The sequence below is a fragment of the Glycine max genome, chromosome 6, assembly GCF_000004515.6.
Source record: "Glycine max cultivar Williams 82 chromosome 6, Glycine_max_v4.0, whole genome shotgun sequence".
NCBI classification, from domain to species: Eukaryota; Viridiplantae; Streptophyta; class Magnoliopsida; order Fabales; family Fabaceae; genus Glycine; species Glycine max.
This window is the reverse complement of record NC_038242.2, coordinates 14,759,129-14,886,554: the sequence shown is the minus strand read 5'-3', so window position 1 is coordinate 14,886,554 and position 127,426 is coordinate 14,759,129. Positions and strand designations below refer to the sequence as shown.

General features: G+C 32.5%; 12 protein-coding genes and 3 pseudogenes across 14 annotated transcripts; 7 read left to right on the top strand and 8 right to left on the bottom strand.

Annotated features, from left to right (window-relative positions):
* Nucleotides 1-2,421: 2,421 nt before the first annotated feature.
* Nucleotides 2,422-5,121, bottom strand: LOC100792911 (manganese-dependent ADP-ribose/CDP-alcohol diphosphatase). Its single transcript, XM_003526944.5, has 2 exons — nucleotides 4,772-5,121; nucleotides 2,422-3,686 (listed from the first exon to the last, which is right to left on the bottom strand). The coding sequence occupies exon 2, from the start codon at nucleotides 3,659-3,661 to the stop codon at nucleotides 2,699-2,701; it is 963 nt and encodes a 320-aa protein (XP_003526992.1). The 5' UTR covers nucleotides 3,662-3,686; nucleotides 4,772-5,121; the 3' UTR covers nucleotides 2,422-2,698.
* A 969-nt stretch (nucleotides 5,122-6,090) lies between these two features.
* Nucleotides 6,091-10,538, bottom strand: LOC100815255 (manganese-dependent ADP-ribose/CDP-alcohol diphosphatase). The gene is made up of 3 exons (XM_006581835.4): nucleotides 10,337-10,538; nucleotides 9,982-10,166; nucleotides 6,091-8,321 (listed from the first exon to the last, which is right to left on the bottom strand). Exon 3 carries the CDS (start codon nucleotides 8,296-8,298, stop codon nucleotides 7,336-7,338), a length of 963 nt encoding a protein of 320 aa, XP_006581898.1. The 5' UTR covers nucleotides 8,299-8,321; nucleotides 9,982-10,166; nucleotides 10,337-10,538; the 3' UTR covers nucleotides 6,091-7,335.
* Nucleotides 10,539-14,192: 3,654 nt separating this feature from the next.
* On the top strand, nucleotides 14,193-22,606 carry LOC100814733 (protein POLLEN DEFECTIVE IN GUIDANCE 1). Its single transcript, XM_003528083.5, has 11 exons — nucleotides 14,193-15,025; nucleotides 15,850-16,001; nucleotides 16,123-16,226; nucleotides 16,708-16,796; nucleotides 16,914-16,987; nucleotides 17,735-17,885; nucleotides 17,985-18,152; nucleotides 21,068-21,165; nucleotides 21,250-21,372; nucleotides 21,998-22,066; nucleotides 22,168-22,606. Exons 1-11 carry the CDS (start codon nucleotides 14,461-14,463, stop codon nucleotides 22,372-22,374), a joined length of 1,800 nt encoding a protein of 599 aa, XP_003528131.1. The 5' UTR covers nucleotides 14,193-14,460; the 3' UTR covers nucleotides 22,375-22,606.
* A 6,690-nt stretch (nucleotides 22,607-29,296) lies between these two features.
* LOC100792382 (cytochrome P450 71A1) lies at nucleotides 29,297-31,936 on the bottom strand. Its single transcript, XM_003526943.5, has 2 exons — nucleotides 30,973-31,936; nucleotides 29,297-30,208 (listed from the first exon to the last, which is right to left on the bottom strand). Exons 1-2 carry the CDS (start codon nucleotides 31,909-31,911, stop codon nucleotides 29,588-29,590), a joined length of 1,560 nt encoding a protein of 519 aa, XP_003526991.1. The 5' UTR covers nucleotides 31,912-31,936; the 3' UTR covers nucleotides 29,297-29,587.
* Nucleotides 31,937-35,329: 3,393 nt separating this feature from the next.
* Nucleotides 35,330-36,500, bottom strand: LOC106799012 (cytochrome P450 71A1-like; annotated as a pseudogene).
* Nucleotides 36,501-38,988: 2,488 nt separating this feature from the next.
* On the bottom strand, nucleotides 38,989-41,972 carry CYP71A10 (cytochrome P450 71A10). The gene is given in 2 exon segments (NM_001248592.1): nucleotides 38,989-39,905; nucleotides 41,052-41,972. Coding segments are annotated over 2 exon segments (1,542 nt in total). The 5' UTR covers nucleotides 41,970-41,972; the 3' UTR covers nucleotides 38,989-39,281.
* A 7,633-nt stretch (nucleotides 41,973-49,605) lies between these two features.
* Nucleotides 49,606-53,147, bottom strand: LOC100791858 (serine/threonine-protein kinase AFC2). 2 transcript variants are annotated; one of them, XM_003526942.5, is made up of 11 exons: nucleotides 52,875-53,147; nucleotides 52,183-52,360; nucleotides 51,648-51,828; nucleotides 51,501-51,549; nucleotides 51,302-51,416; nucleotides 50,988-51,079; nucleotides 50,495-50,645; nucleotides 50,310-50,374; nucleotides 50,129-50,226; nucleotides 49,928-50,030; nucleotides 49,606-49,812 (listed from the first exon to the last, which is right to left on the bottom strand). In XM_003526942.5, exons 1-11 carry the CDS (start codon nucleotides 52,971-52,973, stop codon nucleotides 49,666-49,668), a joined length of 1,278 nt encoding a protein of 425 aa, XP_003526990.1. In that variant the 5' UTR covers nucleotides 52,974-53,147; the 3' UTR covers nucleotides 49,606-49,665. The 2 variants fall into 2 exon arrangements, with proteins under 2 accessions (XP_003526990.1, XP_040872501.1); XM_041016567.1 differs by lacking the exons at nucleotides 51,302-51,416; nucleotides 51,501-51,549; nucleotides 52,183-52,360; nucleotides 52,875-53,147 and having other exon boundaries at nucleotides 51,648-51,696.
* A 4,986-nt stretch (nucleotides 53,148-58,133) lies between these two features.
* Nucleotides 58,134-62,108, bottom strand: LOC100791331 (rhodanese-like domain-containing protein 11, chloroplastic). The gene is made up of 10 exons (XM_003526941.5): nucleotides 61,739-62,108; nucleotides 61,524-61,619; nucleotides 60,899-61,006; nucleotides 60,463-60,559; nucleotides 60,297-60,336; nucleotides 60,139-60,213; nucleotides 59,814-59,901; nucleotides 59,642-59,709; nucleotides 58,697-58,769; nucleotides 58,134-58,615 (listed from the first exon to the last, which is right to left on the bottom strand). Exons 1-10 carry the CDS (start codon nucleotides 61,880-61,882, stop codon nucleotides 58,532-58,534), a joined length of 873 nt encoding a protein of 290 aa, XP_003526989.1. The 5' UTR covers nucleotides 61,883-62,108; the 3' UTR covers nucleotides 58,134-58,531.
* A 7,136-nt stretch (nucleotides 62,109-69,244) lies between these two features.
* On the top strand, nucleotides 69,245-73,721 carry LOC100790800 (E3 ubiquitin-protein ligase RGLG2). The gene is made up of 12 exons (XM_003526940.5): nucleotides 69,245-69,536; nucleotides 69,810-70,046; nucleotides 70,566-70,650; nucleotides 70,731-70,871; nucleotides 70,962-71,075; nucleotides 71,170-71,267; nucleotides 72,258-72,337; nucleotides 72,424-72,529; nucleotides 72,639-72,766; nucleotides 72,868-73,039; nucleotides 73,257-73,313; nucleotides 73,398-73,721. Exons 2-12 carry the CDS (start codon nucleotides 69,822-69,824, stop codon nucleotides 73,476-73,478), a joined length of 1,287 nt encoding a protein of 428 aa, XP_003526988.1. The 5' UTR covers nucleotides 69,245-69,536; nucleotides 69,810-69,821; the 3' UTR covers nucleotides 73,479-73,721.
* Nucleotides 73,722-74,642: 921 nt separating this feature from the next.
* Nucleotides 74,643-76,509, top strand: LOC100814200 (aldehyde oxidase GLOX). The gene has a single exon (XM_003528082.5). The coding sequence runs from the start codon at nucleotides 74,643-74,645 to the stop codon at nucleotides 76,389-76,391; it is 1,749 nt and encodes a 582-aa protein (XP_003528130.3). The 3' UTR covers nucleotides 76,392-76,509.
* A 6,456-nt stretch (nucleotides 76,510-82,965) lies between these two features.
* LOC100813664 (probable galactinol--sucrose galactosyltransferase 2) lies at nucleotides 82,966-87,851 on the top strand (annotated as a pseudogene).
* Nucleotides 87,852-88,605: 754 nt separating this feature from the next.
* LOC100790280 (31 kDa ribonucleoprotein, chloroplastic-like) lies at nucleotides 88,606-91,317 on the top strand. Its single transcript, NM_001252736.2, has 4 exons — nucleotides 88,606-89,091; nucleotides 89,223-89,324; nucleotides 90,416-90,703; nucleotides 90,949-91,317. The coding sequence occupies exons 1-4, from the start codon at nucleotides 88,675-88,677 to the stop codon at nucleotides 91,012-91,014; spliced, it is 873 nt and encodes a 290-aa protein (NP_001239665.1). The 5' UTR covers nucleotides 88,606-88,674; the 3' UTR covers nucleotides 91,015-91,317.
* Nucleotides 91,318-91,744: 427 nt separating this feature from the next.
* LOC100813132 (protein-L-isoaspartate O-methyltransferase 1-like) lies at nucleotides 91,745-96,091 on the bottom strand (annotated as a pseudogene).
* A 7,748-nt stretch (nucleotides 96,092-103,839) lies between these two features.
* Nucleotides 103,840-110,396, top strand: SEOD (sieve element occlusion d). 2 transcript variants are annotated; one of them, XR_005891781.1, is made up of 8 exons: nucleotides 103,840-104,129; nucleotides 105,630-105,728; nucleotides 107,189-107,637; nucleotides 107,723-107,832; nucleotides 108,047-108,189; nucleotides 108,279-108,758; nucleotides 109,333-110,054; nucleotides 110,221-110,396. XR_005891781.1 is itself a non-coding variant. In NM_001254532.1 (7 exons), the coding sequence occupies exons 1-7, from the start codon at nucleotides 103,911-103,913 to the stop codon at nucleotides 109,948-109,950; spliced, it is 2,118 nt and encodes a 705-aa protein (NP_001241461.1). The 2 variants fall into 2 exon arrangements, 1 of the variants encoding a protein (NP_001241461.1); NM_001254532.1 differs by lacking the exon at nucleotides 110,221-110,396 and having other exon boundaries at nucleotides 103,911-104,129; nucleotides 109,333-109,950.
* A 3,061-nt stretch (nucleotides 110,397-113,457) lies between these two features.
* LOC100788151 (leucine-rich repeat receptor-like serine/threonine/tyrosine-protein kinase SOBIR1) lies at nucleotides 113,458-115,722 on the top strand. The gene has a single exon (XM_003526935.4). It carries the CDS (start codon nucleotides 113,574-113,576, stop codon nucleotides 115,467-115,469), a length of 1,896 nt encoding a protein of 631 aa, XP_003526983.1. The 5' UTR covers nucleotides 113,458-113,573; the 3' UTR covers nucleotides 115,470-115,722.
* The last annotated feature ends 11,704 nt before the right edge of the window (nucleotides 115,723-127,426 follow it).

Sequence of the window (127,426 nt, the reverse complement as noted above, 5' to 3'; positions counted from 1 at the left end):
TGGTATATGCATTTAAAGGTATTACCATGAAATGTGTACAACTGTAAATTGAATAATTGCAAACACTTATAGTGTGTTTGGATGGAGCAATTAAGCATGAGAATTGATTTTTTTAAGGAATTTAAAAAGATTCATGATAAAATAGCTTGTTTTGATAGAATATTTGAAATGAGATTTATTTTTGGTATTTTTATGAATAATTTTGATTGACTAAAACAGTAAAATTTCAAATTCTCTTAAAAAAATGTAGAATTTGAAATTCTTTTTTCGGAGATGCTCACTCTGACTCACATTCTTGCTCGCGACTCTTTCTCGCTCAACACTCGCAACTACGGGTGACCAAAGTTTTTACGACCGACATCAACATAAGTTGTTTTTCACTAACGTTAGCCGAAGTTTTTTTGATCAAAATTTTTTTGTATGATGTCAACCAAAGCTATTTTTTGTCGTTATCGGTTAAGATTTTTTTTAGATGATGTTGGTTAGGGTTATTTTCTCACTGACGTCAGTCATGTAAATTTTTTCCTAACGTTGGCCAAGGATTTTTTTGCCGTTGTCATCCAGGTTTTTTCAGTTGATGTTGACCAATAATTTTTTTGACTGACATTGACTAGATTTTTTCTACTGACATCGGTCATGACTAACTTTTGAGTAGACACCTGCTAGGGATTTTCAGCCGACGTTAGCTAGGTTTTTCCAGCCAACATCAGCCGACATCAGCTATGGTTATTTTTCAGTCGATGTTAGCTAGGGTGTTTTGGCTGATGCCAACTAGATTTTCTTAGCCGACGTCGGTTAGGATTTTTTTTGCTGACATCGACTAGGATTTTCTGGCTTACATCAACCATAGCTATTTCTTAACCACATTAGCTAGGTTTTTTGGTTGATGTTGGCTAGGGTTTTTTCTACCAACACCATCTAGGTATTTTTGACCAACATCGAGCATGACTATTTTTAGTCGACATCGACTAGGTTCTTACAGTCGACATCCACTAGGTTCTTATAGTCAACATCAGCCAAGGCTATTTTATAGCCGATGTTGGGTGTTTTTTGTCTGACATTGGTTAGGACTATTTTTTAGCCAACTTTGACTAGGGACTTTTCGGCCAACATTGACTAATGATGTTTTTCGTCCGACATCGGGTAGGTTCTATTGATCAGCATCGACCAAGTTATTTTTTAGCTGATATTGGGTAGATTTTTTTGTCAACGCTTGCTAGGATTTTTTAGGCTGACGTTGGCTAAAAATAGCCTTGATCAATGTCATTCGAAAAGATCCTAGCCGGTGTTGGCCAAAGAAACCCTAGCAGACGGTAAAAAACCTAGCCAGCATCGGCTGAAAAATAGACTCAATCAATATTAACCAAAAAATAGCCCCAGTTGACGTCAACTGACAAATATTCTCGGCATACTTTGACAAAAAAACCCTATTTGATGTCGACCGAAAAATAGTCTGGGTTGATGTCGATTTAAAAACATCATTGGTTGTGGTTAAACAAAACAACCCTAGTTAAAATTATCAATATTTTATATTTTTAAATTATTAAAAATTGAAAAATATTTTTTAATTAATATTTCAAAATTAGATTGTGTTTTTTTTTATAAAGTTTAATATTAAAATTTCATCTATTTAAAATATAAAATTAAAATTTTACATATGGAGGAAATTGAATTGCCCTATCCAAACAAAAAATTTAAAATTGAGGAAATTTAAATTGATTTATCCAAACAAAACATTTAAAAAATGAAAGAAATTAAAATAAAAAATTTCAAATTCCCTGAAATTCCTATAATAAATTTGTAATTGAATTGAATTGAAATTGACCAAGTCTTAAACAATAAGTGCAATAATGACGTCAAGGGTTCGACCTTTCACTAGATCCACCTCTCCCCCTCTCCTACCCATGCGTGTACCTTTAATAAAGGATATGCAATATAGACACATTGGCTAGTTAAAAAAAAAAAAAAAAGATAAGTTTTTTTCCACCTCACCCCCTCCCTTCCCCAATACTTACATCCTATGATACTAATATCCCATCCCCCTAGCTAGACTTTTACAGTTTCATGATGTTACATGTCAAATATGCATTCCTTCATTATTATTCCTTAATTTAAGTTTTCAGTCATTACATATTTCTATTTTTAAAGACATTAGAAGAATAGAAGGCTAAAGCAAAACACGTTAAGCAAACATGCAGTTTTAGTACCAAAAAGTAATTGAGTGGCAAACTGTAAAAAGCTAAGTCACTTGTTATGAATTTAATTGAAAGTTAAAATAGATTGCAGTCAAACATGCAACAGTTTTAGTACCAAAAAGTAATAAGTAAAAATAACAGTAATAATATGTAAGAGCCATCTCCCATGGTCACGATCACTGAAAAGGTTTTCAAGGAATATTTGTCAAGCAATGAAGCAAAGTTGTGTAACAATTTTACTAGATCAATCACAATCCAGACGCAAAACAAGTATAAGTAGTGCTGCATGTTGCATCGTTGCCTCTCTCAAAACGAAGAGGAAGGAACATGTTAAGCACAAATTGGTTGATTCATGAACAGTACCAACTCAATTTAAGTTATTCCAACTTTAAATACAAACTTCCCTGTAGGTAGGACTAGAACAAGATGATAGGTACTATTTCAAACATTAGTGAAAAAATAATAGGTAATTTTACAAACGTGAAGACATCCTGTCATACAAATTAACTTGGGGGAGTAAAATCCATCTCTGTACTTTTCATTCTGTCAGTTCCAACAAGTGATATCCTGTCATCATAGACATCAATGTATCCAAATGCATCCGTACCAGGAGGGCATTCCAAAGCAGCTTCAAAAACTCTATGGTGTATCCCATGAGAATCAATAGAGTATCCGCCTTTATGATCATGCCCTGCAAGACAGACCTTAACGCAATTGTATCTGTGTATCAAATTCATTACTTCATCGTAATTCCACAACAGTGTCTCTTCAGTTGCCGCACCAGGATGTAGAGGCAGATGGCAGCAGACAACCACCTTCTGTTTCAAGTTTGTTGACTCCAAGAGAACACCATCTAACCATTCGACCTGTTCCTTTCCAACAGCTCCATTAAACATTACAAACCTTCGTTCAGGACCCTCCAAATTTGTTGGACTGTTCTTATCTTCATTTGGATTCTTCTCCCTTAGGATTTTCAAGGCCTCCAGTGTTTTTGGATGATCTTGAGGCCAACCAATGGCACTGATGTCATAGGCATCCAGAACAACAAATCTATATTCAGGCACTGGCGAGAAATCATAGTATGCGCGGCCATCAAGAGTATGGATCTTCAGTAATGAAAGTAACTTGCTGCGAGGAAGATTGTATAGGCAGTGATTGCCAATCATATGATACACAGGTCCTCCTGTGAACATCTCAAATTCATCAACAACTTTCTTTACAGTATCAAGAGATTGATCTTTGGGACAAAACCCATCAACAATATCTCCAAAATTAATCACAAACTTGTGCCTCTGATGAGAGTTCCATTCTTTAACTGCTCTCTGCAATATGAGAAGACTGTGTCTATAATACCGTGGAACACCAAGGAATGAACGGCCATCAGGAATGTCAGCATATTGGACATCAGAAATCAATCCAAAAGAAAAAAGTGGCTGACTCGTAGCTAGTCCATTAGAAGAGACCATGATGTCTCTCTCTCTCTATGTGCCCCTATCATACATTCAACATTTATAAAGTCATCAAAGTAATACTTTCCAAGAGCAATCTGAGGTAAAATTACACAATCAAGAAACAGTCATCGCATTCTCAAATCCCAACCTCAGAAACAATTCAGAGAATCTGATAGCAGAGGCTACTACTAATTCTAATGCAGGAATAAAAGTAAAGCTAATTTTGGATAGAAATTGTCTGCCTCATTTCATTCCATGATTCATATTTATAGTGGATACAAGAATGGTAATCTGTTCTTATCCAGCTACGGGCTCATAAATACAAAATAACAGAATTGGTGAATAGGTTATAACAGAATTTGTTAGCAGGATCTGTAGAATATTCTGGTTCTTGGCCTTTTCTGACACTGTCCCCTTATGCATAGTCACTGAGGTATGTTGGTCTCCTTGTGGTCTTTCGTGGTCTGGTATCAGACATAGCAGTATTGCTATCATAATCAGGAGGGAGAGAAACCACCCATTAAATACATTTTATGTGCTTTCTATTCAAGTTCATTCGAAGTATATTTAAGTGGCAAATTGAACTTTTGAACTCTGATTATTAGGAACTCAACTGTGGCTAAGTCTTATACTCTGGAGTATTAAAAAGAACCTCAATTTATTGGGCATCATATCAAAGACAAGTGAGTACTTTATAATTGGAAGAACATAACCTATTGGACTAGGCTTGTTTAGAAAACCTTTCTGATCCTATCAAATTCAACTCGTGTCAGGGTTCTGGGCAGAGTTGTAAAATGCGAATGTTACCATATGACAGTATCTATCTTAATTAGAACCTCAATTTATTTGGCATCACATCACAAATTCAGTTTTCCAAAAAACCAAAATTGGATAGAACCCTGAATTGTATTTTAAAAAAAAATTGTGGCTTTCTTGCTGAAACGTGAAATCATCTCAAAGGCATATATAGATACTAAAAAGGTAGGCAAAATCAGAAACCCGTTGACCTTGCAATGGCGAAAAGGAAAGAGAATAGAAGCATCAAGAAACAAATGGTTTCAGTTCAGAATAGCATAAAGAGAATCATCTTTGAAAAAAGGGGAGAGAGAGGTTAGAAGGACGTACCGGTGTTAAGTAGTGATTTGAAACGGCGAAATGTGTTGTTGTGAACGTTTGTTGAAAACAGAGACACATCAAAATGAATGGAATTGGCCTCGTCAAGGTTAGGACTTAGGAAGAAGCCAAAGAAGGTACTCCCTTCCATCTCATAATCATATTCATTGACCTTTTAACATTAAAAATAAAAAAATAAAAATTTCTCTGGTGCCTGTATATTTTAAAGGATATTGATATTTTTTTTAAGTAAATCAATAAAGATTTGCCCATTCTTAGTTCTTTTTTTATCAGTCAGAAAGGAAACAAAAACAGCTAACTCCCATGGCATCACCAAAACAAGGGCAAGAATCCCAAAGAAATACAGAATCAGAGATCGATGACCTTATACTCCTTTAAAGATTTAAAAAATCAATAATAATTCAATTACTTTTTTTTTATCAATAAATATTAATTTATTAATTTTATTAAAAATATGAATAAAAAGAGGACCTCTCTCCCCTTTTCTCCTTTCTCCTTTGCTTAACCATTAAATCTAACTTATATATCTCATAAATTTAATTATATTCATGATGATATAAATTTTATTTTTAATCCTTATAATTAAAAAACATCAATTTTAATTTTTACACATACTATTTTAATGTCTTGTAGTCGCTATATAAATATATAGTATAACATTTTTAATCATTTTTAGTCCCTTTTGTTAAAACTCATAAAAACTAAAGAGAATTAAAAATAATATATAAAGAATAAAATAGATAATTTATATAACCATAAGGGAACATTTGGCAACGGCGGAAGTTTTATTTTTCCATGAAGAAGATACTCAATTTGACACTTTTTAAAGACATTTTCTCTATCTGATTAGATAAAATATATTAGCAAATTACTAATTTTTTTAGAATAGGATAAGAAAAAAAATAGTTTTTCTTGTGATAGGAATAAGAAAAAAAATAGTAAATAAATAAAAAAATTAATTGGATAAAATGGGGAATAAAGAAAATATAATTATAATAAATGAAATTTTTATTATAGTGTAATAAAAAAATTGATAATCCAAATTGTTAAATTATAATTTTTTTAAAATTAAATAAATTTATAGCTAATTATTTATAAATTTTTACCACATTTTTTTGATAAATTTAAGTTATAAGACAATATTATTTTGGGCTAACATTTGAGGGATTCTCCAAATATATATATCCATAAAACAATTCAGTTGTCAAATAAGAATCAAATTATATGCCCATAAAACACTAAATAGAGACTAAAAAAATATCAAATAACGACCTCACAAAATCATGGAGAGCAAGAAAGGACATACAATGTGGTTCCAACAAAAATGACAATAGTAGTGTTGGAGAAGCATGATATACAAGGGTAAAACACAAATGCAATAAGGTATGCTTTCATTCTCTATTTTCTACACTTCTCAACTCTTTGACTCTTTCTCATATTGTCTTTAGTGTCAAAATTTTTGTAGGTGACACAACACTTATTAAGATCCAAAGTCAGGTAAGAGTATCTTTAACGGAGGTTCTTATGAGAGTTCAATCTAAGAACCCGTTTATGCGCTCAATTTTTCCATTGGAGATGAGTGCGCTGGTTGCCACAGTGGAGAACTGTTTCTTACCGAAGAACCTACAAGAACTAGGCGTGCATGCTGTGACAGAGACAAGAAAAAGAAAAAGTAAAGGAGAAAGAAAAACTAAGAACCTTAAATTGAGATTTAACAGTGGGCACCTCATATTTCTTTGTCTCTCCTGTTAGTTAGAGATTAGCATATGAGGTGTCCTTGAAATATTTTCCATTCTTGAATGGTTGAATATCAAATAATGTGTGGGGAAATTTATTAAAAAAACAGATCTGTAATTTGACCGTTGATACTTATTAATTATAGCATTTAATTTCCATTCCGTTGTGCTTGATAGTTCAACTTACAGATATGTTTTATACCTTTTGTTTAAACCATTCAAGGCCGATTATATCTATGGGATGAATTCAAGAACATAAAAAGAGTTGAGCCACTTCAGATGAATTAAGTTGAAAGTTGAAGTAGAATGCAGTCAAACATTTGTCAAACAATGAAGCAAAGCTACGTAAAGATCAATCATTATCCACATGCAAATCACGTTTAAGTAATGCTGCATGTTGCATCATTCCCTCTCTCAAAAGGAAGGAACATGTTGAGCACAAACTGGTTTATTCCTGCAAATTACCAGTACAAACTCAAGTTCTTCCAACTTTAAATAGAAACTTCCCAGTAGGTAGACTAGATCAATATCATAGGTACTCAATCAACGATTAATTAAAAAATAGCACTAGTTGGTACCCCTTGGTTATAGGTACTCTATCAATGATTAATTAAAAAATATTACTATTAGGTATTCTTCTAATAGTAATGTTTATTTTCCTACAAATCATACTACTAAAATAAATGCATTTGACGTCTTGAAAATATTAAATACATTCGATACTTACCATATAAAAAAGTAGGAAGACGAGTATGAGGATATTGGATAAGGATTTAGAAATATTCTTCTTCCAAACATCAACACATCCAGTCATACAAATTAACTTGGGGGAGTAAAATGCATCTCTGTACTTTTCATTCTGTCAGTTCCAACAAGTGATATCCTGTCATCATAGACATCAATGTATCCAAATGCATCCGTACCAGGAGGACATTCCAAAGCAGCTTCAAGAACTCTATGGTGTATCCCATGAGAATCAATGGAGTATCCACCTCTATGATAATGTCCAGCAAGACATACCTTAACACAATTATATTTGTGTATCAAATTCATTACTTCATCATAATTCCACAACAGTCCCTTCTCACTTGCCGCGCCAGGATCTAGAGGCAGATGGCAACAAATAACCACTTTCTGTTTCAATTTTGTTGCCTCCAGGAGAACATCATCCAACCATTTCATCTGTTCCTTTCCAATGGCTCCATTAAACATGAGAAACCTTCTTTCAAGCCCCTCCATATTTATTGGACTGTTCTTATTTTCATTTGGATTCTTCTCCCTTAAGATTTTCAAGGCCTCCAATGTTTTTGGATGATCTTTTGGCCAACCAATGGCACTGATATCATAGCCATCAAGAACTACGAATCTATATTCAGGCACTGGTGAGAAATCATAGTAAGCACGGCCATCAAGTGTTTTGATCTTCAATAATGGAAGTAACTCGCTGCGAGGAAGATTGTATAGGCAATGATTGCCAATAATATGATGCACAGGTCCTCCCCTGAACATCTCAAATTCGTCCACTAGTTTCTTTATAGTACCAAGAGATTGATCTTTGGGACAAAACCCATCAACAATATCTCCAAAATTAATAGCAAACTTATGCTTCTGATGAGTGTTCCATTCTTTAACCGCTCTCCGCAACACAAGAATACTATGCTTATAATACCGTGGAACACCAAGGAATGAGCGACCATCAGGAATGTCAGCATATTGAACATCAGAAATCAATCCAAAAGAAAAAAGAGGTTGTGTAGTAGCTAGTCCATTAGAAGAAACCATGATGTCTCCCTCTCTTTGTGCCTCTGTCATACATTCAATTTTTATTAAGTCATCAAAGTAGTACATTCCAAGAACAATCTTATCTAAAATAACACATACAGGAACCAGTTATCTCATTCTCGAGCTCAGCAATTATGCAGAGAATTAGAAGGGAGAAAATACACAGCACAAACAAAAAACAAGCATATTGTTGGGTTGCTAACTTGGCCCGTTTCAAATTATCTGACTCCTAACTAACATTTTCTTATTAAAAGTAGTACGAGTATCCCCTCCCCCATGCATAGGGCAATCTGGAGCTCAGAGATATTCAAATAAAAGACTTAAATGAATAAAGGCCAAAGCAGTAGCTATTAGAGATGAGCAAGCTCTCTTCTCTTTCTTTTCAACTTGGAAAATAACATTGTTTGCGTTGCTGCAAAGTTGAGGATGAATAGAAGGGGAGTTTCAGAAATTTGCATTTTGGGAGGCTGAAAGAAGGTTAATGGCTAGAGAATACGATGAAGAAAACATACATATGTTTCAATTCAAAGAATTAGGCTTCATCGCCATATAATTCATGAGAAAGTGCCGTAGAAAGACAGTAACTTGGATTCTGCATCTTCTGTTTCATCATAACATTTTTGTTCTAAGAACCGTTGATGTCTAAATCTGATATATACTTTCATAAGTTTAGAATTTTAATAGTAATTATAAATATAATAACTACCTGACATTTAGACATTGTTAATAGATTAGAGTAACTCAGTTAATTTAAATTATATTATTTTTATCCTCTAAGGCTCTAACTAAAACTTGTAAATTCTCTACATCAAAAGATCACAGCTACACAATTTAAAATAGAGAAAAATAGTTATACATTGATAATGTAAAAAGTTTTACAGAGTCATTCAATCACAATCCATCATGTATGGTAAGTTTGTTGATTTTTAAAATAATTATCTTAAAGTAATCTAATTAATGATATGTGATAGGACAACTCTGTAAAATTGTTTTACATTGCATAACCATTAAACTCTTTAAAATATGTCATCAGTCACAACCACAATTTTGTCTTATTTGCAGCTTCGTAACTCTTGAAAGCATTTTTAAAATAATTAAATGTTAAGCACAATTCACTTAGGACAAAAAACCAGCTGATGAGCAAACCAGAATTTATTGGTAAAGACTGTAAAGTAGAAGCCTAGAAGGACTTCAAGTTCAAGTACCTATAATATATTGCCTTAAGCATAAGGACCTATCACCAAAAAAAAAAAAAAAGTAAAAAGGGACCTATAAGGTTTTTGCTTTTGACATAATGTTAGATACATTTTTGTGCTTTCTATTCAAATTTATTAGAATTATGTTTATGTTGAAATTTGGACTCCTGAACTCTGATTGTCTCTGGGTTATGCTCCGCTTGGGACAGATTATTAGCAATTCACATGTGGGTAAGGTAAGTCTTAAAAAAAAGGTGAATGCTTTTATAGTTGAAAGAACATAACGTATTGGACTGGATTTGTTTAGAAAAACCGTTCTGGTCCCATGGCATTCAGCTTATGTCAGATTTCTGGGATTAGTCGTGAATGTTGCCATATGACTATATATCAATCTCAATTAGATCCTAAATTTATTTGGCATCACATCACAAATTCAGTTTTCCAAAAGGCCCAAATTGGATAGAACCCTGAGATTAGAGAGACGTACCGGGGATAAATAGTGATTTGAAACGGCAATGTAGGTTGTTGTCGTTTGTTGAAAACAGAGAAGCGGCAAAATGAAAGTGCGCTAGTACTAGGCAGCGAGTCCGGTTTGCGACCTGCGTATTGCGAGACGCTAATGCTAATGAAATTGAGTCGTTAAGGCTTAGTTGTGTTGTCGGAGACACAGGACTGTCGGTAATAATAGAACCAAAAGTCAAAATCACTAGTAAAGAGATCTAATTTTGAGGTCATGGAGACCGTAAGTGCAGACAAATGAATATTTTTCTGATAAGATTTATTCAATACCAAGGATCAATTAAGATTTAGATCCTGGATTTACTTAGTCAAGGAACACATACTCTTAATGTTAACCGTTGTTGGTTGTTGAATTGTATATGATATCAATGAACATGTGTATGCTTGCTTTGATGTCCAAACCTTAGTTGCACAGGCACGAGGCACCTAAACGGATAAGTTTCTAAGGAGATACTTTGGTTAACCTAGGTTGGGTATATCTCTAACATTATCTTCAAATATGTTGTTTCTTCTGCATAAAGTCATAAGATAATAAAGAGAGAATTGTGCAAAATAGTTGAGATACGATGGTAGTTGGATCCATACATTTTTACATTAAAAATATTAAAAAATTAAATGTTGGCATTTATCTCTTAGTTTAAAATTATTGAAAAGATTTGAAAGATTGGCTACACTCAATTTATAATGTCTATTCTTAAATGTTTATTTCTTTCAATCTAGTACTATTTTTATCTCTATCTCTAAATTAAAATTTAATATTTTTTTTCTTGTCATAAATAGAGCTAGAGTCCCAAAAAATGGCATTATTAAAAGTCTCGAGGAAATGAAATAGAAGTAGAAGCTACATCAGCTAACACAACTAAAGAAATGAAATCTAACATACGATTAAAATTTTTGTCCTCCCTTTGCATTGTGAGGCCAAACTTGACAAGTGCATTAGTCACCTAATTGCCTTCTGTGTACATATGTCTCCAAGAATAAATTCCTCCCAAGACAATAAAATCTTTTATTGCCTTGACTAATTGGAAGTAATTTTTGGTCTTCGATCCTTTAAAGCGCTTAATAAAGCTTCCATCTTGTCTCTTACACGGAAATTTGCATTTTCGTCAAATCATTGGGCTGAGATGCTTTGAGCTAGAGTCCTTTAAGATGGAGGGCATGTTCGAAATTACGTAAAGTCATCTTTGTGGTAAGAAATGAAACACTTCTAGGGCACCATGAGTTCTGACACCATGTGGGTGATTGGCAATGGGCAAAATATTGATTTCTGGTCCCATAGGAGAACTTCACAAACTTTGGTTTTGGCGGTGCAAATTCCTTCTCATTTTCAGGTGAATCTAAAGGCTAAGGTTGCATATTTTATTCATCTTGGTCATTGAAGGCTCCCTGATTGATTTCAACAGTTAGCTCCTAACATTGCCAACGAGATTGAAAACAGAATCATTCCTTTATTTGAGGAAGAAGACCGTTCAGTGTGGCAAGGTACATCCACAAGAACCTTTTATCTGAAGGAGGCGTATTCTTTCTTGAATGGACCATCTCATGACATCTCTTGGCCAAGATGATTTAGAGGAATTGCATTCCGTTGGCTAAAACATTAGTGCTTTGGAAATTTATGCAAAAGAAATTGCCTACGAATGATATGTTGCAATCAAGGGGCTACTACATTGTTTCTCGATGTGATCTTTGCTATTGCTTTATTGAAAATGTTGATCACCTTATGCTTCAATGTAGTTTTGCTTCGAAAGTTTGGGACTACTTAAAGATCTAATTGCAGCACAAGTTGGACAAAAGTTCTATGTTAAGCATATTGGTTTTTTTTATAAAAAAAAAAAATTGAGTGTTCTCCTCAATTGCATGATGTGAGATTGATGACCATTACCTGTGCAGTTTGGAGTATATGGGATTATTGCAATAAGAGCAAATTCCAAAATCAAAAGCCTAATTTCTTAAGAGCATCAATGGCCATCGAAGCTAGCACAAGGCTAGTTTGGGATTTGACTTCAAGTTCAATGCCCCCTTCTATTTATGAATTTTCAAAGCTCAAAGCTTTTAATGTTTGTTGTCACCCGAGGAAATTGCAGGTCATCAAGCAAGTAAGGTGGCATCCCCCTTTAGCAGAATATATCAAATGTAATACGAACGAAGCTACTAAAGGATCCCTAGGTGTAGCAAGTTGTCCTGGTATCTTTCGGAATCACCACACAAGTATAGTGGGTTGTTTCACATCTTTTTTAGGCATTAAACATGCATTGTTTGGGGAAATTTCTACTGCGATTACAACAATAAAAATTGTTCATGAGAAGGGTTGGAGAAATCTGTGGTTGGAATGTGATTTGCTGATGGTGGTGCAAGCTTTTAAAAAGGTGAATCTTGTGCCATGGTCCTTGAGAAATAGATGGAGGAATGCTGTAATTAGGACTAGAGATATGAACTTCATTGTTGGGCACATATACCGGGAGGGTAATACTTGTGTAGATAAGTTAGTCTCTTATAGGACGGATATACAAGATTTTTGTTGGTGGGACTTTGTTCCTACCTTTATATTTGAGATTTTTTTAAAAGGACAAACAAGGTTTTCCTTGCTACAGTTTTAGATAGTCCTTGTTTTGATCTGCCTGTGTTAGGCTTTTGATGTACCCTTATGGCTTCCTATTTTATTTTATTTGTTTATTTAAAGAATCAAGTATTGCTATTAAAAGGCAATTGATTGTAGAGGTCTTAACCTACTTGAGATCATAACAACCATCCCTTAGCATTCCCCTCATTTTATATAAAAAAAAAGTTACAAGTAATTATGAGTGTTATTGCAAGCTCCATCAATAAGACAAATAGCACACCTCAAATAAGAAAAACTTTAATGTTTTTTTGAAAGGGAATACTAATAATTAAATCAGCAGTTATTTATATTTTGAATAAAATAAGCAATTATTTATTTATTTTGGTGTGTTTATTTAAATTATTTATGCTTTAAAAAGTATTTTTTTTGTTTATTTTCAAATTTTATCTACTTTTTAAAAATACTTATTTTAAAAAGTTTCATAATTTTTTTAAGTTTAAACAAAGTGATCCATAATTTTATATCATAAATCGTTAAACTATTCATTATAAATCTAAAATCTAATTTATATATTGAAATATACTTATTTATTATACAAACTAAAATACTAATATATATATATATATATATATATATATATATATATATATATTAATTGCTCTTTTTTTTTATTTGTCACTCACTCATGCCTTTATTAAAAGTTAATGCTACACTTACGTATGCAACATTAAATAAATTCATAACTTGTGTAGCTCCTAGAACGTTTTCCTTTTTTATCTCCACGTGTCATCATATTATTATAAAAAAATTATATATAATTTTATTTTAATGGTAAAAAACTCAAAAAAAATTTCAAAAAATTCACCATTTTATATTTTTTTAATTTTTAAGAAACTCTTTCCGTTACAAAAATTTGTACTAATGAAAAATAAATTATAAGAAATAATTTATTCGCATAAAAAATTCTTCAATAAATCCCATTAGAAATACTCTAATAATATTACTTTTTTTTATTAAAAAAAGGTTAATAATGTGAATATACTTTTTTTAAAGGTAATAATGTGAATATACTAATCCAAAGGTATTGTATTTAATAATAAGAATTGAGAAAGGGTATTTATTTTTTCGATTTTATCTCCTCTATAGTAGATAATTAGGTATAAAGTTAATATTCACAATTATTGATAAAAACAGTAATTAATATTCTAACTCATTCTATAGTATATATACGTAATTAATATCAATGATTGAAACGACATCCTTTATACTTATCACTTAAAAGTTAAAACATTTTATAAGACCTCTATAATCTGTTTGGCGGCCAAGTGTTTATCATTAAGACTTAAGACCAGCTTAATTTTAAGTGACTGTTTAAGATAGATATGGGTGAAATGCAATTTTGGCATACTGTATACAATAATCATTAATGTTACTTAAGTTATACGACACTTGAGTTGATAATATAAAAAAATTATAAACAAAACAAATTTGATTAAGAAAATTATACATTTCAAGTAATATTATTAAAATTTAATGTGACGTAGACAAAAATGATAGTAGCACTTTTCTACTTAAGGAATAAAAATAAAATGAATAGATTTGTGATTGAAAAACCATAACTTGCAGTGATAGTGATAGGGTGATGAATAATAAAAGAAGACGCAGTGAGATACGAGAGAGCGCGAATGAAAGCTGGACTTGTGCAATAAACGAACAACAAACAGAGACACTGGTTCTCACTTTACGCGCAAGCGAATCAATCACGCCACGCCAAGCCAAGCCAAAGCCACAATTTCACCTATCCAATTATTCACGACATGTAACAAAACGACAATCACTTTCTTCTCCACTTTCGTCGTTCGCCAAATTCGATTTCAGAGTTCGGCCATGGCGCTCCGAAACGACGGCAGAAAAATTTCCTTCGAGGTTCTCAGCGTCGAGGGCCAATCGGATCCAACGGAACGCAATCACAAGAAGCGCAGGCACCGCGCTTCGAAGAAGAAGAAGAAACTTCTCGATCGCGCCGGCGATTCCTTTGATCCGCATTCGGTGCCGTTGGAGAACGGAGGAGCATGTAACGGATTCGAGCTCGACGCTAGCAGGTACTGCTGCGGCGGCGGCGGAGGAAGCTTCGTCGTGTGCGAGGAGGTGCGCGAGGCGGAGAGTGTGTGCGCGGTTGCGGAGGCGCGTGAGGCGGAGAGTGAGGAAGCGACCGCCGTGCGCGGTGGCATGGAGGGGTTTAATTTTGGGGAATTGAGGCAGAGGAACGTGAATTGTGGGAGTTCGGAGGATATAGCGGCTTACGTGGTGGTGCGCGATGAGAAGGAGGATGGCGGTGTGAATGCGAGTCCGGTGGAGAAGCCGACGAACGAGCCTGATAGGAATGTGGTTAAGAAATTGGAGACTGTGGAATCGTTGGACTGGAAGCGTATCATGGCGGAAGATCCGAACTGTGAGTGCTACAATGGTCCTTTCCTTGCTCTGCATGCATCCATCACATTGCATCTCATAGTTATTTTTTGTAATCATAATGATTATTCAGAAACTATTACAATTCAATGGATGCCACTCTGTTTAGTGGCAGGGGTTTGAATGGTTTGCATGCTGCCCTAGATTCAATTTCCATTACTTCTATTGTATACCAATTTTTTTTATAATTAAATAGATGTTCAAAATGCAACTAAATATTTACAGCAAAATTATGCATCGGCTTCTATGGGGAAATGGCTGGAAAAATGGTCCTTGGGTTGGTTCTGTGTCCCCACGTGTGATGGGATTGGTGGCATGGCAAATTGGCTTCTACAAACAATTGACTGAATAATGCATGGCATCAAGGTTTTGAATTACAGTTTTGTTGTAAAACTTGATATTGCAGAAAATTGCGGACAAATGCGGCCGCGATTATAGTTGCAGAGACCTTAAAAACTTCAATAATACAGAGAATTGCAGACAAATGTGGCTGCAATTACAGTTGCAGAGATCCTAAATCATTAATGTAGCAGCTGAAATTGCAGTGATGAACTGTTTCCTAAAACCTTGCATGATAGTGAAAAATGATGGGCGTTTTAGACAGGAATGAAAGTTTTTTGCCTGCTTTCTTATTATGCTTCAGCTGCTCATTTATGAATGGAAACTAGTTAAATGGTCCGTGTGTGGTCCTCTTTGCCCAAAGTGATTTGTTGCCTGATTTTCTTACCCTGTTATATTTATTTAACCAGGGGCATTTATTCTTCTTTTCTGCCGAATTTACCTTATGTTGGTGTGTTTTGATGTCAGTTGTGTATTCAGTGGAGAAGTCCCCTGTATCATACTTTTTGGAGGAAATGCACAATGGAAATTCTTTACGCAGCACAACAACTCTTGGGAATGAGAAAGAACGAGAGAGAGTTTACGACACTATCTTCCGCCTGCCATGGAGATGTGAATTGGTATACTTCCTCTTCTTGATTTAAAAGGAAAAAGAAATAGAAAAGAACTCTTGTTATAGTTTTGTGATGTTAAGGCATTCTACATTTTATGTTATATCTTAAACGTGAAATGCAATTGCAGCTTATAGATGTTGGCTTCTTTGTCTGCTTCGATTCATTTCTTTCGTTGTTAACTGTTATGCCAGCGAGGATCATGATGACTATTTGGAGGCTTCTAAAGACAAGGTTTGCCACTTTTCCTGAATCCCCCTCCCCCTTGTAATAAATTGTTAGTTAGGCATGCATGTGAGGAATAAGGTGATAGATTAAGCCTACAATATCTGTTTCCTTAATTTCAATGTGACATAAGCAGTGTCCATCTAGTACTACAATCTTAAAGTGCTTCAGGTATCGTCATAAATATTTGAATGAGAATGACAGAAGAAAGTGTTTTTTCATGAACCAAATAATTCCAATTTAGCAGTATGTTCAATTAGACATTCTCTCTTATGATATAGGTCTTAGTGTTTCTATCTGGATTCTATTAGTCTTTGATTCTTGGTTAGCTAAATAAATTAGACCAATCTCTCCCTAATACAGAATCTACATGTTCTTGAGCTTTGACTTTGTATTCTCTATTTTAGTTCAACCCATGTTCTGCTTTTAATTTGTGCTAGTCTATCACGGTTTCCAGTATTACTATATAGCCTAATTATGCTCATGACAGGCAGTTCAAGAGGCTGTCTACAATGGAAGTTTCAGATTTTGGCTGTTTTCTTATTTTGAGTAGTGGAGTTGTTCTTTTGCAGCAAACAGGTAAAGTGGTTCTCTGCTTCCATGAGTATATGCTATATCATTTTTTTTTTTTGCTTTGTTCAAGTTTAATATTATGCTAATTTTATTTTATTTATCCTTTCAAATGTGCTGCGACAGATATCAGCTTAATATATCATATGATCCGTGGTCAAGGAACAATAAAATTATATGTGGTATACAATGTTTTAGAGGTGAGCATAAATTTATTAGTCTGGATTATGGTGAATAATTAGCTCTCCACACTGCCAAATATCAATCAAAGTGAATATTTATGAGTTATTTGAGTTAAGTTTTGATACATTGTTTGGATAGATTTTTACACTATCAACTAATTAAAAATACCCTAGATATGACTTTTAAAGTAATTATTACAAAAATCAACAATCTTACCAAGTATAGCAATCCTTCAATCGATGAAAGTGTAAAAATCTCAGTGCATTCTAATTAAGTTCTATTTATAGTATATTATATTGGGTTTATGCAAGCGAGATCTTGTGGTGATAAAGTAAGGGAATTTCACAGAATATGGAATAATAAAATTTTTCTTTGTAATTAATTTGTAAACCATGAAACTCTGACATCAGATGAGATAAAATGTTTCTGTATTTGGAAATAATCAATATGCTATCTCCTTTAAATAGCAGAGTTGTATTGGCCTACGTGAGATTTGGGACAGCCCAAAATGAAAATATGAAAAAGGAGCAGAATGGATTTTGTTGTGTAAATGATTTTGAATACTTGTTTGAAACATCATATGGGGTATTCAGTGGCCTTCTGGCATTTAAATGGTTCAGTTCATAAGTACTGAAAATTTTAATCCCAGCGGTTATTGCTTTTACTCTTTAGTTGCCTCTTTGATTGCATAGGTGTTGTGAATCATAATGCTCCAAAATGTAACTTATACTGTAATTTGTAATGGATCTTTCTACTTCTTGCAGATATTTGATAAATTATGTCAAAATTTTAATGGGGATGTGTTGCAAACATTATTTCTTTCTGCTGAAGGACTTGCAAATTGCCCCCCAGAAAGCATGAGATTCTGGATTTGGAGATTTGCTTCTGACCAAGCTTTAGCGGTGGCTGCTTCAAATATCCTTCATCTTTGTTTTTTTTTTCAGTTGTTTGGTTAACTATTTTTTTTTTGTGAAGAAATAACAGTCATTGGTTTGGTTCCTTGACTAATCGTACTTGTTCATTCTTTTATCTTATTAGCTCAGGCAATCACTTTATCAACCTGTATAGTTGCTCACAACAACGCATTGTTGGCTTTGCTGGTGTCAAATAATTTTGCTGAGATCAAAAGCAATGTGTTTAAGCGATACAGCGAGGATAATGTTCACAGTTTAGTTTACTTTGGTAAGTTATCTTGCTTACAATGGTTTCTTTCTTGAGATCAGCTTATTTGGTACACTGTTCTGTTACTTCTGTACTTCTCCTTTCAAACATTGAAGCCCTAATATAATTGACTAAATTACATGGACGCCCCCCCCTCTCCTGAGGTTTTCTCTTATTACACTCAATATCCCTCCATTTTTTTACATTACTTTGAGCCCTCCTAAGAGGGATCGGTGTAACAAAAGCCCAAAAATTAAGGGGGGTTTTGTAGGATTAAAAAACGGAGGGATATCAGATGTAATAAGGGCAAACCTCAGGGGAGGTCCTTGTAATTTACTCTATAATTTTTTGTGCCCTCATTTTAAGAATATCATTTAAGCTAGTTTTGTCAATAGTTGATTTGTTTAGGGTTGTTGAAAATCAGATTCAAATATTTTGTATTTATTTTATATTTGATTTATAGGCAACTCATATTTGATTTAAAGGAGCAAAATCTCCTCTAATTATGTGTATTTATTGTAATAAGCCTATATAAATCAAACTCTGTGTGTCTTTCAAACACACAGTTTCAGCATCTCTTGCATCTATCCTAGCATTTGGGCTTAAGGCCTAACTCAACTCCACAAAACCGACTTATAGCGCTTGGGTAGTCCTCACCTTATAAGCCGATCTCCTAAGCCCAAATGTTAAGATTGATTGTTGGCTGAATGCACCATTGCTGTTAAGTTAACTAATCCAATTCGCATCACAACTTTTAGCAATATTATTGAAAAGGAAAATGTTGGAGAAGGTCAAACATGTAGCATAGGTAATGGCATATACATTGACCCAAACTATTGCTCATAGCATTTGTGTTTGGTCCATATTTCTCAGGGTGCCAACTGTGTGTGTGTGTGTGTGTCTTCATATGAACTTGTTAGGCAAGATTGCATTGAAGCAAGGAGTACATATTGCTCTATAATCAAAATAATAAGATGAAGGCCATCTCTGTAGTTCCATTCCTTCTACTTGTTCTTTCCATTGGGATTGACAATGAAGGGTCAATGAAAGTGACAAGCAAAATTTTGAGAGAATTGTATGACTACTGTGAAAGTGATAACTACATTGATTTCCCTAAGAAATATGGATCAAATGCAAATACTATGTGCAACATTTTGGGTCAGTGGATATGCTATTGCCCATGCTAAGTGTTTGATCTTCTCCAATGTTGTCCTTATGAATAATATTGCTAAAATAAAATTCTGTAGTGAATTAGGTTAGTTTATGTAACAACAATGGTGGATTCAGCCAAAAAAAAAAACTTAGCATTTGGGCTTAGGGCCTAACTCAAGCCTACAAAACTGACATGTATGGTAAGGATTGCTTAAGCTTTATAATCTCTATTTAAGCCACATCTCTAGTCAATCTAGGACTAAACAACCATCCTTGAGGCTGCAATTAAGACAACCCCCAAAGAGGCCATAACTAAAGCGGGCTAGGGGTGAGTGCAATTAACGTTACTTTCCAACACTCTCCCTCACTTATAGGGCTACCGGTCTGGAGTGTGGCAAACGTAGGTGGCCAAACAATGGATCTAAGATAGGCTTTGATACCATCTTAGTATTTGGGCTTAGAGCTTAACTCAATTCCACAAAACCTGCTTGTAAGGTAAGGACTGTCCAAGCTTTATAAGCTCTATTTAAGTCATATCTCTAGTTGATGTGGGACTAAACTCCCACCCTTGAGGCTGCAGTTAAGTTAGCTGCCAAAGAGGTTGCAATAAAGGTGGGCTAGGAGTGACCCAATTAAAGAAGCTTTCCAACAAGGGTTATATCATATATGCCTCACTTTATAATGTCAACCATGTAAAATGGTTGTAATGTTTGAACTTTAATGCAAGGGTGTTTGTTATTTTGAATGCTCTTATTTCAATCTAGAATAAAGGGCGTAACATTTTTAGCCTCTTTGGCACCTTATCCCTGTGCCACATAAATATGATCAGTAGAAAGCTTTAGCTTTTAATTGTTTGACTCAACAGATATGAATATTTTAATACACAAAACGAGAATGCAATGTCTTTGAATTAAAATGAAAAAATTGTACACGTAGGAATGAAATTTTATTTTGCTCCATATAATTTATAAATGTGGTACATGGAAACATTAGTTAATTCCTGGCTGCTAGAGAATTATGGACATGTCTTTTAAGTCTTTTGCACAATCAAGAGTTGAAATAGAGTTTGTCATTCCCCTGCACCATACATGGTGTGTGTATAAACTTGGTTGTCTTATGAATTCTTTTTAGTTTGAATTTAGACATGGATTAAAATGTGATGTGATGTGATGTGATATAATATTAAAATTCATAACTTTAAGGCATCCTAGTGGTTACTTAAAATTCTAAGCTATAGTTATAAAAAATCTTGTCCCTGTAATTGCTGCTTGTCAGCCTCAATTTTTATTTCTGGTCATGTTTTTCTTCACAATTTTATGCGAAAGCAATGACAATGATTTGGATTTTTTTTTGTTATTTTCTGGGGGATATGCTCAAGTTTATATTAAAAGTAAAATGCATTTTCTTGATCCCATATTCATATTATTTGCATGTAGGTTTTGCAATTTATTTTATTGTTGGACTGGGAGAGGAGGGGAAAGTGATTTTGATGAAAACCTGTGTTTGGTACTTGGATTCAGAAGTTTGGAGCGAGGGGAATTTAAAATGAAAGGGAAAATTCATCTCCACCGTATTGTTTTTGCCTCCCAATGTCAGGAGGATTTTATTTTCCCACACTTCCCCATCCCCTTTTGAACCAAATAGCTCATTAGTAAAATAATTTTGCAAAAGTTTTTTGGTGTAAACTTCTATACAATGCATGCATATCTATCTTTTTTCTCATTTTTTCTTCTAACCTTTTTAATATATTTTATTTCTCCCCCTTTACTTTTGGTGACAAGCAGATTCTGTAGAGAGATTCCACATTTCATCTTTTATCTTATTCGTTTTGGCTCAAAATATTCTAGAGGCAGAGGGTCCCTGGTTTGAAAGTTTTCTCATTGTAAGATTTGGAAATATTTTAGCTCTTAATATTAATGAAAGAAAATTTGTTTATCCTGTTCCTGACACATTTTGGATGGTGCAGAATATCCTCTTGGTTTATGTATCTGAAATGATTATTGATATTATCAAGCATTCATTCATTGCTAAATTCAATAACATTAAGCCCATCGCATACTCCGAGTTCCTTGAAGATCTATGCAAACAGGTATTATCATCTGATTTCATGTTTGTGGGTTTTATTTATACAGTATTATTTACTACTAAAAAGGTGTAGACGGATAACTGGAACCCACTTAAACAAGAAATTGTTATGTTTTCATTCAAATCTCAACTTAAAGTTGAAAATCCGAGTGAATTTTTGAGCTACACACCTAAATGCACCAAAACTTTCCATGATTCAAAACCACAAGTACCTTTTGAAATCCTTTCCTGGAATATGCTTTAACGGGAAAAGGGTTATACGCTATTTTGTTACAGTAATATAGTTCAATTTCTCTTCAAAACAAATTTGGTCATTTTTCTTTTCAATTCTTTAATTGATTTCATTTTTTAATGTTATTTGTTTGCCTTTATAGTTTGATTCCAAAGTGAATTCATTTTAAGTATGATTCAGTTTCTTCTGCATTTGAGCATGGTAGTGTAGTTTGTGTCAGAAAGCATATCGTATTTAACTGATACTTGAGAAAGCTTATTATTACTTTGAAAAGAATGATGTATAATTCTGAATCTTAATATTATGACAATCAATCGCATTAACATTTTGTTCCATTTCTTTGATGGAACTTTCTAAAAAAAATATACGCCTAACATTTGACTGTTCCATTCTGTAGACTCTAAATATGCAAACTAAGAGTGCAAAGAAAAACCTGACTTTTGTCCCCCTTGCTCCAGCATGTGTGGTGAGCATATAAGATTTTACATGTCCATTTGGTTTTTCTGTTTTTTTTTTTTTATTGCCGATTGAACACGTGCTCCTTTTCCTTTTATAACTCGTTCTTAGGTTATTCGAGTTTTCACTCCAGTATATGCTGCAAACCTTCCTCCCAATCCCCTTCCATGGAGGCTTTTCTGGATTCTGCTTTTTTCAGCAATGACCTATGTCATGCTCACAAGCCTCAAGGTTCTCATTGGCATGGGACTACAGAAGCATGCCACATGGTATGTCAATCGTTGCAAAAAGAGGAAACATCATTTTCATGAAGATTAGTTTGGAAGGGCAAAATACTGCTTTCTTGACATAATATAATCTGTTTGCCCAAGGATTCCTCCACTCGATAATTCAGGAACACTTGACTCCTGAATTACCATCGGTGCCTGGCACATGCGGGAACAACTTTTGGTTTATAACTTGAAGGTGAACCTATAGATGGCTTCCCCTTCCAATTTTGACAGCAATATATAATTTGATTATTACAGAATAATAATAGAATGTTGTAGGCCTCCATAATTGCAAAGAATTGCAATCACGTCTCTTCCCCTTCCCCTCTACTCAAATATGGTCAACTCTATAAAAACAATAACACATTTTTGACATCTTTTGAAGTTTAATATCTGAACTAGTAACAAAAACATGAGTAAACTATCATTTTGGATCCAGAAAATGTGTATAATGGGGACAAAAAAATAGTTCATAATGTTTTCATAGAAAAAAGTGTTGTAAGTTTTTACAAAATACATAATCTTATCATAAAAAAGAATTAAAATTCCTAGATTTTTATAAATTACAACTACCTTTTACACATCAATGAATTTTTTCTTTTATCTTTTATAACTTTTTACCTTCATTTTAAAAAAATAATTGTCTTGTGGGGCAACACTTAATTTTTTTTTTTTTTATTACAGATGTCTAAGTAAAAAAAAATTTGCTTGTAGAGGCAATTGTCCTCATACAGTTGTGCGTACATCCGTCAGTGCTTCTTGAAAGTGTATAATGTCACATTAGTTATTGAAACTAAAGAAACTTGAATAAGTCCGTGAAAGGGCAATTTGTCAATCATATTATTAGTCCAGTGATAATATTAACACATGTTTAGTGATTTAAATAATAGTAAGTGATTAAGTTTAGAAGCTTAGATGAAATAATTAAAAATTACTTTAGATACAAGTTTTATAGTAATTATTATAAAATTCAATAATTTTATCACATATAACAATATAATTAAATAACAGTATAAAATATTTATAATATATATTTCATTCAGGAACGGATCAGAAGTTAATCATAAGGGACTGAAAAAAATATTAATTAAATTTTAAAAATACTTAAAACATGTTTAAATTAAATACCATATAAACAAGCACTAACTAATTTTCAAACTAAGGTTTGCAAGTTTAAACACTAAACAAAATCATCTACAAGAGCACAAGATCGTATAACAAAAAATCATCAATATATTATTCTGAATATAAAACAAATCTATAATAATTTATAAACTAATATCATCTTAATAAATGTAATTAGTCTCTAAAAAGATACTGGAGAAATAAAATTACAGTATCTTGTTATTCTCTGGATAAAGATAAACGCACATAGATTACAACAAATAGTAATGAATAATGGTAGATACCAGAAATTAAATGGCCATCGGATACTACTAAGCTTGGACAGATTAAGCCAAAATCTAACTATATATCTAAGAATGATTTTTATTTTTTTTTGATAAATGTAATGTGAAATCTAAAACGGGGAAAAAAAAGTTTCAAAGCTTTGAAATGTTACGGTAAAGAAACAACAAAGCAAGGAGGAGCAAACAAAAGTAACATATCATGTGTTAGTTTCTCTTGCATTATACAATATTTTAATAGATATATATATATATATATATATATATATATATATATATATATATATATATTATTTTGAGAAAGAGGAGTCACAAATCTGCACGTTAAGTACTGTCCGGTGAGTCCCTGTACATGCTACTATAATAGATATTACACTTAATTATACTGCATATTATATTGTAATATTAATATAAATTATATAATACTATATTTATTGGTTTTGGAAGCAGGGAGGGGGGCTGAAGTCTATGTTTGCCCCCCTTAAATTCGTTCCTCATTTCAATTAAATTCATAAAATAATATCGTGGGATGTAGTTGGTTGAATAACATGTATGAATTGTAACTTGCTAAATTGTAAATATTTAATTTTTTATACGTGAATTCATTTCTTACAATAAAAAAATTAAATAATTAATAAATTCAATGACTCATTTAAAATTTTCTTAGTTTCAGACATTAATGTAACAACCTGTAAGAGACCAAATTGTGGTTTATTCAATATACACATATCGGCACTTCTCCACATTCTTTCTCAAGTTGTGTTGGTTCTGAGTAACATTGCTAGTGCTCAACGGGTTCCAATGAAGAAAGAGAATTGCAGGAAAAATGAATAATAGAATTGGAAAGTGGTTTGATTTTCTATACGCTGATAACAGTGCAGTGGGGATGGGAGAGAAGACGACTTGTCTTTCCACTATGATCGAGGAGGCAAAGAATGAGTCTAGAAAAAATGTCTCAGTTTCAAAATTTGTTGCCGCCGTTATAAGAGAGAAAAAAAACAACAACAACAACAAAAAACACTGAAGGTTGAATATTAGACTTTTGCTTGCAACTTAGACTTGTGTGTACATTTCCTTTTCCCCATTAAGTGATTAGAAAGGAGGTTGTTAATTAAAGTATTTCGAGGGGCCAACTTATTTAGCTTGTAATAAACACGGATTAGGTTTAATTTTGATAAAGTCAACTCAGTTTAAAAATTTGGTTGCCAACATCCCTTTTTATTGTAATAAGGCTATAATATATCGTTGTGTCAACAATCAAGACTTATCCTTAGTTGATAATGATACAGAAAAATATCACGATGCTAGAGCCTAGTCATGACTTCGGGCACTCCGATAACCAAATCAATTGCCGACACTCCAATAACTAAATAAGGCAATACTATATCTTTGTCTTGGAGCATTGGTTATTATAGGCATAACACATTGGTTTTATAGATGGAGATTATTTACTTTCCCTATGCATTATTCGTCATTTTGTGTATCTTTTCTTATTTGGTGATTAGTGACAAATTCGTTCTTTCGTAGCAAACTATTGGCACGAAATAGCACAACTCAAGTAAATATGTATCACCAAACTAATGACTAATCCATTATTAGTAGGTTAATATCATTTATTTTTTTGTTGGAGCATAGAGAGACTATTATGTATTATATATATATATATATATATATAAGAAGCAAGCAAGAAAGATTAATATATGCATATATGGACAAGCAATAAAGCTATGTTCGGGGATATGGCAAAATCATTTTAATAATGGAACTACTAAGAGGCACAGGGCATCATCTTCATGGAAGGAAAAACAAGCCAAAACTCAGTGGAGCACTTTGAAAGGTTTGAAAAATTAGTATAGTGAAGATCCAGAGTGAAAAACAATTAAAATTAATGGATCCATGACTTAAAGCATTCATTCATTGAGTGGCAATGGTCTCTAAACCCCCTTCACATTGAATTAATTTGCTCATGCGGTAGGAGATAAATCTCAATTATAGAGAAATTGTTTGGGATGTCGACCTATATGGTCTTATCTCTATGATTTTGGGAAGCAATCACAAGTTGGAGGAATTGGCCAAATAATTATAAATAAAAAAACAAAGATTTCAATTGTTAATTTCTAAATTGTCAAGGATTTTTGAATGTGATACTGATCAGGATGGAGCCTCCCAAACGTGTGAATTCGGGAAGTGTAACTTGGCAGTTCTTCTTACATGATTTTGGATTACCATATATGGACCCTATGCCTTATTAATTACTACTTAATACAGTACTAGTATATTATGTTGATGGGATTTTATTATTATGTCACTAACAAATCATGCTTTGGTTCCATCAATCCGTGTTATTATCGGGGATTCAAAAGTCCACTTGATGTGCATCGGTTTCACCACTAGCTGACTCTCTAGCACTTGTGCCATGCATTAAGGACAAACGTTCCTATGATGCTATAATAATCGACCTCTCTAAGGGCCCACCTCAATGCAAATCATAAAATCTCTCGCTATCTTTCTCACTCTATTCCTCTCATATTTCCATAATTTGGGGCAGGGGGGAGCCATTCTGTTTTTATTGTATGATTACACTTGCTTGTATATACAATTGCTAAAGAGCTATAATCTTGACTAGAAAGACAAACAAAAAAATAATAATAAAAAAGCAAAAAGAGAGAGCTTTATTTAATGCGCAGATAATTAATTTGATAAAAAAAGGTCAGTCTTTTTTTAGATTATATATTTTTATGAAACCAGACAATAAAATCGTCAAGTTAAATAGGATATCACTATGCATTCAGTAGTATAAACAGTACGTCAGTCTTGTGAGTGACTTGAAATTAAGTTTTATTTTAATTATGTGAGTGGAATTACCATGCTCTAACGGCCAACTTCTTTCATACTACATCAGATGACCTCTCTTCCAGCCCTACAAGTAGAAGTTGCGGCTCAGTGATAAAATAAAATGGCTACCTACAATAGGAACATGGACAGAAGGCTCATTATTGTAATCGAATGGAGTGGTGATAATGTGTTCATAGGCAATATTCATGCGCTGCTCTGCTCTATTAATAATGTTTAGTCACTGGTACTACACAGTTACTCTATTGTTGGTCAAATTTGAATTTTCCACTGATGTTGTTCAAATAATTATAGATATTCTACTCTCGTGAGCATGGCTGCATGAGCTCCTAGCTAGCTAACAACCTATCACCAAAGAGAAGCTACCTATCTTACAATTAATACAACTCTCTTTTCCTTATGCAATTAATTTGTTTTCCCAAAAGTAACAAAAGCTTAGGCTTGATACAATTACTTTTAGTAAACATAGGAGAACCAGGTAGCTGAGGAGGGAGGTTTATTACAATCTTAATGGAAAGGAATATCATAAAATGTTGATAATTAGCAATGCTTCAATCTATACATAAGGTGCACCATCATGACAGCCTCAGCAGCATGCATGTAGGTTTAGCTTTTTAATTATTTCCATGGAAAATCCAGCAATTTTTTGTTTCATGTCATGGGCCTGGCTATTTTTTAATTATTTTCTTTGTTAGCATTGGTTATTATAGGCATAACACATTGGGTTTATAGATGGAGAAATCCTAGTTGCAATGGCAAACTCCCTCCAGGTTCAATGGGCCGGCGGGTTTCCCCCTTGTGGGTGAGACCCTTCAATTTTTCTCCCCTAACACCAATTCTGGAATTCCTCCTTTCATCAAGCAGAGAATGAAAAGGTATATATAAGTATTTTTTTATTCTCAACTTAATTAGAAACATTCCTCTAGCGATGTAAACTTACATATGATCAAACTACATATTCAAATATTTAACAATGTTCGATGTTCTTTTTTTGCTAAGTGATTCATTTGTCACTGACTTATGTAATACAAATACACTAACTTTTCAAGGTGGCTCCACTTCCTTTATTGCTCCTAAAACAAAGCCATAGCAACCCTTGAGCCCTAACTATTAAGTGGAACCACCTTCTACAAGACATACACAACCCCTGAGCCCTAACTATTAAGTGGAACCAACCCACCAATCGAAGTTAATTTCTAGATTCAAAGCAAAAACACTTAACATTTCATCATAGCATGTTACAGGCTAGGAGATTCATAAACTTACCGGTACAATGACCTAAGGCGCAAAGACCACGGGCAAACGAGTCACAGCAACTACACTTCTTGGAGATGCCACACAGGTCACGGCACGGGCGACCTCACTATGCATACTCACGGCACGAGCTCCACTGCACACAATGGACGTTGTCGAGAGAGCGAGGTTTCGAGGGAGTTTCAGGTGTATGGTGTTTAAGATAGGGAGAGATGGGTTTGAGGGAGAGCGAGGTTTGAGGGAGACCTAGGGAGAGACCTCGATGTTTGACGCAACAGAGCTTCAGGGAGAGAGGGGTTAGACCTAGGGCACAACAATGGTGGAGCTACATAAGTGTTTGGTTCAAGAGTTTAATTCCAAAGGTCTCGAAGCGTGTATGGGCCAAGCCGGTGAGGAACAAAGACTGGTTTATCGTATGATCGTCGTTGTCTTACATTAAGGTAACATTTTAAGACGGTTATTTGTAACCGCCTTAGAATGTGCGACTTAAAAAACAGAATTTCTCCCCCTAATTACAAAAATATCACCGTGCCTTATACTAAAATGGTTCTTCAGAACTGTCGTAGATGTCGCGTCTTAAAAAACTACTTTTGTAGTAGTGAAGGAGCTAGAAAAAAATTAATAAAGAAGCACGATAAAGGCAAAAGGACTCTTTACAAATCCAGAAGAAGGTATCAAAGGGCAATAATTATCATTTATATGGGAAATCTGGACACTTCCATAAGGATTACCCAAAGCGTAAGTCTTGGTTTGAAAAGAAAGGTGAGTTTAATGCTCATGTATGTTTTGAATCAAACTTAACTGAAGTTCCTTATAATACATGGTGGATTGATTATGGATGTATGACTCATGTTTCTAATATTATGCAGAGATTCCTTACAATCCAAACTATAAGTCCAAATGAGAAGTTCATCTTCATGGAGAATAGAGTGAAAGCTCCAGTGAAAGCAGTCAGAACTTATCATTTAAAACTCGACAATAGAAATCATTTAGATTTACTAGAAACTCTTTATGTACCTAATTTATCTAAAAATTTAGTTTCATTATCTAAACCCGATATTACTAGATACTCTTTTAATTTTGGTAATGAATGTTTCAGTTTATTTAAGCATAATCATTTCATTGGTATCGATGTTCTTTGCGATGGTTTATATAAATTGAAATTAGATGGTTGGTATGTTGAAATTGTTTTAACTATGCATCATAATGCTGACACTAAATATAGTTTAGTGAATAAACGATCTGTTTTCTTGTGGCATAAATGTTTAGGTCACATTTTTAGAGAAAAGATTAATAAAGAATGAAATTCTTCCTGATCTAGATTTTAGGGATCTAAATATTTGTATGGATTATATTAAGGGAAAATAAACAAAACATACAAAAAAAATGAGTTACAAGAAATACTCAGCTTCTTAAAATTGTGTATAATTGCAACCACACAATGATGCTTTTCTAGAATTTGAGAACACGCTTCAAAATTTTATTAATATCTGCCACAGCTCAACAAATTATACACAAAAATGAAAGTGAAACAGCATATTCAAAAGACAAACTAATTACAAGAGAACGAAAATAACAATATATTGAGACGAATAATTAACTTGTTTGGAACCTCACTCATTACTCCATAAACACACATCCTAGCTTGTTAACACTCCAGGTTGTATAGCTTTTACGTACATCCAATACTAAATTGAAGTACTTATATACTTTTTAGAGGTATTTCAAAACATGCAAATTGTGACATGATCAGGGTATATGTGGTTCTGGTTCAAGATGAAGTGGTATTTTTTTGGAGACAGTGAGTCCATTGGTCTCATTCATGTCAATGTTGTGCATCAACATACCAGACTCGGACATATTCCAATTGAACCAATACAAAAGATTAGCAAGAACATACTCAGTTGAAGCAAGCCCAAATGACATAGCAGGACATCCCCTTCTCCCACTACCAAATGGAATTAATTGAAAATCTTGTCCATTAAGATCAATTTGGCTAGTTTCAAATCTTTCAGGAATAAATTCTTCAGGATCATCCCATAATTCAGGATCCCTCTGGATTGCCCATGCATTGATAAATACCATTGTTTTGGCGGGAATATCGTACCCTCTTAGTTTTACACTTGATGATGTCTCTCGAGCAACCAAAAGAGGAACAGGTGAATGTAATCTCAAAGTTTCTTTGACTACACATTTCAAGTAGTTCATTTGATTCACACAATTTTCATCTAATACTACTCTAGAATTGATTCCCACCACTCTTCTTATCTCTTCTTGAGCTTTCTTCATAGTATTTGGCTTCCTAAGGAGCTCTGCAAAAGCCCATTCTAGAGTTGTTGAAGTGGTGTCGCTCCCACCTATTATCATGTCCTGAAATTAATATACTAGTTAAAGTTAGGTATCCATGCACCTTTAGTTTATAAATTAATTCTATACACGTGATTGATATGCAACTAACTTATTATTTGTGTTGAATAATAGACTTATTAAATAATATATCATATACCACATAATACACGATGATACCCAATTATTTACGTTGTTGACTTGTGTAAAAAAAGTCCGAATTTTAAGTTATCATTTTTTGCCATATAAATAAATTTTGATTTCTTTTTAATAGAATTTTCAATACCTTAATCATTAATTAAAAAATTTAAACAAATAGATTATGTATTTATATTATAAATGATTTTACAAAATCATCTAATTACAATTTATCATATATAATTAATCTATTGATTTTTATAATAATAACTTCAAAAATTATATTAATAACTTATATTGTCAGCATATCATTATTAAACTCTTTAAATTTATTAAAAATAACAAAATAGTGAATACATCATTAAATACTTTTTTACCAATTTTAATTTATGGGGGAGAACCTAATTGGGTTTGATTTTTATAGAATATATTCTTGAAAAGGGTGATAAACTTCAAATATAATTAAATTTCAAATGAACAATTAGTCTTATAATTAATTTAAAGAACTAAAATTTTATAAAAATATCTCAAGATCTCACGGAAAAGGTGAAGGCTGTAATTATAGTGGTTAAAAATTTAAAAAAAAATTATGTTATTAGTATTTATTTCCGGTGCATAATATAGATAGGTAGATAGATAAAGAGGAAAACCATTAGGATTGCTTTGAGGTTATCTCGGCTGAGCTGAAAGTCAAGCCTCCCACACTCTTGAAGTTGAAGGAGAATTCCCATGAAAGAGTGATCATTCTTCCTGTTACTGCTCTCGCGTTCTGCAATTACCTCGTCAAGGAAAGCATCAACTGCAAGAAACGTGGCCTTCATTTCCGGAATAAGGCCAGTCAGATAGTCAACCCAACCCAACGAAGGGAAGAAATCACCGACGCAGAAAGCCGAGAATAGTCTCATAATCTTTCTTCCCAGTTCTCCAAAGCTGCAATTCACGCTATCACCCACTGTAGCATCACACTTCCGTCCAATTACACATCTTGAAACAATGTTGTTGGAAGCTGCAATCAGCATCTCACTCAGATTCACACATGGTCGATTTTCTCTTTCACTACCACCACATGCTTCACGTACAGCTTCAACCAACTCCGAAACAACCTCTTCTCGGATAGAACGAAACGACCGCACCTTTCTCTGGCTCAGAAGCTCAACCACACATGTCTTCTTCGTCTGTCTCCACTCTTCGCCGTAGGGCGCAAAACCAACATCCTTGCAATTATAGAGAAAGATTTTAGCAGCCGTAGGTTGTGGTCGGTTGGAGAAAACAACATCATGCGTCTTGATTATTTCTCTGGCCACGTCAGCTGATGAGACCACTAGGGTTGGAGTTTGGCCTAATTGCAGCATCATTAGAGGGCCATACTTGCGAGAGAGTGCTTGGAAGGAGCGGTGTGGCAGTGTGCCTAGCTGATGAAGATTGCCAATTATTGGTAACTTTGGTGGTGATGGAGGAAAATTGGACTTGTTTCTTCTTGTTAGCTTAAGCATAAGCAGGAGGCTTACGAAGCAGAAGAAAGCTGTAAGGTAATGGGTTGAACTTGGTTCATACGCCAATTGCTTAAGAACTGATGATAGAAAAGCCATTTTTACTTTGGAGTGGTTAGTACTCTTGTCTTATATTTATGTAACAATTTGTTTTTCTCAAGTTAATTATTTTAATTCCTTTTCATGGCCAGCTTTTGGGCATCATGTGCTAATTAAGTTTGACTATTAAAAATTACATGTTTCACATATTATTTAATTAGTCTTTTATAATTTTTAATAAATTCTAATTAATAGTAAAGTGTGTTAAGAAGAGCATGAATGTTACTAACACTCTCCTTTGTTATTGTTAATAATTTGTGTTCCTTATAAAAGAGAGTTAGTTATTTTGTTATATATTTTTTTGTTCTTTTTTTTTAATGGGTGTTGATGAGTTAGATTGATTCTCATTCAGAGTAAAATTAAAATCGAATCAATAATATCTTGTTTGATTGGTTTTGTTTAGGTTTTTTAAAAAAGATTTCGGTCAATCTGAATCAAAATCAGTCTGATTAGTTTATTGCTTCGGTCATTTGGGTCATCGGATTGTGATACCAAAATATTCTATTTTTTCAAGTTTTTGTCTCCACTCATTGTGCATTATTATAAAGATTTAATTTAATATTATTGTATGAAAAGATATTATTCTTTAATAACTAATTATTGTTTTGTTTAAGTGGAAAACTGTTTTACAGAGAAAAATCAATCACATTTTTTTAGCTATTTTATCACATCACGTAAATTGTTTTAATTAAATAAAAAAACTTAACCGCAACTTCTGTTATGTTGCACCACGTTCATGGACGTTCCTGCGTTGTACCTTCTCGAATTACGCTGTTGCCTCTTCTATTATGAATAAAATAGCGGGTTGTTGAAGGTGTAGGTGAGAGAATGGATATTGCACCAAGCACGTGTGGAAAGGAGCAAAAGGAAAGATGAACAATTGTAATGGTCTCAGAATGAAGATCGTGCGAGATAAAGATCGAGTCTGTGGAAGAAATATATAATGAAGTGGTGGAGGCAATTACATCTTCACGGCCGCATGCTCAACTCCGGCACGGCGTCGCCACTTTGCTGTCGGTCAACCTTGAAATAAATTAATCGAATTAATGCCACGATGGTGGATTAATTGTAACCACGGCACACAAACATTTACATAAAAAAATATGAATTAATATAAAATTTCTATTTTATTTTAAATTTAGAATCTTTTAAAATACTTATTGTTTTAATAGTTTCAATATGAGTTTTTTTTTTAATTCATTTTTGGCTTAAGTTCTTTAGAATTCTTTCACTTTTTTCGTTTCTATTTTTTTTTTATATTTTTCAATATAAAATCCCCATATAGTACAAATAATTTACATATCCCTGCATTACACACGTGTCAAATAAAATGTAATGATTGTTGTATTGTTTTTTCTTTCAATCTTTTGTTTATTTGACTAAATTGCAAGTTGTAGTTGTTGCTTACAAGAATTGACAATTACATTATATATTCTTTATTTCATTTTTCCGCATTCTTGGCACGTAGACATGACCCCACTTGTACTATTTAAGCTCAGCAACGGAAAGTGACCCCTGATCTAAAATATATAATTAGATAGGTGAATTTTTCATATATATATTCTTGTGATTATAATATTTTTTTGTTAAAAAATAGGTTAATATTATGATTTATTTGATGATATTTTAAATCAATTAATAATGTAATTAATTGTATACGAGTCATGACTTTAGACACCTAATTCTTATTAGTGAGTCTAACCACGGATCTATGATCCATAATGGAAGGTATTTAGAGTTAATAAATAACAAGGCTAAGTCTCTTTTGTTGTCATGTTATCAATTATTCTATAAAATTTATTCCATTAAAAGTTCTACAATAAAAAGAGTGTAGTCAAACAAATAAAAACTTAGACTTCTAAATTTTACATATCCCACTACTCAAACAATTCTTTCCTTGATCATATCTTTAATAAATGTTATATTGATATTTTAAACTCATATAAATTCATTCTTGATAAATTTATTTATCTTACAAAACAATCAAGTTGATAATAAATAATTATAACTGAAATATATTATTTCCAAATCATAATAAGATATCTTCGAAAATAAATGAGAGATGAAAAGTAGACATGACAATGCGATCGGACGGGGACGGGTATTGTCTTCCCGATTCCGACTCTTCAACATGTCCCCATACCTGTACCCGATATCGGACAAATTAAAATTTATTATCTCATCCTCATACTCGTCAGGTATCGGGTATCACCGGCCCGTCTCGTACCTGATTCAAATTAGAAAAATATTTTTTTAAAAGAAAATATTAAAAATTTGATTTTAGAAAAAATAAATTGATTGTTAAACATTTATTTTTAACTACTTATATGTCAATAAATTTATTATAGCGCATGTGAACATTTATTTTTAACTACTTATATGTCAATAAATTTATTATAGCGCATGTGTCTACAAAAATCGTTAAGAAAATAATATTAAATTATGTAAAAATTCTAAAATAAGGTTAACATGTAATAAAAATTCTAGGCTTTTTGATTAAATTATGCAAAAATTCTAAAAAATTTAAGTGGTGCGGCAAGTCCGGGTTCGGGGTCGAGACGGATATAGTAATCTGATACTTGTACCCGTACCCGACTTTTGGTTATCGGGAAAAACCCGAACCCGAACCTGTACCCGATCAACTCAGGTATTATCTGTCAAAGTCGAGATGGATTCGGACGGATACCCACAAGTACAGATTTTTTTGTCATGTCTAATGAAAAGAAAAACAGTTTAGGCATCCCTATCTCCAAGGGTGGTGGGGGGACAAAAAGAAAGATCTTTTTGAAGGGGTAAAAGATTCAAAGTTCATGGAATAATCTTTGTATATATAATCAGTGTTTTTTTTTTAATTACAAAATCAGAATTTTGTCATACATGAGATGATTTTAGGAGATTCAAGTCCTCTCAATTTATTTTTTCTAAAATAAAATTTTTCTTCCAATTGCAATCACACAATGATATGATTTTCTAGAATATACGTATGCACCACTAGATTTTATTAATATATTCCACAAGACAACAAATTATAAGAAAATGAAAATGCACAACAAATTTATGAGACAAACAAATTAATTTTAATGGAATAAAAATTAATGAAAATATTCAAACCCTTTTAAAAATATGGCAATATTCAAGAGATGCACACCATCATGTTATATATGATTCTTATTTAAAATGAAATGGTACTTTTTAACTGACAGAGAATCCATTCATTTCACTCGATCATGTTAATGTTGTGCATCATTACGCAAGACTTGGGCATCTTCCAATTGAACCGATAAAAAGATTTGCAAGAACACATTTAGTTGAAGCAAGCTCAAATGAAATTATGCAATTTCAAAGATGGTGCTTACAAAAGCACCGTCTTTGATTTACGTAAGCACCGTCTTTGTTTGCGTAATTTCAAAAACGGTGCTTACGTAAACATCGTCTTTGAAAGTATATCCCTTTCTAAGACGTTGGATTTTGATTCGTCATTGAAAAGTTTTACTTTCCACAACGTTGGATATAACGACGGTCGTCCACCGTTGTTGTATCCTGTTTTCCACCGTCTTAGAAACGCTTTTTTATAGTAGTTTGCGGGACATGCCCTTCTCCCGCCACCAAACAGGATTAATTGAAAATCTTATCCATTAAGATCAACTTGACTAATTTCAAATCTTTCAAGAATAAACTCTTCAGGTTGCCCCATAATTTAGGATAGCCCATGCATTGATAAATATCCTTGTTTTGGCAGGAATATCATAATCTTAGTTTCACATTGGATGTTGTCTCTCGAGCAATCAAAAGAGGAATAAGTGTATGTAATCTCATTGTTTCTTTGATTACACATTTTAAGTAGTTCATTTGATTCACACATTTTTCATCCACTAATCTTGAATTGATTCCCATGGCTTTTCTTACCTCTTCTTAAGCTTTGTTCATGGTATTTGGTTTCCTAAAGAGGTCCACAAAAGCCCATTCTAGATTCGTTGAAGTAGTGTCACTTCCGCCTACTATCATGTCCTGAAATTAATACACAAATTAGCTTGTTATTCACTATTCACACACCATTTTCCTATGAATCAATTTTAATACACAAACAGTTTTCCTGTAGCATATATAGACTGAGAGAGAATGAAAGAGAGAGACCATTAAGATTCCTTTGAGGTTATCTCGGGTGAGTTTGAAATCAAGTCTTCTACACTCTTGAAGGTGAAGCAGTATCCCCAAGAAATCCTTAACATCGGAGTGGTCATTTTTCATGTTTTTGCTCTCATGTTCTACAATGACTTCCTCGTCAAAGAAGCATCTATTGCAACAGAAGTGGACTTCATTTAGGGAATTAGGCCAGTCAGAGAATCAACCCAACATAACGAAGGGAAGAAATCACCCACGCAGAAAGCGGATAATAATCTCATAACCTTTCTTCCCAGAACTCCAAAGCTGCAACTACTACTACGAGCACAACCCATTTTATCATCATACTTCCGTCCAAGAACACATCTAGACACAATGTTGTTGGAAGCCGCAATCAGCATCTCACTCAGATTCACACATGGTCTTTCTCTTTGACTAGCACATGCTTCACCAAGCTCGGTCCAACATATTTAAAGACCTATAACAAATTTTAAGAAAGGTTTTTTTAATCTAATAATTTTTTTTAACAAAAATTAATATTTTTATTAAAAAATTATTTTTCATTAGTTACATTGTTAACTTGCTCATTAATTAATATTTATTTTTTTATTTTTATTTTCATCAATTTCTATATTATTTATTTAACAAGAAATTACTTATATTTTCAAATTTATTTTTATCTGTTTTGATAAATCTATTTGGAGTTCCTTTTTAGTGATCCCGCAATACTGGAAAAAACAAAGAACTCACACGTCGGCACGCTGGGATTCTCCGTGGCCACCACCCGAACCCACGACGCGATCAGCTTCCGGCATCGGCGTCCACGGAGTCACGATTCTCAGCGGCGAGAACCCGCGGGTTAACGCATAGATTCTTCCTAGACGAGAGGCCGAGGGCGAGGATCTTGGCAGCGGGGCCGAGGTGGCGAAGCTGGTAATCATGGAGAAGATGGATCGAAGCTCGACGAGCGTCTTCTCCATCTCGTGGACGGTGCGGGTGCAGTAGAGGAGCTTGAGCGGGGAATGGGGCTTCGAAAGGACGTAGCTTATGATCAATGAGAGGAGTGCGATGGTTTTCCCTGTTCCGGTGGACATTTCCAGGAGAAGGTGAAGAGAGGACAACAAGAAGACAGTGAGTGAGAGAAGTGAGGAACAACCGCACATTCCAATTTAAAATTGTCCAAATATACAAACATTGCCTTAAAAGTTATAAAAAGGAGTTTTTTTTATTAGTGTCGACATAATAATCTGTAGATAATTTTTCAAATTATTCATGGAAAAATTCATGGAAAGTTACCCATGGAATAATTCATCTATACTTGCCCACAAGATAATCTGTCTGTACATATAATTACTAACTAACAGATTATTTTATGGATAATTTCCCATGAATTTGGTATTTTGGTGGTAAATTTTTCAGACTAGGTTACTTTTAGAAACTAATTCTCAAAAAGGGGTTGTTTTGAAACTTTTTCTAGGGGTGGTCCGTTTTTGAAGGGGACTCGCCAGTGGGGCTGACGAGTTGGACACGTGGCGGCGCCTGGGGGACTCACCAGTGGAGTTGGCGAGTTGTTGTCCACGTGGCGGATCCCGCCACTCGTACTGGCAAAATGCTTTTTTACGGGAAAAAAATTTTTAACTTCAAACGGGTATAACTTTTGATAGGAATGTCCGTTTGAGGCACATAATATGTCAAAATGCTCGAAATTGAATGAAGAATCCCTTGGCAAATACCCATAGGGGATTTGGTCAACTCATTTTCCCAAAAAATGGATTTAAGATTCAACCACCCATTTTTTTAATCTTAAATCCTATTTTTAAGCTACTTAGAGGCATTTTTTGGGAAAATGAGTTGACCAGATCCACTATGGGTATTTGCCAAGGGATTCTTCATTCAATTTCGAGCATTTTGACATATTATGGGCCTCAAACGGACATTCTTATCAAAAGTTATACCCGTTTGAAGTTAAAAAAAAAATTTCCGTAAAAAAGCATTTCGCCAGTACGAGTGGCGGGACCTGCCACGTGGACAACAACTCGCCAACTCCACTGGCGAGTCCACCAGGCGCCGCCACGTGTCCAACTCGCCAGCCCCACTGGCGAGTCCCCTTCAAAAACGGACCCCCCCGAAAAAAGTTTCAAAACAACCCATTTTTGAGAATTAGTTTCTAAAAGTAACCTAGTTTGAGAAATTTGCCTAATATTTGTTGATAAAATTACCTATCGGCATATTTTCATTGGGTTTTCTTCTGTGATAAATCCACTGGTAAAATTGAATTACCTATATATGGATTTTTGGTGTTAATCACCGATTTTATCGGTTGGTAATAACAAAAAATTCTAATTTCAATGCTTTATTAGCAAATTTCGATACTTGTCAAAACTAACAGTAAGGATTGCTATTTGATTTGGTTTCATAAATCGAATCTAACACCTTGTACTCTAATTAAAGTATTGATTATATTCCTCTTAGGAAAAAATAAAGATGTCTCCTATGTATCTTATGGAAGTTGCAAGGTAATTTCAAATTGAACATGAGGTCTTAACTTGTCTCTGTACCTTAAGTTGAAAACAAAGGTTGCTAGTTCAAATGAAAAAAATTCACAAGTAATATGTTTTGTCTTGCATATATAAAATATATTTGTTGATTAGAATTAATGTCAAGAATCACTCATTTAAGATACTTTAATTTTTAAATAAATTTTTACCATCAACACCTGTCAATGAAAATGAATTACAATATACCATTCACTCTGTTTAGAGGTGGATTGACAAGTTAACCCTCAAAAAAACATAATATCATGTTCGTAGGTTATGAAATGGTGGGTTTAACTGTCAAAATCCAAACAATATAATATAAAATAGTAAAATATGGTAAAAGAAATATCAATTGGTTTATTTTTAATGTCATTAATTAGATTCAATTGCAATCACACAATTTGGCTTTCTAGAATTTAAGAACACACCACAAATTTTTACTAACGCCTTCCACAACATACCAACAAACCATACAAAAATAAATGTGAAACAACTATTCAAAAGATTAACAAACTGCAAGAAAACAAATATAACAATGTTCAAGAGACGAGTAATTAGACTCTTTGGAACCTCACTCGTTACTCCATAAATGCTCATATCCTAGCTTGTTAGCACTTCTTATTGTATAGCTTTTACATCCATTACTAAATTGAAGTACTTCCAGATCTATACTCTTTATAGGTGTTGCCAAACATGCATAATGTGAAATGATCATGTTTTATATGGTTCTGGTTCAAGATGAAGTGGTACTTTCTTACTGACAGTGAGTCCATTTGTCTCACTCATGTCAATGTTGTGCATCAATATACGTCCAGACTCGGACATATTCCAATTGAACCAATACAAAAGATTAGCAAGAACATACTCAGTTGAAGCAAGTCCAAATGACATTGCAGGGCATCCCCTTCTCCCAATACCGAACGGAATTAATTGAAAATCTTGTCCATTAAGATCAACTTGGCTAGTTTCAAATCTTTCGGGAATAAATTCTTCAGGATCATCCCATAATTCAGGATCCCTCTGGATCGCCCATGCATTGATAAATACCATTGTTTTTGCGGGAATATCGTACCCTCTTAGTTTTACACTTGATGATGTCTCTCGAGCAATCAAAAGAGGAAGGGGTGGATGTAATCTCAAAGTTTCTTTGACTACACATTTCAAGTAGTTCATTTGATTCACACAATTTTCATCCAGTACTGCTTTGGAATTGATTCCCACCACTCTTCTTACCTCTTCTTGAGCTTTCTTCATGGTATTTGGATTTCTAAGGAACTCCGCAAAAGTCCATTCTAGAGTTGTTGAAGTAGTGTCACTCCCACCTATTATCATGTCCTGAAATCAATATACAAAAGTTGAAAATAGGTAATCATGCATCTTCTCAATTAGGTAATCATGTCCGGATATGCAATGGATTTATTATCTATGTTGTATGATAGATTAATTAATTAATGAGTGAATTACACTAATACCCCCATGTGCTTTACTCATTGCATTCTCATTCCTCCTATTTTAGACTTTAGCTTGACCTTTACCTCCCTTGGGTTAATTAATGAGTGAATTACACTAATACCCCCATGTGCTTTACTCATATTGCATTCTCAATTAGTGCTTTACACTAATGCCTCTATTGCTTTCGGTCAAGCGTTTGGGTTGTGATACATTGGTATCCAGTTGTTCCTACTGTTCATGGAGGTGGGGGCGGTGCAAAACAGATGTATTGTTTGCCTCTTTTAAGCCAATTTGCACAACTTGTGTCAAATTGTATTATAAATAATATATATTTTTCTTATAATTAAAAAATGAATATTTCATCAGGCAAAACAATGTATCCATGCGTAAAAGACGGTCAGGATGTTTGATTTTGGTGCAAATGGAATTTTTACTCGTACTTGCTATTGCAAATTACGTCAAAATGCAAACAATGAAATTGATGCTGCATAATTTTTCATGACTTTATGGTCATTGATTTGACTATCAAAACGTGTTTCTTTTTCTAAAGATATTGTGTGGAATGTTCTAGCTATGAGTTAGTTAATATGAATTTATCTAATACAATAATATATTGGTGGCTTGAACGAAAATTTTACCCTGTTGCTGCAAAAAAATAAAACTCAACATCTTTTTTGAGTTGAGAGGAAGGAGATGAGGAGGATATTTTGGAGAGATAATTTTATTAAAAGTCATGTATTTGGTCTCTGTTAATGAAATTTAGGGTATTTAGGAGAAAGGGAGTACTAGTGTACAAAAGCTTAAAATTTAGGGGGATTTAATTATGTAGGGAGAGAAAAATGAAGGAGGGTCAAGGTAATTAAGAAAAATCACATGGAGTATAGTGTAAGTAACTCTTAATTAATTATACTGTCACACATAACACAACACATGGTGTATATATATAATATAAACATATAGAGATAAGATAAAGATAAATATATAAATAAAAAAATTGATGGATATGGATGGATAGATAAAGAGGGAAACCACTAGGATTGCTTTGAGGTTATCTCGGTCGAGCTGAAAGTCAAGCCTCCCACATTCTTGAAGTTGAAGAAGTATCCCCAAGAAGTCATCATTCTTCTTGTTACTGCTCTCGTGTTCTGCAATTACCTCATCAAGGAAAGCATCTACTGCGAGAAACGTGGTTTTCATCTCTGGAATTAAGCCAGTCAGATAGTCAACCCAACCCAACGAAGGGAAGAAATCACCCACGCTGAAAGCCGATAATAGTCTCATAATCTTTCTTCCCAACGCTGCAAAGCTGCTACTGCCACTACCACCACATGCATCATCACACTTCCGTCCAAGAACACATCTAGACACAATGTCGTTCGATGCTGCCATCAGCATCTCAGTCAGATTCACACATGGTCTTTCACTACCACACGCTTCACCTATAGCTTCAACCAACTCTGTAACAACTTCTTGTCTAATGGAATGAAACAACCGCACCTTCTTCAGACTCATAAGCTCAACCTTACATGTCTTTATCTTTTGTCTCCACTCTTCGCCGTAGTACACGAAAGCCACATCCTTGCATCCATAACCAAAGATTTTAGCAGCTGTAGGTTGTCGGCGGTTGGAGAAAACAACATCATGCGTTTTGATTATTTCTCTGGCCACGTCAGCTGATGAGACCACTAGGGTTGGAATTTGACCCAATTGCAACATCATGAGAGGGCCATATTTGTGTGAGAGTGCATGAAAGGAGCGGTGTGGCAGTGTGCCTAGCTGGTGAAGATTGCCGATTATGGGTATCTTTGGTGGGGATGGTGGCAGATTGTATTTGTTTCTTCTTATTAGCTGAAGAAGTATAAGGAAGATGCAGAAGAAAACTGTTAGGTAATGGGTTGAACTTAGCTCATGCGGCAATTGCTTTAGGACTGATGATAGTAGAGCCATTTTTTCCTTTGGCCACCGCTTAGAATTTACGTGACTGTAGAATATTATTGTTATCTATCTATAGATCGGACAAAACAGAAATAAAATATAATGGAAAGTTTCACAGTGTCATACTGTCATGAAACCCACAACCACACAAAAGCTATCCGGTGCTTTCTATATTTATCCACCAAATATGCTTTAATCAAGAAATTAAAATCACACATCCATTAGTTAATATTATTATTTAACCTCTGATTTTTAAAATAATAACAGAAAAATTAAAAAAAATTAACTAGTTAAAATATAAATTATGAACTAAAATAATATAAACGACAATTCCCCTACAAGGAAAATGATGTGTACTTAAAAAAAAAACTATCACTAGAATTCCAAAATTCCTAAATAGATATATATAGAACTTTGTCATAGGCGTGTTTTAGGTATCAATTTTAAGGAGATATACAACTAATAATTTATTATCATAGGCTTTACCTATGGATATATTTTTATCTATCGTTAAATTTTACTATCACTATAGGTAACACTTACAAGTTTAAATGTGTAGGTAAAAGATAATAATATATATCTATAATTTCTAACTGTAGGCAAAAGTCATTTACTTGTACCTACGATTTTCTATAGGTAAATGTCATATAATAATAATAAAAAAGTTTCTAATTACTCTCTTTGTTGATTATAATTTTTAATTAAATATATTTTATTTTTTCTTTTAAAAAATATAATTGAAAGAAAGATTATTGAAATTTGAAATAGAAGGAACCACCAACAATTTATACACTTAAAAGTTGAAACTTAAAATATTACTTCCTATATCTTTTGTTTAAATTTCTTGTGTACTTGAATTTCACAAATCAATGGGTAAAGACAATCATATGTACAATTTAGAATTTAATTAACCTCCACTCAAGAGATCTAGAATATCAATGTCTTTCCCATCAAAGCATTCTTACATCTTTATCACCATCTAAATCATTTTCCTGATATAACAATATCACTTATTAAGAATAACATCACTAATATCATAAACCAATGCTCAACAAAATATAAGAGTATATAAATGTGACAAAATGTTCAATACATATATACTAAAATATAACCAAATATTTAAATAGAACAAATAAAAATAAATCAAAGGAAGTTTGCATCACTCTCATCATCATCTATATAATTATCATCCTTATCATGTGATAAAATGTTCTCCATAGTTATTGTAACACAAACCAAAAGGAAAAAAGCACCAGAATAGGTATTTATCCGTAATGAAATTGTTCGTAGATACAGCAACACAAGACGCCAAACAGCAAAGGGGAATGGATATTTATCCGTAGTGGTGGATACAGCAACACAAGACACCAGAACAAGAAATGACAGTTGGTGATGCTAGAAACTAGCAAAGCACAAACCATGTCACTTTCTCCACTTCCATACACTTTTTCCAAATCAAGAAAGCTATTTCACAGTAGCTCCAGTCACCAACTTGCAACCTCTCTTTCTATCTCTTTGCGTTATGTTATCTTCATCCAATAACGCTCACGTTGGCACTAGGAAGTCTGCATCACTCTCATCATCATCTATATAATTATCATCCTTATCATGTGATAAAATGTTCTCCATAGGTATTGTAACACAAACCAAAGGGAAAAAAGCACAAGAATAGGTATTTATCCGTAGTGGAATTGTCCATAGATACAGCAACACAAGACACCAAACAGAAAAGGGGAATGAATATTTATCCGTAGTGGTGGATACAGCAACACAAGACACCAAACAGAAGGAACAAGAAATGACAGCTGGTGATGCTAGAAACTAGCAAAGCATAACTCATGCCACTTTCTCCACTTCCATACACTTTTTCCAAATCAAGAAAGCTATTCCACAGTAGCTCCAATCACTAACTTGCAACCTCTCTTTCTATCTCTTTGTGTTATGTTACAGATATTCCAGTAGTCTTAGTCTTCAATGCAAACAAATACCATTATCCCATAATAACTTTCCAATACTTACCACTATGCAAATTGTAGCCTCTTGTCTAAAACCAAAACAACAACTTTTCTACTAAGCCAAATGTGGTCCATATAAACCAGAAAGTTCTATTCTGGACGATTTCACGTAATAGTATATAAAAATTTGCTTAATTATTTGAATAACTTTTTCGTATCTTCTTCAAAGTAATATTTTAAGCACAAAATAAACTAATCACATGATGCACATAAACCAAGTAAACCCCACTTTATAGGATACCTTAATTTCCTATATTTTAACCTCTTAATTTCAAATAAAAAAATAAAATAAAAACCACATGTAATCTGAACAAAAAATAATTCAAAACTCATAAAAATCAATAATTAGACAATTTAAAATTCAAAGTTAAGATAATTAATTAAACTAAATTAACGCAGCTTAAATAATAAAACTTAAATAAATAAAGTCATTTAATTCATCATTGAGTAATAATAAGACTAAAATAACAAGAAAAGGAATGAATGAAAGTTTATTAAACTCAGGATCAAGCAAGTTTTACGTGAGTGAAGTCATAACAAGTATAACTAAATCATATAAAAAGAATAAGTATAAAAAGAAACCAACGAATAACGCACTAAGCATGACACACCAAAAATATAAATCATTGTTTTTCCATTTAGAACTAGAGTTAAATAAGCTAACAGCAGCATTACAACTAAAATAACTCAATAACTGAACAAAAATCCCCATAATTAATACTGAAAATCCCCATAATTAATACTGAAAATCATTTAATTAATGTCTCGATACTAATACGTTTTATACATTGATTTTCAGCAGACAAGCCTAAGCTGATTCATTTAATTGGTGGGAATTCCCAAGCAATGCGAAGGAAAGTGCTTTGTGGTGGGGTCTTCCCAATTCCTGATCCCAATATATAAAAATTGTACTACATTTTGCACTGGCCCATTCCATTGTATGATTCCACCCATTTAACTGTTGGGTGCTTTTAGGGTTCTGCTCTCTCTGCCCTATAATAGGATATACTAGTGGACACTATTACGTGTGTAGCGTGTACACTTACCATGACCCACTCACTCAGCCTTTAAACTTTCATATAAATATATGTACCTAGTTATTCTATGAGCTTCTAAATATTTTTTCTCTCATGCCAATGACAAACACATGGCTCACACAAAGTGTGAAATTATCCTAAAAATAACAACCAAATTAGTAGTTCTAAAGAGAATTGTGATATTTAGGTTTTTGTACCAAGTAAAGTAAATTATGAAATACCCTCTTTCTATTTTATTTTCATTTTCTTTAGCCTGAAAGCCTCAAATAAAATTAACAGGAAGTAAAGTGCATAAGGAGCTTGTCACTACTAGCCAACAGGAAATTCAGGACTATCAAAGCAAAATAACTAAGAGGCCGGATTAGATTGCATTTATTGAATATAAAGTAAAATCTGTTATAATTTTGGAAGTTTGGTGAGTCGATCTGAACGGAATCAACATTAAAAAAACCCTCTATACATAATCTCAGAATAATAAAATAATGACAGATCTTGCTCTTCCAAAACAGCCTAAGACAACACCATTAAACGTGAATTCCAAAAGAAAGCAGAGATCCTACAGTAACGAAAGAAGAAGCACGAAATCAAACTAAATAAGATTACGCCAAACTAAGATGTTGCAAAGAAGGAAACGCAAATACAAAATTAAGGCTTCACCGACACAACATGAGAGCGCGTAAAGCACGAAATTCGGATTTGAGGAAGCAAAGACAAACCTAAATCGAGTCCAGAAAGAGCATTCACGATATTACCAACACCAATTAATGCTAGATATATGTTTTTTAAATTTTACCAACACTGAATTCTAAGTTTTACATACATCAAATAAGAGTAAATACAAATCTTTGAATTTTATCTATGATAAATAATTATAGGTATAAATATTTTTTTTACTTTTACCTACAATAATTTATGTTTGTGGACAAAAGTCTCCCTAGAAATATATCATTTTGCTTATAGTATTTGATCAAGTTGATATCAATTAGATTTACAAACTAAATGTCTAAATCAAATAAATATTTTGTATATAAGTATTTAAACTTGTTCAAGATAACAAATTTAAATTTAGCTTTTTATTCTTGATAATCAAGATCTTAATATAAGTAGTCGACTAAGAATACCAACATCATCCTCAGCATCATATTTACTTCCGAATGTAAACCTACACACTATGTTGTTTGCGGGTTTGTTTATTTAAAAAGTTAATTATTAATATTGTTAATTTTTGTTAAAAGAGGAAATTGAACTCATGATTTTTTTTATTTTTTTAATCTTTAATCATCCAATAATTTTATATCAGCACGAAGTTCTCGAGGCTGTTACTAGCATCTCACTAAGGTTGATCACAGAGCAAGCTTTACGTATGTAACTAACCAATGCCTCCACTTCCTCTTCTCTAATGAACTGAACCGATCTTACCCTTTTCATGCTCAGCAATTCATTCACACAGAGTTTCCTTTTCTCTCTCCATGTCTCGCCGTTGGATGAATGCCCAACGTCCTTGCATTCATAGAGTAAGATTTCTGTGGCTGGGAGATGTGGCCTACTCGCCAAAACTGGGTCGTGGGTTTGCATAACTTCTCTGGCTAAGTTTGCTGAGGAAACCACCCAAACGGGAAGCTGACCCAACTGCAACATCAATAGAGGATTGTGTTTTTGTGAGAGGGTTTGAAAAAGAACGATGGGGAAGTTTTCTTAACTGATGGTAGTTGCCTATTATTTGTAGTCTTGGTGGGGATGAAGGTAGATTCAATTTGCTTCTTCTTCTTCTTCTTGTGAGCTTAAAAGCCACCAGCATGCTGATGAAGGAAAGTAGCAAGAAAAGGGTTGCATAATTTAGGTAAAATATTTGTACTTGCTTCATAAATGATGGTAGATGTAGAGCCATTCTTCCATTCATTTGATGCAGCACTATTGCACTGTACCTACACGCTATATATGTTTATACTTAATTAGGCGGTTAAAACCTTGATTAATGATTTATAATACACGAGAATTAACATTCTATTTTTATGTGTTTTTTTTTGTGTGTCGGCAATGTCGTGTTTGTTTATGTTGTTGCTTCCTCTTGCGTACTTAATTGAGCACACAGAACGCAGCGGCAGGAATGAACAGTTATATACGATAAAAAAAAAAAAAAAAAAAAAAAGCTAATTTGTACAATGTTTTATAATAAAGCAGTTGCTAGAGCTAAGACAATGGATATGGGGAATGTACACATGTTGGGAGGTTTAATTTGCGTTTCCCACTGTAGTTAGCAACATGTTTATATTAACTTTTTAACCGGTTTGTTTTTGCTTTAAATTGGGCTATTTATCCCAGTGAAGTATTTTTTTGGTATATATAGATGGTCATCGTGTAATTGTATCAAATTAACATATTTGCTGTTGCTGGACACATGGTGATAAAATACAGTCTTTTATCAGTGAATGGGGTCTAACCTAACCGACAATAAAAGGCAGGATGTTAGTTCATAATAAGAGGAGAGAGAGATAAAAATAAATGAGAAATATTGATAGAATGATTAAGATAAAAGATATTTTATATATCATTAAGTTGAATGAATAAGAAAAGAAAGATACAATCATGACTATTAAATAATAATAATTATAATCCACACAATTATTAGCCGAAAATCCACTAATTCCTCCACTCTTTTTTAATTTTCAAAATTTTGAAATGTTTTATGTAATTTTTAAAATTTAAGATAATATTAATTACTTTCATTAATTATATTATTAATTTTCAATTAATCTTAATTATTTATACATATATATTTATTGTAAAGTAAAAAAAAAAATCATCATTATTTTATTAAGATCAAAAATATTTTTTCATTTCTTATATTTAAATAAAAGTATCCTTTCAAAAAAAAATCTTATAAGACATATAAATGAAAAACGGAGGGACTATATATAGAGTGTATGATCTAAGCTCGTTAACTTTCAAAAGAATTTGACTTTTGAAATGTGATTGTTGTAACTTGTAAGTTTTCCCTAAGAATTTATTATCAGAAATACGCATGATAATGATCGATTTCTAATTTGTCTTGTATGGTCCCTTAATTAAGGCGTTTCATAAATTTTTACTTATTGATCATGTAAAAATAAATAATTATTATTGAAATTATATTATTATTTATTTTAAAATCATTAAATTTTGAACTAAAAAGTAATTCAAATAGCCTATTCATTAATTTTAAAAGGTTTAATTTAATTATATTTTTAATCCCTATCTGTTGCAATAACCTTTTTAGACTTTATAGCTTAAAAAATTCCATTCTGACTATATAGTAACAATTTTTTAACCTTTTTCATTATCGTTGTCTAAACTCATTTATTGTTATTACATCTAAATCCTTTAACTATCAATTTTTTTAAAAAACAAAAAACAAAGTTTATTTATTCTTATTATTTTTTTCCTTCTTCTCCTTGTCACCAAGGATTTTCATTTCCTTTTATATAGCTTCAAAATTTTGGTTGTTCCAGACGCCCTTCGTGCTTGTGAAGATCGCAACCTCCTTCGACTGCGTAAGCCTAAGTGCAACATTGTTGATGTGTTTGTTCGTGGTGGGAGGCACTTCGGCCACTGCAAGCTAGAGACTATGGTGTTGCTCCGATGGGGGAAGCGCTTCAAGCACAGTCATCACAAGGTTTGTTCCAACACGAATAAGGCTCTCGACTCGTTTATGAAAGTCATCGAGAGTGGCTTTGCCCTAAACATGGTAGACGCTGGCCTCATTTACTGGAAAATGGAAAGAAGAAGGTGGAAAATGATGATAAAATTTTATAAAATCCTAAAACCAAGAAATAAGATAAAAAATGATATTTTTATAGTTATTAATAACAATGTAGTAAAAAAAATAACAATATATAAGTTTAAACCGAAAATATAAAATAAATCAAACAACATAAAATTTGCTTTTAAAAAGAACCGAAGAAAGGAGGGAGTAGTAATGGTTATTTTCAATAAATTAATATTTATGGGATCACCAAAAAATATAGATAAGGTCACCAAATAAAAACCCACGTTGTTTATTCATTGCCAAAAGAGAAGCTGCCACATGTAGCCTCTCCTTGGCTGCACACTTTAAGTAACCTACTTACACAATACATTTAAATAGTTGCTGATTCTTACTATAGTTCAAACGAATTTTAACAATTTAATCAATCGTAAGTAGTTGATGTTTGATGTTTAAAGCGAAGAAATTCATTAACCCAACTCATTAGACAGCAACGTTCAAAGCATGGGTATTCGTAGTGTTGTTTCAAGTGTTTTCCTTACTGAATTTGAAATAATGTAAATAGGATTAATCTTGAACGAGGAGCCCATGCTGCATATTTGTAGATAATTCCACCAATTTCGACTTAAAATTCCTACATTAATTCTGCATGAGTTGTAATATCGGGGTTTGTTTCCACCGGACATCAGATTAGTAAAAGAACATCTACAATTATTTTATTTTTTTTAAGAAAACGTTTGAGATACAGGCTTTGAGGTGTAACTGCTGCTGAATAACCATCCTCACTTGCTTTAGTTTAGCCCAAGATATTCAAATATTTATTTACATGGCACATAGGCTTCCTTACAGCCATATTTGCCCTCGAATGATCTTTAAACTTAAAAACAGACCAATCGTTTACAAATACATGAAAATCATCTCCTAAGTTGATCTCTAGTAAAGAAGGAATGCCTCAAAGCATCCCTAGCTGTAAGTCTTTCAAAGGGGTCATATCTAAGTAGCCCCTGCAAAAGATGTATAAGATCTCCAGCTGAATGATCAACATGCTGCATTATAATGTTCTGCAATTATTAAAGAAAAATTACGTTAAGTGAAGTCAACATTGCTTCATTTAGTAAAATCAGAAAGCATTCAAAATCATAATAAATATTTTCCATGACAGATTTGAGAACAAACCTGTAGTCGGGGAAGCTTCATTACAGCTTTAATACTCTCTCGTGAGGCTGCACCCTCTGGCCAGTCCAATCTACCCCTTCGGACATACTTCTCTGCATGTCGGCTACATGAGCAGGGTAAAAGATACACTCGGTTATGTTCAAGTTCAATCAATTGATAATATGATAATGGTAGAAAGTTAAAACAAGGTAAATCACTTACTCAACTCTCTTTAACATCTGCTGTGGTATAGGACCAAGCACCCTCTCCATCATGGCCAGATGCTCTAAATTTTCATGAGTCTGAAACAAAGCTTCACCCTGCAATAGAAACTCATAAGCTGATTTAAACAACAAAAACTGGATAATATTAACCTCAAAAGTATCCAGAGAGCCAAACTTACAGTGCATAATTCAACCAGTATACAACCCACACTCCATATATCACATGGATAGCTCCACCCAAGTCCTACAAAACCATTGCCAATATCAAGTATTCAGTTGGCATCATAAACACCATGTTTTGGAAGTATAACAGCATATGTACCCAATTAAAAACTCGTAGCATTTTTACTGAATATTTATGTACCGAGGATAACTTCAGGTGCCCTATAATGACGTGTTGACACAATGTATGTCTGATCTTCTCGTTCATATGTAGTGCTGCCAAAATCAATAACTTTTATAGCACTTGACTTGGGCACTCTCTTGAAAAAGGAACTTGGTGATCTGGTTGTACTCTGTTAAATATAAACAATCAGCAATGGATGTCAGTGATCTCATTTCTGTATCTGACCTAATAGCATAGCAATTTCAGCCACTTGGTGTTCTTACTTTCCTTAAAAGCCCATTTCTTTGTTTAAAATTCAGTCTAAACAAAAGCCAAAGTGATCAATTTAAAAGTAATCATTCCTCATATATTTACAAAGAAAAACTTCTGTATAAAATAATTTTTTTCTCTTCCACACCAGCATTTTTTTCTCTTCCACACCAGCATTGCAGATGCCTCATATAGTGCGATCAACTCTGAAGTAGCTAAGGCAGTATCATAAAAAATATAGTCACATAAACAACAAGAGTACCTTGTAATCTGGAATTTTAAGATACTCTGGTGAAACTAGAAGTATGTTTTCCGGCTTCAGGTCAGTATGGATCATGTGTAAGTCATGCATAACTGCAATTTTATAACACACAAAAAAACATTAGAAAGACAACCTCAATGACAAAAAAAAGTAGAATGATAATGACAATATTTTACATGTACAACTATACAAATAATATGAATTTCTACAATGATCTGTTAAAAACAGTATTGTACATAATGATATGCACAAAATAGGAATGGAAATAGATGAAATAAATCAAAAAGAAACTTGTTCAAGTAAATACTACACACATGCTACACATTCCAATAGTTGCCAGCCAATCTCACGGACAAGATCAATGGGAAATGAACGATAACTGTTTTTCCGAAGAAAATCGTATAAGCTTGGTCCAAGTTTCTCAAACACCTGTTGCAACCATTTGAATTCACCCTTAACCCCCATTATGTATATTGGGGAAATCAATCCATCACAAATCAATCAAATACTTACAATACAGATATGATTACGATAGTCAAACCAGTTCCGTATTTGCACACAACTGCAAGGAATAAACCCATTTAACCAATGCACTGGAATCAAAGATGGTATGTCGTACTGGCATGTATAACAAGAAAAGTTTCAGGTAAAAATACTTACCGATTGCTACCTTTATCGTGTTTCCCAAGCTGTTGCAGTACCTCAATTTCTACCATGGCTGCCTCTCGATATTTCTTTATCCCACGAACAATTTTTATGGCGACCATTTCCTTCCTTTCTCTGTCCCAGCACTCCAAGACCTGCCCAAAAGTTCCTTCGCCCATTTTGCCATGAATCTTATCTGTAATCACATCAACGGAGTGTAAATAATGCAAGCCTAGCCAATGAAACCAACCACAAGATCCATTTTAGAGCATCCAATCCCCAAAATGATTCTACATCAAATAACATGTACAACATCATTACTAAATTGCTTGCTGAAGCTGAAACAGTATTATTTAAGGTGTTTGCAAATGGACAATACTTAAAATTAAGTCCTTGTTTGAAAGTAAAGGTTGAGGTAATGCATATTGTGTAGGAATTCAAATGGTGAAATTTTCAAATAAATCACAATTTCAACTAAAAGAAAAATTAAACTACAACTTGGCCATGACATATGAATGTAAACTTCTTAATGATGGTAAAGTGTATTTACAGCGAGAAGTTAAATTATCTCCAAGCTCAAACATGTAATGGCCATCTTTGTCATCGTCTCGCCATGGGGGAGAACCATTTCGAGCAACTCCCTTAAACAGAGAACTAGGGGGATGTTCTGAAGGAGCAAAGCTTGAAATATTCTCAACCTCTTGTCCACAAAACAATCCTACCTGAGCCTACACACAGTCACCCATACATGCACCACTTAAAGTTAAAAGGAAAATAACCTATGCACTTGCCCCAATCACAAATCATCACAGAAAAATAACAAGGGCTAAGATAAGAAGAATTCTAGTACACTAAACCAAACATCAAATCATCACACCAGGCATAAAATATAAAATATAACCATAATATAACAGCAAAATCTTTATCGGGATAAACAGGTATTATTAATTATTAATTATAAAAAAATCTGCACCAGGAACAAAAATTACAGAAAAATCGTTAGAAAAAAAACGGATAAAAAATTAACAAAAAAAAAATCAATAACCTAACAGATCAATTAATTAAACAAAAATTGATTAGAAAAAACCTGAAACCTGTATCTGCATAAGAGACAAAAAAGAAGCAAGGTTACCTGAACCAAACAAACCTAAAATACACAAAATCCACCAGATCTACAACAAGAGACATAAAACAACCTCAAAAAAACACGAGATCTGACATTTTAGGATGGAGATTGTTTACCTTGGGGACCTCAGCGATGTCCCAGCCCAAACGCGCTCTCTTTCTCGGGGGTCGATCCATGTATGTGTGAGGGAATTCAACGATGCGCTCCATCTCCATGATTTTGCAGAATCAGAACGAAAACCGAAAGCAATTTGAGAAAATTGGGAACAAAAGCAAGTTTCAGGTGAAAAGATAAGGTTTGCTTTGCAGATAGAGAACCCTAATTCTAACCACCCTTCAATCTGATGAGAGGAAATATGGCCGTACACGTGTCCTCTTAGCGTCGCTCCTTGTTTGATATGATTGTTGTGTTAACCGTGGGATATGGTTAGGGATGGTCCAACCTCTAACCATGGTTTGAATATGATAGGTTGAGGAATTGGTGGGATAGACTTAAAATAATTCGAATATTCCATATGCTGTTGTTTATAAAGCCATTGCTTCCTGCAGCTCATGCATTTATAGCTGCACCTCCCTACTTTTAATTTTTAATATCTCCAAATTACCCTTTCTCACTTACCTTTCTTCTTTCTCTACGGAGGAAGCACTATAGTTGCCTCCTATGTGTTCATCATTTTAGCTCCTATGTGTTCATCACTTTAATTTTTAACTTCATAAAAACCTCATTTTAGTACTTGATACTTTCGCCTTGCTTAATTGTATTGGAAATTGAGATTTTTCTGGTTGTCATATTAAATGTTTTCTCCATTTGCTTGTAAGCTTGGTTGTGTGATGCTTATATTTAGAAAAAGCTAGTTGTATGTGATGCTTATTTTTGTAGCTCAGTGATGATTATCTTTTGCTTTATCGAATGAGAAACTTTCAAAGCTTGTGTATTTAAACGCTTGTTGTAACACTTAAAAGTTGTTAGTAAATATTTGTTTTATAATTAAAAATTTATAAATATATATTATTTATATTAATTCTATTTTATGAAATAAAATATTTATTTTAGAATCTGTTACGTAAAATTAAATTTTTTATTTTTTCTTAGATTTTGTTTTAATGGGTCAATGTAATTTGGTATATTCGTTTTGATACCTGTAACTTAGTTTTCAACTATCATATTTGGTTTCCAATAGTTATATTTTTGTTGTTGCATAAGAGGATCTATGCTTATATCTCTCTTCTCCTCTCTAGCAAATACAAGCAGAACAACAATCTGGTTCCTTTCTTCCTAACATTTTCTCTTCCTTCTCTTATAAAAATTTATTTTTGAAAGCAAAAGCATTGGTGTTCTCAAGGTTCAGGGATCCTTTCACCGCATATGATCGAAACCAACAGGTTGTCGTATCTTGGGAGCGCAATCAAATTTTTCGATCGGAACCAACAGGTTGTCGTATCTTGAGAGAGGAGCGCAATCAAATTTTCCTACCAGTGCAATGAGGGTTTTTCTTTCTAAGGATAGCGTTTGTGCGCTTCAACTCAGACTAACAAAATTTCTCCCTTGAATTATTTTCTTTGTGTTTATTGTATGATATAGTGCATTGTTGATTCATGTTCTGTCAATTAAAGTTATTTTGCTACTGTTATTTTGATATTTAATTCAAGGCTTTGCATTTTCTTCTCATTTATTTCTTTTATTTTATTTTAATTCTCTAACCGTCTTAGAGAGAAAAATCACTTTCTTCTTGCATAGTCTTTTCTATAGTACCATTCTGTTTTATAAAAAAAATGTGTGTCATGAATATGATTGAGTTCCTTTCTAGTAAGCATGAAAAATTAATGGATGAAAACACAATGTATTATGCTCTATTAAAAATATTTTTATTATATTATTTTATTTCTTTAAATTTTAAATTAGTGGGTGATTGTTGAAAAATATTTTTTTATAATTTAAAATTAAAGTATATTTTCTTTATCAATTATGTTTTGTAAAGATAAAATATTTTTAGAATTAGTCTATGTGAAAAACTGAAAGCATCCCGCTACTTCCATTCTTATCTTAGGAAGTTATCTTTTACCTGGTCAAATTCTATTGTGAACGTTACAAGTATTTAAAATTAGGAAATTTGTTGTTTGGTTTTTATTTTATGTTGTTTAACATTATTGCTGCAAGTATTTTGTTGCTACACGTTGGTGACTGGTTGTCTCTATATATGTAGCCTCTTGCTAAAAAAAATAAAAATAAACATGTGAAAATACAACACACAAAGTAATAAAATGAACATTTGGATGAAGCTTTATATTCTGCATGTCGTATTTTTAATATGATACCTTATAGAAATTTTGAAAAAATCCCTTAAGAGCTATGGAGAAAAATAGAACCAAATCTAAAATATTTTAAAGTGTGGGGGTGTCTAGCAAAGGTTAACATCCCTATTAATAAGAAAAGGAAAATTGGACCAAAAACTGTTAATTATGTTTTTGTTGGATATTCTTTGCATAGTACTACTTATAGATTATTGGTTGTTAAATCTTGATATGGTTTGAAACAAGCTCTAAAGCAATGGTACAAAAAGTTTGATCAAGTTGTTCTTTCGTATGATTTTCAAATCAATAATAGTGATAAATGTGTGTATGTGAAACAATTTGATGATAGTGGGTGTGTCATTTTATGTTTGTATGTGGATAACATATTGATATTTGGTAGTAATATGCATTTCATAAATGATGTGAAGTCTTTCTTGTCTAATAATTTTGATATGAAGGATTTTGGTCTTATAGATGTGATTTTGGATATTAAGCTTATAAAGAAAAATGATAGCATTCATTATACATGTTTTCCTACAGTAATTGAGGGGTTTAGTGATGCAAATTGAATTTCTGATTCTGATGAAACAAAATCGACAAGTGTTTATATCTTTACTTTAGCTAGTGGTGCAGTATCATAAAAATCTGCTAAACAAACTATTATTTCACATTTTACCATGAAAACAGAAATTATTGATTTAGATACTACTTCTAAGTTTCTTAAAAATTTGTTATGTAATTTGCCATTGTTGAATAAGCATATACTTCGAATCCCAATTCATTGTGATAGTCAAGTTGTTATATCTAAAGTTACTAGCAAAAATTTTAATGAAAAAAGAAGACACTTAAGAGTGAGACATGAGTCTATTAGAAATTTGATTTCTCATGGTGTCGTTTCTCTTGACTTTGTCAGGTCAAAAAATAATATTATGGGTCTGCTTACTTGACGCGTCAACAAGTACTTGAGTCGTCGAGGGGAATAGAACTAGAGCCCATTATTTAATTACAACAATGGACACATATCTTTGTGTGATTGGTGATTCCATTAATGGAGTTCAACGGGTAACAACGAAATTGCTTGTTGACCAAAGTATCCCAAAAAAATATTTTGCGGAGTTGTTTCGTTTCTCATTCCTATGACGAGGTGTATTATAAATTGTGACTATATTAAGGTTGAGGTATTTATATATGTGTATTTTTTGGTTAAAAAAATACCTCTTAATGAATCCGATGACAATTATTATAGGGGTGGGGTCACAAATCACTTTTTGAGGATTCACCTAGTAAGTGTGGTGGTGGGGGCGCCACTGTGAGATATGGGCTAATCTCTAAGTAATATTCACGAAACAAGATACATGCACAAGGTCATGTAACGCGCTACCACTGATTAGAACCTAATTGAATGCCAATATTGTAGGGGTTGTGTACTAAAGTCCGATTAAAGGATGTGTAGTTCAAGACAATTAAGTTGCTACATTTTTCTTGAGTGAAAGTTCATATCAAACCCGGAAGATTCCTTATATCGAAATACAATATCACATGCTCTTTCTCTTACGTTTCTATGCAAATTATTTTAAAAAAATAGTTTAAAATTTTAAATTACTTGGGGGAATGTTAGTAAATATTTGTTTTATAATTTAAAAATTATAAATATATATTACTTATATTAATTCTATTTTATAAAATAAAATATCTATTTTAGAATCTGTTAAGTAAAATTAGATTTTCTATCTTTTTAAGATTTTGTTTTAATGTGTCAATGCAATTTTTTACGTTTGTTTTGATACATTGATTTCCAACCGTCATATTTTTTTTGTTGTTGTATAAGGGAATCTAGGCCTATATATATATATATCTTTCCTCCTCTCTAGCAAATACAAGAACAACAATTTGATTTCTTTCTCCCTAAAATTTTTTTTTCCTTCTCTTATAAAAAAAAACTTATTTTTGAGAGTAAGAGCATTGGTGTTTAGAAGGTTCAGGGATCATTTCGTTGTACACGATCAGAACCAACGGATTGTCGTATCTTGGGAGAGGAGCGTAATTAAATTTTCCTACCAGTGCAGTGGGAGCGTTTTCTCTCTAAGGATAGCGTTTGCGCGCTTCAGCCCAAACTAACAAAACTTCTCCCTTAGATTATTTTTTTATGTTTATTGTATGATATAGTGCATTGTTGATTCATGTTATGTCAATTAAAATTATTTTGCTATTGTTATTTTATTATTTAATTCAAGGCTTTGTATTTTCTTCTCATTTATTTTATTTTATTTTTCTAATAAAAATGTGTATGGAAACACTGAAATAAAACATATCATTTTTTTCTCCTCCCCTTCCGATTGTGCTTGCTCGGTTTAGTAATACGATTTTTTTGTTCTGTTTTCTAACAAATTGACTAATGACAACCCTTTTGTGTTAGTGCAGGACACTGCAGGAACTGATACAACCTTCATAACTCTAGACTGGACAATGACAGAGCTACTAATGAATCCACAGGTTATGGAAAAAGCACAAAAGGAAGTACGAAGCATCTTGGGAGAAAGAAGAATTGTCACAGAGAGTGATCTACATCAATTGGAGTACATGAGAGCTGTTATCAAAGAGATATTTTGGTTGCATCCTCCTGTTCCAGTATTAGTCCCAAGAGAATCCATGGAAGATGTTGTGATAGAGGGGTATAGAGCTCCAGCTAAAACAAGAGTTTTTGTCAATGCTTGGGCAATAGGTAGGGACCCAGAAAGTTGGGAAGATCCGAATGCATTTAACCCAGAAAGTTGGGAAGATCCAAAATTTATAATTGATTTTTTTTTTTTATAATTGATCATATCAATTTTTTCAATGGTTTATACGATACATTCTCACTAAACTGAAAAGCAAGAATACATCCTGTAGTGCTTAGAGAATCTTACTTCACTACTACTTAAGCTTTAACGTTTATCTCTTGTTGCAAATATCTTCTTTTCAGAATTGATCATCTAACTTTAAAGACAACATAAATTTCAAAAGAATGAATGAAGAAATGCTAAATGGATACAAACGTACACAAACACACAGTACATTAATAAACAGTCACTGTGGCCAGAAGGCTTCTGCAGCAATGTAACCAGGATTCAGAATTAATCTAGTTAGTATATCATACAATGCATGGCCAGTTACAATACATACACATAACCATAACAGTAACATTAATGGAGCAGTAATATGACACTATTGAATTTTTTGTTATGGAAACTTCAAAGAAAAAACACAAGCATTTTGGCCAAACAAGGTATTAGTACATAGCTACATGGAAGAAACCTACATTAAAATGGCTGCCTAACTATTTGCAATTATAATCCAGTAGTGAAATAAGATGGGGCAATTATGACAATCTCGGAAAGCCTCTGCCAAGGGTCAGCTTCCAAAATTGAGTTCCTTAGCCTGCTGTCTGTATATGCTTATCCGCAAGGAATATTGTCTCCGTGAGGATTAACCGAAAACTTACCTCAATGGGTCCTGATATCCTGAAGATAGCGCCCAATTTGCTGAGCACCAATATATAGTGCATCAACAACGAGAATGAGTCCAATCTACGCCACAAATGTCAAACTTGTGAATGTCAAGGTTAAGAAATAAGGTTTACAATTGAAGGGCTACAGCAGATAGATTACCAGGCGTGCAGAAAACACTAATCTATATCCCCAACCTTCCTTGGCTGCAGCTGCTCTTTGTTGATCAGTCCAACTGGAAATAATTATGAAGTCAGAAATTTGCAACCATGTCCTAAATTTTTAGAATTTATAAAATCGCATTTGAAGGCTGCAAATTGTTGTCAATATGATATAAAATTATCAAGCAATTATGCCCATGTAATTGATTATGTACAACAGACAACGAACATTCTGCTACATATAAGTTGTCATCAACTAGAGAATACATCATAATCAAATCTGTATATACTCTTGATGTTAAAATATTTATTTTGTGATGAAACCAGGAAATTAGGTTATCCAAATTTGTTTTACCATTGCCAGCAAACATAGACAGAATCGTTTATCATGAATTCTTGGCAATCTGGAAATACAAAACACATTTCCCCTTATCTCTTTAGTTTTCTGCACCAACGATGAAGGGAAGTTATTAAACTTGTGAGAAAATGTTTTCAATTTTAGCTTAAAGTTTTTTTTTTATATTAAAAATGATTATCATCAGAGAGAATTTGTTAGTTTCATCTTACAGTGTTGCTCAGTTTTTGCAAAGATTATACATTATCTGTTTTTCATTGTGTTTGAAAAAGATTTTGAAAACGCAATTCAACCCCCTTCTTGTGCTTTCTCTGTCTTTACACATATATTGACACCCAATTTGCAAACTGATAGGGTGATTTTGAACAAAGATTTTGTGCTATTATTTCCAACCAATCATAAATGTGTAAGAAGTATAACATTTTAATGTGGCATGAATTCATTGTAAAAACATGGCAAAAGTATAGATTATAAAATAACTTATCTTATCCAATAGAGATAACTTCAAATTGACAAGACCAAATAGATTTCATCAACGATATTATATAGAATGCATTAGAAGGACAGAAAAAGGTGAGGTTAAATAGTCACCCAAGGAATTCTGAAACGCCACCAATTCCAGCAAACTTGAGAGGCATTGGGCCCTCTACAATGAGATCCTGAAAAAGGAATGAGCTCACCAGATAAGCCAATTTTCTTTTCCCACATTTGATCAAAGTAATTCAGAATAGAAATTCCTGAAAATTTAATTTGGAAAACACGCCTCTTCTTCAGCAGCTTCATATCCTCCTTGAACCCAAAACAGATTTTTATAGCCAGCATTATACAGCAGTTCACAGGCAGCAAGTGATCTAGCCAGAAAATGAGGTTAAAAAAATTACACAAGAACTACATTGTTTATTTGACACTAGTGAAATGATCAGATGATTTCTTTCCTCCACCAGAATTTGATGAATCAATGATTGAAAAACTGAAATATTGTTTAAAAAGGCAGAGGAAGTATCAAATGCATTTTAAGTTACAGAAAATTAGAATCAGAAACAACTCCATTGAGTGTGCAATCAACCAACTGAATGCATAAATCTCACCTCAGTCCCTTCTGGCATACAACAATTAATTCAGCATCTTTGGGGAACTTCTCCTCAACTTTGGCTAAGAACTGACTGTTGAAGAAAGGAAAGAAAGGAATAATAAAATTCATGCACACAGAGAACAAATCAAAAGAGCAAATGATAGTTTGTGATACCTGTCATAAGACAGTGTAGGCATGCCACTCCACCAACCTCCTGTTCAACACAACATCAAGTCATACGTTGTAGATTTCTAATGAAATGTATCAGTTTATTTTATAAATTTAGAAAGACTATCATGAGAATTAATGATGAAAGAGTCAGCAAGAATATTTTTAATACCCATAACAAAGCTTGTGACTTTTCTGGGAATGGTTCCAAAATCTAGCTTATTATCAACATCAAATATTGGAATCCAGGTTGAAGCTCTCACCCATGCCTTCAAAACACATAAAAAGAGCGAGCAAAGATCACAACAATGAAGCGAAAGTAAAGGCAAAAGAGTCAGATTACTTATTGGCAATAAGAAATGGAATAGTATTCCAAAAGTTGGATAAAATAAAATTCACAGGAAAATGCATCTGATGCTTTCTTTACAGCTACCAAGATCAATTAGCATCATGATAACTAACTGCATTAATGTCTGACCACAACAATAGCATGTTTATATTGTCAAATTGCTTTACTCAAATCCTCCAACTACATGGTAAGAAACTAAATTATGTGCACAATGTAGGTAAAGTGGTAAACAAAAGCGACAGCTCCATCGAAGAGAAACCTTTTTGTGTTCATTTGAGGGACGGACATCAAGAAGGGGCTTGTTTGAAAGCTGAACTGCATACCCAGCTTCCCTAGGAGTAAGAACTTTAATTTTTCCATCTCTTATCTACAAAATAAGCAAGCACAGCAGCATGAAAAATCCTTATGTCCACTGTCCGCATGTGAATCAACATCATGGTCTAAAAGGGGGTTAATCATACAAGAAGAGGATATCTTATCATACTGTTACCTATTGAGAAATCCCAAACAATGTATACCACTAATAAATACCTCAATTCATTAGAAGAAGGAAAGAAAATTATGAAAATTCAATTCAACTGTAAACTCCTCATTGGTCACTAGGCATTTTGCTTATAAGGCCTTAAATACTGCTGCTACTATTGAAAAATACTGCTACTAAAGGAGTAAATTGATGGAAATTCAATACTTATAGGAACTATTTATATAATTTCATTACTTCAAGGGCTATTATTTTTAAGAGAGATAGTAATGCTTGAGGGTCCAAAATGATGGTTCACTTTGCAGCTGCAATTGCAGAGAACCAAAAATCTTGACTTCAGCCACAATTGAGGTGTCAAGAATGTTACTTTATAAAAAAAAATGAAATGAAATTGAAAATATACCAGAGCTTCCCATCTCTTTCTGGCAGCAGCCATGTCCCTCATTTGCTTCAATTCAAAATCCTCATTCTCGGCTTGGACTCGAACCGCGCTTTTCCTCTGCAAAAAAAAAAAAAAAAAAAGCTATCATCTTTCCTTTTGCTCAAACGCAAGACCCAGATAAGAAAGAAGGCAGAAAACAAAACCCATTAATAATAAGGGGAAGAAAGATTGAATACCAGAGTGAGGGGTCTGGTTGGGAGAGAAGGATTGAGTTGTAAGGAAGAAGAGACTGAGGCATAATTGGAAGAAGCACTCAGATAAATGTGTTGTTTGGCAGAGGAATTGGTGAGAGTGTTTATGGGAAGGGATAGTGCTTCCATTAGAGCTCAGAACAGAACGAGGAAACAAGCAAGCTCGGATTGTTGTTCAAATTCAAAATTCCCAATCCTCTGCAATCTGCACCCTACCCTACCTTCTCGTTACACACTCACCTCATCATCATCCAAAGTACAAGCGGTGAACGAGATGTTAGTTCTTACTTTCGTTTAACGGTAATTTCTTTCTTTAGTTTGCAGGTCTCTGATTTTAACACTTTCATAAAGTTTTCTTCTAAGACTTTTCTTAAAAATCAAAGTCTTTTTTAATTATTACTTGGAGCTTGATAGTGATTTGGGTGTTGTTTGAAATTGAAATAATCATATTTATACCACCTCTCATAGGGACGGATGGGTATAAAAATAGCTAATTAGTTTTAATCTCCTCCATTTAAACGTGGATCAACAAGTCAACAAACTAAATAAACATATATTCTCACTTATTTATATAGTCATTAAGTGTACTAAGTCACTTAATATCATACATATTCACCTCACTTTTGTTATCATTAGGGGATGAGAAGAGGTTGGACTACCATAAAGACCTATGGCTCGGTCTGTTTAAAGTATGATCTTTTTAATAAAAAGATTATATTTTGACTTTTTAAAAATAGACTATGCTTGAACTTATAAAAAAACTTATTAAGCTTGATAATTAGATTTGTTTATTCATTTAAATATTATATTTTTTTGTGAATGATTATACTTTTATATTTAATATCCTAATAAATTAATGATTTTATATCATAAATAAAATAAATATTTGAGATAAAAAAGACTTTTAAATAAGTTAATAAATCAAGCCAGACTTTGAAAAAAGTCAAGTCAAGCCTAAAAAGAATACCTCTATAGGCTAAAAGGTCAAGTTAGACTTTAATTTTTTTCTTTTTTATAACAAATCAGATCTATTTAAGCAAAATTGACTTGACTTATTTCCATCCATGACTATCATTTTCTACCTACAATCCAACAAAATCACCTCTCTTTTTCACCATCTTCTTCAGTGGCTATTGCAAAGCCAATGAAGTCTTAGATGTGGTGTTGTGGGAGCTAAAGCATCATGGTTCAAAATAAAACCACACAAACATTACACATTACACAATTTCACTTATGAAATAGGAGAATAAGTTAAACTCACCTCAATCCACTCGACACACTTGTCACTTGTCAAACCCCAAAAATTGCCAATAGGATTGTTCTATGGCCAAGAATATCCTATAAATAATCATGTTTGATTTTGGTCATGTTGGGTCATTTGTGCCTAGATTTGACTATTAATTGATGTCTTTTTTACTCCATTTTTAAAATTCAGTGACGAGTGCACAAAATGAAAATTAGTGTAGAATGATGTCTCTTAAGACTTTATTATTATTTTGCATAATTTCAAACTTCTCTTTATTCTCTTCCACCCCATTCAATTTAAGACTTTCCAGGGAATATTTGTTATACAAAATCTTTTCTCATCTCTAAAAAATGGAAACCATGTTTCCTAATAATGTCATAAATATGTTTGGTATGTCTAAGATATTTTCACAAATGAGAGATATAATTATAAGAAGTACATTTTCTCTTCATGGGAATCTTGAATTCTCACCCCTTCCATAGAAAAGTTTTAGTGAAAAACTTAATTAAAAAACTATGCCTATGAATGTTAGATTTCTGATAACAATTTTTAAAATATTCATATCAAGCACAAGAATTAAATATTCCCAACCTAAGATTTATTTTTCATTTGGAATTATTCACTACCTTTTTATTTTATTTTATTTTGAAAGTCATGTAGCATTTATTTTTATCATACATAAGAGCAATAAAGTATTTTGAATAAAACATGATTTAGTAGAGTAATCACTTGTTTATAGTGCCTAAGGAGAAAATTTACTATTGTTTAATGTTGTAGCTTGTGGATCATATACATATCTTGTAAGTCAAAGAGTTTTATTATATTATATATTAAATATTAAATATTATTTTGTTAATAAGTTGTTGGTCTGAGTGATATTAAATTTAGTCTTCTTAGACGAGGTCTTGGGTTGAAGTTTCATGAATTAAAAGAATATGATCGAGAGGGAAGAACCCCAAAGGTGATAAGCCAAGTTTCATGACGCAAATTAGTTATTGCCTTATTGCAAAGCTGATAAATATTTTGTACTAATAATATAATAACAAAAAATATTAAATATTATTTCAACATTGTTTCTTCATGAAAAGTTATTCCAATTCATTATTTCTTTTATTCTCTTATAAATTGACTTTTATAATAGACATTGTTTATTCCTTTGTTAAACATCATGATGAGTTACAAGTTAGATAAAATTGTACATTTGTTACATATTGATGAGCTTGGAATTTTTTTTTATCGGCAAATATTAATTTGTTAATTTTTGTTATAGATGCCAATGGTAGGATTTAAGTTTGTGATCTCTTATCCTTCATTTCTCTTTTCACCTTTAAGTCCTTTCTTTTCAATCACTAGGCCAATTTTATATCTTCTGATGAGCTTGAAATTATAAAAGGGACAAACCAAATTGATAATTTGCAACAAATTGGAGATACTCATTGAGGCTCACATTTCTTTTCTATTTATAGCTTAATAAATATAAATGGTGCAATTAGTTTTGATTTTAAAAAAAATCATTTGTTGATGGATCAATTTATTCTTAATGTGGAGATTCTATAGTGCTTACACTAACTTGATCTTATTTGAGTTTAAATTGATCTTGCATTTGATGAAAAAGTCATGGTTGTTTTACATTCTTAAACCAAACTTCACTGTTACCTTTGATTTTATACATGACTTTGTATTTACATTCTAACTTAAATTTTAGATATGTTACCTCTGATTTTATATATAACTTTGTATTTACATTCTAACTTACATTTTAGATATACTATTGTAATATAATATTACATATTCAATTTATAAATTAAATCCTTAATTTCTTATTTTTGCGCGAAAATTTAAAGTTAATTGAAATATGTTTCATCTAATCTTGCTTTAACACAATCCCAAATGATGATGAAGCAATTTGTGCAAAAAAAAGGAGAATTTGGTTCTTGAGTATTATTAGTAAAGGTCGCTATAAATGATGGACGGTAAACAAAAGCAATAAATGTAAGGGGCCAGGTAAAGGAAATTTGTAAAGAAAAGTGATAAATTGAATGCTAGATGAAATATGTTTATGTTTTGGATTGATCAATTACCCTTTTCAAAATTAAGTTCAAGGCTCTTTATTGACTAAAAATTCAGATCCTCTAGTGAACTATGTTTTTTTTTTACTTGCTAACTGCATCGAACATAATATAAGAGTCATTAAGCTAATTTTACACTAATTGATCGAACTAACACTATAATTAACCAATTTTTATTTATTTATCTAACACTGAAAGTAGCCAAAGTGACTTTACTCACTTTCAACTAATCTTCATGTTTAACTAATACTAAAAAATAATTCGTTACACATTCGTGATTCAATCATATTATTTATTCTCATTTAGTTAACATTAAAATTAGTTATATTTTTGAATTCAACTAATAAAAGTAGCCAAATTAATTGTATCCACTTTGATGGAAGCTTGCTTGTGAAGCTTCTATGGAGGTTGGATCTTTGAGCTTCGATGAGGTCCTTCAATGGTGATTTTCCACCATGGAGATGCAACGAAAGATAAAGGAGAAGAGGTGAGAGGAGACGTCATTCACTAGGGAATAAGCCATGGAAGAAGGAGCTTCGCCACCAAGAATGTACCTAGGATAAGAAGCTTGAAGAGGATGCTTCTGTTAAACATGTGGCCTAAAAAATCTTAAGGGATGAATTAATTTCCTACTAACAAACTTTTAACCCTCTTCTAAAAGAAGAGATAGGCTCAGAATGCAAAAGAAGCAACAATCAATTTAATAATGTTCTTTAACACATGCAAGACAAAATTGATTGCAATAAAATGAATGAGATAAGGGAAGAGAGAATGCAAACACAGTTTTTATACTGGTTAGACAAAGTCTGTGCCTACGTTCAGTACTCAAGCAACCTACTTGAAATTTTTCACTCCCTTTGTAAAAATTTATTTACAAAGTATGAATCACACAAAGACAACTCATCCCTTGTGTTCAGGAATCCTTACAACTTAAGAGACTCTCAATCCCTTAATCAATCTCTTTGAATGAGAAGAAAGAAAGAAGAATTCTCTCTTGAAGATAAGAATATTACAATTGAAGTCTATGGAGAACCTCTTAATGGATTTGCAAGTGTTTGCCCAAGAGTTTCTTTTGAGAGAGCATTTGACAATGAAGTTCTCTTGGAATCTCTCTCATTTCCTTTTGAGAGGATAAAACATTTTGAACAAATAAAACTTTCTTACATTTGTGTCCCAAGTCACCTATTTATAGGCCTTTGATGATCATTCAAAAAACTCTTGAATAGATGCGACTCTTAGGAGTTATTTTCTGAAGAGTTGTGACTCTTAGGAGTTATTTTCTGAATTCTTGACTTGGATCAAACTTGAGAAACGCTTATCTTTGACATCATCAAAATCATGTTCATTGGAGGAAAAGAAAGAGAGAGAAAGAGAGAGGGGGAACACGAAATTGAAGGAGGAAAAGGGGTAGAGAAGTTGAACTTTGAGTTGTGTCTCACAAGACTCTCATTCATCAAATTTACCACAAGTGTTACACATACTTTTATTTATAGCCTAGGTAGTTTCCTTGAGAAACTTTCTTGAGAAACTTCCTTGAGAAGTTAGAGCTTAGCTACACACATCCTCTAATAACTAAGCTCACCTCCTTGAGAAGATTCCTAGAGAAGCTAGAGCTTAGCTACACACACCTCTCTAATAGCTAAGCTCATATCTTTGAGAAACTTCCTTGAGAAGTTGAAGCTTAGTTACACACACCCCTATAATAACTAAGCCCACCTCCTTGAGAAACTTCATTGAGAAGAATCCTAGAGAAGCTAGAGCTTAGCTACGCACACTTCTCTAATAGCTAAGCTCACCTCCTTGAGATGAGAAGCTAGAGTTTAGCTACACCCCCCTATAATAGCTAAGCTCATCCTATGACAAAATACATGAAAATATAAAAAAAGTCCCTAAACTACTCAAAATGCCATCAAATATAAGGCTAAAACCCTATACTACTAGAATGACCAAAATACAATGCCCAAAAGAAGGAAAAACCTATTCTAATATTTACAAAGAAGAGTGGATCCAACCTTAACCCATGAACTCAGAAATCTATCCTGAGGTTCATGAGAACCCCAGGATTTTCTTTAATAGCTCTAACCCAATTCTCTTGAAGTCTTCTATCCAATATCCTTGGGGGTAGAATTACATCATCTGCTAACTTTCTTGTTCAACTAAATAACAGATGCACGTTCAACTGAATTGATCTTATCCTCGTTCAATTGACACTAAAATTAGTCGAACTCCAAATTCTGGTGAGGATCTGTTGAATGCTGTGCACTTGAATTTAATCTATTGTAGCATAATTTGGGTGCCAACTGCCAACACTTATCCAATTTTTACGCCTAAACAACCCTCCTTCTTCGAAAGTTACTGATGATTAATAAAAAATAATCAGAACAAAAAATAAATATTAAAAAAAAGAAGATTGAAAAGCGACGAAAGAAAAAACTAAATATATGTATAGGTATAGGATATAGCATCACCACGGCAACAATAATATGTCAATGGATGAGCTGTTGGTGAACAGAATAACCATGCACTCAGACTTAGTGACACCGACCACAATGGCTCAATCATAGTTCCCATGATACTTAAACACGACAAATAAAAAACAATTAATCAATTTCGCCCATGGTATGCACTAGCCACCCATAAATAAATGAATAAAGTTTCACGATGTTACGGCTTTCTAATATAGTCAACTAATTTTGCATTCCAATCAACTCACGTGATCTCTTAATTTTTTTCTTCAGTTTATTTTTTACTTTTAAGGGAATTTTAACAAGTTCTCTTAAGAGAAAGAAGGGAGTTTTAACAAGTAATAATTTATAAAAAATAGTTCCACAAGTGCACGAAACGAATACAATATTTAACAAAAAAAATGAAGCTCATACAATAATCCATCGCATAAAGAAAGGCTGGTAAACTTTTCTGGGTATTGTTACCGTGGAAAACAAATGATATCATTAACACGAGATAACGTAAAGCAAATGGCATATATAGGAAGTGCTTTATAGTTTATATTTTGGATCAAATTTTGTGAATAACAAAATGTGATGACTTTTTTGTTTTTCTAAATTGGAAATTTTTTCTTCTTTCATTTTTAATCGTCAATTTTAGTCATTTTTTTAGACATTGGTCTCTATTTTAAGAATCCAATTTTTTTTAATTTAATCTTTAATTTTGCATATGTTAATTTTTTGATTAATTAAATTATTTTTTATGATATCTTAAGTGAATATGTTAAATATAGAATTCAATTGAACTAAAATAAAATAAATAAAATATATAAAGAATTAATAATTAGATCAAAATTGTAAACATTTTAAACTAAAAGACTAAAATTATGAATTAGGAATCAAACGGAGATCGAAATTAAAGTTTAATAGCTATACACTAAAATTAACTTGTTTTAAAGTATATTTTTTTACCATGAGTAAATAATTTATTCTCTCAATTTATAAAACTAAAATTAAATTTTAATAGACTAAAATTAAATTATATTTGTTAAGATAATTATTTTAAAAATTAAAAAATTTATCATATAATTTTTTATTAGAAATAAACTTGTTTTATACCATGAGTACATAATTTATTCTCTCAATTTATAAAACTAAATAAATAAAATTAGTTTTATATAATGCTGTATATATTGTTAATTTTTAATGTTAGACATAAATCATAATTGATACAATTTTTTAAGACAATTTTACAAAACTCAACTAACTTATGACAGTGCGAGTTCATAATCCTTTTCTTTAAAAGAGTATTAGCTATTTGAAAAAAAAAAACTTTCAGTTACTTATTTCTATGCTTTATTTTCTCTCACCAAATATTCTATAAATCTAACAGGGACATACCAATATACCATCAAGCACCGAGTCCTTGTGATCTATTATTTAAACCCAACACGAGAGATATAGTCTTCAAACAAATGATTCGCGAGTCCTTGTGAGGTCTTATTATTTAAATCCAACACCAGATAAAGTAACTGTTCTTTTAGAAGAACACAAGGATAACAAAGTTATCTTCTTTCAAAAAGTTGATTTTAATTTTAAGCAACTTATTCTCATATCTAAACTTTTCAATAATGTGACTTTTCAATAATATGATCATTAATGATAACTCAATTTCAAATTAATTAAAAATTAAACTGATAAACTCATTACCAACTACCTCATTAAGCAACGTCGTTTGTCACTTTGGAGAGGTAGGACAACCTTGCACCAAACAGTTTATGTTTTGCCTAAAGTGGGTGAATTGACAAGGAAAAGTGAAAGAGAGAGAAACTTCGAGGAAACGACCTTCACCGTTCATCAACCTCAATTGAACAACAACATCATCATCATCAAAACATCCAATTCTTATTCTTAGCATTTCTCAATCACTGCCACACTGATACTACTGACACGCCCACCTTCCATCTTATTGCTCTTCAACTCCCACTACTGCCTCTCTCTCTCTCTCTCTCAGCCCCTTCAAGGTATCATTTTTCTTTCCAATTTCTCATGTGGGGTGTTGTTAACTTTGCAAAGTAGGGATCTTTTTTGAAGTTAGCATGATTTAAAGAAACTTAAAACAGAAAGAATAATGGGTAAAGTAGCAGATTTGAAACCAATGTATGTGGATTAAGATGCAGATTAGAACTGTATATTAACTATTAATTATTATTGTCAAGAATTTGACTTTAACTTGGAAAAATATCAGTTCTTGAGATTTGGTTTGAATGCTGAATGGGTTTGCTGGGTTTCTTTAGGATAACGAATTTATGGGTGGATCAATTTCAAAACGGAGGCGTTCTAGGCAACGTTCGGCCTCAAATTTTCTTCCTCGGTATCAACAACCTCATTTCCCACAAAGCCAAGATAATGGGTCTGTGGGGCATTATGGGTATTCATCTCAGAGCTATAGTGGTGGTCGTGCTCCAGAACAAGTAAAGAGCTTGGATAGGAAGTATTTAAGGATAGGTGATGATTATAAGAGCTTGAAGCAGGTAACTTTTTTATGCCCCCTTATTCTCAATGTATGAAATGGCTTAAATGGAGAATGATTTGGGTCTTGTGCGTGCATGTTCTCTTTAGAGTCTGTTCCAGGGTTATACTGAATGCATGCAATGCAACTGTCCTTGTATTTTGAATCTAAGCTATTAGGTTTGAGAAACAAGAGCCTATTTCAGTTTAGGTCTTGAATCATTTAGAACAAGTTGAAACTAGTTTTATAGTTGTTATCTTGACATTGTCGTTGTAAAGATGGTAATGAATTTGCTTGCTTAAATAAATGATTTCCTTTTTATTTTTGTCTATTTGCTGCCGGTTTTCTGTGTCTTTTGATCCATGAATCATCTATTTTAGCTAATGTTTGTATCTAGTTATTAGTTTCATACTTTCATGTCATTGCTCTATCTGGAGGATGTAAATGTTAGATTACTTTGCGAACATTTGGTACTACACCAGCAATCATTTTAAATTCTTGTGTTTATGTGACATTCTGAAGTAATTTTACATATTGGAAGGTAACTGATGCTCTGGCAAAAGCTGGCCTAGAGTCTTCAAATCTCATTGTTGGGTTTGATTTTACGAAGAGCAATGAGTGGACAGGTTTTGCTTTGTTTGACTGATCACCTTCATTTCTTCTCCTTTGTAATTGTGTTAACACGAATAACTTGCCTCTGTATTAGGTGCAAGGTCATTTCAAAGGAGGTGCCTGCATCACATTGGTCATGAACAAAATCCATATGAACAAGCTATATCTATCATTGGGAAAACATTGTCTTCCTTTGATGAGGATAACTTAATTCCCTGTTTTGGTTTTGGAGATGGTAACTGAGAAACATTTTTATGAATTACATTCATCAATCTAATCTATTGTCCTGGTAAATTATATTGTGTGTGGGTTTTCATATTGGCAGCATCAACACATGACCAGGAAGTTTTTTGTTTCTATCCTGATGAGAGATTTTGTCATGGATTTGAAGAAGTGTTGGAACGGTACAGGGAATTGGTCCCTCAATTAAAACTGGCAGGTATTTGGAACATTGGTCTAAGTTCATTTCCTTTTCTGTTCCTGTATTTGTTATCAGCTCTTTTCTTATGCTATTTTTACCTGACTCATGGCAGGACCAACATCATTTGCCCCAGTCATTGAGATGGCAATCACCATAGTTGAGCAAAGTGGAGGCCAATACCATGTGTTAGTGATTATAGCAGATGGGCAGGTTGAGGATTATTTGAATTGAATTTGGAAGTTATTTTTATTATTATTATTTAATGAGTGCATCTTGAGATCAAATAATCAAATTTTACACCAAATAGTGTGCACACTTGCACAGGAATTTTTTATGGGGGGGGGGGGTAGGCTGTAGGGGATTGGGGTTGTCAGTGTCAAAAATCATGACCTTTCTTAAATACTACTCCCTCCGGTCTCGAATATAACTAATAAGCGACAAAAGCTCCTTATTTTTTGGTCTCAAATATAAGCAAATCTCAATTACTTATGTCTTATTTAATGAGACTCTTTTCAAAATACCCTTCATTTAATAAAGCCAAAGATTTTTTTTATGCTTGATATCAAGTTCCAATGAAGGATAGTTTAGGAAAAGTGTTCATTTTTAATTAAAAATAACACATTTAATGAAGTTAACTAATTTTCTTAATAAGTGTGAAGCATGTCCTTTTTTGCTTATAATCAAGACCGGAGGGAGTACAATACCTTGATACTTCTTTATATTCAAGTAACCAAGTGAATGCAACATCTGTTGTAGTCAATGGTGTAGCTAGAGAATTTTATTTTAGGGGGCTAAACAGAAACAATAATTTGTTAAGGGAACCAACAAAAGGAATTACACATAACTTTGTTTTTATCCAAAAAAGGAAATAACTAATATCCCAACAAGCAATATATATTTCGAAACAAGGTTAGATTATGGGCTAATTGGATGCTTTTATCTCTTAAGCCCTGTTTTATATTAACTCTTCAAGGTCTATGATTTAGTTGTCAAATTTGGTTGTTAATTGCTAAACAAAATTGAAATTAAAGTAAGAATCAGCTGTAGTTTTCATATTGAACTATTAAGAATCTTAGAGATAATATTTAGCTTATCAACATACTGGCATGGTGTGATCATGCTTGCCATTGGCTATCATCTAGTAGCAGGAGACTAGGTATGATAAATGAATTGATGTTGAATACTGTCAACTTGTCACAGGTGACGAGAAGTGTTGACACTGAGCATGGGCAGTTGAGTGCACAAGAAAAGAAAACTGTAGAAGCTATTGTGAAAGCTAGGTAATTAATTAATTATCTGTCTGTGTTGCTTTATTCCTTATCTTGGTTGTGTTTATTGTCATCATAAAAAATGTGTTTATTACCAGTGAGTATCCCTTATCAATCGTATTAGTTGGAGTTGGAGATGGACCATGGGATATGATGAAAAAATTTGATGATAACATCCCTGCCCGAGCATTTGATAATTTCCAGGCATGTATCTTCTGTTAAAAAATTGTCAGTTAGTTGTGCTGAGCATGGACTATATATGCTCCCAATAATGATAAACTTGACTTTTCTATTATTTTTTCGTCTTCTGTAGTTTGTGAATTTCACAGAAATAATGTCAAAGAACATGGATCAGTCCAGAAAGGAAACGGAGTTTGCACTTTCTGCCTTGATGGAAATACCCTCCCAGTACAAGGCAACACTAGAGCTTAATATATTGGGGTAACTAATGTTGAATTCTCTTCTTCACAGGCTTTGCTGCATTGAATACATTATCTGTTTATATATGAAGCCCTCTAATAAGGTATATACTTTTCAAACAGTGCCCGTAGAGGGAAAGATATAGACCGGACTCCTCTACCACCGCCTCTATATGGTGCTGCATCTTTCAATTCCCCCAAAACTTCCCGTCAAAACAGTTTTCGTCCCAGTGCACCATCTAGCAGACATGATGTTAGCACGAACCCTCCTGCAACTTCTGCTTCTGATAATCAGGTACATTTACTCTTTTTGATTTCTCTCGCTATTGGTTTTTCCTTCTTTAGTTTGTGGTCACTGCTGTAGCATGTTTACTTCTCCTTGGCATTACCCTCAATCCTCGTATTGGAAGTGTATTTTTGGTTGGCACTCAAAAGTAAATTTTCATATACTTGATTTAATGAAAATTCCAACCCTCTAAAATATAAACCATTTTGTTATGTAACCCTTGCAGGTTTGTCCCATTTGCCTCACGGATCCTAAGGATATGGCCTTTGGTTGCGGGCATCAGGTAAGGAATCTAGGCTTTACATTGTAGATGATTGAATGCCTATTAGTATTTGTTATTATATAAGCCATTTTTATTAATTTGCAGACATGCTGTGAGTGCGGACAAGATCTTGAGTTATGCCCCATTTGCAGGAGTACCATTGATACTAGAATAAAACTTTATTAGATGATCTCTTGAAACTTGTCCATGACTTTTCATGATGAGGTATGACACCGACGAATTTCTTTGTGATGAGGGAGGGACGAGAGAATGAAGGGTTGAAAAGAGTTTCGCATTGTACATATTTTTTATTTTTGATATTTATTTATTCAAGTCTATGCTTTGAGCGCATTTTATACTAGAGTTGGATTTGTGTTGTTATTATATTAATTTTGTGGCAAGTCATCAATATAATGTTCCATACTTCTAGATTCCGTGGCTTGTTTCATGGGTTATGTATCTCTTCATTCTCTTGTTTGTTCACATAGGTAGGACATACGAGTTAATTTCTCACACCGTTGAAATTTTCATGTTATTGTGTTAGTGTTGGGAACGTGAACGAAGGTACGGGATTAGTTAGACAAGTTGGTAGTCTTTTGGCACGTCTTTGTCCCTCTTAACTTTCTGCGCATTTAGTAAATAAAAAATGCCCTTGCTTTTGGGACTGATTATGTAAATATGTAAATTACAAAGTTCCCTTGCTTTGTGGGCCGATTGATTAAATAACTGCCTAATGGGGTGATTAGGCTTCAATAAATTTAATACCTCTCAATCAACCAACTAATCGCATCTTTCTTCAAGTATACTATTGTGGACACGTGTCAATGGTAGAGTAATACAACTATTTATTTAATTTTTTAAGTGAAATATATAGTAGACTCCACTATTTACCAAAGAAGTTTAGTTTAATTGGTTCAACATAATGAGTGAATTGTTATAAATTTTTAGTATTTATCTTTGATTTTTCAGATAAAAAACACACATCATTATCTATTTTGAAAGTGAAAAAATATGACATTCTTAAAAAAGTAAGAACTTTAGTTGTATAATATCCATCCTGAAAAATAAAATAAAACTTCGAAGCTACCCTTTCTTAAACATATATTTTATACTAAAAGAACGATTTTCTCTCAAAAATCAAAAAAGAGTATCACATTAAAAGATTGTGATGTGGAACAAAAGAAACACATAACTTGTATTATTATTATAAGCTGAATGCAATCTTGCATGAGTCCGATACAATTGGATCTCACACAACATTGAAATGTCATTCTATGATCCACCAAACTTTTGCCAAAATGATTGCACTGTTTCAAGTGCATGAGTGCTAGTAAGTAGGCTCCAAGCAAAATGTCGTGCTACAAAAAGGACTCTCCTTTGAATCAAATAACCATCACCCTCAACATGTTAATCTTCCTGTCTTGTAGTAAAATCATGATCACTATCCTATTTTTCTTGGTTTGTTTTGAATTCAGCAATGGTGTGAATGTGAGATCCTCTGAAGGGAGGAAAGGGCAGTGGCAACTGCTCCTCAACAACACTGGTGTGGTTGGCATGCATGTGGCTTTAACCTACAAAGACACAGTCATAATGTTTGATCAAACTGGAGCTGGCCAATCCGGTTACCGACTTCGCCGACGCTTCAACGGAAGTCGGTGCACAATAAACCACCATGATTTGTTGGACTCAACATGTTATGCTCATTCTGTGGAGTATGACATCAGTGCCAACAAAGTGAGACCTCTGAGGCTTGACACCGATCCTTGGTGCTCCTCTGCCTCATTCCTAAGCAATGGTACACTTTTGCAAACAGGTGGATTTGAAAAAGGTGCCAAAAGGGTCAGATTCTATAGGCCTTGTGGGAATCACCAATGTGATTGGATTCAATCAAAGAAAACACTATCTGATGAGAGGTGGTATGCTTCAAGTCAGATACTACCAGAGCATAACAGGGTGGTGGTTGTTGGTGGAAGAAGAGTTTTCACATATGAATTTGTACCAAAAACTAGTCCTGGTGAAAAATCCTTTGACCTTCCATTCTTGCACCAAACCAATGACAGGGATGGAGGAGGGAACAACCTCTATCCCTTCCTCCACCTCTCATCTGACGGAAACTTGTTCGTTTTCGCCAACCGTGATTCGATCTTACTCAACCTGAGAAGGAACAGAGTGATCAAGACCTTCCCTCGGATTCCGGGGGAAGGGTCAAGAAACTACCCAAGCTCAGGTTCATCTGTGATGCTCCCATTAGACCACAGAGATAACTTCCAAAAAGTGGAAGTTATGGTGTGTGGAGGCTCATCCATTGGAGCACTTGAAGCTGCTAGAAAAGGCCGATTCTTAGAAGGTTTAAGATCATGTGGAAGAATGGTGATCACAGGGAACAACAACAAGTGGGAAATGGAGTACATGCCTAAGCCGCGTCTTCTTCATGACATGTTGATTCTCCCTACTGGTAACATTCTTATCATAAATGGGGCTAAACATGGTTGTGCAGGGTATGAAAATGCTAGAAACGCTTCACTTGAGCCTTACCTTTATAGCCCCAACAAAAAGCTAGGAAAAAGGTTCACAATGCTTAAATCCACTAAGATAGCTAGAATGTATCACTCATCGGCAACTCTTCTTTCTGATGGGAGGGTTTTGGTTGCGGGTGGTAACCCTCATGGGAGGTACATTTTTCACAATGTGGCATACCCAACTGAATTGAGACTTCAAGCATTTGTTCCACACTACATGGAAAGTAGGTACCATAATTGGAGGCCAAGTAACATGACGATATATGGCGGTGGTGGAAGACATGCAATTGGGTATGGGAAAGAGTTTAGAGTTGAGTTCTTCCTTGAGAAGAGGATGCAAAACAATGAGGTGGGGTTCAGCGCCTATGCGCCGCCGTTCACCACGCATTCGTTCGCCATGAATCAGAGGATGCTGAAGCTGAGGTGCAAGAGCTTGGATAGAAAAGGTGGTGGGTGGGTTGTTGCAGTGTTGGAAGCACCACCATCGCCCAATGTTGCACCTTCTGGTTATTACTTGCTCACTGTTGTGAATGGTGGGATTCCAAGCATGTCTCAATGGGTTCAGTTTGCACACGCCTAGGATTGTCTTTGTTCAATACTTCAGTTCCAACATACTAAATACTATCTTACTATAATTTGTTTCTTATAATAAGGAACATAGGAGGTAGTACTAGTTAATGAAGAAATTTTCTTATAGGAAGAAACATGACTGGAACGCTAATTTATGTAGGAGCAAAATGATATAGTTAATTCTGCATGAATTAGAAACTCAAATTGTAAGCCAACAAAATAATTTGAAGTGTATTCAGAGTGGGTATGGTAGTTTCTTTTTTTCACACATTGTTTGAGAAGGTTATACATAGATTTCTACTTGAATGAAACTTGTTTTAAATGAATGTTTTCTTTTGGTCTTTAACACAAAACTTCTTACTATATGCTATCACATATTCACTTATTAATATAAAGGATGTTTTTTTTTTGCTGTTTAATATAAAGGATGTTTAATTCAGTTGATTGAACAAGTATACTAGTTGTGATATTATCTTTGATTCTTATAGATAAAAAAAATATTCATAGACTGCGTATGTTGTTAATGCCAATAATAGTTACAAAATAGCTTGAGAATAGAAATTTAATTTTGAAACACTATTATAATTAATCCTAACGATGTAAGACGAACACGTTTTTTGCCTCTCTCAGTTGAATAATGAATTGTGTGTCATCAACATCATATGAAAGGATCCAAAGGTTGGTTTTCTGGTTCCATGTTTTGTTAAGGTTCAATTTAGTTTTTTTGTTTTTTCAAGCTCAAAGATCTAACCTACGTCTGTTACTATAATGGTATGTTTGGTTAAGACAAAGAAGTGAAAGGAAAGAAGGTGAATGAAAACAAAGATAACTTTGTAAATTGTTTGATAGGAAAAATGAAAGAAAAGAAAGTTAAGAATGTAGATAATATATATCTAATAAAGAAAAAAGTATAAAAAAAAGGTTTTTTTTACACTTTCATCTTAAATTGGGTAGAAAGACTTTTTAGGTGAACTAAGTAACTTCCCTTCCATTCTTACATGAAGATGGTGGACATTTATTTCTCTTCATTTTCTTCACATTTTTTCTACTTCTTTTGTTTTGATTGATACCAAACATAACGGGAATTATTGTTTTTATGAAAATGTGGGAATGCCAATATAGAATGAACTCAACGACCACTAGAGATTTATGTAACCTCGTGTATATGATACATGTAGGCTTACTGCTTAAATACATTAAATAAAGGTGTGATTCTTATTTTTTGATCAGTAAGAAAATAAAGACAAACTAGCTACGGAGAAACGAAACATACGAAGCATCCGCAAGGAGGTTTAGAGACAACCCTACAGGAGCTAAGTCGTCCCAAGAAATAAAATCTACATAAGAAGATGAACCAAGCTTGGCCAGCCAAAACACAATGATTAGCTTCCCTAAGGACATGCTGCAATGTTAAATTTCATTGTCTCCCTTGAAGCTGATGGATCTTGTTCATGATAACTGTGTATAGATGACAATGGTTGAAGTTATCCTCTGAAGCTATGTGTGATGCTTATTTGTAAGCACGGTCGTGTAAGATGCAAGGCAAATTAGGCATCAGCCCAAGGTCCAAAAAAAAAATAATTTTTAGGTTCCTAAATTTTTTTTTTTATTAATTATTAACAAATTTTAACTCATCAAAATAAAATAATTTAGAATCTCTCTCTTTCCTAAAAATTAGTCAATCAATATCATATTTTTAAAAATTAACCAATATCACAATTAATGTCATTTAAAGTATTTTATTTATCCAAAAAAAAAGTAAATCCTTATTAACTTTCCTTTAACCCATCCTAATTCCCTAACTAACGTATCTCACTCTCCAGACTTCTTCATTCTTTACGTTTTTTCATCTCCTCATATTTTGTTCATAAAAAAAATCTATTATTCTCCTTTCCTTGAATGAAACCTATTGTCTATTGATCAAATTTTGTCTCCGTGACTCAACCTCTTTGGATTTGACATCGTTTGAATTCTGAACGCCTATAAACCGCATACATCCTGGCGTCCCGCGTACGAAGCCTTCATCTCCATCCCGGTGGATTGGTGGAACGATTCATTTCACGGACATGACTCTGGGTACGCAGCAATACAACATGTATCACGTAGCACTCTTGCGTCTGACACAACATCAAAACAACAAAATCTCTGTCTGTTTCCAACTCCAGATTCTATTGTTCTGTTCATCGATCATCATTTTCTATATTTATTTTAGAGTTTAGTTTATTTAGATTTCTTTAATATTTAGTTAATTTTTTTATTTTGATTATTTACATAAGAAAATGTCAAATAGAAAGTATGAATCTGGTTATAAAAAATTGAAGAAAAAATGAAAAGTTGAAAAGCTAATTGAATCTCAACGTGGTGCCCTTGATAAATTTGTTATTATTCATAAAAATGACGCAGAAGCAAGTTCAATAGGTGAAAATGTGATAGAACAACCATTGATAGATCATACTGACAACGAGGAAAATGTTATAGAACAACCACCTATAAATAATACTGACAACGATGTAGAACAACCACCTAGAGATGATACTGACAATGGTGAAAACGTGATAGAACAACCACCTATAAATAATACTGACAACACAAATAGTCATAATTTCAATCAAGAACTAGAAGACAATATTTTAGAAATAGGAGTAGAAGGGAATGTTGAGCATAATAACACTTCTAGTGAAGACAATATAAAAATTGATATTTTATATAATATACTAAGTCTCTTTAAAATTCTTGTAAAAAAAGACTCCTTTAACATTTTCGCCTTAAGCTCCAAAATGTCTGTACACGGTCCTGTTTGTAAGCAAACCATGTATCCCTTCTAATAAAAACAAACCATGTATCCGATTATGGAACGTAAATAAATTATACATTTATACGCACGCATTCATGTGTGATCATGGGTAACCACTAAGGTTGCCCTAGTGGTGGGAATTGGAATAATATGCATGAGATCCTAGGTTTAAAGAAATGTGTGTGATCATGGATAGTGGTGAATTTTTTTTAGTGGGAACAAAGAAATACTTTATAATATTTTTTATAGACAAAAAATATTACAAGTTGTAACAAAATATATGATCTCATAACAAATGATAAATGTTATGCATACGTCATTTGTATACTGAAATCACATAACAATTATTTCATCTTCTTATCTTTTATTATTTTTTTGTGTTAAAACAACATGAACTTAGCTTCTGTTGAGTTTTTATCTAGAAGAAGCTAAAGTTAATTATTTTACGATAATTTTGGTTGTATTTTGTGTAGAGATATAATAGAGGCATGAAAGAGGATTGAAGAACTGAAATGCCGCGTTCAACGCGAAATCCTTGCTTAGCGAGCTCAGTCCAAGCAAGCATGCTTAACACAAGAAGCAACATTGGAAGACAACTGTCACGAGCAAGCGCACATTATGCAGCTTAGCGCACATCCTACAACTTAGCGTATGACCACTTGATCCAGCTAGACATGTGCACTCAGCGTGAGTGTCGTACTAAGCGCACAAGAAAGTTCTGATTGACCAATCAATTGGTGAAATATTTAAAAGGAAGAAAACTTTCAGAAACTTAACAACGAAGAAAGATAACAAAAACAAAGGAACAAAGAAGCAAGGAAACAAATAAGCCATTGGTGAAGGAAATGCGTTTCTAGTCTAACCTGTCTGTTTCCCTCCATTTCTCTTCCATTTTCTTTTGTTTCATCCCATCTTTTTTTAATTTGTAAGTCTCTTACGACAATATATGAGAGGCCAAAACCACTCGTTGTTATGAGTTCTGCAAACTAAACTCTCTTTGATGTAATGATTATAAACTATCTATTAATATGATGTTGATATTATTGTTCTTTCCTGTGCTCATTCACATTTTTGTGGTCTGATCATCCATTTTCATGAGCTGTTTTAGGATTTAAGAATTGAGAAATGTTTATATGCTAAGAACTTTTAAAGAACACCTAGGTAATCCATGTTTAGGGATAAAGTGATATTGTCTAGCCTATCTATGCATCTTTGCTTGTAATCCAAATTATTTAATATAACTCTTAAGGGATTAGGAGCGATATTAGGTGTTTTAGGCTTTCTCACTTGAGAGATCATGATTAAAGTATGTTAGAAGGTGCGGGTAATAATCATATTCATGTTAAAAAGAGAAAAATCTATTAAGATTACATCAAGAGTAGTTCTGACATGTGGAACCCTCAACTCATTCCTTAACTCATCACAACACCATCTCACAATTTCGAGCGTTTGTTTTCTTACCCTTTCATGTTCCTTGTTTTGTAGTTAATTCACTTTAGTTTATACTTGTATTTAATTAATGAACAAGATTCAATTTGAGTCACAAAATGCTTAAACATTACATATATATGTATATGACTCTGAGTACTTGTGAAATTGATACTCCATCTTATCGATTTATTACTACTTATACAATTTGATACACTTACTAATGAGTTAACAACAAACAAAAAACAAAAAGACCTAAGTTTCAATAAAATACAATTGTCCTCCACATTTTCATACTTTGAAAATGTTATACAATTTTTTTATTGTCAATACTATAAAAAAATCTCTTTATATATATATATATATATATATAACAAAAACACTCATGATTGTGTATTTTATTTTTCACAAAATTTATTAAAAAATATTTTTAAAAAATATTTTTTAACTGTTGCATTTGTCACATACAACCAAAATGCTAATTAATGATCAAGCATTATGACCATTGTAAGTAACTTTTTCTTTATATTATGGCAAAACAAACTTCAGAAACCATTATCCACATCTATGATGTCAAAACACCATTGAGTTGCCATATTTTATGCAACATTTCCCTCGTAATAATTTTGTAACACACATTCTCCCCAGCAATCTGACAAAAGCATTCTACCATGACCTACACAACTCCGTGAAAGCATTTTCTTCATGATAGACTTTATTGTTACCATTCTCTTGTCCCACTTTCACAAGGTTCTACACAATTAAATCCATTTTTTCTCTCACAAAAAGAACTTATTTATTGCCTAATACTTTAACTCGAAAGGCTGTAATTTCCTTTTTTGTATTGTAACTTGAAGTAAAGCCTCCATCCGATGGTTTATTCGGTGTTAGTTGCATTGATGATACCCTAACGGAGAAAGCATAACAATCCATTTCAGTCGAAATCCTAAATGATGATAGGGGTGTAATCTAACATGTTTAGATGTATATCATATTATAATCATTATGGTGATAATAAATTCATGAAGAAAAAAATATATAATAAAAACTAAGACTAATCATATTTATAAAATATTTAATCATGTTTTTAGTTTTTGAAATTTGAGATAAATCCAATTTTATCCTCAAATTGAAAAAGAAATATCTGAATCCTTCAAATTAAAAAAAAAATGTTTTTAACTCCTGAAGTCAAACGACGTTAACGGTACAAACTTTAAAGTGATACTCAAGTGCAGTAGAGCTACATCACCACCACTTTTGATTACTTTTGTTAATGTCAAATGACTTTAGAGATTAAAAACATTTTTTAAAGTTTAAGAGATTAAAATATTTTTTTAGTTAAGAAAAAAATAAATTTATTTCAAATTTCAATGTCATATAAAATAGGATGAATAAGTAATTAGTACCTCTGTTTATATTTTCAAGATTAAATTACTTAATTTATTAAAAAAATAATTAATTTAATTGATAACAATAAATTTATATATTTTTTCAAAAGACTATTGTCATTGATCGTTCTTTCTTTCCTAAATACATGTTAATATAATATCTCTCTTATTTAATTAAAAATATTTTTATTTTTTAGTCTAAAAATGATAATTAATGCATGATATAATATGAACTATAATCTTACATAAATAAACAAATAAATTTAAAAAATTGAAACTTATAAACGGATGTAGTGTTTTTTTAAAACAAGCTGATTGATGAGGCACCACGATGGTAAAGGCTGAGTTGTTCGTTTTTCGTGTTTAAGCAAATGTAACCAATTAAAATTACCAAACCACTTGCTGCTGGTGTGATTAGCTAGCATTACTCAATCAAGAGATCACATCATCAGCTAACATTTATTCTCCAATATATATGTGATTGATTAGCATTGATGAGTAGAAAATTATATTTCAAATAAGCCAAATATTTCTCATATTTTTTTTAGTATCAATTCCATAATTGTATTTGATTGTATACCTATATATATATTGGCTGCATCTTAATCAATAATATTCACTGCAATATTCAATCATATTCTCTGTTTTCTATAAAAAATTTGTGTCAAATTCCAACAGGGAAAAAAGGAAAACACTATTCAACATTCACAATCTGGTAATGCCTGTTGCTGTTCCTATCCGCAACAGAACATGCCTGTAATGGATAAAATTTCAACGCCCTTCCTATAAAAAAACACCATCACTGCGCAACTTGTTCTGTTTCACGTTCAGCAACCAACTATAAATTGTTACCAAAACCTTGCTACTTGAAACTCCTACCTGATTCTACCTCCACCCTTATCCACGTTCTGTTACTTCAGCTATATATCTTTTCTGTTCCATCTTCAACTCCACTTTAACCTTCAGCTTCAAGTATGACGATCACCGCGGCGCCGACGGTGAAGGACAGGTGCCTTGAGGTGAGGGGCAAGGTGATTTTGACCCATGTCACCGGAAACATTGTTGTTTCTCCGGTGGTTGGAACAGAGTCTGCTTTCTTGGGTGCAACTTCAACCGTTTCAAGTTCACGTCATGTTTTTGATCTTGGAATACTCCAGTGAGTCTATGATATCATTCTCCTTTCTCTACCACCTGTATATAAAAATAAAACGACTTTGAATATGTTGGCAGTATTCTTGGACCTTGTTAAGTGTTAACAAATTTTATACTTTTATAAACATCAAATTTAAGGGAAATCTATATTTTTTATCAAAAAAGAGGAACATATAACCTATCGTATTAAAATTTTGAAAATATGTTCATCAGTTCATATATCAAAATAAAATTTTGTTTACCAGTATGATATGGTATCAAGCAAATGGTCAGGAGTTCGATTCTGAATCCATAAGAATAATAAAAACATGGCTAGAGAAATTAGCCGATTAAATGAATCTCAGGTTGTAGTGTATGCTCTCGGCCAGATACCCGGGTTCATCCAAAAATTTAACTTTTTCTTTCATTTATTTAATTATTTTTGCTAATTCTGATTTATATTAATTAATTCGGATAGATTCTGACTGTGTATTAATTAATTTTGATAGATTCTGCTTGTATATTAATTAACTCTGATAGTTTCTGGTTGTATCTTTTGTATTTTAGCTTTATCTACTAGCAACATAAAACATCTGCAATCTGCGTGGAACTCAATGAGAATTGTTCACTGAAACTTATTTTGGAAAACAAAAATGCAGGGGATATAAGTTGCTATCTTTGTTCAGAGTCAAAATCTGGTGGATGATACCACCTGTAGGGAGATCTGCAAGTGATGTTCCAATGGAAACTCAATTGCTGCTCCTGAAGAAAGAGAAGAGTCTGCGCTTGAGGATGAGTTTTCTTCTGACTCTGAAGAGCCAACTACAGAGAACACTTGCTACATTCTCCTTTTGCCTGTTTTGGATGGACAGTTTCGCACAACTTTGCAGGGAACTCAATCAAATGAGCTCCAGCTCTGCATTGAAAGTGGGTAGTTAGTTCACTCTTTCACTTTTTGTTTTGCTTGTTGTGCAAAAGAAAAGAAAAGATAACTCATTATTATCATTCTCAGCTCACCTGTTTGATTTTTATTTTTTTTATAGTTATATGACTTTAGATTTTTGAATGCTTCAGGAGATGCTTATGTTCAAGCTTCCCAATCACTAGAAGCAGCATTTGTGAATTCAGGGGACAATCCATTTGAGTTGATCAGGGACTCTATCAAGTATGTTTCTTGTTCTGGAATGTCATTATTCTATGAAAAATGATTCTTGCTCACCCTCTTAGTTGTCTACACCTTGAGAGATATAGGAAGAGAGGAAAAATAGGAAAATGTTTTGTAAACATTCAATATGTTATTCAACACCTGGAGAGAGTAAAAAGATATAAAATATATGTGTGATATGATATTTTCTTAGAGGATAGTATAAGTTCTATTAAAAAGTATTAAAAAATTAAAAATAATAAAAATTAGAAGGATAAAGTAAATAAAATCAGTATCAATTTTTTTAATTTTTTACATTCATTTTTTAAAAATAATTTTTTAATGAGGACAACACCTACTTTTTTTTATGAGACAACATAATATTTAATTAATATATTCAAGTAAAAGAAAATACTTAGTGAGGATAGTTACCCTCACATTTGTACATATGCTATGATAGAGTTTATGATGTATTAGGAGAGAGAAATAATGATAGTTGTTGGCGAAATGTTTAAAATTATTGGTGGTTTATATATCACTCACTACCCTCGAAAGATAAGTGATTGATAATGTAATGTGATAACAAGAAAGAGATAGAGAAAAAATGAGAGGTGTAGACGGGGTGTTTGAAATTTATGGGTGTCCAAATATAAACACTCTCTTCCATGTTGCTACTCATGATTCATTACATTTTCCATTTATGATGACATAGAATATTGGAGAAACACAAAGGGACTTTCTGTCATCTTGAAAACAAGAGGATTCCTGCACATCTTGACTGGTTTGGATGGAGCACTTGGGATGCTTTTTACACTGAAGTGAGTCCACAAGGAATAAAAGAGGGCCTTCAGAGGTACACTAGTAACACTATATATACTATATTATCAACTAACTTCACCTATGTGATAGATAGCCTGCAAATTTTTTGAAGATGTCAATACTCAATAACAAATGATGATTTTGCCTTTTGTTAAACAGTTTCTTAAATGAAGGTTGTTCGCCAAAGTTCATCATCATTGATGATGGATGGCAAGAGACCCTCAACACGTTTCGCAAAGAAGGTGAATCAGTGATTGAGGGAACCCAGTAAGTCTCTTTTCAACTGAGATCACATATTTTTTCTTCCATTTCTTAGTCATCATGCTCACATCTTCCTTGAACTGCTAGGTTTGCAACCAGACTGATAGACATTAAAGAAAACAAAAAGTTCACCAATGCAGGCTCCGAAAATTCTTGTAACAATCTCCACGATTTTGTTGATTCCATCAAACAGAATATGAATGTAAAGTAAGTCATCTGATCCCATAAAGATACCATTACCATGACTCCATTGTAACTTAAGAACTGACAATGAGTATAATTCTGCAGATACGTTTACATGTGGCATACTTTAACTGGTTACTGGGGAGGTGTACTCCCATCATCAGATGCATTGAAAAAATATAATCCAAAGATTTTATATCCAATTCAGTCACCTGGAACCACAGGGAACCTTAGAGATGTAGCCATGGACAGCTTGGAAAAATATGGAGTGGGAATCATTGACCCAGAAAAACTATATGACTTTTACAATGATTCCCACAGTTACCTTGCAAGCTGTGGTGTAGATGGAGTCAAAGTAGATGTCCAAATTTGATAGAAACGTTGGGTTCTGAGTACGGTGGACGTGTTTCGTTGACCAAACGGTTTCAAGAAGCACTAGAGCAATCTGTAACAAGGAACTTCAAGGACAACAATCTCATTTCTTGCATGTGTCACAACTCTGATTCAATTTACAGGTTTGCAATCTATCTAATTAGAGGCGAGTACAATCTAAAATTTTGTTTTATCCCTTCTCTGACTAGTTGTTTCTTTTACATTCTCAATTTTCAGTTCAAGAATAGTGCAGCAGCAAGAGCATCTGAGGATTTCATGCCAAGAGAACCAACATTTCAAACCTTACACATCGCCTCTGTCGCATTTAACAGTCTTCTTCTTCTGGGAGAGGTATTTGTGCCAGACTTGGACATGTTCCATGCAATATTCCTTTCTCATTACTTTGTCCAAATGTTTCTATGAACATGTTAATGAGTTACTTGATATGATTCTTAAATCATAAATGATTCTACTTCAGAGCAAGCACGAGACAGCCGAGTCCCATGCTGCAGCAAGATCAATAGGTGGTTGTGCAGTATATGTTAGGTAAGGCACCAAAGCAGATAGAAGTCTTGATCTTGCTGGTTTACCTTTTTAAAAATCACTTTCTTAATAACATAAAAATTGGAAAAAAAGAAGAAGATATTTATCAAATTTGATACATTACAGTGACAAGCCTGGAAATCATGATTTTAAAATCCTGAAGAAGCTAGTGCTGCCTGATGGATCAGTCTTGAGAGCAAGATATGCCGGCCACCCTACTCGAGATTGTTTATTTGAAGATCCTGTAATGGATGGTAAAAGGTAAGTTAAAATGTTACTATCTGTCTCTAAGAATAACCAGAATTTTCTGAATAGTTTTCATTCTTTACTGAAAATCATATTATTATTGACTATTTTGCAGTCTGCTGAAAATTTGTAATTTAAATGTTCTGACTGGGGTGGTAGGCGTCTTCAATTGCCAAGGAGCAGGAAGCTAGTCACTGAAATCATTGGAAGCCGCACCCTCGTGCATAACCATCTCAGGGAAAGTAAGACCCCTTGATGTTGAATTTCTTGAAGAGGCTGCAGGTGAAAATTGGAATGGAGACTGCATAGTATATGCCTTCAAGGCAGGTTCAAATTATACTTCATCAATGCATCACATTTTATTCTATGCTTTCCTTTTAGAACCTAAAAGTCTAAAACACATCCATTTCTCTAGAATTACCAAAACTAACTACTTCACAATACTTCAGGCTTGCTTTCCAAGGTGTCTTGCAGAGGAAAACTTGAAGTATCCCTGGAAACTCTCCAATGTGAAATATATACAGTATCTCCAATAAGGGTCAGTATGCTAACATTGCAATCTACATTTTGTGAAAAACAATCTATACAAAGTCTCTAATGTGAAAAAATGTTAATGTATGTCTGAACAGGTGTTTGGTCATGATGTGCAATTTGCACCAATAGGATTGCTTGACATGTACAATTCAGGAGGAGCAATAGAAGCCTTGGACTGCACCATGGATGTTGCACAGTGCGTAGTAAAAATCAAAGGCAGAGGATGTGGCCGTTTTGGAGCCTACTCCAACGTTAGACCGAAAAGTTGTGTAGTGGACATGAAGGAGGAGGAGTTCTCCTACATCCCTGAAGATGGATTATTGACTATTACACTTGGTTGTGAAGGCAATTCAAGGGACATGGAATTTGTATACTGAGGTGGCTCTGTTAAGTCAAAGTGAATGTATTCCAATTCTTCTTCAGTGCCATTTTTTTTATTTACTTACCTAACCCCGGATGTAAGCATATGTTAGAATTTTGTTGTAGTAAGAAAAGAAAAGAGTGGTTTAATTGGTGATGCAGTACTGTAAATATTTTTGTATCGTCTGTATACCAGTGATGAGACACCGTCTTATTCTTTGTAAGTAATTTGTAAAGATATAAGAAAATTTAAGGGGATTTATTTAATAGAAATTTTTAAATAATAAAAATAATTCTTCTTGTATTCAATTAAGATAATTATGATTTTTTAAGGAATTTAATAAAATTTGTTGGTATTCAGTTAAATTTTTTTATAATTTTAAAAAAATCTTCTAACATTAAAAAGTATATAAATTTTGATGAATTTTTTTTGGATGGATTTTAATAGATTTCTTTTCTTGAGACTTTTTAATGAAAAAAGTACACATCAAACTATGTCACTCAACTCTTTAAGATTTCATAATACTTTTTTTTTTCTTCCTTTTACTCCCAATTGACATGAATTTCTTTTCAAATTCACTAATTGATTTATGTTAATTCCAAAAATACAATTAGTTTTGATCTCAAACAATATTTTTATGTATGTAAAATTATAATAAACAATATTTTTATGTACATAAAATTGTAATATATAGTTAGAAGTATGACAAGAGGCTGGGGTTCAATCCATGATTCGTGTGTAACAAAATATCTATGAAAAAAATAATCTCTTAAATGAATTTTTGTATGTTGAGAAGGATTAGTAATTGAGTCTTGGCTAAAAATTATTATAATTTCAGAGGCTAAATTTGAAGTCAACTCAACAGCAAAGAGTCTTAGTTAGTTGATTTAATAGATGTGTGGATGTTATAAAATATCAATTTTTAGGCATAAAAAAGAAAAAAACTAAATCCTGAGAAGAGTGTCCGGAAGCCCATATTGAGAAGCCCATATGTGTATGATATTTTTGGCAGCAAAAGGCGTCCCCTGGTCTTATCCACACTCTTGTTTTAAACCCTTCACTCACTCACTCACTCACTCCTGTTCGTAAATGTCTATCACTTCCCTCACCATGGCCGAGTCCTGCCTCCTCTCTTCTCCCTCCTCACTCTTCCACACCAAAACCAAACCCTCTCTCTTTACACCCCCCTCCAAACCCCTCACACTCCAATTTTCATGCCTCAACTCCTCCGTCTCTCTCTCCCTCGCCGCACCAACTCACCGTTCTCCCCTTGTAACTTTCGTGGCCCAAACTTCCGATTGGGCTCAACAAGAAGAAGAACAGAGCCTCGCTGAAACCGAAGCGGGCCTGGAAAGTTGGGAGCCCAACGGCGAAGACGCCGGCGATGAGAGCTTCGTCGAACCGCCGGAAGAGGCCAAGCTCTTCGTTGGGAACTTGCCTTACGACGTTGATAGCCAGAAATTGGCCATGCTTTTCGAACAGGCCGGAACCGTTGAAATCGCTGAGGTCAGAAACAAAGAGAGAGAGGCTCTTTACCTTCTCGTGTTTCAATTTGAATTTATGTTAATGTTATTGTGTTGGGGTTGAAAACTTGAAATGAGCGTGCGGTGTGGTTCTTTCTTTTTTTGTTATTTTAGGTTATTTATAACAGGGAAACTGACCAGAGTCGCGGGTTTGGGTTTGTGACGATGAGTACTGTTGAAGAAGCTGAAAGCGCTGTGGAGAAATTCAACCGCTATGTAAGTTGATATATAACTTGTTTTGTTTTCAAATGTGAATTTGGGGGGAGGGGTTGAAAAATTCGGTTTGATTTTCGTATTGAATTTATGTGTGGTTATGAATTAACCAGTGAGGATAGGAACTAGCTGTGCAGTGAATCCTTGTTATGTGTTTGTGACAGTTGAGAAGGGATGAAAGTATGTTGAAATGTTTGCACTAGTAAATGTGTCTCGTTTAAAATGAACAAAAGGATAATGGTAAGTGTTATCAGTTGGTGTTTGCCTAATTGTCTATGGTTGTAACAGGGTGTAAATAAATATGTACAGGGTTGTCAAATGCTGACTCTTAAGTTGCATGCTGGTTGTACACACGACAAGGATTTGGCTAGGATGCACATGTGAAATCCATAAATAGTAACATCATAACATAAAATCCCATATTAAAACGAAGAAATCAATGTTCAACAGTCCAGGAGGTTTCCACCTAGTAGGATTTGGGGAGGATAGGTGTTTGCAGCCTTACCCCCCTTAACCGAAGAGGCTGTCTGGAGGATTTGAACCTATACTGTTATTTGTCCAACTATTGTAGCATTCCATCCATATTGTTAGAAAACTATGATATGACCATTTTAAAGTGCCTATACTTCCTCTTCTGCATCTCTGGATCTGCAACATGTGTCTCGGTCTATCCCATTAAGAGGAATGATGGCATTTCAGTTAATGTGAATTTGTGTTGGCTGCATAACTTGTACGATAAAGATGAGGTGGTTTATGGCTATGATTATTTAATACCTTATAAAATATATAGTTACATCTTAAAGTTGTGTTGTGAGTACCAACCCATTCAACTATTTGTTATATTTTTGTTTGTAAGCCACTGAATGAAATACAACAAACCTTTATTAGTTTGGCCTTTTTAAATTTCTTGTTGCTATGGAAGCTTTTTTGCTTGTGCAAAGGAATTTTGAGTGACTCTTTTAGTACACGTGAAATGCATCTTACATGTCATTCACATTCAAAAGCTTGAGTGTATCCTCATTAATGTTTCTTACTAATTGCTTTTATTGTGTTCTGTTTGTTCTTTTTGAACTTATTCATATTATTCCTGACAGGATATCGATGGAAGACTGCTGACTGTTAATAAGGCTTCTCCAAGAGGAACTCGGCCCGAACGCCCACCACCTCGTCGTTCCTTTGAGTCTTCCTTATCAATCTATGTTGGTAATTTGCCATGGGATGTTGACAATACCCGGCTGAAGCAAATTTTCAGTAAACACGGTAATGTTGTGAATGCTCGGGTAGTCTATGACAGGGAGTCAGGTCGATCACGTGGCTTTGGCTTTGTCACAATGTCTGATGAGACAGAAATGAATGATGCCGTTGCTGCTCTTGATGGCGAGGTATTACTCAAGTTCTTTGTAAAATTTTCAATGTTACCTGCATTAATAATTAAATATGCTGAAAGCTGGAAGGGAACTGGAATGTCATGGGCTATGCTCTAGGTAAGTGGTTTGAGATTGGAAATCACAGCTTTTGAAATTGCCTCTAGTGTGTGCTTTGAGGGCAGGGTGAAACAATATATCAAATTGACTACTTTTACTGTTTATTTTTTTTTATCATTCTGATTTTTTTTTTTTTTTTTCAGAGTTTGGACGGAAGGGCAATTAAGGTGAGTGTTGCTGAGGACAGGCCAAGGCGTGGCTCCTTTTGAGCGTTAGCATATGTAGTTCCCCATGTCAGCTGCTGGAGTTCTCTTGCATTTTTTTAATAGCTGAGGATATACTATAGTGTCAATTTTTGTTTAAAGGAAAATCCTTTCTTGGGGCGCCAATTTCAGATTAGATTTAAGTATTTCGTTGTTATTAATTTAATGTCCAGATGAAAGTTAAGTTGTAATTCCTGACTCCGGAGATTGGAGATAAGTAATACTTTGTTGTTGCCTTTTTCTTTTGGGTTATTTGCTATTATTTATGCAATGAAAATAGGGAAGGGGAGTTCTGTCGCGAGTATTGTAGAACTGGTTTTTCTCGATTTTACTATTCAATTCAGGCCGTTCAAAAAAAAAAAAATGATTCAATTCTGCAATTGTTTACTTTTGGGTGAAGACCGCTAATGATCTTGATGTGAGTTCCTGGTACGATTCAGCGCTGTTTCTTTATGCTTTCTTAATAAAATGCTTTTATGATTGAAAAATGTCTAAAATATTTCAAAGTAAATCGTAACAAAAAAGGTAAATGGATTAGTAGTTTTTTTAAGAAAAGTTTATAAAACTAGCCTAACAGATTGAATTTAATATGTATTGTTAGTGTAAGTTTTTACACTGTAATTAAAAAAAAATCATATTTGATATGACTTCAAAGAATTTTAAAAAGTGAATAAATTAAATGAAAGTGTAAAAGATATTTACATAATATGCACACGAATTAATTCACTATGCAGAACATGAACTTCATACTATACTCTACCAGGAATGGATCTTGTAACTGTAAACATTAACCTTACAAAATTCAGGAAACTTTATCTATACAAATTCTAACGGCATGTGTACACTGGCATCTGAAGCATTATTCGCCTTCCAAAATTCAGGATTTTGGTTCTATTTTAGTAACCTCGCAGTTGAGCATTATCCACCACCTTTGAAAAATGTTTCCAACAGGACTCAACATTCTTCCTCCAGGCTTCAACTGGTCAATAAGTGGTTGGGGAATTTCTGGTGCTGCTGCTCCAACGTGAATGGCATCATAAGGTGCAAACTCTGGCCAACCTTGCCTTCCATCTGTCAACACAACAATTATCAATATGCTAATCCAGAGTTCCAACTATGGATTCATTTAACCGTTCAATAATCATGCAGCTATCCATTAGATTCAATTGTGATGTATACAATATCACACAGATTGAAAGATTTCAGATGACCATAACAAGAAAAATACTTGTGGATCAACTCTACTTTCAGATTTAGTGGACTCAATAACCTCAAACAAATTGCAAATCTTGACAAACAGGTTATGTTTTCACCATTCAACAGAATAAAAAGTATTCAACCTCTCACATTATGTTATCCCCTATGCCTGAAACAAGGACTAAATTTAACTATTGTGCTAAAATGAAAAGCTTCAATGTTTCGGATTTAATTCAACAGAAAATTTAAGAAACCATACCACCAGCATGGACAGAAAGGGAACCCTCTTTCAATTGGCAGCTGCAGCACTTTTCTGAATATTCTCTATTGAAAAAGAAACCAATTCAGGAATATGCTCCACACCAACAGCACGGCCATGGGGTCCAACCATTAAGGCAAAGCAGCAGTCAGGTACCCCGTTCCTGCAAATAGGTCCAAATGTTGAAATTGTGAACTACACCAAATAAAGATAACAATGTGAAAAGCCTGAAAACTACCGTAAAACAGAACACTAGTGGGTCCATTTAGCAGCACATCTTAGAACCTTCAAAATATCCACCTTGAATTGGGATTACACAAATCAATAGGAAGAACCTAATTCTAATTGGCTTTCAACAAATATACATCTTGCTACGCCTATACAACTTCTCCAAGGAAGGAGGGTGATGTAGAACTTAGAAACTGTCAAAACTACTCTTCATCCACATTGTTCAAGCAATAATATCCATCCTTTTCAATTCAGCCTTATTATTAGTACAACTTACAAACAACTTTTATAACAAGTTCTATTTTACCATCTATATTAATAATCAGCCTCATTAACACAGTACTGTAACTTAAATCACTTTACCAAGGGAATTATATGCCACATCAAGAACAAATCAAATACACAACACAAGTTGTAATGGAATACACAGAAAAAACTGGATTCACTAACTAACAACCTCCCACTTCACTTGAACGCAGTCCAATACAAATTAGACAAACAATAATCTTCTAATTTGATTATAATACGAGGTTGATGGAGCATATACCATAGCCAACGTCCAAAGCATGCATCCCAGGCTGCAAATTTTCCTCCAGCATATGCGGCGCAGATATAGTGGCATTGTACCCTATGGCCATGGGGCTGTCATCATAAGGTGCAGCTCCATCTGGTACAAACAAGGCTTTATCAACTGTCTCCATCACTTCAGCCTCCTTACTTGATGTGATCACTCCATAGCGCTGCAACCTCTCCACCAGTGCTTTGTTATTACTCATGCCACTCAATGAGCAAAATCGCTGCATTTTTTTTATTTAATTTTTTTTAATAATTTTGGATTCAATAATTGTTTAACATTAGAAAAAAATACAAATGACATGATTAAGGCTAAATTAACAACAATACTGCACTAAATTAATAACAAATTGATGCAATCGCCAATTCGCCATATGTGAATTTAAACAATTATATTTCAATGATTTTTGCTTAATTTAAAAAAAAAAGAAACTTAAAATTGCAAAAAGAAAAAAGAAATACAGTAGAAACTCTTTAAATTAATACTCGGTAAATTAATAAACTCTCTAAAATAATAAATTTGTCCGATCCCGACTTGGACCAATGTAAAAAATTGAAAAACTCGATAAAATAATAAGATAATAATTTTTCGTGAAATCCCTTTATAATTTTCGGTCTCAAGAAAATTATAAATTGATAATTCATAGAAACTGAAAAAAAAAATATTACACTCTATTGAAATATGATTCAATAGTTGTCTGTTTTCCTTTAAAGTTTAAGTCTATTTGGAGCTCATCTGTAACTTTTCTTATTGCATCCAATAGTTCAGGTGTTGTATTTTTATATTGTATCATAAAGTTGTGAATAATGTTCGACGTCATAAGTGCTTCCTTTCGCGTAACAGGCTCCAAAGACACCGTATCATCTTCGCCGTCATCCTCTGCATTGTTCTCAATGATAGTACCCACAATATCTTCTAAACTCTGAACCTCCGAACATGCTTCATTTTCACCTGGATAGTTAATTAGATTGTCGATATCCATCTTATTATGATAGCCACATTGATTGATCATAGTCTCGAGGTCTTGAGTTTCTTCATCAAAAGTGGATTCATCCAAATTTCTTGCAACGTCACTAGCTGAACGAATTTTACAATGTCGAAAGCAATTCACTATTGTTTCCTTTCGAACATCTATCGTCCAAGTTGGGATTGCCAAATTGATAGCATCAAGGGCATTTATCTTCCCTGGATCAGATTGTTTCACCTCATAACCTTCCAATATTTTGCGATAAAACCTTCTACGGTAATGCATCTTGAAAGCTCTTATTATCCCAACATCGCAAGGTTGAATCTTTGATGTCATGTTGGGTGGCAAGAAGAGCAACTCAACATTTCTTAGTCCTTCAATATTTCTTGGATGTGCTGGACAATTATCCACCACAAGTAGAACTCTTCTACCATGCATCATTTGGTCAAATGAACGAACATATTCATAAAAAAACACACTAGTCATCCATGCTTTTTTGTTAGCTCGATATTGACAATCCAAGCTATTCATGTTGACATTCTTGAAGCAATGAGGCTTTGCATATTTCCCAATAATCCATAGAGGAATTTTTTCAGAGCCATCTTCATTGCAACAAATAACTACCATCAGCCTTTCTTTATCTTGTTTTCTTCCTTCAAGTTGTTTTGTTGCCAGTGAATGATCAACTTGTAGCCTATAAAACAACCCAGTTTCATCCATATTGAAAACATCTTTCATAGGGAGCTGATCAATTTTCTCCCGAATCGATACCAATTTCGGCTCCATGTCTTGTACATCAACAAACCCACTCTCGCCAAAACGACGAAATGACTTTATGCCATGTCGGTGCTTGAATTTCCCAAGTCATCCTATTGAGAAGTTAAAATCTGAATCATCATGAGGGTATACGGGTTTCATTGTATCTTTTGCCTTCTGCAAAATTAATTCTCCTGTGATATTCACACGTTCTTGATGCTGGAGAAACCACTCATAAACAACCTTCTCCATGTCAGGATATTTTGCTGGTTTGTGTCTTTTAATCTCTGCTTTTTCCTTTTCTATTTCAGCAGAGAGATAGTCATCTGACCGCTTAAGTGTGTTTGATATTGTTCTTTGACTAAATTTCAACTCAAATTTTCCCTTAAGCCATCTCTGCAAGTCTTTTTGTGTGCTTGCATGATTATCTCTCTTGTACTCACACAACTCTTTACGTATTTGATCTGACATAGTTGATTTTGCAACACCTTTTAGATGAGAAGTCGTCTTGTGAGATATGGTTTGAATACTCTAACACATTCGTGTAATTTATATATGCCAAACTTGCTTAAGAATACATTGAACACATTTGTTCCTCTTGTTTATATTTATTGTACTTCAAAGTCAAAAGTCATTATTGATTTCCAATGCATATGAACACAGTAGTTACTAATTTACGTTGAGTTCAAGGTTCGTTGCAACATAATTCTAAGAGACATAGATTAATTTGTCTTTTTGTTTGGTATGTACAGTATAATTACTTAAAAACTCTTTAAATTAATAATTATTAATTTATCGATAAATTAATAACTCTCTAAATTAATAAATTTCTCCGGTCTTAACATTATTAATTTATAGAGTTTTAACTGTAGATTACATGTTTTAATTAAATAATAATTACCTGCATCCTAAGGAAGAGAGCATTCCCCATGAGGAAATTAGGGTTTGGAAGAAGAGGTTGGTGATGATTGAGATGGTGGAAGAGTGAGGTTGAGAGAGAGAAACGCGACGGTGCTTGGAGAGGGTTAGAGAGAGTGTGTGAGTAGCTGCAACAACCATACGCCAACGCAGGAAAAGGGTAGCAGTGGTACTGCACCCTCATTTTCTTCTTTTCTCGCTCTTTCTTTTCTTTTCAGCCTTTTTTTCCTTCACACGCTCTCATCATCATATATTACCCACACGTGTCAACCCATTCATCTGCCTCGGCCCATACGTGGGCTTGCAAAACACTCTTTGTTTACTATGATGCACATTCAGAATGAATAACCACTATTTTTTTTCTTTCATTTTTTTAATTATCCAATTAATCTTAGATTTTTATTTTTACTTATTTTATAAATAAATAAAAGGTTATTTAAAAAAGAAAATAATTACAACCACTATTATTTCACAAAATGAAGAGCAGAATATACTTTGCCTATCATTAGTGGCACCACTACGTAACAAATAAATAAAGAGAATATCTGTGCACTTTTTAAATCAAGAGTATTCATTCACTAATCTTGCAAGTAAGCTTTCCAAAAAAAAAAATCAAATTACTTCTTTATCTTATCATAGTGACATGTTGTTTCCCTTCTTCAATCAAACAATGTTGAGAAGAAACATAGCTAACGGCTCAAGGTTCTTTTGTTTTTCCTTCATCATGCAATGATTCCGTTGAATTCGTATGTGAAGATGATATTAAAGACTTGTTTGTGTAGACGTTGGATCTCGTTGGCACATATTCCAAAGCAACATTTTGTGAGAAGAATTTCTTGTTTCTGCTTGAACGCTGGTTTGAAAGCTAAGGAATGGAGAAACAAACATGTTGTAACAAATGGGTAGGATATATTTTTGGATGTTAGGGTGCTTTATGTGGTTATTCTTTAAGCACATTGGTGAACATGCAAAGAGTCTTGTTTTTGGACATCCCTTGTGCTCAAAGCAAGCTTGTTTTCATTCTTAATAAAATATGTTGCTCATATATATATATATAATGAATCCTAAACTTAACAATTAGGGTCAGATAAGGATGGTTGTAATTTTTTTGTTTTTGATTTTCAAGACAAAGCATATATGACAAAAATGAAGTTGAAATTATTTTTACTCATTTTTAAAATATTTTTACATTCATTTTTAAAATCAAACACCACTATATACATCGTTATAATTGTCGTCGTTGTCTCTACTACAATCTATTGTCGTCATGACCAACACATTTATTGTCACAACTACTAGCATAGGAATCATGACCATCATAACTAGCCTATCTATCACTACTACCACCATGTGATCGTCACCATCACCATCATATAAAAAATGAATATTTTAAAATTAAAAATCAGAGAGAGAGAGAGAGAGAAAAATTAAAACTAACCACATTTAAAAAATTGGTTTTAAAATTTTTCAAAACTAAAACTAAATTTGTTTTTAAAAATTTTTAAAACTCAACTAAAAACTATCCCAAACCAAACGAGACCTTAGTTAATTGCATGCTTATTTGCTTTTAATTTTTTGACGCAATTATCTGTATCCAATCAAAATAGATTCTAGTAGCATTTGAATAAGATTTTTAAAGTGGATGTGATAAAAGATAAAAGATGTGCGTAAATAACATCAAAGAAAACACATTAAAAATATTGTTGAAATTACTTGTGCTTAATTTTCTTTATTTGCCATACATGAGCACTTCAACTAGTGTTAAAGAATTTAAAAATAATTGAGATTACTTATGATTGATCACAACAATAATCTACCATCACTATCATTTACCTTTATAACAACACCATAAGTAATTCCTAAAATGTTTAACTTCCTCTATTGTGAAAGACAGATAAGCAAAACTTACTGTCATGTATAATTTTGTAGTGTTTAACTTGTAAGAAATTATTGAGAATAAAGAATAAATATGCCATTTATTATAAATTGATTTGATAGAATCTGATTTAGAGAAAATTTAATCTCTTCTAATTATGTATAACTATTACAATTCGTTTATATAAATGAACATTCCGCCATTATATACTTTTACACAATTTTCACTCAATTTTCCTCTATTTCTTTTATTTTACATGTATTAAAGTTAGGTTGAGGGAATAATAAAAATCGGAAAGACGTTCCCGATGGACCTTAACATTGTAGTACTTATTCCGATGACCCTTTTTCCTTTTTCGACGTATTTTTTACCCGCTGCCGCCGCGGCCGCCGCCGCCCTCGGCTGGAGCTCCAATGCCTTTCTGCCCGATGACTCAACCACCAACATCGTTGTCCACGATCTACGGTGGTAACTACTTATATGGAATTATAGGTTCTTGTGCAGTTTATATGATCGGATATAGCAAAGTAGGGGGGGGATTATAAATTGTAATTATTGTGGGATTGATAGTGGTGGGACTTTTGGTTTCGTGAGTCATGGTTCTTGACTTAGTTACGTGGAGAATGATTTCACATTATGTTGGAGTCTTTTTCTGTATATGTGGAGAATGATTCCACAATATGTTTTATGAATTTCATTGTGAAAATTGATTAAACCAAAAAGATTTTTAATATTTTCATTTTCAGAAAATAAAAAAATAACCAGTATTTTCTAAATTTTGAAAATGTGAAAATAAAAAATATTTTCTCAAATCAAGTGTCATTCTAATTCTATCTCCATATGTCCGAAAACATGATAACATTTCGTGAAATAAATATTTCCTAATATTTCTTTGCAAAATATACATGCATCCGGAAAGAAACATACAATTAAATTCTTCTAGTACATATTCATGTGTCTGTACTGTTTTGAAAACATTACCTTTATTCGACAAATATGAACTAAATGAAGAAAATTGGTACATGGAGTCAATAAATGAGGTTTATTTGAGTATTAACACTATAATTTGGTTTGTGGACTAATATGAACTAGGGTTGCCGTGGATGAAGGTGCGAGTGTCAATTCAGTCTGAAGCCAATTCGAGTCAAGTCAATTTTGCTGTCATGGGTTAGGCCGAACGCGAACTCGCTAATGATAAATCATGTAATAATTTTGTCTCATAAATTAAAATTATTTACTTAAACCAGTCATATGTGGAATTATTTACTATCCTTTTTCTTTACTTATTTCAGTTATTTGCATATAACTAAAGTATAAAAGTAATAATTTTATATAGTTTATTTAATTAGTTTGTGTTAAAACTTGCATTAATTTGCATTTTTTTTAAAATTGATTATTTAAAATAGATTAAATATTTTGAATTAAATTTTAAATAAATTAAGTTTTTTTTTTATTAATATCTCGATGGTTTGAGGGACACTAAGTTTGAATTGCTCTTAAATTTGAATCTTATGAATAAAAGAATATAATAATTAATTATCACGTTTCATGCTTGCATGGCATTGGCACTTGGATCTATTTCGAGTCAATCTGCGTCAGATTGGGCAAAATATGCAAATCGAGTTAAAATATTTAGGATTTAGCTTTATTAAAGGGAGGAGGCATACTTTACAGAATAATAAAGTGTGCTTATAATTACTGACTAGGAAATTAATGATTAAGCAAAATCAAAAGTTAATTTTAACACACCATCTATTTTATTAAACTCTTAGTTTTTATTTTAATTTTTTAGCATTTTTATTTAAGTTTTTGAAAACAAAAATCTAAAGAATTAAAATTTTATGATTAAATAAGTTATTTTGAGTAACTTTTGAAAAAAAATGTGAAATTATAACGAATTTTAAAATCAAAGGTGCTTTATTTTTGCAACAAAAAATAATTTCTAACTTACATGATTTTTTTAAAATAAAATATTTATTATACAATCTTCAAATATTTTAAAAAAATTAAACTAACAAATTATTGTATATAATTTTATTATTTAACCTGTTTTAATTCTTTTAGTTGAAGGCAACATGGGTAAAACTAAGTGGCTTCCTAATTAACTTTTGTTCATCAAGATAATAATTTAAAAAGTCATCATGGATAAAGATAATTTCTATATATAAAAAATATTTAAAAAACAGTAAATTCATATAAACTGCCCCTTTGAGAGAGGGAGACTTTCTTATAATTATGTTTAGATAAATGAAAAGAATAAAACAGGGTAAAGTGAGTTAAAATAAAATAATATAAGTTTCATTAATTAATAAATTGTTTAAAATATATTTTAATGAAATAAAATCTGATTTTTTTCATTTCTTTTCTTTCAATTTGAAGACATAGAATGCAAGCACCTTTTTTCTGTTCTCTTGAAACTATAAAATGATTATTTTATTTTTATTCATTGTTAAATATCCAAGCATAGTACACACATGAAATAAAATAAAAATAAAACAAAATATAAAAGAAGTGTTAGTAACACTCTTTAGCACATTTTTTCCAACATATTTTTTTATTAATATTAATTAAAATTTATTAAGAAATACAAAATTATGAATGAAGCTCATTAATTAATTAAGAAGTGAGATATATAAAATTTTGTGATTTTTAATAAATTTTAGTTAATAATAAAGATTGTATTCAAAAGAATGAGTTAGCTAGAAATTATGTTACTAACATTTGTCAAAAATAAAATAGTTTATTCAACCATCCTTAAACAAAGGATTTTGGTTCCCACAAAAAAAAAAGGATTTTGGTATAAATGAATTTTCTACAGCCGAATCTAATCCAATTTGATGTAATTCAATAGCTAGGTTGGCTTTGCATAACTTCGTCATTTTTTTTTTCAATTTTATTCATCATTAAGTTAAGATAATGTGGACCATATGACTTATACTACATGATTAATTCTTTGGTTTTGTGTTACATAAGTGCAGAGATTCGATCTTGAGTTGTATTTAGCTCTGTATTGTTGAGCTTCAACCTTGCGTGTTAATTTCCACGGCATGCCATCTTTCTTTTGGTGTAAGAATTCATTCATTGAGTGTGTACAATGAGATGTGCTTGTTGGCTATAAATTATTAGGCTTAATTGTAAAAGTAGATCTCTTATCTATCTCAATTCATTAAATCTGTCCACATACATTTTATTTTATTTTATTATTAGAGTTCTTTTTTTAATTAACTATTTGAATCCTCGAAACTAAAATTAGATGTTGATAGTTAAAAAAAAAACATTAACTGATCATGTTTTATTATGTAATTTTGATTATCACACGTCATTAATTAGATAATGATACGATCAATGTTTTTCGTTAGTTATCAATGTTTAATGTTTAATTTTTGCTCTTAGGATATAAATAGTTAATTTAGAAGAAAAAAAGGATTGTGAATTAAAATATAGGAGAGTAAGGTGAAAAAAAATAGAGGAATATTTTTTAAGTAAGCCAAATTAATATTTGACACTGCTTCATCGTTTTCATTCATTCTCACTGCCTTCGAAACAAAGTTTTCTTGGATTCGCTCGTACAATTTCTTAATTTGAAAATTATCATCATTGCATTTGCATGCAGAGGTTGTGGTTGTATATATAATATATCTAGAACTAGAAAGAATCATATATTAAAAATAATCTCTATTCCTTTAAAAAAATCTCTATTATTTTATATATAATTTTATAAATTAATTGAAGTAATAATGAATAAAATTTTGCATCTTAATTCTGGGTCTATTTATTTTGGTAACCCACATCTATATATTGTAAATCATCAAAGGACAGTCTAGTCAAGTTTGATTTCATGTTAAGAAAATATTATAATTGATTTTGTCTTCTGGCAATTGTTTTAGTAAAAATATAGATATTTGGTTTATTGTTAGATAAAATTAAGTTTAACTCTAAATTTTAGTTTGATTATAAGTAATAAAAAATAAATTTTAGGTTAAAAAAAATACACTAAGTTTTATAATAAATTTGCTTTCAGGATAAAAATATTTAAATATAAATAACCTTAATTTCATAATTGATTTTGATAAAAATTAGTTTAGTAAACATACACCCAAACACACATTTAACAAATGTGTTCAATGACTAATTTCTTTAATAGGTAGAGACCATTGAAGTAGATTTTATCTCTCACAATAAATTAGTCTTCGTTAATCACTTGATTAGGAATCAAATTTTTTATAACATACTTAAAAAATTAATTATTTAATTATTAATTGATGAAGTGTTATCAGAAGTGACATCCTTGACCAAACAGACAAGCAACCCTAATATCATATACTTATTTATGATATTTTTCTTAAAAGAAAAATAACCCAGTTTCATTTTTGTATGAGTTCCTCTAACATACTGTCTTTATCAATTCTAAATCGGATTTAGGATGTGTAAATTCAAAGGTAACACCTTTATTGCTGATACAAAAGGAAAATAGAAATGGTACTTTAAAATAGAAAATATAAGTAGTCTGTTATTCATGTAATCGTGTCGCCGATAAAAGTATAAATGTGCAAGATTCTAGTTGTATGCGCTTTAAAAAACACACATAATACAAAACCGTACAAAGAGATGGCGATATGAATTCTAATTAGCCATAATTTTCTTTTCATTTTTAAGCTCCTTGCTGCCCTCAGTAAGATCTGGTTTCTAATAATCATCCTAATGGTCCTCCTCTTCCCCAGATATATACATAAAGAAAATGATTCTGAATACCTTTTAGATGTATACATCTTGAGAGAAATTGAAACAAAAGAGAGATAAGTAATTGATAAAATAAATGATATAGTATGATAGAAAAAAATAAAGAAAAATGAAAAATTTAATAGAATTTTTATACATGAAAATTGAACTTCAGATAAATTCAATTTTAATTAGTTATAAACAAATAAAAATTTTAAGTCTTTTTTTGTTATTAGTATAAATTCAAGACAAGTATAAAAAATTAATTTTTAAAGTCTTAGAATTAAATTAAAAGTTTAAATAAATAAATAAAAACCTCACAAGCAATTGTAGGTGCAATAATTATTTTGGTTGTAAAAATTCCTAGAAAGAACAAAGATACCTGATTTATTAATTTATTGTTTTTATTTTTTTATCTATAAATTTAAAAAATAAATATCAAAATATTTATAATAATTTACATAGATTAATCAATTGAGTTAGATATATCGGTCTTAAATTACTAATATGTAAGCTTTAACACTGAATTGTTTCGCATTGGATAAAATCCCTTAAAAAATTTAACTGATGAAGTACTGAACCTTTGGCCTATTTGACTAATTTTAATCCCTCCACCCCTAGCTCACTCACAAAATTCTTTTCCCTTTGATTTTACGTGATCAACTTTAATTTTGGGGAATAGAACATATCCTTGGTAGGTAGACAGGATGTGATTGGAATGAGAGTATCTTAAAGAGAGATATATTATGTATCCTATAATACTTACTCATCCATAGAAAAACTATACAAAAAGTGATGATTGAAATTAATCAAATTACTGAGGGAAGCCTGGTGACGTGGCTTCTGTGATGTCACAAAAGTGCCAGTTCTCACTTTTTTCACTGGCATATTAAACCAATGTCTATGAATTATATATGCTATCGTTATTATGAAATGTTCACTTAGTCTATTTATGGCTCCATGCATATTATGAGAAATTATTAGGTAGTGTTGAATTACTACTTATCTATGATCCAGACGAATGTGTAAATGACATGTATCTAATTTTTAAAATTTAAAAGAAAAAATTAACAATACCTAATTAGTGTTAGGTGTAAAGAGTGGTCAAAATCAAGAATTAGGTAATATTACAAGATTACCTAATAATTTTTCCTAGATTATAGGACATGGGCCACCACAACTAATTAAATGACATGTATTCTTATCCTAACAAATAGGACCATAGCTTTAGCTTTTGTCTAATACTCTCTTGCAAGCAAGGTACTTGTTCAATAAAGCTTTATTCCGCTTCATTGCTATATATATGTTACTATACCCACGTATATATACTTGAACCAAACATTGATTTCCCTCATACTGAGTAGTGTTCTGAATTGTGCTTTTTGATATCTTAAGCCATTTCAGCAACATGAGTAACCACACTCGCGCGCTACCACCAGCAGCTACCCCTAAGATGCAGCAAAGGAAGGAGCGACAAAGGTTCTCCACTTCTGATGACAGTGCCATGACCAAGCAAGTTCAGGCCACTCATGCCCCTGATGGTCGTGAAATTGATGTCAAACCCATTCTCCAAATTGTGGATGAAATATTGGTTCGGTTCATCGCTCGCACTGTTGAGGGTTACGAAGTAAGATTACATTTATATATGTAATTAATCACATTTAATTATTATAGGTTTAATTAAGTTTTTTATATATGTAATATAGATTTTTTTCAGATTATTATTTAATCTTTATTATTTTTTAACTAAATATCTGAAAAAAATTCAGTTTCATTTTACAATATATTGTTAGTTATCTTTTGTTAAATAATGACATGACAGACAGAGTATTACGTCATCACATCCCATCACACATACCTTCTTGTCATTTCATCACGCTTCAATAACGTGACACTGATATGTCAGTGATTGAATGTGATTACGAGATATTTTGTTTGTCACACCATTACTTGATGGGAGATTACTAACAATAGGTAGTAAAATGAATAATTTATTTAAATCATATATAACTGGTGTTTTGCCGTCTATGATCAATGTACATATGTAATATATGATATGTCTTTTCTCACTCTTTCTTCAATATTCTTTGGACCCAAATATATATATCCCACCATTTGATTTTGTTAAGTTCTCTTGTAGTTTTGTCCAGATATTAAATATATGTATCCTAAGTCTTTAATTTCATCTTTAATATTATCTTATTAATCTAGTTCAGTTGATTAAACATGATAAATTGATAGGTGAGTTATTGTAAATTTCAAATAGCATTTTTTTATTCTTATCAATAAAAAATATCTTATTAATTTAATATATTTCTTATTTTGAATGAGGAATTATCTTTAAAAAATAAATAGGATAAATTTTCTTAAATTTATATAAAAGTAAATTACATATATGTTCATCAAGTTATTTTAATTAATTTTTAGTTTTTTGACAAATTTATAAATATTTGATCAAATAAAAGTGTTTGAGAAATGATTTTTTCTTATTGACTTATAAAATTTGCTTTTAAACATAACATAAATTTGCGATCACTATTTTTATTTTCAATAAAATAATAAAATTTATCATTTATCATCTTATCTGAAATTAAATTATTTATTTTAATAAAACTCCTTTGTTAACTAAAAAATTATTTTTCATATTGGTTTAAATAAAATTTTCATATTTGAAAAAATAAATCATTTTCAAATTGTTACCTAAAAATTTATCTTTTATCAAATATTAATCTGAAACTTTTCTTAATATCATTTTATCACTGTCGTTAATTCTCTTCTGTTAAGTGATGATATAACTGACAGAGTATCGCGTCATCATCCCTACTCACTAACATGTTATTGGAGGTGATAATATAATAACGAGGCAACATATTTTTTAAAAAATAAATATTAAATAATAATTTGAAAACGATATATATTCGAGACATGAAAAATTTAATTAAGCGATGATTATATATGTAGTATCATTTATAGTATTAACTAATAACATATTGTTGTATGATGTATACTCTCGTATTTATATGTACTCTTGTTCTAACTCTTTGCATGCATGAGCCGAATATTTGACTAATTATTATTTATTTTTTGTATTAGGATTAATTATTATGCTATGTGATCCATTTGGCAGGTAAAGCGAGATCAAGATGCATTGGAGATGACAGCTGCTCTGGCTGAATTTGACATGCTTGACTCGCTGGCTTATATCATAAACAAAATTTCGTGCGAGGTTGTTTTCATATGAAAATCTCAACTTTTATAAAAGTTAGTGGTTGTTACTGTTATCAAGGATAAAATGTATTTCCTTATTTCCTATTATACTAAATCTGGCGCGGTTGAAAAGAGCGATTCCTTTCCTTATTTTAATTCTGCATAGAATATACTTTCTTGATTCTTATGACATTGAATTAATATATCAAACTTATTAGTTTACACCTCATTTTTACATCATCGAGTCATCTTTTTATCTCTTTTTCTTACATTTTTATCGTATCACATTTATTATTTATTATATGAATTATATAAATATATACTTACTTTTTTATTTCATTTTTACATTATTTTCTTCTTATTTCCAATCAGATTGCTTATCATATTTATCACTTTCTATCTCTATTTTTTCTTTTTCCTTCCTATCTTTCTTCCTACCAAGAAAATGAGGTAGACGGTTGATATTTTTCCTTTCTATCTCGGATAGTTATATTCATATATTTATTTTTCTCTTTCATTTTCTTCTTTTTATTTGTTATTTTTTCACCACATCATTTATCATTATCATTCTTTCTTTTTGCCTTTTCTTTTTCTTCTCTTCATTGCCAAAATTCATCCTCTAATCGGTGGATGTTCATATTTTTCCTTTTAATCCCTTTCTTTATTTTCTCTATTCCAATCAAAGGTGTGCAATGAACATTTTTTAAGGGAAAAGTTTGGTAGACAACAAAATCTATTTAACACCTAAAGAGGAAAAGAGAAAGAAGTGAAAGTATGATTGGTAATATAATATGATAGGAATAGAGAGAGATAAAGAAAAATAACATGCATATATGAAATATATGATATTTAGAAGTGTTTATATATTATCACTCTTTTATGTATATCGTGTGCACAAAATGAAAAAAAAAATTAATTAACCTTATGGGAATTAATGCATTAATAAAAGAAAGAATAATGATTCTTGGATACCTATGTGACTGTAGACTCCCAAAGAGAGAAAAACATACAAGAGGGAGTAGTATAGATGTGATGAGAAATTCTATGGTACTCAGAAATTTGATTTTTAATATTGTTATTAAAAAATTCTCTCTTATTCTCTCTCAATGAGTCCGAACTCATTTAACTATTGGTCTAAAAAAAATAATATCTCTTAGAGTTATTTGGGTATCATATGATAAGAAAAAAAATAAAACAAGTGTAATTGGGTATATATACTATGCGAATGTCCTATATATTATTACTCTAAAAGAAAATACACTTAGATAGGTAGCTTTCATATGCATTTAGTTGCAAGTATTTATAATTAAAGCCTTTGGTTGTCTTTTGGAATTCTTTGGACTATTTATCTCATCGAGTAATTCTTGAATATGTTAAAGTATTTCCTTGTTGATTTCAATCAAAATTTCCCTTCTCTGAAGTCTAAAATGAAGGGATCTAGATAAGTCATTAAAGAGCAGTTCCTGACTATATTGGCAGCTATCATGCAAGTGCTCGGGAGGTGGAGATGCACATTCCTCAACAATGGTGTTACTGAATTACATCTCTAGCTATGCATGGCATGCGAAAGTTGTGCTAACCTTAGCAGCCTTTGCCGTTATTTTTGGAGAGTTTTGGCTTGTTGCTCAGTTGAGTGCTGAAAACACGCTTGCCAAGTCTGTGGCCCTCCTTAAGCAACTGCCTGACATTGCTGAGAATTTCATGTCCATGAAACCTCATTTTGAAGCACTCATTAGGCTCGTGAAGGCGGCGATGGATGTAACCATGTGCATTGTTGAATTCAAGGAGCTACCATCTGAATACATCTCTGAGGATACTCCTCCTATGTCTGTTGCAAGTACTCACATTCCTATTGCTTCCTATTGGGTCATCAGAAGTATTGTGGCTTGTTCCTCACAAATTTCTAGTTTCATAGGCATGAGAAATGAGTAAGCATAGTGTATAGTTCCATCACTTACATCAACTCAATTGTTTTTTGAAATAGTAGTGACCACATTTTGTTGATTTTTGCAGGTCCATTTCATCAACCACAGAGGCATGGGAATTATCTAGTCTGGCTCACAAAGTTAGTAGTATATATGAGCACCTCAAGAACCAACTGGTTCTTTGCTACCAATATATAGGTGTGTATGCCACTGAAAATTATAATTAGTAACATAATTAATTTGGATAGAAATCTGTAACCTGAAATCAAGATTCTTCATATATTCAGCAATATTGGACTAATTTAAAGGGTTTTGAATTAATGTGATGTTTGAGAGTTCTAGTAAGTGTTAGGATAAAATTTTATCTAGAATGAAGCATATTTGACAATTGCATATACTTAACCTGGTGCAGATGACAAGAGGCATATAGAGGCCTTCCATAATCTGATACGTCTTTTCGAGACAGTCCATGTAGACAACATGAAAATTCTCAGAGCACTGATATATGCAAAGGATGATGTTCTTCCACTTGTAGATGGAACTGCAAAATCAAGGGTTTGATTTTAGTAACATGTAGTCCTTATGAAAATACACCTTATTTGTACCATAGTTTCATGACATTGACTTATATTTTGATATAACAGGTTAGTCTCGAGGTACTAAGGAGGAAACATGTGTTGCTGCTAATATCAGATCTTGATCTTTCACAAGAAGAGATCCTGGTACTTGACAATTTGTACAAGGATGCGCGAGCAAGGGGCGACACGCAATACGAGATGGTATGGATCCCAATTGTGGACAAAGCAACCTGGAATGACATGAGCAAACAGAAGTTTGAGTATTTGCAATCATTGATGGCATGGTACAGTGTCTATGATCCTTTCATCATTGAACCATCAGCAGTTAAGTACATCAAAGAAGTGTGGAATTTCTCAAAGAAAGCTATTCTAGTGGCCCTTGATCCACAAGGCAGATTGTCCTCCCCTAATGCTGTGCACATGATATGGATTTGGGGAAATTTGGCCTTCCCCTTCACAAGTGAGAAAGAAGAATCCTTGTGGAAGCAAGAGATTTGGAGCCTTGAGCTGCTTGTTGATGGCATTGATCCTACAGTTTTAGAATGGGTAACAAAATTCTCTGTCCGTCTTATTTATTTGTCACTTCTGCAATAATCCTCAGTCTCAAATTATTGTTACTTAAGAATATCAAGAAAGCATGAAATTACTTTTTCCAATAATATTATCAAAAAATAAACTCACTAGTAGAGGACTAGAGGTATAGTTATAACTATACAGTATATAAACAATAAGAATATTTTAGTCAGATAAAATTATTTTATCATAGAAAGTTAGAAACTGATATTATCAATTGTTTTCTTAACATGTAAGAAATAGTAGTTACATGTCCAAATAAAAACAAAATATTTCTTTGGAGAGTGACCAAGAATTTTCAATGCAGCTAAGCTTTCAAACAAAGTGAAAACATATTCAGATACTTCCGAATCTTACCAGAAGCACAAAGACTCTAATTACAGTAGCTATAAAAAAGAAATATATCCAAATTAGAAACAACTCCTACTACTCTAGTCCCTAAAATTATAATCAAAGAGACACATTAGTCCCTCACTTTAATTCCAAATTAATCTCACTTGTAATTTTGGTTTTCTATTGACAAAAAAGTGTTGTTGTACGTGTACAGATGACAGAAGGCAAACTGATATGCCTGTATGGAGGAGAAGACCTGGAATGGATTGAAAAATTCACAGCCACTGCAATAAGCGTTGCAAAAGCAGGCAAGTTCGAGCTAGAGATGGCGTACGCGGGGAAGAGCAACGCGAAGGAGCGTATGCAGAAGATGATCAAGACATTCACCACAAGAAAGTTCAGCTACTTCTGGCCAAACGTGACATCGATATGGTTCTTCTGGACGAGGCTGGAGAGCATGCTGTACTCGAAGCTGCTGCACGGGAGGACGGTGGAGAAGGACGAGATCATGAGCGAAGTCATGACGGTCCTAAGCTTTGACGGCAGCGACCGAGGGTGGGCGATCTTCTGCAGAGGCGCCACCGAGATGGCCAGAGCCAAGGGTGACAGTGCTCTCAGATGCTTGCAGGATTTTGATAAGTGGAAGGGAAGAATTGAGGAAGACGGTGTGGTGCATGCAATCAATGATTATCTCAACAAAAACAAACCACCGCATCACTGCAACCGCCTGATCCTTCCCGGGAGCACTGGTGGCATACCACAGAAGGTTGTTTGTGCTGAGTGTGGACGCCAAATGGAGAAGTACTTCATGTATCGTTGTTGTGTGGAGTAAGACTAAGAGAAGGAATTCAACTTCATGCAGTGTACTATTGTTATGTTACGCACTATTATTATATTATTATTGTTTTGTTTGATGTTGGTTTTATGTTTTTTAGTATCATAATCTATGAAGTATGGACACTCCAGTTCTTTGTCGTGTGTGGTGTTTGACACATGTCCGTGTCAGTGTCCGACACCGACACGACACCCGTACTACGTTTTATATTTTGGACATTACAAGTGTTCATGTGTTCGTGTTCGTGTCGGTATTGATGTTTCATAGGTCATAACTCATAGTAATGTTTTTGTGTGATATGTAATGTAGTGACATTTTAACTTGTGGATAAGATAATGTTTGTGTGTACTAGCCAGTGGCTAGCTCTTGAGGTCTCAGAAACACCATCTGTTTGGGCAGCTGAGACCCTTGCAAATAAAGTGTCTTGTAGAACTTTGATGTTACCATAGTGTTTAAGTCATTATACAAATTGTAAACATTTATTTTCTTTGATTTTGTTGTCACTTGTTAATTGATTAATTTTTATCAAAAAAATCTAATTAGTCTCTTATAGGTTTTTTTTCTTATTCACAAAATTTAATATTTAAGAGATATAAAAAAAATCTAATTATTTTTGTCAGATAGGGTGGGCCTTCCTTTTCATTTCCTCCTAAAATGAAAACAGTGGAAGTCACAATCAGAAAGGAAAAGGGAGGGGCAAGAGTGGGGGTATGAGTAATGAATGGGGACAGAGAGAGTAATGGAGGAGAAATTTTCAAAATAAATCAAAAGGGATATATTGCTCTTGTCCCCATTCTGAAACACACCAATCTGACCAAGTCGTTTTGACTGAGATTAGAAAATCTAATATAATACGTTTAAACCATAGAAGACTTGGCTCGTTTATTAGGTTGTCACTTGTCAATTATGCCCAAAACATACGTCGAAGAAATTACACAATTCCGACCATTGACTTCCAACAACCATCTATTCATTAATTTTATAAATAATTCAATCAGAAGACAATAATAGCTAAAAGTTACTTACATTATTTATATTGATAGCTAAAAGTTATAAAACTAAATTTTATTAAACATAGAGATTATTAAAATAAAATTTATTTTTTTTAACAAATTTTTTTATATGCACGATCAGTTTAAACTAATAATTTATATTTAAAGATATTTATCAGATGCTAAAATATATAGTAACTAATAATAAGAAAAAGACTATAGTGGTAATGAAGTATATAGAGTGAATTATTCCAAAAAATTTAAAGTTTAATAAATTACATTTTACCATTCAATAGATTTACGCTTTTCACAAAACTAGTATTTGAATTTATATATGTATTGAAAATATAATTATTTATTTTTTATAAAATTAAAACTTATAGCCATAAAGTTCAATATTATGTTAATGAAAAGAAAAGGTTAAAATAAACTTTTTCCTTTAGTTTTTTTACTAGGTAAAAATTTAAGAGGAAGAGATGATACTTCATATTGAGGCAAAAAAAAAAAAAAGCTTTGAGTTAAAAAAAATACTTATAGAAAATATTTAGGTTATAAAAAAATTTTAAAAAAATTAAGCTTTATCAACCAACAAAAAATTATTTGTTATTAGTTTTTTAAAACAAAAAAAATCATATATTTTAAAAAAATACCTAACGTATAAATCTTATTTAAAGTATAAAACAAAATTTCACAATATTTACTTTAAGTCTCACTTTATTAGTTAAGGTTGGATCTAGTAGGAGCTAATTTCCCACAACATAGCTAAACAAAATTGAATTTCTATGAAGAAAATATTTTGAACATAATTACTTTAATTTTGAAGGAGACAAAAATTATTGACACGACTGATTTTATACTTTGATCCCCAATTAAGGATTGAAGTTCAATCTTCGTCTTAGAATAAAGTTGTAACCGGAAATTTATCACAAAATGAGTTGATTCAATAGAAATTCTAGATATTTCCTAATTAAAAAAAGTTAAAACAATAAAATAAAAGAAAGTTGAAAAAGGAAAAGAAATATAGTATGTTAATAAGAGTTCCATTCATAATTCTCCTAAAAACAAAAGAGTTCAATTCATAATTGTGTGTTTCAAAATGTTTTATAGACAAAATTTATTTTTATAATCTCTATACTTTAAAAAATATTTTGAAAAATATATTGTAGTTACGAGAAGCATAATAAAGTAACCCGTAAGGTGATATCAGGGTATCATTGAATCGGATATCAATGGCTAGTCTCTCGAAAAACTATATTTGTTTAAGAGTCTGGCCTTTCTCAATTTAAAAGAAATAGAAAACTTAAAAAATATTAATAGAGGAAAATAAATAAAAAAATAAAGTATTGAGTTGATGCTTGCTCAATTTCTTTTTTTAGTAGTGACTTTTATCTCTAATTTTACGCATAAAATAAATAAAAGATATTTTTGTGAAACTTGTTATTTATTAAAAGTTAGATACTTAAATAATTCTGTAAAAAAAAAAAACAGTCTCTCCTTTGATACATTAATATTTAAACATCACATTAGACATTCAAATAATTTCAGTTAAGTAAGACCATAAAATTTTTAATAATATTAAAAACAATTACTGACCAACTAATTTATGTTTTAAGTGATAAGAATTCATTCATAAATTAGGAAAGCTTGCTAGGCTGCTAGTTAGTATATATTATCCCCACAGACGTAATTAAATTGAGTAACCATATGGCATATTTGGAAATCATGCTTTCAAATTACATAACTTTTGAAGTAAAAAGAAAATTTTATGTAAAACATATAAATTTTGCATGTATACTGATTAATGAGTTATATATATATATATATATATATATATATATATATATATATATATATATATATATATATATATATAATGTTAAAATCACTTAATGGAACTTTCACTAAAATAGTCTTTAAAGATTTAAGTGCAAAATTTTAGAATTACAAAAACCTAGTTATTTAAATACATGCATTTATTTCATGCCATCAGTCATCAGGTGTATGTTTTATTAACATCTGCAGTAACCGTCGTGGTTATTGGTTACAAAAGAAAAAATATGCAGAAACCGTTTACTGAGTTTTTGGTTTCATGAATAGTTGTCATTCACTCATTTGTTGTCAAGCCAAGCTGGCAGCCGTAGCAATAACGAAATGATAAATGTAAAAATCCCATTATACGACCACTCAGACCTAGCAGATTATTCTATCACTTGCTGAAACAAGAATTCAAGATAAATAAAATGAATATGACAGTCAACTAAAGGAGAGAAATAAAATAAATAATCAATAAGTCTAAATTATACTAGACTTGGTTCTCGGCGTTAGTAAAGTTGAATATCAGAGATGAAAAAAAATAGTTAAAAGAAAAATAAAACTCGTAAAAAATATCAATCAAATTTGTTATGTTAATTAATTACAAATAAAATTGAAGACTATTTTGCATTAATAATATAATAAGAAAAAAATAACTTAATTAAATAAAAACCAATCAAAAATAGAAGTGTAGAAGAAAATTCAAAGAAATTGACTATGTGGAAAGTTTTCCACACGGTTTGGCGCTACAAGAGTTAACGAAAACGAAACAGAGGTGAATGCGAAGCACAATTGAGCGATCCCCAGAGTGTAACAATGGCTGGGAAAACTCAAACTCACTACTTTCTTCTCTTGTTTCTCTTCTTAATCTCCATCAACGCCAAACTTGATCTCTACCCTTCAGACTACAAGGCACTCCTAACTCTGCAGAAGGACCTCGGAGTCAACGGTCAAGTCTCCGCAACTCTGGCTTGCGAAACAGAGGGCGTGTTCTGCGAGCGGAGGAAGCTCTCCGGCAAGGAAACCTACGCCCTCCGAATCACCAGACTCGTCTTCAAATCCAACAACCTCAACGGTGTTCTGTCCCCTTCCATTGGACGCCTCACGGAGCTCAAAGAACTCTCTCTCTCCGACAACAACCTCTTTGGCCGACTCCCTCCCCAAATCTTTGACTGCAGAAAGCTCCAAATCCTCGACCTCGCCAACAACCTCTTCTCCGGCCCAGTCCCCCCAGAGCTCTCCTCCCTCACGCGCCTCCGCGTGCTGGACATCTCCACCAACAGGCTCTCCGGCAACCTCAATTTCCTCAAATACTTTCCCAATTTGGAAACTCTCTCCGTCGCCGACAACCTCTTCACCGGAAGAGTCCCTCCCTCCGTCCGCTCCTTCCGTAACCTCCGCCAATTCAACTTCTCCGGTAACCGCTTCCTCGAGCCCTCTCTACAATCATCCTCACCAGAAACAATTCTCTCCAGACGTTTTCTGTTAGACGGCGACGGTGATGTTCCTGCTCCTGCTCCTGCACCTGCACCTAATAACTCAAACAAGAAGAAAAAATCCAATGCTTCTTCTGGTGCTGCTGCTGCACCAGGTCCCGCACCGAACAACCACAAGCACAAGAAAAGTAGGAGAAAACTCTTAGGGTGGATTCTGGGGTTTGTGGCAGGGGCAGTGGCGGGAATCTTAGCAGGATTCGTGTTTTCTCTAATGTTCAAGCTGGCTCTGGCGTTGATAAAAGGAAGAGGAAGGAAAGCGGGGCCTGATATCTACAGTCCATTGATAAAGAAAGCAGAGGATTTGGCCTTCTTGGAGAAAGAAGAAGGAATGGCATCGTTGGAAATCATCGGGCGAGGTGGCTGCGGAGAGGTTTACAAGGCCGAGTTACCGGGAAGCAACGGGAAAATGATCGCTATAAAGAAAATAATTCAGCCTCCCAAAGAGGGTGCTGAGTTAGCAGAAGAGGACAGCAAGGTTCTGAACAAGAAAATGAGGCAAATTCGATCTGAGATCACTACAGTGGGACAAATCAGGCACCGAAACCTTCTTCCTTTGCTGGCCCACGTGTCTAGGCCGGGATGCCACTACCTTGTTTACGAGTTCATGAAGAATGGCAGCTTGCATGACACCCTGAGCAAGGTTGAGGTGGGCGAGTTCGAGTTGGATTGGTTGTCAAGGCACAAGATCGCTCTCGGTGTGGCCGCTGGACTCGAATACCTTCACTTGAATCACAACCCTCGGATCATTCATAGGGATCTCAAGCCTGCTAACATTCTTCTTGATGATGACATGGAGGCCCGAATTGCTGATTTCGGCCTCGCCAAGGCCATGCCTGATTACAAGACTCACATTACAACCTCCAATGTGGCTGGAACTGTGGGCTATATTGCTCCTGAGTATCATCAGATACTCAAGTTCACTGATAAGTGTGATATTTACAGCTTTGGCGTCATACTTGGGGTGTTGGTCATTGGGAAGCTTCCTTCTCATGAGTTTTTTCAGCACACTGAAGAGATGAGTTTGGTCAAGTGGATGAGGAAGATTTTGAGTTCCGAGAATCCCAAGGAGGCTATTGATACAAAGCTGCTGGGGAATGGGTATGAGGACCAGATGCTTCTTGTTTTGAAGATTGCATGCTTTTGCACTATGGATGATCCAAAGGAAAGGCCTAACAGTAAGGATGTTTGGTGCATGCTGTCACAGATTAAGCACTGACTCTGTTGGATTACTAATGTGTACCATATTTGTGCCAAAGTGTGTTTGTTTAAGAATATAATCTTGCTTCATAAGGTAAATTATGAACCGATGCAATATTGTTTCCTTCATCATACCTTGCTGAATTTCCTTGGAAAATAGAAAGAAAATTTCAGCAATGCAATGATCTATCTATAATCTAGTCTGTCACAACTAGTTTGCACTTTATATGTTTATGCATTCACCCTGCAAATAAAATAGTTTTATGTTGTTACCATTGCTCTTATTTGAGTACTGCTGTTGTTGAAGATGGATGAGAACAAAAAAATCATCCTTCCTCTGTCTGCTATATCTTCGTCAATTCAGCACTAAAAGTTTTACATTATATCTGATCCTGCAATAAATTAAACGGCTGGGAGGGGGCAACAAATTAAATTATAAAAGAAAGCAATTAGTATCTTTTCTAACTTTGGACAAATAGTTGGAGAGTGAAGTCACTCAAGCAATACAATCATAATGAGTAAATCATGAAATGATATTAGAGTCTATATTAGTCTATTAAAAAAAGATTATCTATCATATTATTCATACCTAAATCAAAAAAGTGTTGGACGTGAAGTGTGTAGGGAAAAAAAATAAAAACAAATCTCACATATAGTTTTAAGATAAAATATATTAATCAAAAGTAATTTTTATTTTACAAATTAATTTTATAGGTTAAATTAGGTTAAAATCCAAAAGTAACTTCTACGTGACTAATACATTCTGCCCCTGCAAGACCGCAATAGCATCGCAAGACTGAACAGTTTCTGCGTCAACCGTCAAGAAGATATGTATATGCAAGTCAACGCATTCATGGTCTCTAAGGTGGCGCTCTCATAGTCCTTGGAGATATGTGGCTAGGTGGGTCTGAATTTTTTTTTAAGAATTAATGTGTGATAAGAGAGGTATGTGATTTATATAAAGATTAATAAATAAATAATTAATAATTAAAGATTAAATTATAATTATAATTAGGTTAAATTGAAAAAATTTATAAAAATAAATACTATTATGGGAGTAATGACTTAAAAGGAGTTAATCAAATTAGCGTGAAATAAGATCTCCTTTATAATTCTCTCAAAATTGTCATCAACCATCTAGAGAAATTAGGTTATCAAAATCTTGTTTCTCTTTTCTGTCAAGGAATCAAAGCGTATCAGAAATAAGTTTTATTATGGAAAAAGATACACATTACTTATCTATTACGTGTGAGAATCATATATTTCAACATCCTACTTATTATTATTGGGAACCCTTAAGATTTATGTGGTATGAGAGCATCTCTTATGAAATTTATGATTTTTTAAGAATGATTTATTTTCTCCTAATTATGAAATTTAAATATTTTATTTTTTCAACTGTATGATATTTTGATTTTGGCTGCAAAGTATGGACCGTGTGCCAAAATTTTATGATTGTTGAAATTGTTTTTTTTTTCTGAAACAATTTTGCACCGTGTGGACAAAGAAAGAAATCCCAAACCCTCTCTCTGTGTGCGTGCTAACTCTTAGAACGTGTTTTCTTTCTTTTGATTAATTTAACTGTGGCCGCGTTGTTGAGTTATGCGGATTTGAAAAATACTGGTTAAGGTGGTGGTTGATTAATGATTTGTGTGTTATTCTACAAAGGTTGTTGTGTCTGCAACGACACTAACAATGATTACTATTTATATTGAATAAGACGAAGACGGGTGGAAAGTTCATATTATAAATTAGTAATTTATTGTGTTTTGTTACGTTTGGGAAATAAGCTCCATCTGTGATCTTTGCTGTGATTTTTCAGACATGTTTGTTACGTTTGGCTAATGCATTATGATTGAAAGTTTGTGGCCTCAAATGAAATTAATGAGAATGTTATGAATTGTTGGTAAAAGTAACTATGTGTAGGTTATACATTGTTTAAAATTAAGTGTATCATGGATTTTTTTGTTAGTAACTAAAGTAGTCAAATTTATAAGGTTATTTAATTTTAAATTAGTGATATTTTTCTTTAATTACTCATAGAATAATGAATGCTAAATTATATGATTATTGGTTTATGTGTACATTGAAATTTATTGTTATAAGGCATTTATGAATCACCCAAAAGTTGATTAGTTGTTCTTATAATCAACGAATATAAATGTAGGTAATTTGTGTGTATCATTAGTTTATTTATATACCCAAAGGTAATAGATACTACTAATTGATGCATATTTAATTGTCAAATAATGTCAAGAGTTTTATTAGCATCATCATGTTTGTATGTTGATCGTTGGTGTATCACTCAAAGGAGAACATCAATATACATCGATTGTTATTCGAATGAATTATATGTATGACATGTGTTTTATGTCTCAAAACACTTATGTGAATTTTATTTTGTAGTACATGTTCCCAATTCACTGAATTCTTATATATCATTTATGTCAATTTTTAATAAGTTTAACTTCTCTAATTGGAATCAACAAGTCCAATTTCATCTTGGTGTTTTGGATCTTGATCTTGTTATATAGGAAGACAAGTCTGCTACTATTACTGATGCTAGTAGCAATGAAGAGAAAGCCTATTATAAAGTCTAGGAAAGATCGAACAGACTCAGTCTAATGTTCATGAGAATGACTGTTGCAAACGATATTAAGATAACTCTTCCTAAGATCGATAGTGCTAAAGAGTTTATGAGGTTAGTGGGAGAGTACTCTCAAATAGCTAATAAGTCTCTTGTTGGGACATTAATGAGAATACTAATCACCATGAAGTTTGATGGTTCACGTATTATGCATGAGCATGTAATTAAGATGACAAATATTATAGTAAGACTTAAGACCTTAAGAATGACTATGAATGAGTACTTCCTTGTTTAATTTATTTTGAAAGCATTACCGTCTAAATATGACCCGTTCCAAATAAGCTATAATACCATTAAAGATAAATAAAATGTGCATGAATTGCACAGTAAGTTAATTCAGGAAGAAACGGGGCTTAAGAATCAAGGAAGTCACTCAGTCTATTATGTAAGTCACCGAGGGAATCAAGGAACTAGAAAGAAATTTGTGAAGAAGCATGATAAAGGCAGAGGGCCATTAAAGATCAATGATGGCTCTATGCAACTCCAGAAGAAGACATCAAAGAGTAATAATTGCCATTTATGTGGGAAATCTAAACATTTTCAGAAGGATTGTCAAAAGCGTAAGTCTTGGTTCGAAAAGAAATGTGAGTTTAATGTCCATGTATGTTTTGAATCAAACTTAACTAAAGTTCTCCATAATACATATATGGTGGATTGATTATGGATGTATGACTCATGTTTCTAATACTATGTAGGGATTCCTTACCATCAAAACCATAAGCCCAAATGAAAAGTTTGTCTTTGTGGGGAATAAAGTGAAAGCTCTAGTGGAAGTAGTTGGGACTTATCATTTAAAAATTGACACTGGACATCATTTAGATTTACTAGAAACTCTTTATGCAACTAATTTATCTAAGAATTCACTTTCATTATCTAAATTTGATGTTACTGGATACTCTTTTAATTTTGGTAATGGATGTTTCAATTTATTTAAGCATAATCATCTCATTGATATTGGTGTTCTTTGTGATGGTTTATATAAATTGAAATTAGATGGTTTGTATGTTGAAACCATTTTAACTCTTATCATAATGTTGGCATTAAATATAGTTTAGTGAATGAACGATCTGCTTTCTTGTGTCATAAACGTTTAGGTCACATTTCTAGAGAAAAGATAGAAAGATTAATAAAGACTGAAATTCTTCCTGATCTAGATTTTATGGATCTGAATATTTTTGTGGATTGTATTAAGGGAAGACAAACAAAACATACAAACAAATGAGCTACAAGAAGCACTCAACTTCTTGAAATTGTGCATACTGATATTTGTGGGCCTTTTAATGTTTATTCCTTTGGAAAGGAAATACATTTTATCACCTTTATTGACGACTATTCAAGTTCCGATTATGTCTACTTATTGCATGAGAAATCTCAGGCAATGGATGCCTTAGAAATATACTTGAGTGAAGTAGAAAGATAATTAGACAAAAATGTGAGAGTTTTTAGGTTTGGTAGAGGTGGTGAGTATTACGAAAGATACGATGAAACTGGGCAACACCCAAGTCCATTTGCTAAACTCCTTAAAAAAACATGGCATTTGTGTGCAATACACAATGCTTGGTACACCATAGCAAAATAGTCTATCAGAAAGGCATAATAAAACTTCAATGGATATGATTAGGAGTATGTTAAGGAATTCAACTTTACCCGTATCTTTGTGGATGTATTCCTTGAAAATTGTCATATATTTGTTGAATAGGGTTCCTAGTAAGGCAATTCCAAAGACACATTTTGAACCGTGGACGAATAAGACACCTAGTATAAGACACATGCATGTTTGAGGTTGCCATGAAGAAATAAGAATTTATAATCAACAAGAAAGAAAATTGGACGCAAGAACAATCAGTGGACATTTCATTGGTTATCAAGAAAAGTCAAAAGGGTATATGTTTTACTGTCCTAATCATAGTATGAGAATTGTCGTAATTGGAAATACAAGGTTCATTGAAAATGGTGAAATCAATGGAAGTATAGTTCCACGAGATATGGAAATTAAAAAAGTTAGAATACAAGTCCCTTTAACTTTTGCCTCTAGTAGTAAGGTGATTGCTCCTTCAATTGTTGTTCCAAACAACAATGAAGAAGAGCAACACAATAATGAGCCCATGATACATAATGAACCTATTATGAAAGAATCACAAGAAGTATCATTAAGGAGGCCGCAAATAGAAAGAAGACCAACTATTTCGAATGGCTATGTGGTATACCTACATGAAATAAAAACAAACTTAAGCATTAATGATAATGATCGAGTTTTGTTTTCACAAGTTCTAAGCTGTAATAATTCTAAGAAGTGACTAGATGCCATGAAAGAAGAGCTAAATTCCATGGAATATAATGGTGTTTAGGACCTCATAGAATTGCCAAAAGGTTGTAAGAGAATTGGTTGTAAGTGGGTCTTCAAGACTAAACTTGACTCTTATGGCAACCTTAAACGTTACAAGGCTAGACTTGTTTCTAAGGGATTTTCTAAAAATGATGGCATTGATTATAAAGAGAATTTTTACCGGTCTCACGAAAGGATTCTTTTTGTATTATCATGGCACTGGTAGCCCATTATGACTTGGAGTTAGATCAGATGGATGTGAAAACTGTCTTTCTTAATGGAGATATAGAGGAGAATGTTTATATGGACCGACTAATGGGGTTCTCAATTGAAGAAAAGGAACACATGGTGTGCAAATTAAAGAAATCAATATATGGTCTTAAGCAAACTTCTCACCAATGGTATTTGAGGTTTAATGATATCATTGTTTCCTTTGGATTTAAGAAAAATACTATTGATCGATGTATATATCTAAAGGTCAGTGTGAATAAGGTTATTTTTTTAATTTTGTATGTTGATGATATCTTGTTTACAACTAATGATCTTGGTCTTCTTCATGAGACTAAGAAATTTCTCTCAAGCAACTTTGAAATGAAAGATATGGGTAAGACAAGCTATGTGATAGGGATAGAAATATTCCAAAATAGATCACAAGGAATGTTAGGCTTGTCTCAGAAAGCATATATCAGTAAAGCACTAAAGAGATTCAAGATGAAAAAGTGTTCAGCATCACCCATTCCAATTTAGAAAGAAGACAAATTTAGTCTTGCAAATGTCCTAAAAATGATTTGAAACGAAAACATGGAAACAATTTTGTATGCATCATTTGTTGGGAGTTTTATGTATGTTCAGATCTGTACTCGACCAGACTTAAACTTTGCAACTGGAATGTTAGGAAAATATCAAAGTAACCTGAGAATGGAACATTGGAAAGCTAGAAAGAAGGTTTTGATACTTACAGGGAACAAAAGATCACATGATTACATATAGAAAGTCTTATCACCTTAAAGTAATTGGGTATTCAGACTTAGACTTTGCTGGATGTGTGGATATGAGAAAATACAATTTTGGCTATGTATTTCTCTTAGTCAGGGGAGCAGTATCATGGAAGAGTACAAAACAATTAGTTGTTGCTACATCTACCATGGAAACTAAATTTGTAGCATATTTTAAGGCTACAATTCAAGCTAATTGGCTATAGAAATTTATTTCGAGGCTTGAAATTGTTGACAATATTGCTAGGCCGCTGAAAATGTATTGTGATAACTCCGCAATAGTGTTTTTTTTCTAAGAATGATAAGTACTCTAAAGGTGTCAAGCATATGAAATTGAAGTACTTTGTTGTAAAGGAAGAAGTTCAAAAACAAAGAGTGTCAATAGAACATATTAGTACAAACCTTTTGATAGTTAACCCTTTGACAAAGGGGTTATCGCCCAAGACATTTATAAAACATGTTGAAAATATGAACAATATTGTTATTGTTGATCATTAAAGTAATTTATCTTATGCATTTTACTGACACTCTGAGCTCATTTATGATATGTTTCTGATTACTTGTTTTCTATGCTTGCATGCATATTTGTATCAGAGTAATGTTAACAGGTTTTGTCTTGAATAAAGACATTATGTTGGACCTCCTAACTAATGGTCATATTAAGGAGAAGACTAATTTGTAGTATATGGAAGAGATTATATCGATTAAGTAATCTACAATCATCATGACTCGAATTGGTTCATATTCTTAATCATGAAATTATGATGTACCAAATGTATTGAACGATTTAGTCATTTTAATGTACATTATGTTAGTTTAATCTATTTATTTATTTAGTCTATAATGTTTGGTAATGTCACATGAACTAAGTGGGAAAATGTAAGAATTAATGTCTCATGTGAGAGACATGTGACTTATGTAAGGACTAATAAATAAATAATTAATAATTAAGGATTAAATTGTAATTGGGTTGAATTGGACAAGTTTCTAGAAATAACTACTATTTGATGGGAATAGTGGTTTAAAAAGGAGTTAATCTCATTAACGTGAAACAAAGTCCCTTCTTAACATAAAAGTGTTCTCTCAAAACTCCCACCAATCTTCACAAACATAGAGAGATAGAAAGAACAATTAAGATAACATAATCTTGTTTCTCTTCTCTTTTGAAGAATCAAAGCATATCTGAGAAAAATTTCACTATAAAGAAAGATACACATTATTTATTTATTATTTATGAGAATTATATATTTCAAGATCTTACTAATTTTCTTCGATTATTATTCGTGACAACCCTTAAGATTTACATACCATTAATAGTGAGTCATTCTCATTTGTTCAATAATTCAAATAATAGGACAGAACCCTTGGACACGCAAGATAAAGTTCGTGAATACTGAATACAATAAGTGTAAGAAAAAATTATCCATGGGCAGAAATTTTTGGGAAAGAAGAATGATATATATACCATAGAATGAATCGCAGTAACATCAATGATTAATCCTACACTTCACTTTTTTATATTTTTCCTTTATACTTGTTTTTCTACGTGTAAAGGACTAATGGGGGAAGAGAGGAAAAACAAATTAGATGAGTTTTTGTTATGGGAAAAGCAGGTGTAAAAGGAAAGATATGAAAATAAGAACAAATTTTTGTTTTGGGAAAGACATTGCCGTAAAACGACGGGACACTTCTTTAGACTGTGCTATTACATATCATATTCAATTCACACGGACGAAACTGTGTGTATTTCAGATTCTTCGTCTATCTGTATTCAAAAATCAAAAGTAATTTTTATAGCATTCTTTCATGCCATGTTTGATAGAATAATTTTACTATTTTTTTTTCTTTCTGGAATTTATGAACTTGGATGTGGTTTTGCTTTCGGATTTTGGATATTATTGTTATATAGTTTGATTGGTTTCTTTATGATGAAGTAGTAATTTCAAAATATCAACAAGCATGTATTTTATTCACATTAAAATTGGTATAGTAAATAATTAAGAACATGCCTTTTGCTAATGATCTCTTCCTAGAGCTGAAATAAAAACAAAACAGTCTTGCTGCTTTTCTCTGCATCTAAAGTGAGTCGGAAAGATCCAATAGTCATAAAGTGTGTTAAAATTTAAAGACCTGTTGCGCATGACTTAACCAATGGTTCTTGAACAGAAATGCAATAATTGAACAATAACAACACATCACAGGATAAGAATATTTGGATTGCATCACTGCAAAGTTAGATTGCGCGCATTGCTATTTGCTAATAAGAGCATTGCAAAAAAAGAAAAAGAAATTAAAATTGATTAAATGCATATATAGCACAGGAGCCTCCATTTGCTGTTGTGTCTGTGCCAAGTGTTAACAATTAATTAACTTAAGACTTTAGAGTAACAAATCAAGGGCATAACTTAACTAAAACACTTATGTATGCTAAAATACATAAGGTTTGGAAGATTGCAGCTTCTGAAGAGTAGTAATATAGATCATTGCAAGTTATCGAATTCAAAACACTCTGATTCTCTGATTTCCCACCAACTCCTTCTGAGTTCTGAGTACCAAGCCAGATTATTTCACTCACAGACCAATTCTTTTTGAGTCCCTTTACTCATATATTAACTTACAAAGGAATAGGATTATACTGGGGCTTCAGTTTATGATGTAAACTGAAGGGTGGATACATTTTGATGATTATGTATTTGTTCTAGCACTTCTTGTGCACATTAATGAAATTGTTATTTCCTGAAATTAAAAACTCATATATTAACATTTAACACACATATCATTTTGTGTTAACATATTTTTTACTTCCTTATTTCTTATTTATAAGAATCAAATTTAAAATAATATTTGTTTTTTTATAAGATATAATCTATAACTTTCTCTCATTAATTATTTTTATACTAGAAATATTTCTCATCAAAAGAAGAGAGAAAATATATTCACAAACAATGGGAAGAAATATGAGTATTAGAGATAAATATAGTTTCAAAAAAACTTATAAATTTAAAATAAATTTATTGATATCAACTAAATTAACTATTTTTCTTAATAGTCATGAATTAGATAATTGAGTATTATATATAAGAACAAATGGAGTATTATTTACTCCATTTGTCTTTAATTATAAGATCATTTTTAAAAATTTGTTTGTTTATTTTTTATAAAACTCTTTTTGGATGCATTAATTATTTCTAGTTCACTTGATTAAGTAGTTCTGTGAGCGTTGTAAATTTCCTCATTGTTTTCAATTCCTATGAATAAAAAAAATTATCATTGTGATTTAAAAATATACTCTCTATGGTGTTAAATATAAGAAAAATATTTATTTTTGTTGATTTCAAATATGAGAAAATTTAAAATAATTTTTCCTTATTTGATATTATTATCTTTAAAATATTTTCTCGAAAAAATATTCTAAAATACCCTTCATTAATTAAGGTGTTAGTTTTAATGATTTTTTTTCATATTCTTATACCAAATTCAAATTTTAGGATAAATTTAAAAAAAATTAATGAAAATTAATATAATTAAATATAATTAACTAACTTTCCATATCAGTGTTGTATGATTTTTTTTATCCATGTAATCATGTAATCTTTTTTAGTTTTCCAGCCTAGTTAATTGTCAGATTTGCGTATTCTATTGTGCTCAAATACAAGATACACACTTTTAGTTGTTTTTCCTAACTCTCTTAAATCTGTATTGTTTAGGGTTGATTTAATTCAAAAAAATAATAATTAACTCTACCAAACCAACCCTTGGAGTGTTGTATTTTTTTTTTTGGTCACGTATTTCCTGTTGATCTTTTTCGATTTTTGGGGTCTGGTATTTCCGTTGACTGAAAATGTATGTTGTGCTTGGGGCTACACATCTTGATGTAACGTAAGACTTTAAGAGATGACACATGTAATCTTTTTTGATCCATTGTATATATGTAGCCTTATGCAATTACTATTTGCACTCTCCAGTATTACTTATACACTTCCCTTATATATATATATATATATGACGTAACCACCTACCATTGCCACCACAACCATTATCATTATGATCGTTGTTGTTGTCGTCGAATCGTCAATGGTAACAGCAATGACGGTCATGTTGGTTGCGACAAAGGTGATCATAGCGGTGGTCATGATGATAGTGATAGTAACGACGTCAATATTTATGTTGGTGGTGGTTATGGTGGCAGCCATGATAGTTGTGGCGAAAAGAGTCATGACGATGGTAGTTATTATAGTAATAATAAGTTTGAGATATTTTATATTTTTAAGATATTTGATCTTGTGTTTAGTAACTCTTATTGAGATTTTATGATTGAATATGGTTTTAATTTGAATTTAAAATACTTTAATCCTGATCTTTTATTTTAATCTAACAATTGAAATTAAACATATTCTTATTTGCATATAAGATAATCTTTCTCATACGATATATTTTATTTGTGCATATATTGATCTATTTAATTTTTAGTATACTCGTATATGCATCGACAAGTATGGGGAACAATTGCATATACCCTCCCCCTCAGCCATTGTCATCTCTATCCATGGTAGTTCATCCACACATTTGACATTTAAAATCATTTTATATTTCAAATTTATTATCAATCCTCAAAGCCTCTCAAAACAAATTATAAATCTTTAAACGGACAATGATAATTTAACAGCACAACTCTGAACAAATAAGACTCTAACATTGCAATAGTTATAGAATAAATAAAAAAATTTCGCATAACACGTTCTTATAAAAGAACAAAGGGAGCGTTTGTTTGAAAGATAATTTTTTTAGTTTCGTGAACATTTTTTTAAAGAATATAATATGGGAATGTTATTTTTTAATATTATTTAAAAATATGTTTGGATAGCTATTAAAATTGGTTGGGATTATTTTTCATATTTTTATGAATAATTAAAATATGTTTATTTGAGTTATTTTTTCCCTGAAAATATATATTGTGGATATGCTTGATTCATTAAAATCATGATATTGACATGACAAAATGAACAACACTTGACAAAAATCTTAAGTTACCAGACAATTTTTTTTATCATTTAACGAATAATGAACAATATAAATAAAATAATATAAAATTTACTAAAATACTCTTTTAATATTTTATTTTAATATAATTTATATGAAATTCAATGTATTTACCAAAACAAAAGTGAGATATATTTGAATAAAAAAATCTAGTGTTTCCTTTTTAAAATAACTATGTATTTTGGTTATTAATATATAAAAGTGGGGATAAATGTGCCTTTTTAATATTTTTTACATGGAACAAAAAGTTATCCCATGAATGTATGAGTAACAAAAATTAAAAATTAGAGATTTTGTCATATCCTCCTGTGCTTATGTGCTTGGAACAAAAATATCATGATTTTTAACCAATCAAACACTCTTTATAACTACTAGAATATCTTTATTACAAAAACTCTCATTACATCATTTGTTTTCTTTCATGTGTTCGATTTAATTGAAAGAGAATCAAGAATTGCCTATCAAGAAAGGAACATTGAAGGAAAAAAAAATATTATCATAAAATGTAAAAATGAAACTAATAACAAATCAAATTACAGGAACATAAATTGGACAAGAATGAAATTTGCGGGATTGAAAAAAAAAAGCACATATCATGAAATAACAATGAGAGAGTAGTGGAATAGTGGTTAATAAGAGAATGTATATAAATTTTTACTCATAAAGAGGCATTCATATCCCATGAGAATAGTGACGGTTCATAAAATTTTATTCCTCTAACTTATTTTGTTAGTTTAATTTGACACTTTTATTATTTGCATGTTTAATTAGATCATGTGTTTTTTTTATATAATTCAATTAAGTATTTTACTTTTAAAATATTCAATTAGGTACTTTATTTTTTAATAGGATTTAATTTGGTCTTATTTAAAACCAATTTAGGTTCTACTTATTAAAACTTTTGGAGCAAATGAAAGAATAATAAAACTAAATTGAATCCATTTTATAAAATAAAATATTTAATTGAA

What these genes read in the sequence shown, in the direction of transcription:
- LOC100792911 (XM_003526944.5), bottom strand. Translation starts at nt 3,661, where the DNA reads ATGGTCTCTTCTAATGGACTAGCTACGAGTCAGCCACTTTTTTCTTTT.
- LOC100815255 (XM_006581835.4), bottom strand. Translation starts at nt 8,298, where the DNA reads ATGGTTTCTTCTAATGGACTAGCTACTACACAACCTCTTTTTTCTTTT.
- LOC100814733 (XM_003528083.5), top strand. Translation starts at nt 14,461, where the DNA reads ATGGCGCTCCGAAACGACGGCAGAAAAATTTCCTTCGAGGTTCTCAGC. An exon ending in GGTTTGAAAGTTTTCTCATT is followed by an intron (nt 21,166 to 21,249) that starts GTAAGATTTGGA and finishes TGGATGGTGCAG; the next exon opens with AATATCCTCTTGGTTTATGT. An exon ending in CCCTTGCTCCAGCATGTGTG is followed by an intron (nt 22,067 to 22,167) that starts GTGAGCATATAA and finishes ACTCGTTCTTAG; the next exon opens with GTTATTCGAGTTTTCACTCC.
- LOC100792382 (XM_003526943.5), bottom strand. Translation starts at nt 31,911, where the DNA reads ATGGCTTTTCTATCATCAGTTCTTAAGCAATTGGCGTATGAACCAAGT. An exon ending in ACCTCAAAGCAATCCTAATG is followed by an intron (nt 30,209 to 30,972) that starts GTTTTCCTCTTT and finishes TATTAATTTCAG; the next exon opens with GACATGATAATAGGTGGGAG.
- LOC100791858 (XM_003526942.5), bottom strand. Translation starts at nt 52,973, where the DNA reads ATGGAGATGGAGCGCATCGTTGAATTCCCTCACACATACATGGATCGA. An exon ending in TTAAAATTCCAGATTACAAG is followed by an intron (nt 50,646 to 50,987) that starts GTACTCTTGTTG and finishes TATATTTAACAG; the next exon opens with AGTACAACCAGATCACCAAG. An exon ending in CAGATGTTAAAGAGAGTTGA is followed by an intron (nt 50,031 to 50,128) that starts GTAAGTGATTTA and finishes CTGCTCATGTAG; the next exon opens with CCGACATGCAGAGAAGTATG.
- LOC100791331 (XM_003526941.5), bottom strand. Translation starts at nt 61,882, where the DNA reads ATGGAAGCACTATCCCTTCCCATAAACACTCTCACCAATTCCTCTGCC. An exon ending in CAACCAGACCCCTCACTCTG is followed by an intron (nt 61,620 to 61,738) that starts GTATTCAATCTT and finishes TTTTTTTTGCAG; the next exon opens with AGGAAAAGCGCGGTTCGAGT. An exon ending in GAAAGAGATGGGAAGCTCTG is followed by an intron (nt 61,007 to 61,523) that starts GTATATTTTCAA and finishes CTTATTTTGTAG; the next exon opens with ATAAGAGATGGAAAAATTAA.
- LOC100790800 (XM_003526940.5), top strand. Translation starts at nt 69,822, where the DNA reads ATGGGTGGATCAATTTCAAAACGGAGGCGTTCTAGGCAACGTTCGGCC. An exon ending in CCCTCAATTAAAACTGGCAG is followed by an intron (nt 71,076 to 71,169) that starts GTATTTGGAACA and finishes GACTCATGGCAG; the next exon opens with GACCAACATCATTTGCCCCA. An exon ending in CCTTTGGTTGCGGGCATCAG is followed by an intron (nt 73,314 to 73,397) that starts GTAAGGAATCTA and finishes ATTAATTTGCAG; the next exon opens with ACATGCTGTGAGTGCGGACA.
- LOC100814200 (XM_003528082.5), top strand. Translation starts at nt 74,643, where the DNA reads ATGTCGTGCTACAAAAAGGACTCTCCTTTGAATCAAATAACCATCACC.
- LOC100790280 (NM_001252736.2), top strand. Translation starts at nt 88,675, where the DNA reads ATGTCTATCACTTCCCTCACCATGGCCGAGTCCTGCCTCCTCTCTTCT. An exon ending in GAACCGTTGAAATCGCTGAG is followed by an intron (nt 89,092 to 89,222) that starts GTCAGAAACAAA and finishes TTGTTATTTTAG; the next exon opens with GTTATTTATAACAGGGAAAC. An exon ending in TGGAGAAATTCAACCGCTAT is followed by an intron (nt 89,325 to 90,415) that starts GTAAGTTGATAT and finishes TATTCCTGACAG; the next exon opens with GATATCGATGGAAGACTGCT.
- SEOD (NM_001254532.1), top strand. Translation starts at nt 103,911, where the DNA reads ATGAGTAACCACACTCGCGCGCTACCACCAGCAGCTACCCCTAAGATG. An exon ending in TTCATAGGCATGAGAAATGA is followed by an intron (nt 107,638 to 107,722) that starts GTAAGCATAGTG and finishes TGATTTTTGCAG; the next exon opens with GTCCATTTCATCAACCACAG. An exon ending in TCTTTGCTACCAATATATAG is followed by an intron (nt 107,833 to 108,046) that starts GTGTGTATGCCA and finishes AACCTGGTGCAG; the next exon opens with ATGACAAGAGGCATATAGAG.
- LOC100788151 (XM_003526935.4), top strand. Translation starts at nt 113,574, where the DNA reads ATGGCTGGGAAAACTCAAACTCACTACTTTCTTCTCTTGTTTCTCTTC.